The sequence below is a fragment of the Natrix helvetica genome, assembly GCF_964273705.1.
Source record: "Natrix helvetica genome assembly, chromosome: 14".
Classification (NCBI taxonomy): Eukaryota; Metazoa; Chordata; class Lepidosauria; order Squamata; family Natricidae; genus Natrix; species Natrix helvetica.
In genome coordinates this window covers 12,414,214-12,520,974 of record NC_138564.1, presented here as the reverse complement: position 1 = coordinate 12,520,974, position 106,761 = coordinate 12,414,214, and the positions used below count along the sequence as shown (strand labels likewise).

Here is a 106,761-nt window from a genome sequence, read left to right as displayed (position 1 = left end):
GGGGGGGCTGGAGATTTGGGATGATCTCTGCCTCAAAAGCTGCGGGGGAGAAGATCATGTCTCTGCTAAACGGCCAGGAGATGCTGGTTCAGGAGAGCAGTTGGAAGAATCAACCAAAACAAACAAACAAACCCCGTGGTCTCTTCAAAGCAGCCCCTTTGCAGCCTTGTTTTTTTTTAGAAAAAGGAAGAAAATTGGAAACCAGTTTTAACTCTGCTGGGAATCACTGGACTTGTCGTCAAGAAGGAACTACAGTGTGAGCTTCTCCTTCAAGAACCCAGTTCCCCGGGGTCTGCTGGTTGTGTGCTGCCTGCCATTTTATCTTTTTTTATTTTGCTATTGTGAGCCATCCCCCCCAAAAGATTGCCACTGGCGAGCGGAGGAAGGAAGCGAACGGAGCCAGGGAGGCGAGTTGGGACTGTGGTAGGCGCTAAACAGCCTATTTGCTTTGGCAAGGTCCTCAGCTGGGAGAAGAGACCGAGCCGTTTGAACATTAGGGTTTGATTCTCGGTGCTTTCCAATACCCCAAGCTCTTCTCCCCGGGTTTGCAAAATAGGTTGATGGATATGGGGCTGAGAAAACGCATCGCTTGACTCCAGTTGGCCACGCGATGTCGAAAACCAGCGGAGGAATTGAGCTGCGCTTTGTATTTTGCTCCCTTCTTTCTGTCTCTCTCTCTCTTTTTGGGAAAGAGAAGGAGGGGGGGGGGGGGAAACCTGCTTTTAATGGAATTTGGGACTTCTTCTTAAACAGGGACTTTTAGCCACCAAGGGTTTTAGGATGAAATCACTTCCCACCTCAACTATTTGGACGGAGAATTTATTTAACTCGGCGTTCCCCGACGTGTAGAAATAGGCCAAGTGGATCAGGGCGAATGGAATGGGTTGCCTCCCGGAAAAAAAAGAGCGGATCGGGACTACATTCCCAGAATTCTCAGCTCTCATCCCTGGTAGGGGGGTGGGGGGCTAGGTGAAGGCTGCTGTGAAGCACTTGAGAGGGGGGAGAGAACTGAGAAACGCGTCAGGATCAGGAGGCAGAATGGAGAAACGTGTTTTCCAAGTTTTACTTTCTGCTGGAAATTCACATATGCCATTTATTTTTTCCCCCTCCGCGCCCGCCAGAAGGGTGGGGAATGACACACCTGGCTGGGAATCCTGGGAAATGTAGTCCCAGCCGAGCGCCACCCTCTTGCAGGGCGAGAGAGAGCACCGTTTCAATAAAGCTCCAATAACCCTGACGCTGGCGCTACAAAAACCGGGGACCGAAGGGCGACGGTGTGTTTTTTTAGAAATGATGAACAAAGGAATGATCTGAAGAAAATTATTTCGCTGTACGAGAATATAAATAAAGTGAACTATTTATTAAAAGAGAAGGCCTTCTTTTTGTGCCCGACGGACAGCGATGGAGGCGCTGATTGTTCATATGGAAATCTGAGTGAGCGTGAGGTGGTTTTCCCCACGTCGTACTAACACGTTGCCCTCTTCCTTTTTTCAAATCATGGTTTGTCTGTCCTGTGAATCCAGGCAGCTGTGGCTGAGACGGCAACCTGGCATGGTAGAATGCATGAACCAGGTTTGGGTTGACCAATTCTCTGAACTACCTGTTGTGGCCCACCAGTGGCTAGTGGAGCTGGCAGCAGATTCGGAGAGTGGGGAGGGTTGGGGAGGAACCTGGGCCAGTCGTGGAGTCTGGGGAAGGCTCTGATGAGGGCTCTGTGTCGGAGGCAGAGAGGGAGCCAGGGACGTCCGACAGTTATCAGCTGCCTTCGGAGTCAGACATCAGTGAGGCAGAAGAACAGCTGGAGACTGTTCCCAGTGTGCGCATGTGCAGAGTTGCCAGACGAAGGGAAGAGCTAAAGAACAGGGGTCGACATGGGAGTAAGGCCACAGGTGGATGATGAATGGCCCCTCCCAGAGGAAATAAAGAGGAGCGACAGGGGAGTGGAGTTTGCAGGAGACAATTAGTTTGCTTAATTGGTTCGTGACTCTCCGAGACTCCTTGCTAAGTTCTGCAACTACCCTCTCTCTGGGACGCGAACCCTCTAAAAATTGGGAAGCCGTGTTTACAAAGGATTTTAGAAATCGAAGTGCGTAACTTTATTCTGCTGGCTGCAGACATATAAACATTTCCAGTAAACATTTATCGTGGCAAAGGTATCATCAGAATATCCACCTTTAGACTCCTGTAGATTTTTGAAGGCCGCAGGTTGAAAACATTTTATGCCAACGAGAAAATGGAAGCAGATAACCAATTGAGATAAAACCAGAGGTTGAAGCCTCTACCAGCTGCAGTGGATCACTAAAGAGTCTTCAAGTATTGCAACAGCTGCTTTTTAAAATTTGGCTTTTAAAATTGTGACATCCCAGTGCCGGAAATAGTTCATCGTAACTTTTTAAAGGCAAACCTGCATTTGAAGGAAAGCATTAGTGTATGAGTGGCAGGAACAGAATCTGAATTCCTATAGATAAACCAAGTGTAAAACTCGAAAATCACTTTAAAGGAATTCTCTGCACGAGCCAATATTTTGCACGCTTGAATGCTTGGAGTGCTTTTTCCCAAATGTTGAAAATTACAGGCATTTTTCTGAAATTAAAGCAGGGCTCTCCAAGCTTGGCCACTTTGAAGACTTGTGGACTTCAACTCCCAGACTCTCGTAGTGGCTGGGGAATTCCGGGAGTTGAAGTCCAAACATCTTAAAAGCTGCCTGAGAGGTTGAAAAACCTGTGATATAGATTGAAACCTTCCCATTGTTTGAAAGGCTTTTATTTTAATTTCAGCTTCTTGCGGCATTCCCACGAGATTTTAGCTGGCCGGTGACCTTTCTCAAAAGTTACTCACCATTGCTTGATGGTACTTTTCTCTTTCAGCCGAGTGGAGGCGGAGGGCGTGCCCACAGTCAATTCTCTTTGCATGGGACTCTCCTTTTCCTGCTTCTGAGAAACATAACCACTAGGCAGTGGGGAAGAGAAAGACACCAGCTGCTTATTGCAATCCGCTTACACACCAACACACACAATACCCCACGCCTCCTCGCTTGTGCTGTGGTTTGCACAATATGCTCAATCACAAACTGTCTTTTATCCCAGGGTGTGTTGGCCAACCCACACTCTCCATTTATGGTTTAATGTACGACAATAGCCTGACAGCATGGGGTTAATTGGGTATAAACCATGGTCTGGTTAACTCTAGGCCAGGGGTGTCCAAACTTGGCAACTTTAAGACTTGTGGATTTCAACTCTCAGAATTCCCCAGCCAGCTCTGCTGGCTGGGGAATTCTGGGAGTTGAAGTCCACAAGTCTTAAAGTTGCCAAGTTTGGACACCCCTGCTCTAGGCCTTTGCCAACATTGCTGGCCATCCTTCCGTGTGCACCTTAGTTTTATTCTAGTAAATAATAAATCAAAACGGGTAAGATCGATACAAATCGGCCCTTAGAACGAGGAATTAACAGAACAGCAGAGTTGGAAGGGGACCTTGGAGGTCTTCTAGTCCAACCCCCCTGCACAAGCAGGAGACCCTACACCGTTTCAGAGAAATGGTTGTGCAATCTCTTCTTAAAAACCTCCAGTGATGGAGCGCTCACAACTTGATTATGATTCTTAACTGTCAGAAAATTTCTCCTTAGTTCCGAGTTGGTTCTCTCCTTGATGGGTTTCCATCCATCGCTGGGTAAAAATAAACCTGGCGAAATTCAACCGCACTGTCCAAATATGAGGACTTACAGAGGAAGGCGAGCATCCCCACACATTCTGGGGGCATCTCAGTGGGGAAGAAAAGAGAGTCCAAAACATGAACGGATGACCCAAAATGATTGCTCAACGGATCCCATAGGCTGCACTTTCCAGTCCATCGCAATGAAAAATTGCTCTTTTTCATACCTCTTATAGCATTCCAACTCCTCCTGCGCGAAGAGGAGCTGGGCCTTTAGGTGGTTGCGCTCTTGAAGAACATCTTTGAGCTCCTGTAGCGTAAAACGGGGCCGATTGACGTCTGTGAGGTCCACGATCATTTTGTTGGGACCCGGATTTACCTACGAGGGGAGAGAATAGCGAGATGGGCCCACAAAACAAACGGATCTCCTGACTGATGAGAACGTGATTAGGGAAATATTAGAACGGGCAGGAATGAACAGATTAACTCCTGGCGATACAGGAGAAAGAACACAATGAGAATTATATGATGTGGGAGCTATTTTACGGATGGTTGGAGAACAGAAACGGAAGTTAGCAATAAATGGAGATCAGTAAAATATAGAAAATAGGTTCAGGCAGGTTTTTTTAAAAAAAACCAACCCAAATTAGATCGAAATAATAGAAAGTGATAGCCACAGAAGCTAAAAAGTACCAGGGAGTTTAACACATGGTGGGTGGAAAGTAGAAACTTAAAGCAAACTTCTCTTTTCTCCTTGATGCTTTCAGACATGTGACAACGGTCCTTTGGCGCAAGTGTGCTACAGCTTCCTTTTCCCTAAATCAGAACTTTCCACCCAGCAGGCTTGTGACTGACGCATGTCAACGGCTGGCAAGCTTGTTCTCCAAACCATGCCAAAGGCAGCCATTAATTGATCCTAACTCGGAGAGAAATAGGGTGCCCCAGAGCAGCTGATTCTGAGCTATCTAGATAAATAGAGCAAGGGTCTCCAAAATCTGGCCATTTTAAGACTTGTGGACTTCAACTCCCAGAATTCTTCAGCCAGCTATGAATCCATGCCGGCCGAGGAATTCTGGGAATTTAGGTCCATAAATCTTAAAGTTGGTAAGATTGGAAATCCCTGCTCTAATGAAGCCAGAGACCCTAGGGAATTCTGGGAGTTGAGGTCCACAAATCTTAAAGTTGTTAAGATTGGAGACCCCTGCTCTAGAGGAGCCAGACAGTAGGGAATTCTGGGAATTGAAGTACACAATTCGGACAGTGAGGAAGGTTGGGGAGGAACATGGGCCAGTCCTGGAGTCTGGGGAAGGCTCTGATGAGAACTATGTGTTGGAGGCAAAGAGGGGACCAGGGTCGTCTGACAGTTATCAGCTGCCTTCAGAGTCAGAGATCGGTGAGGCAGAAGAACAGCTGGAGCCTGTTCCCAGTGTGCGCATGCGCAGAGCGGCCAGACGAAGGGAAGAGCTAAAGAACAGGAGTTGACTAAGGGAGTAAGACCACAAGTGGACGATGAACAGCCCCTCCCAGAGAAAATAAAAGAGAAGCGAAAGGGGAGTGGAGTTTGCAGGAGAGAATTAGTTCGCTTCATTGGTTCATGACTCTCTGAGATTCCTGGCCAAATTCTGCAGAGATCGGCCTGGCACCTCTCCAAGCCAGATAAGGTCTGTGACTGTAAATCCTCCCTCGAAAGACGTTGCTGGATGTGAATGAGCAGAATTCACAGCCAATTAATAAAAGGGGTTTTTGTCAGGACCAGGAGTTGGCTTCAGGCTCTCGGGAAGCCTTGGCCAAAACAGAAGCCACAGGACCAAGATCCAGAGGTCAACCAAGGAATCTCCCCTCCATCACCCACCCACCCACTCCCTTCCCGTTTACCTCTCCAGCGGTGCCAGATGCCACCCGCTGCCTCAGATCCTCCAATTCCCGTTTCAGGCTCTCTCTTTCCAGCTTGAGGGCTTCCAGAGCCAGGTGGTTCTCGCTCACCAGGGTTTCCAACATTTCTAAAATGCTGACCACCTTGAATTGCACCCTGGCCACCCGGGCGGGGATCTCCGTCTGGGGCTCCGTGCTAAGGGTGTGCAGCTCCCTTCCTAGGATGTAAGAGATGTCGTAGACATCTTCGGCCGTCAGATGGAAGGGGCTTTTCCCAAAAGGACCCTCTGGTGCGCTGTGGTTGCTTCCTCCTCCTCTTCCTCCTCCCTCTTCTTCTTCTTCTTCCTCCTCCTCCTCCACCTCCTCTGCTTCGCAACGCTGCTGCATTCCTGGAAAGGTTCAAAAGAAGAGTCCACGCACCCGCTGAGACATGATGGGAGAAGAGCAGTCCCCCCCCTCCACTTCCTTCTTCACTTTAAAGTTTCAGCTCCAGCCAAACCTCTCCAAACTCTTCTTGCAAAGCTTGCAGAGTCCAATCACCAGCAAGCAAGCAGGAGGGTGGAGGGAGGGGGGTTTGAAAGTGAAAGGAGGGGGTTGTAACCATGGAGCTGGTGGGGAAGGCGTGGGGGCAGACTTCCCCTGGCTCAAGAGACACAAAGGGGAGGGCCCAGCTATTGCACAAGCTATTGTAATTGCAGTATTGTAATTTTTACAATTGCAATGCAAAAGACAAATGCCAGACCAGTCCTCGGATACAGCTCCTCTGCCTGGAATCCACACTGCATATCGGACATTAATATGACCGAGCAGGTCCAGAGGTATTTCACTCCTCTGCTCACCAACAGAATCCCTTACGCCACCAGGCTCGAAATTTTGGCCTTGGACAATCTGGAACTACGCCGCCTATGATCTGACCTGAACCCAGTACACAAAATTGTCTGCTACAACCTCCTATCTGTCAACGACTTCTTCAGCTTCAACCTCAATAACACTCGGGCAAACAATAGATAGAAACTCAAGGTAAACTGCTGCAAACTCGATTGCAGAAAATACGACTTCAGCCAGTGAGTGGTCAATGCCTGGAATGCTCTACCCGACTCCCTTGTTACATCCTCAAACCCTCAAACATCTTCAACCTCAAACTGTCAACTGTGGACCTCCCCCCATTCCTAAGAGGTCTGTAAAGGGGGCGTGCATAAGTGTACCAGAGTGCCTACCGTCCCTGTCCTATTGTCCCCATTTATTCGTACCCATTTCTTATGTCTCTACTTATACCTGCTTATGCTTTTATGTTTATACGTTATATTCATATTTATATTTGTTTTCTCAGAGATGCTTGACAAACCAAATGAAATAATAAATAAATAGACTTTCCACCCAGATTTTATGCCAATGACCTCTCTCTCCCCCTGGGGCCTCAGCATTCCTCCCCTGCAAAATGGGCCCAGGGGGCGTTTTGCATTAACTCTTTTTCTCTTGCCTCCAATCCCTGCAAAGTTTTCATCCGCCAGCAAAAAGCAAAGAGATTCCACCCTGAGCCTTGATTGCCTCTCTCATTCTCTCTCTCTAGGCCTCAGCATTCCTCCCCTGTACAATGGGCCTATTCTATTCTATCCTATCCTATTCTTTCTGTTTCTACTTCTCTTCTATTCTTCATTCCTCTATTCTATTCTTATCTATTCTATTCTTTCTTTCTATTTCTCTTCTCTTCTATTATTCTATTCCATTCTCCTTCCTTTTTTCTTTATTCTATTCTCCTTCCTTCTTTCTTTATTCTATTCTCTTCTTTCTGTTTCTATTTCTCTTCTGTTCTCTTCTATTCTTTCTGTTTCTATTTCTCTTCTCTTCTATTTATTATATTCTCCTTCCTTCTTTATTTATTCTATTCTATTCTCCTTCCTTCCTTCTTTCTTTATTCTATTCTTTCTGTTTCTATTTCTCTTCTCTTCTATTTATTCTATTCTCCTTCCTTCTTTCTTTATTCTATTCTTCTATTCTATTCTATTCTCCTTCCTTCCTTCTTTCTTTATTATATTATATTCTTTCTGTTTCTATTTCCCTTCTTTTCTATTTCCCTTCTCTTCTATTTATTCTGTTCTGTTCTATTTATTCTCTTCTCTTCTACAGCTTGGCATTCGACTCGAGGGCGGGGCCAAAACGCCTGTCGGAGATGCTTCTGCCGCCAGAGGCCGCTGGTGGCGGACTCTACCCACCGTCGAGTCTTCTTTTCCCTACTGGCCGATTCGCCACGTTTGTTTTGCCTTGATCGAGGGTGGGATTGGTTTTCTTTTGCTTTTTTAAAAAAAAGATCCTGAATTTAAAAAGCAACCCTCGTATTGCCAGACCCGTGGAAAAAAAATCCCGCTTCTACTGAATTTTTTTCCCTTGACGAATCTGCCCCGGAGGAAACGAAGTTAGATCCCTCTTGCAGGATTCCCGCATAGGAAAGTGAGTTGAGCCTGTTTCGCTCTTGCAAAATCATAATTTGGGGGAGGGTCGTTGGGGGTGGGGAGGGGGGAGGCATTGATTGGAGGGGCACGGGGGGGGGTTGCAGGGGATGCAAGCCTTGATTGGGGAGGCCATAGGGCTTCTGCAAGGGGCATGGAAAGGCAGGAAATGGGGGTTGCCAACTGACCAGGTTGCCAACGTACCAGGGAAGTCCAGGATCCTAGGCTATCAAGAGTAACCAATAAAGAAGCATATTTGTTGCTCAGGGTTGAATTGTGGGGTTCTGAGCTTGGTGGTTTTTCTTTCAGACGTTTCATGACCCAACTAGGTAACATTATCAGTGATAGAAGGGAGTGGGCTGTGCAGGGAGGGAGGGTGGAAGGAAGGAAGGAAGAGACAGGACAGGAGTGGAAGAATTGTGGAGTCCTGGGTGCTCTCTAAACTTGGTTCTTTTCTTACAGGCGTTTCATGACCCAACTAGGTAATATCATCAGTGATAGAAGGGAGTGTGGTATGCAAGGAGGGTGGAAGGAAGGAAGAGACAGGATAGGAGTGGAAGGATTGTGGAGTCCTGGGTGCTCTCTAAACTTGGTTGTTTTCTTGCAGACGTTTCATGACCCAACTAGGTAACATTATCAGTGCTAAAGGGAGTGGGGTGTGCAAGGAGGAGGAAGCAAGGAGCTATATAGAGCTGGTCCATGTGTGATATGCCATACTCTAAATAAATACATTTTCCTCCAGCCATGAACGAGTGGGTGCCCATCGCTAAAGAGTACGACCCCCTCAAAGCCGGGAGCATCGATGGCACCGACGAAGAACCTCACGACCGGGCTATCTGGAGGGCCATGTCAGCCCGCTACGTCCCCAACAGAGACGTTTCCGGAGACCCCCACCTAACCCTCTTCGTAGCCCGGCTCAACCTGCAAACCACGGAAGAGAAGTTAAAAGAGGTTTTCTCCCGGTATGGAGACATTCGGAAAATCCGCCTGGTTCGCGATCTGGTGACGGGTTTTTCCAAAGGCTACGCTTTTATTGAGTATAAAGAGGAACGGGCGCTACTGAAAGCCCACCGCGATGCCAACAAGCTGATCATCGACCAGCGGGAAATCTTTGTCGACTTTGAGCTGGAAAGGACTCTCAAAGGGTGGATCCCTCGCAGGCTCGGAGGCGGTTTTGGCGGGAAGAAGGAATCGGGCCAGCTGCGGTTCGGAGGCCGAGACAGACCCTTTAGGAAGCCCATCAACTTGCCTGCCATGAAAAGGGATTTTTATGGCGAGGAGAAAAGAGAGCGGACTTGGTCCCGGGGAGGATCGAGGGATTGGAAGACCGGCGAACGCGATTACGAGAGGAGCCGAGAGTCCCGGCGATCGGAACGGGAACGATCGTGGAGATACGGCAAGAGCGAAAGAGAGCTGGAGCACCGGGGCAGGGAAGACAGAGGCAGAGACACGGAAGGGAGGGAGCGAGAAAGGAAAGATCGGAGTCGCGAGGCCAAAGACGGCAAGGGATAAAGGCCACCGTCGATGCGACATTTCCTTCAAATGTTGCTCCATTGAAGGAGAACGTCAAAAGCGTAGACCTCACTTCCAAGCCAAGGTGGATTGTCACCTGGAATCCGTACAGACGTTGTGGGCAGAAACGGCAACTTTCCAGCTGGAGAAGTGTGAATGTTATACCACAGGCTGCCCTCGCTTGATAGTTGTGCCCGGGTCTTATCCCAAGATCTGCTGAACGTTGGATCCCATGTTCCCAATAACGACATTAGCGCCTGTTATATCTGAAGTACCAAAAAGGAGAGAGCTGGTTTAGGATTCCCACTCCCGTCCCACATCCTTTAATTCTTGAAAATTAAAAATAAGGCCTTAATTCCACCAGGAGAAACCTTCCTGAAGGCAGAAGAGTAGCTGTTACCCTAAAAAGGGAGGTTGGGTTGAATTATATAGATGGGATGTGAGGGACTCAGGCCAAAAGACTGTTTACGAGTCAGTGAAATCACCCGGGAGGCCTCTTGTTAATTCAGAAATAAGTTTATTTAGCATATTAAAAAGAGTTCTACAGTTTGATATTGTTCTCTCTACTAGTCCCAGCCAAATCGTCTTTATTGCCTTTAACTATCTAACACCCTGAATCTTGAATAAAAACGAAGCGTCCTCTTTGCATATCCGGTGTTTGCATGATTGTTGTTACCTAGTTATCCTTGCCGGCTGGGGAATTCTGGGAATTGAAGTCCACCGGTCTTAAAGCTGCCAAGTTTTGACACTAAACCTTCCCAGATAATTGTGTTAAAAGAGAATACAGAGGTTTGGGAATATTTAGTAAAGGGTTAACCCGCGACGTGTGCAAAGCAACTTAAAATTCATAAAAGGTTGTTTGGATGTGATTAGAAGCGTCCTGAGCATTTCCTGTTGGCTGGGGAATTCTGGGAGTCCACACCTTTTAAAGTGGAAAAAAAAAAACACCACTCTATTTTTCTAAGGTTTGGGGCATAAACCCTCTTTCATTATTTCCCCCCCGTTGCCCCTCCTCAATGTTCATATTTCTAATTCTAGCGACCGTCCGCCGCGCATCAAATTCAGGCATATAAAACCTTTTCAAGGCCGCTTTGATCTCATGTAGAAAGAGGAAAAGATGGGAAGCTGTTTTATAAGCCTGTTCCCCAAACTTGTCAAACTGAAAGTTGGTGTGTTTGGTTGACGCAGCTGCCTTCGCACACAAGGGCAGGAGGAAGAAATTTTGCTGCTGCAAGGTTGGTGAGAATTGCAATTAAAAAGGAAATCAAAAAAAGGATTAGCCTAGATTTCAGCTGTTCAGTCGCCGTCCCCGTGTCGAGAGAATTCAGAGCAAAAACACAAAGCACTGTTTCCCTGGACATGACGTTGGAGGCACTATAAATAAGCCACAATATATATATATATATCTTTTTGAATCCATGTTTAAAGAGACATCCCCCCCCCAGTTCTCCAGAACAGTTCCAGAAGATTTCTGCAAAACTCTGCTTGAGATGTGGAGGAGGAGGGTTAGCAGGAGGAAGCGAGGAACAAAATAATAATTATATTATATGTGTGTGTGTGTGTGTGTGTGTGTGTGTGTGTGTGTTACAATCCCTGGTGTGCTCAGATATGGGAGGGAACTCACTACTCCCCCTTTCTGTCTATCGGCTCACTGCAGGAGACCATCCAGGCAGAAAACCATATTTTTTTTTAATGTTGCCTTTTTATATTTGTGTTGTATTTGTGCTAATAAATAAATAAAGAGAGACTAGTATAGATCTATTTCAAGCTATTTAGCTCTCATCAGCTAGCCATACCAGGTTCGAATCCCAGTAAGGGTATGGCTAGCTGATGAGAGCTAAATAGCTTGAAATAGATCTATACTAGTCTCCCTTCATTTATCAGCACAAATACAACACACACACACACACACACATATATTTAAAAATGCCCTTTAAATGAGTGCCTGGAACAACGGTCATCAGTCCTTAGCAGGATATTTCTTCAGGAATGGCCCAGATCCTATTATTTTTAAAACAATTTGGAGAGCAGGGGGTGGATAAAAGGAAGCGTTGGTGATGGGACATTCACCCACAAGTCAGCAGAAGTCGAAACGATGGCCGGTTTGCGGTGCCGGGCTGCAGGAATCCCCCCAATTTGCTTCCCGCTTGCAGGACGAATCTGGTGCGCCAATTCTGGTGTAATGCATCTTCCCCCACCCCCTGAGCTGAAAACTGCCCAAGACCTGGAAGACAGGTAGGTGGGAGGACGGGCACCGTTCCCCATGCGAGGGGCTTCCACGTTTCTGCATTTGGCGCCCTGGTATAAGCGAGAGTTCTAGGTTCGGGTCACAGGTGCTGCAGAGCTTCTAAACCTTGTTCGGTGTAGACGTCGTCTTTATTCCTGTCGGCCCATTCGCCGAAGGAGCCGTGGAAGGAGGTGTTTCTCTGGGTGGCTTGCAAGCGTCTCTTGTTGCGGGAGAAGAAGCTAAATCTGGCACGAAACAAGAAGACGATACGTGGGTTAGAAACGTGAGACATCCCAGGGCCGTTTACGGGGTGGTGGGATTATAGCAAGCTCTGTAACCAGGCTTTATTTTAACAGGGGTGGGTGGGGGGAATAGCCTGCAGACCTGGTAAAAAAACTCTTGGAACGGGTGTCCCTCGACATAACAACTGCTCGCTTAGTGACTGTTTGAACTTGCATCAGCATGGCAACCTTAAGACACGTGGACTTCAACTCCCAGAATTCCCCAGCCAGTATGGCAACCTTAAGATGTGCAGATTTCAACCCCCAGAACGGACTACGGTGTTCTGGGAGTGGAAGTCCACACATCCTAAGATCCTGGCTGGGGAATTCTGGGAGTTGAAGTCCAGCCATCTTAATATTGCTTTTCTAATTGGGGGATTCTGGGAGCTGAAATTCAGACATCCTAAGATGCTGACTGGGGGATTCTGGGAGTTGTAGTTCAGACATCTTAAGATATTGGCTAGGGAATTCTGGGAGTTGAAGTCCAGACATCCTAAGACCCTGGCTGGGGAATTCTGGGAGTTGAAGTCCAGCCATCTTAATATTGCTTTTCTAAGTGGGGAATTCTGGGAGTTGAAGTCCAGCCATCTTAATATTGCTTTTCTAATTGGGGGATTCTGGGAGCTGAAGTTCAGACATCCTAAGATGCTGACTGGGGGATTCTGGGAGTTGTAGTTCAGACATCTTAAGATATTGGCTAGGGAATTCTGGGAGTTGAAGTCCAGCCATCTTAATATTCCTTTTCTAACTGAGGAATTCTGGGAGTTGAAGTCCAGACATCCTAAGATGCTGGCTGGGGAATTCTGGGAGTTGAAGTCTAGCCATCTTAAAACTGCTTTCCTAACTGGGTAATAAAATCCAGACATCTTAAAAGTTCCCCAGGTTGAGAAAAACTAGACGAGAAAGAGAAAAAAAGCATAGATTAATGTTTACTATCTTAAATATGCTATTAATTGAAGTGCTTCTTGGGATGATACGGAGACGGAGATTGATGTTTTCTCCAATGTTCTTGTTATCGAAATGACGTTGCCCTATAATTAACGACAACACGATCTAAAGCCCTCTGAATCCTCCAAACGCGGCCGAATTCTTGACTTTGACTCCTGCTCGCTTAATGGGGCTGCTTGGGAGACACATCAGCTCCATCCATAGCGCATAAGCGCCTTCTGTCTGCGGCTAATTCGGGAACGCAATTAAGACTAAAAACAGAGCCACCGTCTGTGAGTAGGCGGGATGGAAAAGCGGCATTAATCCACAGGAACCATTAATACAGCTGGTGTATTAATATACCGTATTTTTCAGAGTACTAAGACACAGCTTTTTCCCCTCAAAAAAGAGGCTGAAAATCTGGGTGCGTCTTCTACACTGAATACAGCATTTTTATGCTTCCTGAAACCCTGTCCCCTTCACCAAAATGGCCGTGCATACCCTTTAGGAGGCTTTCAGAGTGCTCCTGGGGGCTTGGGAGGGCAGAAATGAGCGAAAAATGGGCTATTTTTTGCTCAATTTTGCCCCCCCCCCAAGCCCCAAGGATCACTCTATAAGCTTCCTAGTGATCTTATTTTGAGAAAAAACGGGCCCGTGTTTGTGAAAAACGGGCCATTTTTGGCTCACTTTGGGGGGGGGCATCCCCCCCAGGAACACTCTGCAAGTCCCCTAAGGGCTATTCATGCCCTTGCGAAAAACGCTCCGTTTTGGGGAGGTTTGCAGAGTGCAAAAACTTTTTTTTAATTTGCCTCTTCAAAACCTTGGTGCGTCTTATACTCCGAAAAATACGGTAATTAGAGCAATTGGCCTAAATCACAAACACATGGAAGGACTCTCGGTCACGGGAGGAGCATCCCGCGACATCACAGAAGGTTTAAAGGTATTTTAAACAGCCAGGAATGTTTATATAAACATTCAAACTACTGAGAAAAATATATATATATACCGTTTTCATGGAGAAGCCAAATCAGATAATATGAAGGAGGCTGGAAAACCCTTATACGGGTTAGCCCTTGACTTACGACGCCAATGGGGTGCAGAGAATTCATCTCTAAGCACTGCGGTCATTAAAGACATGGGATCTACACCCAATTTTACGACCTTTTGGCTTTGGTGGTTAAGCGAGACGCGGGATCGCTGCTCGTGAGCTTCCTTGCCCGGATTCTGCCCTAACTTTGCTTGTTGGAAACCAGTTGGGAAAGTCGTAAAACGGCAATCCCGTGAGCCCAGGGTCGTCGCAAATACAGTACATGCCGGTTGCAATCACAGGATCTGCAGGGATGCTTTGATGGTCGTAAGTGTGAGGGCTTTGTTTTTTCAGCCCCGTTGTATCCGAACGGACGCTAAATGAATGGTCATAAGTCAAGGACTACCTGTAGAAGGCAGATAGAAGGGCCGGGAAATTCACAGAGCGCCAAATAGATAGAAGGATGGGCCAAATTCTTGCAAGTTATTGTCTCCAACACCAAAGTTGTTGCAATCGAGACAGAAGTGCAATTAAAAATATTTTCACAAGGTCCACAGCTGGCACCCCAGGAGTGTTCTTAGCCCCCCCCTGTTTTTCTCGTTTGGGGGTTGGGTTTTTTTACGATCCCACAGTCAGCCAACTAGAACACAGCGGGAGTTAGAGGTGGGATTAAAAGGCAGCAGGGCATGCAAAAAAAAACAGGGTTTGGGGACATACGAACTATATAGCGAAGGTGGGGAAAAGGGATATATATATATATAAAAAAAACATTCCAAATCCAGAGTCCCTACAAGAGACATAAGTCTTCTGATTGGCTGCAATGTGGGATCGTCCGGGATCAATCCGGCAGCAACCATGGGCATAACAGCGGTAAAGATCCTGGTTAGGAAAGGAACAGACAAATGAGATCAGAGGGCTGAAGGGAGAAAAGGAGATTACAGTACTCAAACACGGCAACGAAAAGAGATAAGGAGAGGGAGGGAGAGAGAGAGACAGAGAGAGACAAACAGACAGAGAGAGGGAGACAGAGAGAGAGAGAGAGAGACAAAACAGAGAGAGAGAAAGAGAGACAAACAGAAAAAGAGAGACAGACGCAGAGAGAGAGAAAGAGACAGACAAAGAGAGAGAGAGACAAAGAGAGAGACAGAGAGACAAACAAAGACAGAGAGATAGAGAAAGAGAGACAAATAGAGAGAGAGACACAGTGAGAGAGACAGTGAGAGACAAAGAGAGAGAAAGAGAAATAGAGAGAGAGAGAGAAAGACAGTGAGAGAGATAGGAATATGAGGCTTGCAAAAAGGAGCCGTAATTAGCTAAGTTTGGCCTGGGTTGCGCAAAACAATAGAAGCCAGGTTTGATGGCTTAACTTGCAAGCCCAGTGAATTATGGCTTAGTGGTTTTTCTCAACCTAGACAACTTGGTAAAAGTTGGGACGCGGTAGCTCAGTGGCTGATCGGGGAAGCCCGATCCGCTCAACAACCACGTGGCTAGTGTCACAACGGTAGCAATTCCCTTAATCCCCCGCGGCCCGAAAGTTCGCCAAATGAGGCGAAACTCGCTTCGACAAACGCCTCGCTCAGCAACAGAGATGCCGGGCCGAATTGTGGCCGTAAGTCGAGGACTACCTGTCGTGCCCCAGCAGAAAGGAAGTAAATATTTGTTTAAAAAAAAAATAGCCCGCCGTTCTGCCCCCTTGCTTTACGCTTGTGGGTCTCCAAACGACAAAAGACAGCTGATATCAGCAAATTCTCTTTTGTTTTCCCACTCCGGCACAAAAGGCCACTTTGAAACGCTGCCCAGCTCAACGGCTATTCTTAGAGCTGTGAAAACAACACACGCAGCTGTTCGTATTGTGCTCCCCCCAGCGGGTTGCAATAACGCCACCGGGCTGGTTGCGAGTGGCATGCAAGCCACGAGCACTTCCTCCCACTTTCGGGCTTTAAAAAAAAAGTCCAATCCTGTTTGCAACGAGAAGAGAAGCTGGGCAGAGAGCAGCACTTCAAAGAAAACCCAAATAAATCCGGCACGTTGCATACAAATCACAAGATGTTTTCCATCCTTTCTGGCTTTGAAAACCCATCGCATTTGCAATGAAGCCAGTAGAGCAAAGAGAAGCTGGAGGGAGAGCAGGGTTTAAAAGAAAAACCAAATAAATCCTCTGTTTGCCCCCCAACCCCACCTCTCCGGCCTTTGTTTGCAGGATACGACTCTTTTTATTTGCAATTGACGATGGAAGCATTAACTGGAACAGGGTAAGGGAAGGTCTGGCTGCATATGAGCATCGGTCATCAAATTTGTTCGGAAGTGACCATTCTGACTGAGGCTTTCCAAGAGCATGAAGCAAACTCCTTGTCCCGACCAAAAAAGACCCTTTTATTAATTGACCGTGAATTCTGCTCCTTCACCTCCAGCAAAGTCTTTCGAGGGAGGATTTATGGTCACAGACCTTATCGGGCTTGGAGAGCTGCCAGGCCAATATCTGCAGAACTTGGCAAGGAGCCTCGGAGAGTCACGAACCAACGAATCGAACTAATGGTCTCCTGCAAACTCCACTCCCCTTTCGCTCCACTTTTATTCCCCCTGGGAGGGGACATTCACCGTCCCCCTGTGGCCTTATTCCCAAGTCGACCCCTGTCCTTTAGCTGTTTCCTTCATCTAGCCACTCTCCAGCTGTTCTTCTGCCCCACTGCTGTCCGACTCCGAAGGCAGCTGATAACTGTCAGACGGCCCTGGCCCCCTCTCTGCCTCCGACACAGAGCCCTCATCCGAGCCTTCCCCAGACTCCAGGACTGGCCCAGGTTCCTCCCCAACCCTCCTCACTGTCCAAATCTGCCATCAGCTCTGTCACAAAACAGTGACAGATTTATTCCATCAGGATCAATTATTTTAGAAACAGAAAACCGATAGCAGGAAAAGACCCTATGGTCTATTGAGTCTATCCTTTGAGTTTATTCATTTTTGGTTTTCTTTTTTTAAAATTACTTTTAATGATTATTTTTATATTTTATTCCTCTTTATTTTATTTTTTTGTCAGATGATGGGCACGTTTTTATCCCAAGCCGGTTTAAAATTTAACATTTTGAGGGAGTAGGGAAAAAAAGTGTTTTCACCAGACAAAGAAAGGAAAAATGCCTTTGGTTTGCAAATTGCTCCAAGAGGGATACGTGGATGTGGATTTTGGGTATAACCGCTGTGGCCTTAACCAGGAGTGAGCCAAAACTACTGCAGGTTTCAAGAAATCATTTTTTTTTTAAAAGCCCGCAACTCTTCTTTGAGAAAGGGAGAAAAACAAGCGGCGATATGGAAATGCATCCAAAAAAACAGCTGCTTTGTTTTGGAAGCATCCATCAAGTATTCTAAGTGTCGTCTTGACCACAATGGTTTTATCTGCCTCGATTTAAAAAACAAACAGCCCAGAAAGATCCCACAAATTCTACTTACAGACGTTTGATGCCAGATTCTTGCGGAGTCAACGGTTTGGAATTAAGGATGGCTGGAGGCTGAGCCGATCGTGTCTCTTCATCCAATTCGTCGCTTTAAAAGCAGGAGGGAAAAAAATGCAGCACGATATTAGGAATATTTAGGGTGTCTGCTCCCCGGAGTCCCCACAGTTGGGCAGCCTTCGAAATCTCATCAACAAAGAAATGGAGAACTGAGAGTTTGAAGGAGGAGAGGAATAAAAAGAACACAAATTGGCCGGGGTTATTTTGTGCCCCCTTTCCTAATGCATGGTGAGAAAGCTTTAATCTTGAATGGTTGATTTAATATTGTTTGCTGTGCATTGGAAAGGAAGTCTGGAGTGTAAATCTACATGTGTATTCCTCAACCTTCGTGGCTTTAATATAGGGGAGACTTCAACTCCCAGAATTCCCCAGCCTGTATGCTTAAATTATTGGGACTTAAACTCCCAGAATTCTCCAGCCTGCATGCTTAAGTTAGGGGGACTTCGATTCCCAGAAATCCCCAGCTAGTATGCTTTAAGATGGGTGGGCTTCAATTCTCAGAATTCCCCAGCCAGCATCCTTAAGATAAGGAGACTTCAACTCCCAGAATTCCCCAGCCAGCATGCTTAAGTTAGGGGGGGCTTCGATTCCCAGAAATCCCCAGCCAGCATGCTTGAGACAGATGCACGTCAACCCCCAGAATTCCCCAGCCAGCATCCTTAAGATAAGGAGACTTCAACTGCCAGAATTCCCCAGCCAGTATGCTTAACACGGAGCACTTCAACTCCCAGAAATCCCCAGCCCGCATGGTTAAGATAGGGAGACTTCAACTCCCAGCATGCTTAAGACCATTGGATTTTGACTCCCAGAATCCCCCTTGCTGGATGGGGAATGCTGGGATTTGAAGTCCACCCATCTTAAAGTCGCTAAGTTTGAGAAAACATGCTCTAGAATATCATCCATCCTGTTGTCATTTCAGCTCTTCCAATTTAAGCTGGTTTCCACTGGAAACTGCCCCCTCACCAAAAAAAATGACAACCAGATTCCCTGATCTTATAGAGAACAAACCTCGCTTGGCGCCTGGATCGAGCAGGGAAAGTGGCGGAAAAACCACTCACCTCTTGTAATACAGAAGCTCCTCTTGAAGGAGGAAGACCTTGGACTTCAGCTCGTTCCTCTCGTGCAGGACGTCCCGGAGCTCTTGTAGGGTGAATCTGGGCCGATTGGGGTCTTTCAAATCCAAAGCAGTCTTCTCCGCTTCCGAGAGGAATTCCTCGGCGTTCTTGGGTTCTTCCGGCTGCAAAGTTAATATTTAGGATTAATGTCATTCAGACTGAAGTTTAAGAGAGGTTTTCAGAAGAAGGGCAAAGTTTCCTGGGGCCTATTCTGACCCAGGCTGCCCAAGAGCATGAAGCAAACTCCTTGTCCCGACAAAAAAAACAACCCTTTTATTAATTTCCCATGAATTCTGCTCATTCACACCCAGCAAAGTCTTTCGAGGGAGGATTTACGGTCACAGACTTTCTCTGGCTTGGAGAGCTGCCAAGTGGAGATCTGCAAAACTTGGCAAGGAGCCTTGGAGAGTCACGAACCAATGAAGCGAACTAATTGTCTCTCCTGCAAACTCCACTCCCCTTTCGCTCCTCTTTTATTCCCTCTGGGAGGGGCCATTCATCGTCCCCTGTGGCCTTACTCCCAAGTTGACCCCTGTTCTTTAGCTGTTCCCTTCATCTGGCAACTCTGCGCATGTGCACCCTGGGAACAGGCTCCAGCTGTTCTTCTGCCCCACTGATGTCTGACTCCGAAGGCAGCTGATAACTGTCAGATGGCCCTGGCTCCCTCTCGGCCTCCGACACAGAGCCCTCATCCAAGCCTTCCCCAGACTCCAGGAGTGGCCCAGGTTCCTCCCCAACCCTCCTCACTGTCCGAATCTGCTGCCAGATCCCAATTGTCGCTAAATGAGGACTACCTGCAATTTAATTAGTTAAATACTGGTGAATGAGCTTCACTATTTGCCTGTACAGTATCTCCCAGGAATATTTTTTCCCCAATCTCTTAGTTTAATCTATAGCCCTAGAATATCTCTGTGTGGTCTTCTAACCACACGCCAATCAGGCCTTTCTTTGTTTAAATCTCTGGATCCAAACAACATCGGTTAAAAGCTGTCAGTTGCTGAGACTATGAACAGCTGCCTGGAGTTGGCTGGAAGAAATAAGATTATTCTTATTCCAATTTAAGAAGGATCCATTCTGGATTTTGCCGGAGAAAAAATAAAGAGGGGACAACCGGGGGGGGGGGGGGGGGGGGGGGGGGGGGAGAGAAGCAAGGAAATGGAAAAAAAACAGCAGAACAGAAATAGATATTTCTACATTTCCCTTTGAAACGCATCCCCCATTGTTTTGCAAAAATCTGTCCCCCTAAGTCAAATACACCGCAATTAATCCTTGGAGATGATGACAAATTAGTATTTATTATTTTAGGGATCCGTGCCTATTTTTTGCATGTATCTCAGTGGTACTTCATCGCTGTAACGCCAACTCCCCAATGAAGACAAGGAACAATTGTGCGTTCTTGGCAAAGCCAGAGATCTCATTAAAACCAAAGAATGGGAGCCTTTCTCCAGATAACACAATCAAAGGAGCAGTTGTGAGTTTTGCGTCGCCGTCGAAAAACGGCAAAACTGGGACTCCACGTACTTGGCACTTCGCGCGATGTCCACATAAGCGCATCCTGTCCACTGGCAAGTCTGGACAAAGCATCTTTCTGTTTTCAGCCGATCTTTAATTTTGGGGCACTGGGATACCTTACAACATCTTTGTTTTCCCTTGGTTTTGAAAACCAAGCTCCTAGTCCTCATGATCAAATCCTCTCGCCCGCCCAATTTTTTCCCCCCCACAGCCGGACTCTTTATGGAAAAAAATTAAAAAAGGCAAAATCCAAGGCCAGAAAAAAACACCGAGGGCGAAAACTTTTCAAATTTGGTTGAAAAAAAAAAATCTTATTGAATCTGCAGGTTGGTGTTTTCGGTGACAAAAATTGCACTGTCCTGGTGTGTAGTTGGTTTTTGTGTGTCTGTCTGTCTGTCTGAGAGAGAGCGTGTGTGTGTGTGTGTGTGTGTGATCACTATTTGCGACCTTCCTAGCCAAGCTTCCGACAAGCAAAAAGTCCACGGGGAAGCCGGACTCGCTTAACAGCGGCATGACTCACTTAAGGACCGGAGCGATTTGCTTAACAGCCGTGGCAAAAAAAAAAAGTCATAAAATCAGGTACAATTCCTTGAATAGCCGTCTTTTTTTTTTTTTTTTTTTTAGTCAGGGAAATTCCGTTCTGGTCGTTAAGTTGAGGACTTCCTGCATTTTTCGCAAATGTTTGACTTTTCTGAGGTAAAAAAGAGAAACCAGCCAGGATTGTAGACCCTGAATATGGAGGTCAAGCCCTATCAAGTGAGCTCCTGGAGTTAAAAATCAAATCCGTATTGCAAACAGGAGCGGTGGGAGGGCACGGGAACGTAAAACAATCCTGTCCGTGAAGGCTTGTTCCATTTAAATCACTGAAATGCAGCCAAGAGTGATCTTAAAATAAATCCTTGCCTCCCTTCGCTCCAAGCGATAAAAGAACGCCACAAATTGAAAAGAGTAAAATAATTTGCCGCTCTCCCTTGCTAATTTAGGCTAAAAGTTCTCTGAGTGGGGGACTTCGAACCCAGACCTCTCTAGTTTTGCTGAGAGAGGGAGCAGAGAACGCAGCAGGGAAGTGTGATAACATAGGATAGGATAGGATAGGATAGGATAGGAGCAGAGTAGAATAGAATAGAGTAAAGTAGAGTAGAATAGAATAGGGATATAGAATAGAATAGAATAGGAGTAAAGTAGAATATAGAATAGAATAGAATAGAATAGGGATATAGAATAGAATAGAATAGCATGGAATAGGGATATAGAATAGAGATATCGAATAGAATAGAATAGAATAGAATAGAATAGAATAGGGATATAGAATAGAAGAGTAGAGTAGAATAGGGATGTAGAATAGAATAAAATAGAATAGAATAGAACAGAACAGAATAGGTTAGTAAACTTATTCATAGTTAAGGATCATCAGTTACTGGGGAGGGCATGAACCAATCATCCTTGGCTGATCTTTTTAAAAAACAAAACAAAACAGCAAAATCAATTTGGATGGGAGACCAGCAGGAAATCCCAGAGTTGAGGAATTCATGTAGCAGCTAAAGGGACGGTGGTTTGCAGGAAAATCGCAGAAATTTGATTTAAGGCAACTTTTATCAAATCAGAACCAAACACCCCAAGCAATTTTTAAAAAAAATTGCCCCAAATTCCCCACTCACCTGTGCTGCTTCTCCGTTGTGACTCGGTTCCCCTTGCAGTTTCTCCCTCAGTTTCCCCAGCTCCACTCTCAACGCCGTCATCTCTTGCTCTTTGGTTTGCAAATAGGCTTCCAGCTCCACCTTCTGCTCAATCAACGCCTTCCCCTGAGCTTCCACGACCGTAATCCGGTGCCGCAGATCGTGATTTATCTTCATCAACCTGTTTTGCTGCTGCTGGAGCTACGGAGAAGAAGAAAAGGGGGAAATGATGGGGAAGCGGAGGGACACCACCGATAAGGCCCTGCTACTTCCAAGTCCCCGATTGTCCGATTGCTTTTTATTCGGAGAGACAAAGCAGGGAACGGATTGTTGAAGGAATTACAGGAAGAGAGGGAGGGCAAGGTGGATTTCCCTGCTGCCCATGAGACTTAGGAAATCTACGGATATTAATTAGCTAGTGCATCTCCCATTAAGAAGGTGTTTTATAAACAAAGGATTTCATTTCATGTCCAATCAGGATTAGTCTGATGAATAACGCATTTTAGAAACGAATCCACTGTCTCTCAACCTGGAGAAGCTGAAGAAGTGTGGACTTCAACTCCCAGAATTTTCCATGCTGGTCTCACAAGTCTGAAAGATGACCAGATTGGGAAATAAACACTGAACTAGACAAGGGAGGGAGGGAGGATGGAAGGAAGGAAGGAAGGAAAGAAGGAAGGTTGGATGTAAGGAAGGAAGGAAGGAAGGAAGGAAGGAAGGAAGGAAGGAAGGAAGGAAGGAAGGAAAAGAAAAAATAATGAATTAGGAATTTACAGAATTATGATACTTGATGGAGAATTCTCCATCTCAACATGGAGATTTTATTTCTGGAATCCAAGTCTAGGAATCTGCTTTCAAAGAAAAAGGAAAAAAAGAAAGCATTTGGCAATTCCTTGAACAAAGTTTCTGAAAGAGCAGAGGAGGACAAAAAAAAAAATACTCACTGCTTCTACGTCTTCGTTTTTAAGTCCCAGTTCTCTGTCCTTTGCCCGGATTTCATCCCGCTGTTTGTCAACCACTTCCTTCAGCTTTTTCATCACTTGCCTCTCTCTTTCTGACATCCCTGAGGTGTGGTTTAAAAAAAAACAATCATCATCATCATCAAATAACCTTCATCATTGACCCTCCTTAAGTAGTAGAGCCCTTGCAAAATGTGTTGTAAAGTTGTGTGTGTGTGTGTGTGTGTGTGTGTGAGACATAGATAGATAGATAGATATAAGATGAGAGAGAGAGATAAATAAAAGAGATGATAGATAGATAGTTAGATAGATAGATATAAGATGATAGAGAGTGAGATAAATAAAAGATAGATCATAGATAGATAGATAGATAGATAGATAGATAGATCATAGATAGATAGATAGATAGATAGATAGATAGATAGATAGATGATAGATAGATAGATAGATAGATAGATAGATAGATGATAGATAGATAGAGATAGATAGATAGATAGATAGATAGATAGATAGATAGATAGATAGATAGATAGATAGATAGAATTAATTCTTGGCCACCCATCTTACCATAGCTTAGAGGCAGCTTAGAGTCATAAAACTATGTCTATCCATGTACAATTAAAATATAAATATCTTCAAATCGAACATTAAAACCTAAGGGCCATTCCAAGTCGTAACTTGGAATGGTTGCTAAGCAACTGGCCATTAAGCCGAGGACTCCCTGTCGAAGCCCAATGGGGAGGGGACCTTCCCCTGAAATGAAGCCCGCCCTTTTGCATCGCTGAATTCTGCAAAGTCATTTTGACAGGGTTTCTTTTGGTCCAAATCACTCAAGGCCTGCTCCAGGAATCTTGCCCTTCTTTCCTCGACACTTGCCTTCATGCTTCTGGAATTCTTCCTCCGAGAAGTTCACATCCTTGTTGGCGAGGTTGGTCATCAGCTGCTTGTTCTCCTCTTGGAGCTGGGCGATCTGGGTGAGGAGGTCCTGGGCTTCTCCCCGCCAAACATCCTCCACCAGTTCCAGCTCCTGCAGGATCAGAAATCCCAGCTTATCAGCCTTGGTAAGTGAAGACCAGCCTTTTCAAGTTCTTTCCCCATGGAGGTGGTCTCTGCCCAGGCCAAAGGTTGGAGGAGAAGAGCTCCAAAGGTTGGAGAAGACCTCCAAAGATTGGAAAAGACCACTAAGGGTTTGTATGACATCCTGTGACATCTGCACGGATTGTATGGGATGCTAAGATGCCCTTTTTCTTTACAATTTTTTTTTTTAAACAAATCTTTCAAATGACGAGATCTTCATTTTTGGTCTCTAGGCCTCCAAGTCTCCTTTAACAACTGCCTTGCTTAGCAGTGGGGATTCTGCTGCCAGTGGTGGGCGTAAATCGAGGACTTTCTAAAGGCATTGTTGTCACTTCCTTCCTCCTACTTCCTCTGATTTTGAGAAGGGGGGGGGAACCCTGTGAGATTCCTTCCCACAACAATTTTTCCCTCCCCTTACGAACTTCCTGAGATGATGGGCAGGCCGGCCAAGGAATCTGTTTTTCCACTTCCTTGGCAGGGAAGAAGTCCACGTGAAAAGGGGGGAGGGGTACTTCTCTCTTTCTCCGACCAGACTCCTCCTCCCCCTCCCTTCTTTCTCCTCCTCCTCCTCCCTTCTTCCCCCTCCTCTTCCTTCTTTCCTCGTCCTCTTCCTCCTTTTCCCCTCCTCCTCCTCCCTTCCTCCTTCCGTCTTCCTCCTCTTGCTTTCCCTCTCCTCCTCCTCCTCCTTTTCTATCTTCCGTCCTCCTTCTCCTTCTGTTCCCTCTTCCTCCTCCTGCTTGCCCTCTCCTCCTTCTCTCTTCCTTCCCCTTCCTTCTCTTCTTCCCTTCTCCTCCTCCTCCTCCCTTCCTCCTCCTCCTCCCTTCTGTTCTCCCTTCCTCCTTTCCCCCTCCTTCTCTTCCTCTCTTCTTCCTTCCTTCTCTTCTTCCCTCCTTCTCCTTCTCCCTTCCCCCTTCTCCCTTCCTTCTCCTCCTCTTCCTCCTTCTTTCTCCCTCCTCTTCTTCCCTCCTCCTCCTCCCACCACCACAGCCTGGAAGTGACATGCAGGAAGTGAGCTGGGAAGCCGGGCACATTTCGAATCCAGTCTGAGCTCATCCCTCCTTCAATTACACTCCATTGGCTCCCTTCCCACAATCCATGTGTTCCTAGCTAACCCCCCCCCCCATCTCTCATCCAAGGGCCCCTTTCTCAGCTCCCACACAATAAATCTGGGTTTGCGTGAAACACTTGGTTAATCAAAGGAATATCTCCAAATTAAGAAGAAGAGATTGGACAATGCTTTGTCTGAAATGATATAGCGTCTCTTGCTCGAGCAGGGGGCTGGACTAGAAGACCTCCAAGGCCCCTTCCAACTGTGTTATTCTGCAAGGGTCTCTTGCTTAAGCAGGGGGCTAGACTAGGACCTCCAAGGCCCCTTCCAACTCTGTTATCCTGTAAGGATCTCCTGCTTGAGCAGGGGGCTGGACTAGAAGACCTCCAAGGTCCCTTCCAACTCTTGTTATTCTGTTCTCTTAAATCAGCGAGGGTTGCAAAGGCAGGGCCCATCCAGTTGACCCTGGAGAGCAGGCCAAATCACACCACTATTAGGAACCGGGAAATCAGAGAAGTAAATGCACTAGTTGCATTTTTGCAAACAGGAAGGACAGTCCAAGTTTTGTTACACAATAAATGTATCTCGCAGAAGTGATTAAGATTAAGCCTGTGATCTTTTCTGGAGCTACTGATTTTTTTCCCCCATCCCCAACCAAATTAGAAGTTGATGTCAGATCTCCAGGAGAAAATACAAATACATACCGAGAACGGCTACAAAAATAACTAACTCCTTTCTGCTCTTCCCCCCCCCCCCAATCCTTCTCATTTCTGGTCTCTTCCAATTATTATTATTATTATTATTATTATTATTATTATTATTATTATTATTATTATTATTATTATTATTATTATTATTATCTTCTCCAGCTGGTTTGGGGTCCCCTTAAGATGCAACTCAACTTAAGTGCGAGCTAGAAAAGCTGCCAAATTTGTAAAACCAGCTCTGGCACATTGAAAAACAGAAATTTTCAAGAGTTAGAAGAGCTGGGCGATGCAGAAATGCTGTTTAAATGCCTCAATCTAAATCTTGGTTTAGCCCTAAAGTTTTATTTAGGCGGCTGGAACGCTATCAACTCTCAGCCAAGCCGAATCTGAGCTTCAGCTGAATTTCTCACGCCCTTTTTAATTTTTTGTTTTTTAAAGAGCATCAGCAATTTCTCTTCTACGCCAGAGATGTTGTGAGCATCTTCTGTAGCCATTTTCACACCAGCAAATTAGAGCTTTGTCACCTCCGGCGTGATTGTGATGCTAAAACCCTCTCCTCAGCACCTGGATGGACGCATTTTATTCATTTCTCATTTAGGCTTCAGTTTGCAAGCTTATTTCCGGTTGGGGGGAAAAAAGTGGCATTAAGCTGATTTTTTTATGAACTAGCAAATCTTGTTTCTTGGTTTCTCAGTCCAAGGCTGGCAGGACCACACGCCACACCAGGATCTTGGTTTCCATGCACAAAAAGGAGCATCCCCCCCACACACACAAGCAGGATCCCTGGGAAGTGGCTGCAGAAAGTGCTGGGTTCGAGGGTGGCCTAGCTGGCAAATCATAGCTCTGCCTGGCGTGGGAACCCAGTGGGAGCCAGTTCAGGGTGGAAAGGAGCTTAACTGTGCACAAATGATACCATTCTGCAGACCCGGCTGTTGTTTGTCATCCCTCTGGCTAAGCAGGGAGAGGCCTCACCTGCAAATGCATTGGGAAGCAACCTCTCCTTCCTTCTTTCTTTCCTCTTTCTCTCCTTTCCTTTCCATTCTCCTTCTTTTTTCCTCTCCTTTTTCCTGCTAGCTTTTCTCTTCTCTTCCTTTCCTTCCTTCTTCCCTCTCTCCCTCCTTCCCACCCTTTCCCCCATTCCTTCCCTCTTTTTCCTCTTCCTTCCCTTCCTCTCCTCTCTTTCCCCTTCCTTTTTTCTACTTTTTCCTCTCCTCTTCCTCCCTTCCCTCTTTTCTTTTCATCTGTCCTCTTCCTTCATTTTTTTCTACTTTTTCTCTTCCTTTCCCTTTCTCCTCTTTTCCTTCCATACCCTTTCACCTTTCCTTTTCTCTTCCCTCTCATTTTTCCTCCTGCCTCTTCTCTCTTCTTCCTTCTCCTTTCCTCCCTCCCTCTTTCCCCCCTTCTTTCTTCATCTTCTTTCCTTCCTTCCCTCCATCCCTCTTATCCTTCCATCCCCTTTTCACATCCCTTCTTTCTTCCCTCTCATGTTTCCTCATGTCTCCTCTCTCCTCTTTTTCTCCTTCTTTCCTTCCCTTCTTTTCCCTCCCTTCTTTCCTCTCCTCTTCCCTTCTGCCTCTTTTTTCCTCTTCCTTTCTCCTTCTCTCCCTTCCTCTCTCCTTTTCCCCTTCCTTCTTCCCTCTCCTTTTCCCTTCTGCCTCTCCTCTCCTCTTCCTCTCCTTCCTTCCCTCCGTCCCTCTTATCCTTCCATCCCCTTTTTCCCTCCCTTCTTTCTTCCCTCTCCTTTTCCTTCTGCCTCTTCTTTCCTCTTCCTCTCTTCCTTTCTCCTTCTCCCCTTCCCAACCAACCTTCTGGTGCTTCCTATCCTTCTCCAGCCGGTCGACGCGCTCCAGGCGAAGCCGGTCGAGCTCCAGGCGCAGCTCCTCCACCTCGGGGCTGATGTGGTCGCGGCTGACCAGGACCTCCAGGATCTCCAGCACCCGCACCACCTTGGGCATCAGCCGCCCGATGGCCTCGCAGCCGTGCTGGTCGATGAGCCGCTCGAACTCCTGGCCCACCAGGGAGGCGATGTCGTAGACGTCCATCACCGTCAGATCCGCCACGCTCTTCTCCAGCGCCGAGACCCCCGAGCCCAGGCCCCCCACGCCCTCCATCGGCCCAGCAGACCTCGGCCGGGGCGCCTTCATAGGCGGCGAGCCCTCCCCGGACGCCCGCTCCGATCCTAAGCAACGCCGAGCGATGCCGCGCAAGGGGGGAAAGGGGGCAGCCCGGAGGCCGCGGCGGTCCAGAGACGGGCGGCTCGACCCCGGCTTCTCCAGACCCCTCCTCCCGTCTGAGCCGGTCTCCTCCTCCTCCTCCTCCTCCTCCGCTGGAGCGCTGGGCTGGGCATCCCGGCCTGGAGAGGCGGAGCGCCTCGGAGAGAGAGAGACGGGCGGAGGCGGAGGAAGGATGCTCCGGGGCCAGACGCGTGGACGGGTTTTCCCACGGTCGGGATGGCTCCTGGAGGAAGGGAGACCGCCCGCTCCCCGCTGGGCTTTTGCAGGAGGTTGAAGGCGCGGCTCGACTTAGGCGGTGGAGGGTTTCCTGCCTAAGTAGGGGGTTGGACTAGAAGACCTCCAAGGTCCCTTCCGACTCTATTCTATTCTTTCATATTTCCATTCCCTTCCATTTCTTATTCTATTCTATTCTATTCTTATTCTATTCTTTTCTTTCATATTTCTATTCCCTTCCCTTCTTTTTCTTATTCTATTCTATTCTTTTCTTTCATATTTCTATTCCTTTCCCTTCTTTTTCTTATTCTATTCTATTCTTTCATATTTCTATTCCCTTCCCTTCCCTTCCATTTCTTATTCTGTTCTATTCTATTGTTTTCTTTCATATTTCTATTCCCTTCCATTCCCTTCCATTTCTTATTCTATTCTATTCTATTCTATTCTATTCTATTCTATTCTATGATATTTCTATTCCCTTCCCTTCCATTTCTTATTCTATTCTATTCTATTGAAAAAAGAGACTTTATGTGTGTTTCACTTTTATGACCGTTATTAAAATTCAGAGGCTTCGCCACCGGTTCACATTTATGATGACTGCAATGTCCCATGATCCACCTTTCCCCCCCTTTCCCCCCACACTTACGACCATGGTAGCATCGTCTGGGTCATATGATTTGCATTCGGATGCTCGCCAACTGACTCATACTTATGACAGTTGCAGGGTCACACAAATCCCCTTTTGGGACCTTCTGACCAGCGAACTCAACGGGGAAGCCAGGTTCAATGAACAACGAAGGGTTACTCACTTAACAACGGCGGTGATTTCACTTAACAACTGGGGCAAGAAAATGGGGCAAAACTCCCTTGACAAATTTCTCACTTAGCAACATAAATTTTGGGCTCCCTTGTGGCCAAAAGTCGAGGACTACTTGTAATACCCTGGAGGGCTTTGGTTTGTTGCTCTTTGCTGTTAATAATAATAATAATAATAAACTTTTATTTCTAGACCGCACCCTTTCCTTAGCAGGACTGTTTTCTAAGGTGTTGATTTGTGTGTAGATATATATAAATATAGATATTGTTAAATATATGTGTGTGTGTGTGGATAGACAGATAGATAGATAAATATAGGGTCTCTCTCTCTAGCTATTAAATAGAATATTTAATATTTAATACAAAAAGAAAGGACTTTCTGTATAGTAGTAATATTAAATATTTTGAAATAGACTTCATTAATGACAACCTGGAAAGCTTGGATTGTTAAGTCCCAAAGGTGTTTTTCCAAAGGCAGGTGAATTTTTTTTTTGGGGGGGGGGGTTTCTTCCTCCTTCCGTTCTGAAGAAGCTTCTTGGATGAGAAGCAAAACGTTTTCAAGAAAACCAAAAAAACTCCAGTTGTCTTTTGGAAATGGCACCTTTGACTTGGATGACTGAGAATCTACATTGGATTGTAAGGTGTTTTCACCTTACAGCGGTCTGGATAAAGCTCAAATCCCTGGGCATTTATTGCTTGAATGGGTATATATTCCTCGATTTCTTTTTCTGGGTGTTTTGGAAGTTTTTAGGATTATTCATATCGAGGTGAATGTTTGAAGAGGCGCTGCAAGTCACCTAAAGTGCAAAAATTGGTCTTTGTCTGGGTTACGGAATTTGGAAGGGAAATTGAATGAAAGGAAAGAATCTGACACCGACTCCCGAACCCAGGAAGCAGGAGCCCAATTAAGTGATTTAGGACAGGTCCTCGCACTTACAACCAATGCAGCATCCCTATGAATATGTCATAAAGCGGGCAGAAAGAGCCTGGCCAAGAGAAGGCACCCTCTTTTAGGATACAGGTCGTCTTTTGTTTAGCGACCGCAACGGGGAATAGGCTGGTGGTCGTTAAGCGAAGCCGCTGGCAGATGAAATGCTGACTGCGCTGACAATTCTCCCTCCAGCTTTCCTTGGGTCTCTAAACGGGGCAGTCGCTAAAGGAGGACTACCTGGCCTGACACCCATTATCCAATCACCATTATTATTATTATTATTTTTCAGGGAGTATCGACCTCATCAAATAAATGCAATGCCGGTCTTCAAAGCACGGTGGACTCCAAGGCCCATCATCCACACACCCACACAGAATGATGGGGTTTGGAGTCCAAGAGACTCCCAGAGAGCCCCCAAGCATGCGGACGGGTTAGGCGAAAACTCCGCAGGACGCCCAGAGCCACGACCGGTGGAGAGGCGGGGATAATGGGGTTTGTAGTCCATCCTCTCTGAAGCGCCTGCTTGTTGAAAAACTTGCCTTACAATAAACCCGCTTTCCAGCAAGCAAAACTCCTTTTGGTTGGAAATGTCTCTTCCGAGCCGCCGTCGCAGGAGTCATTTTCCACCCCACCTTCACCCCGTCTCGAGATGCGCCGATTGGCCTCGCGCGGCTACCGTCCTTAACTACTCCACCCATATCTCTCTCTCTCTCTCTCTCTCTCTCTTCCCGCCCTCGTCCAGTTCTCTTCCTCCAATCAGCGTTCGCCTCCCTCTCCCGGCCCCGCCCCTCTTGCCGCCCTCCCCTTCCCAGCCCAGCGCCGCTGCGTCCCAGACGGTACGTGGCATCGAGGACGTCTCGGGCCTATGAGGAGCGGCCCCGTTCACCGGAAGGGGCGTGGCCTTGGCCGGAAGCGGCGCCCCCTTCTCTCCGTTGCCCGCCTGTTCGCGGCCCGGCTCGCCTCGTCCTCGCTCTCCGTCCGTCGCGTGGCCCGCCTCGCTCCCCGCCTGCCATGTCGCCGGTGCGGGCCGTGCTGGCGCTGTTGGCTGCGCTCTGGGCCCCGGCGGCCGGCTACTTCGTCAGCATCGACGCGCACGCCGAGGAGTGCTTCCTCGAGCGGGTCCCCTCCGGCACCAAGATGGGGCTCATCTTCGAGGTGGCCGAGGGAGGCTTCCTCGACATCGACGTAGAGGCGAGTCCCGGAGGGCGGGCGGGCTGTGTGTGTGTGTGTGTGGGGGGAAATCGGGCTGCGGGCTTGTGGGAAGGCCAGGGTGCCTCTGAGCGTGTGCAGAGTGCCAGCCTCTGCGCCTTGGCAAGCTGGGAGGTTTAGAGGAGCTTTATCTTCGCCCCGACCCACGTTTAGGAGGGGAAAATGGGTTTTTTTGGGGGGGGAGTGGGGTAGACTACTTTGTCAGCTGGAGGTTCTACTCCGGGCTGCTTAAAAGAGGCGGTGGAGCTGCTCAGGCGGTGACAGTTTTGGGGGCTTCTGAGGAAGGGAAGCTGAGAGTGGAGCCGCATGTACATCTAATGCGTTTACACAGGTGGTCCTCGACTTATGACCAGAATTGGCCTTCCCATTACTAAGCAAGACAGTTGTTAAGTGAGCTTTGCCTCTTTTTATGATCATCCTGGTTGCGGTTGTTAAGTGAACCCGGCTTCCCCATTGACTTTGCTTCTCAGAAGGGGATCACGGAACTCCGGGAGGCTGCAACCGTCATAAATACGAGACCAGAAATCTTTTCCTGGCTTCTGAGAAAGGGAAGCTCTGGGAGGAGAGCCACATGCATTTGCACAGGTGGTCCTCGACTTATGACCAGAATTGGGCCTCAAATTTCCACTGCTAAGCAAGAACAGTTGTTAAGCGAGACAGTTGTTAAGCGAGCTTTGCCCCCATTTTACGATCTTCCTTGCCGCAGTTGTTAAGGGAATCGCTGCAGCTGTTAAGTAAGTTAAATAACTTGGTTGTTAAGTGAACCCGGCTTCCCCATCGACTTTGCTTCAGAAGGGGATCACGTAACTCCAGGATGCTGCAACCGTCATAAATACGAAACCAGTTGGCAAGTGTCTTGTATTTTGATCCTGTGACACTGGGGAATGCTGCAATGGTCAAAAGTGTGAAAAAACAGTTACGAGTCCCTTTCCTCAGTGCCATCTTAACTTGGAATGGTCGCTAAACAAAAGTCGAGAACCACCCGTAACTTGCTACTGGTAGTATCCATTACTTGGATGTAGTGGTGAAGAGCAGAAGGCCTGAGAACAACCACAAAAATGGGTTAGAAATAATTGTGTGTGAGGAAGGAAGGAAGGATGAGGTGTCACCAGGCAGGCACACATTGCGGGCAAGCAAAGAATAATTCATCAAATAATTCGACAAATACTATTTGTCGTTTCTTAGCAGAACTTTTGAATTTATAACCAAAAAAAAGGTCGCCGTTGTTGGTTTTGTGTGATCAACTCTGGGAGGATCATCTGTGGTTAGCTTTGTTGGGTGTGTGTGTGTGTTTAGAAAAGATTGAACAATAGCAGTGGCCCTGTATGAGCTTGTTGAACTTTCTAAAAAATATATAAATAATTGTTCTTTGGAGCTACCTGGAAAATCAATGATCAGTTAGGACAGGTGTAGAGTTGCAGCGTTTCCTGGTTAAAGTAACACAAAACAATGACACACAGTTGTGAGGGATCGTGGTAATGTTCTCTTTTAGTGTAGATAATTATTCCAATTGCTCCTAAGTCTGTTTGCTGTAATAAAGTTTTCTTGTGAGTTGTGTTCTAACACTCCTGGTTGGCTACTGTGGAAACTAGATTCCTGATTAGAATTTGATAAGATCCAGTAAGAACAATACCACATTTTGATACCCTGAAATTCATTTTGGAATTTCATCTCTGAGCAGTATTGAATGCCATCTGCTGGATTGCTTATAATTTATGTTTTTATTCTGCCTTTTTCCCCCCGGTCAATTTAAGGCAGCGTACATAACCTCAGTAAGGACACAGTGGCTCAGTGGCTAAGACGCTGAGCTTGTCCATCAGAAATGTCAGCGGTTCGAATCCCTAGCGCCGCGTAATGGAGTGAGCTCCCGTGACTTCTCCCAGCTTCTGCCAACCTAGCCGTTCAAAAGCCCGTAAAAAATGCAAGTAGAAAAATAGGAACCACCTTTGGTGGGAAGAGAACAGTGTTCCGTGCGCCTTCGGTGTTGAATCATGCTGGCCACATGACCATGGAGACATCTTCGGACAGCGCTGGCTCTTGGGCTTTGAAACAGAGATGAGTACCGCCCCCTAGAGTCAGGAACGACTAGCACATATATGCGAGAAGAACCTTTACCTATATACTTCATGTTCCTACCTCTAGTTTTCCTATGACAACAACCTTGTGAGGCAAGTTGTTGACCCAAAGCCACTCAGGCAGTTTGCATGCTTGGAGAGACGATAAAAGGCACAGGGTTCTAAGCAAACTACCTTCGCCACTGCCTTATTGGCTCTCTCTGAACTCAAATCGTTGAAATATGTATTGTTATTATTTGCCATGTTTCGCACACGAGTTCCACAAGGAGCTTCTATTTTGCTTTGGGTGCGTTGAAGAATAACCCTTCCTCCTTCCTCCTGACTTTCAGATCACAGGCCCCGATAACAAGGGCATCCACAAAGGGGACAGAGAATCCAGTGGGAAATACACCTTCGCAGCTCACATGGACGGAACGTATAAGTTCTGCTTCAGCAACAAAATGTCCACCATGACTCCGAAGATAGTGATGTTCACTATCGACATTGGGGAAGCTCCTAAGGGACAGGACATGGAGACAGAAGGTGAGACCGGACGCTCCCACACATTTACCTGCTTGCCACCTTTACCCCCCCCCTCCCCCCGGTATTATGTGTTTCGTAAATTCTAAGCCTGTTCTCTTTTGGGGTTTGAAATGTTGCGAGAACAGCATCACCACGTCTCTTGGTAACCAGAATGGGATTTTTCCAAGGAAAATGATTTCCGATTTGAACATCCCGAGTAACTGCGGGGCGGTCTCCCAACGTGGTGGATCTTGTTTGTATTTCACTTTTGTGCATTTCCCGCAGACCTTGCCATCCCAACATCCTTTCGTGTCTAGGCGTGTCAGGTTTCGTCTCTCTTCAAAACTCCAGATAGGATGAGCGGGTATATAGGAAGGGGGTGCCACACCGAAACATGGTTCTGAACATCGGGCTAGTGGCTGAAGTTTTGTGTCCCGTGGTCTTTTATCTCTCTGTGTGGCCTTCATGCTGCTGTTTGTATGGATGTGCTTGGCCAGCTCTTTCCTATCTCTTACACAGTCCTTGATAGACTTTTTCCCCCTAGTTTATACGAGTGAATAGCCCTTTCTTCTATTTACTCATTCTCTACTACTCTATTCTTTCTTATCTCTTAGATTCCCAGTCTTCCTTCCCACAGACTATTCTGTGGTTGCCAACTCCATGCCTTCTTTTCTTTTTCCCTCTTTCTTTTTCCTTCCTTCCCGCTTTCTTTCTTCTCTCTCTCTCTCTCTCTCTCTCTCTCTCTCTCTCTCTCTCTCTCTCTCTCTCTCTCTCTCTCTCTCTCTCTCTCTCTCTCTCTCTCTCTCTCTCTCTCTGCTTCTTGATCAGAGAATTGTGATTTGAAAATGGGAAAATGCAACCCTTTTGCTCCACCCCGAGGCAAAGCACGTCCTCATTCCCCTATCATGTATAGACTATCATCTGTATTTGATTCCCGGAGAACACGATGGAGCCCCTCCTGCGATGTTCCTCACAAAAAACTTTCCTTTTTGGGGAAGCTGTTAACCCAGTGGGACGGCCGGTCCTAAGAGTTGGCAACTCCTGTTTTAAAGTCTGTTGGAAAGAGGGCTGTGCTAAAATTGTCCCCGTTGTTGGGTGGGGTGGGGGTGGGTTAGCTTCTTTCCTTTTGACTCTCCCTCCTGCTCACCTCTTTTGCTTTTCCTTAGGTGGTGGAGATACCTGGGATGGTAGGTGTTCTTCTCTGAAGAAAGTCTGTTAATCCCTCTTGATTTTGCTTCTCCTAATCTGTTAACAGCATTACAGAGCTTTGTGTGATGGGATAAGAGGCTCCTTGCTAACATATTGATGACTCCGGGGTTGTCGGTGCTCAGATAGAAAGGCCTGAGTGTTATATGCCAAAGAAACACTTCAAGATTGTTATCCCTTTCGTCTCAAAACAAATAGATCTTTGTTCTCCAATGCAGCTCCAGAGCCTTCCTTGGACTAAAAAACAAGATAGCACTTAGCAATAGCACTTAGACTTATATACCGCTTTACAGTGCTTTTACAGCCCTCTCTAAGCGGTTTACAGAGTCAGCCTCTTTCCCCCAACAATCTATATGAGGCTGCTTTGCCCATCTTCCATTTTAACGCTCCCTTTTCTGTTCACGCCGCAATCTTCACCTTCCGTTTTAAAATACCTCGTTCTCTTTTCCTTGCTTCCTGCTATCTTCAGGATTGGAGACGGACGGGTTGCAAGGTCTTCGGTATTCTCACCTAGGCTTCCCCAAAAGCACAAAGCCGACTCCTCGTCCTGATAAAAAAAAACTTTTGTTTAGTTTAAAGTGAATTCCTCTCCAGCAAAGTCTTTCAAGAGATTTCACAACTTCAGACCTTTATCGGTCTTGGAGAGCTGCCAGGCCGATATCTTCCAAACAAAGCTTTAGCGGCAAGAAATCAGGAACAGATCTTCACCCTCATGAATTGAACTAGTTGTCTCCTGCAAACTCCACTCCCCTTTTGCTCCTCTTTTATACCCTATGGGAGGGGCCATTCACCGTCCACCTGTGTCTTTACTCCAGAGTTGGCCCTTGTTCCTTAGCTGTTCCTTTCTCCTGGCAGCTCACATGGGGAACAGGCTCCAGCTGTTCTTCTGCCTCACTGATGTCTGACTCCGAAGGCAGCTGATAACTGTCAGACGGCCTGGGCCCCCTCTCTGCCTCCGACGCAGAGCCCTCCTCAGAGCCTTCCCCAGACTCCAGGACTGGCCCAGGTTCCTCCCCAACCTCCTCACTGTCTTGAGTCTTTCACCAGCTCTGCTGGCTGCTGGCGGGCTACAACATTCAGAATCCTATGCCAAAAGATTCCCCCCACCCTCCCTCCTTTCATGGTTCTTTTATTATCGTTGCCTCCCCGCTTTCATCCCGTTGCTTGTGCTCTGGATTTCCTACAATGGATCAGATCAGACAGAAGGTCAGGTCTCTTTTCCAAACTCAATAATTCCGCACTGGCTTTGTGGTGTTCTTTAACCGAGTGCCCTACAATAAGGGAAGTGTTGAGTTGAGAGCACAATTGGAATGTGTTCTGCCGGAGCGGCAGTTGAGCTGTGAAACACCCGCCTGTGAGTGTTAGCATGTTTCGAAGTCACCATAAAAACCAATTCTACTAATAACGCCCCTGTGCCTCTTTGCCTGCACAATTGTCTTGGCCTCGATGTTCTTCCTGTAAGTTTGGTGGTTCCTCTTTTACGGTATGATCTGGTTTTTTTCCCAACTGGGAATTATTCCTCCTTTCTTTGGTAACACGACATGGAAAATTAATCCGTGCCAGCACCTGAAATGACAGAGGTAAGGGTTTTTGCGCGAGTGGGGGGTGGGGGAGAGACTCTTTGGAATGGTGTTTCTGTCTCTTTAACAGCTGCCCTCCTTGGACCGTGTACAGTTTAGATGGGAGTTAAAATGAATGATTTAACTAGCATGCTTTGGGCTTTATTTTAAGAAGTTCTGTGCTCATATACTTCGCTGGCCGTGGACATGTCGGATGGCTTCACAATTGCAGCTGGGTTGTCGTTACCTGTGGCGCAAGTGTGAAGTTGTGTAATTCTTCTGCAGCTCACCAGAACAAGCTAGAAGAGATGATTAACGAATTAGCAGTGGCCATGACAGCCGTCAAACACGAACAGGAATACATGGAAGTTCGCGAAAGAGTACATCGAGAGAGTAAGTAACCTCGGCGTGCGGTTCTGTGTCCTTTTTTAGTGGGGTGTCTTTCTTCCTCCTGTCCGTTTTTGTATTCAACGATTGTTCTGTTATCCCTTGGCAACAACGGCATTTCACACAGGTGAGTGAGCAGGCTGGCAGAAGAGGAAAAGAGAAGGAACCTGATCTTGCAACGGACAGGAGGAGGAGGGAAGTGGTTTTTCTGAAACAGGGGGCGGGGTGGGGGGGAGAAGAGGAGGAGGAGACTGGGTAGTTGCAGTGAATGGGCGTGGTCAATGTGGGGTTTGATTAACCACAGCAACAGAAAGGCTTAAGCTACTTAAGTTTAGTGTAATGCTTAAAGTGCTAGGAACCAGGAAATGGGGACCTCTAGTCCTGCTTCACACCTGAAAGTTGACAGGATGACTTTGGGTCAATCACTAGGAGATGGTGAGTTCTAGTCTCACCTTAGTTATGAAGCCCGCTGGGTGACTTTCGGCTAATCACTAGGAGACGATGAGGTGTAGTTCCACCTTAGCTATGAAAAAGCCAGATGGGTGACTTTGGTCTAGTCTCTTTCTCTCAGCCCAGCCCACCTCACAGGATTGTTGTTATGGGGAAAGGAGGAGGAGGAGGAGGAGGAAGTATTAGATCTGTTTGCTGCCTTCTATATTTATTCTTCCATATTTAAAGGCCAAATACCACTCACTCATCACGAAATCTCCAAAATTGTAAAGCCTACAAACTTGAAATTTGGCACGTATGTTCCTCTTGGCTTCTAGGTGCTCGCTAAGAAAGGGTTTTTTTAAATGACCATCACATCATTAATAATTCTTATACAGTAATTAACATGTTCTGATGCTAAGGAGTTCTACTCCCCCTCCTTACCTGAAAAGAACTCTGTTCCAACTGCCAGTTGCCAGTTGAAGTTACTCAGTTCTGGATGCGTAGTTTTCCCATGCTAATTGTGACTTTTCTTCTTGGTTTCTTCTCCAGTTAACAACAACACAAATAGCAGAGTGGTCCTCTGGTCGTTCTTCGAAGCCCTCGTACTAGTTGCAATGACACTGGGACAGATCTACTACCTGAAGAGGTTTTTTGAAGTCCGGAGAGTGGTTTAATCAAACTATGGCTCCCAGCCCCCATTCTGGTGATCCCAGACTCTTTTACCAAACAACTTCGTTGCAAAAAAATCACATAGTTTTCTTTATTCCCCTCCCCCACCCCCCTTGCATCCTGAACTATAAAACTTTTTAAGTTTAATGTCTTCTTAGCTTAATTCTGGGTTTCTTTGGGGTTTTTTTGTTGTTGTTTTTGTTTTGATATGAGGCGATAACCTTGTGAGTTATATTTCTGAAATTGGACGATTTTGTTTCTCAGAAGCCAAAATGAGTTGAACCAAAACGACAGTCGTTAGTTGGAAAAACAGTACCCTTGCTCATCTTAGTTCTGGGGTTTTTTTCCCCCTCTCTCTTTCTTTAGGTTTCTCTGGGAGGTGTTTTTTTGCAGCAAATTGCTGACATTTTGTCTTTGAAATGGTACAGGGCTTTTTGATAATAACGTACAGACCCGTGGGGAAGATACTCTAACTCAACTAGTGGGTTTCCTCTCTACGTTCACTAAACAGTTATGGTGTACCCCAATCCTAGCAGGGCTTCCCCCACCCCACCCCCAAAAAAGGCACTACGCCGATGAAGAAATGAACGTGGTACTATTCACACAAACTAGGAATGGGTGCAGTTAAGTTATGCTTAAGTGTCTTCTGTAAAAACCCCAATATTTTTATGGTGGTTCCACCGATTTGTTCCTTGAGATTTAAGTTAGAGAAACAAGGATGGTCTTCAAACCCAGGAGCTGGTAGTTGGGGATTTGGCTAAGCCTAACGTCGTCCCCTCTTTGCTGATACTTCCAAAGATGCTCCTGTTTCTAGCCCTAGGGTAGGAACAAGCTTTCTGATCTTTTGAGAGGAGTCGGGGAGAAGGTTTCTACAGTACTCTGCAGCCTGGGCCAACCTTGAATGGGAAATCATTTTTTTCCTTGAACCGAGCAAAATGGAACGGAAAAATGCCACTTTCTTTTTTTTTTGGTTGCTGAATCTTCCCCAGAGGCTATTTCCCCACTGAACGGGTGCGCCTCTTCTCAAGTTATGAGTGTAATTCCATAACTTTTCTCTTCAGCTTTTCCTCGCTGCCCTGCTCTTCAAGGCACAGGAGCCTCTTCTCCAGAAACGCGCCGTTGCCCCGAACTTGCCCGCCATCTTATTTTCTGCTTGTTCTCTTTTCACGCATCGACATAAGTTTTTATAGAATTGAGGTGTTTGGTTTTTTTTCTTTTTCTTTCTTTCTTCTTACTTATCCGGATGATGGAATTAACAATCACCACGTCTATCTATCGGGGTGGGCCTGGTCCAAGATTATGTGGTGGCTGATGTATATTGGACTGATGTATATTGGTTATAATTTGGGGAGTGGGGCGGGAACGGGTTCTTTTCAAAGGGGAGGTGGGGGGGAGGATTCTGTCAGTACTGCAGAAAAGAGTTTTGTACCTAATTTAATTAAAATTCGTTACAAGTTTTCCTGGTTCCGGTAATCTTTTCAGCCAGAGACGGAGATGGAAGAATACTTCTTCGCCAACTTCGCCAGTACAGCCATTGTATGCCAATCCTAATACGAGATCAGTGGAGCTCAGCGTAGAAAATGTACATTTAAAAAAATGTTTGAAATTTGGCCAGATTCAATTAAATAAATATCTTCTTTAAAAAAAATAAAAGTTGGTTAGCCTGATGCTTCTCTTACGTTTTCAACAATCATTATAATTTTTTGGTATGTTTTTATTTTTACCTTAAAGGGACAAGTTGTTTCAAATAGGTGTATAATGGGGCAGGGGAGACAAACATCTGGAAGATTATATGATGATTACAAGTCAATGGGACCTATTAGGTTGGTATTTAAATCAACCGAAACCACACCAGCATAATCTTAGGGAAATACACACAACACAGAAAGTATTTAGATCCTTCTAAAGAGCGGTCAGGGTTGATCTCCTCTAGGACTGACCGGTTGGATCGCTTTGCAGTCCAAGGGACTCACAGGAATCTTCTCCAGCACCATCGTCCAAAGGCCTCCGTTCTTTGGCGCTCAACCTCCAACTTTCACAGCCATCCTTTGCAACTGGGAAAACAGTGGCACTCATAGGTTACTAATAAGCAATCAAATCACACTAGGAAACAAAACAATATATATTGTAAAGATACAAGCAACATAGTTATAGTCATAAGTGGGAAGAGATAGGTACTAGGAATATTAGTAATACAGTCTTAGTAAATTATATTGGCAGAGTTGTGGGAATTAGTAAAGCAACTAAAGTATTAGCAACTCTGCCAAGGTACATAACAAGACTGATTGGGTTGTGGGTGCTCCATCTCTGGAGTCCCAAAGGTGCTTTTTCACCCCTGGAGGTTTTCAAGAAAAGACTGGGTAGTCCAGCATGGTCTCGGGGGTGGGGGTGTCCTCCTGCTTGACCAGAGAGGTGGTGGTGGTGGGGGTCGGAGTAGAAATTATTCATTTGGATCCGCGATACGATTCATCATGGGGCGGAGCCTTCCGCGCCGGGATTTGTTTCCCGGTCGGGGACCGGAAGTGAAGGACGCTCGCCGCGAGGGGAGCCTCTTAAGAGGTCAGACTGAATTTCCGGGCCCAAAACCCCCAAGAGGGCGCAAGATGGAGCAGGTGACGGAGGGGACGTGGGAATCGCTGCCCGTGGAGCTCAGCCCGGGAGTCCTGCAGGCCTTGCGGGAGCTGCGCTTCTCTCACATGACGCCCGTGCAGGTAGGCCGCGGGAGGGCTTCCCTTGACGCTTCCCCGCAGGGCTGGACTCCAAGTCCCATCGTCCCCAGCCTCCCCCCCCCCCCCTCTCGCCGTGCTGATGGAATTGGATGCAAAGCCCGCCTGGAGGAGGAAGAAGAGGAGGAGCCTACAAAAGGCTGGGTATCTGCTGCCTCTTTGGATGAAGGGAAAGCCACCCAAGCTCTTCCATATAGGGATTATATATTAATAAGACTAATAATAATCATTCTTCTCCTCCTCCTCTTCTTCTCTTCTTCTTCTCTTTCTCCTCTTCTCCTTTTCTTTCTCCTCCTCTTCTCCTCCTTCTCCTCTTCTTGTCCTTCCTTCTCCTTTCTCCTCCTCTCCTCCTCCTCTTCTCTTTCTCTTCTTCTAGCTGATGAGAGCTAAATAGCTTGAAATAGATCTATACTAGTCTCCCTTTATTTATCAGCACAAATGCAACACACACACACACACACATATTCTAATATATATGTATGTGTATCTATTTATGTGTGTGTATCCTCCTCTCCTCCTGTTTCTCCTCTTCTTCTTCTAGCTGATGAGAGCTAAATAGCTTGAAATAGATCTATACTAGTCTCTATTTATCAGCACAAATACAACACACACACATATTTTAATATATGTTTATATGTGTATCTATTTATGTGTGTGTGTATCCTCCTCTTCCTTCTCCTCCTATGGCAATTCTTGGGAAGGGACTTGCTAGGAAGGCAAAAAACCTAAATCGAGTCCCAACATCTGGCTGAAGGTGCAGCGAATCACAATAGTATATGAAATTTGCATGTTACCTGACTCTCAATGGTTTACATACAAAAAAATGCAACCAGTAAAACAATAAAATTAACAAAGCATTAAAAAAAAGCCTAAATCCTAAAAAAAAAGCACAAATAAACATCTTTTTGGATGCTTTGGACAGCCAGTGGGATGCTTTAAATATCATTTGGGGGAGGCTTGTAATGTTTGAATGTCTTTCCAAATGTTTTCATTGGTTTAAAAATTTAGACTTTGTAAGCCAGCCAGAGTCGCTTGTTGAGTTGGGCAGCCATGAAAAATGGATTGATTGAATGAATGAGTAAAATCTTGATGTTTGAATCAACTGCCAAACTAGAAATCTGCCTTTCCACATCGTTCCTCTGATGCATTTCTTTCAAAGCATTCGTGGCCCCTCATAACTTCTCTCGCTTCTTCAACAGAGTGCAACAATCCCTTTATTTATGAGTAATAAAGACGTGGCAGCTGAAGCAGTGAGTGATTTTAAAATATATATATTTTAGCCATGATTTTTCTTCTCTGAGGCCTTCAGGAACCTCTTGGATATCTCTATTTTTCGTCCTCTCAGGTAACCGGCAGTGGGAAAACGCTAGCATTTGTCATTCCCCTCATAGAAATACTACTGCGGCGTGAAGAAAAGCTTAAAAAAATGCAGGTAATATGTGGGTTCATTTCTTTTTTTTAAAGACCTAGTGGGATAATCTGGAAATCCAACTTTTCTAACTCTTCCATCTGGCACTGAAATCCTGGTTGTTACTTAAGAAATACTGAGTATTATTTTCGTGTCTGCATTTTGTGAAAGAGAGAGAGAGAGAGAGAGAGGTCTTACTAATATAACTTAGGTCAGGGATTGGCAACCTTAAACCCACAAAGAGCCATTTGGACCCACTTCCCAGATAAAAAAAAACACCAGGAGCCACAAAATTAATCTAACTGCATATATCAGCCTGCTGAGGGTTGAAAAGCTCAATAAATTACGTGCCATTGGCGGTTGTGACGCATATTTTGAGCATCACGGAGCCGCAGCAGAGGGTTAAAAGAACCACATGTGGCTCCAGCTGAAGCTATATTGATGATAATTCTTTTTTTGTGGATTGTGATTTTAGATTGGCGCGCTTATCATCACTCCCACAAGAGAGCTTGCTACCCAAATAGATGAGGTGCTCTCCCATTTCCTCAAATTTTACCCACAGTTCAGGTAAGTTCCATCTGATGATTAGGAAAGCAGGATGGCCTCGTTTTGTTTTTGTTTTTTGACTTAAGAGGTTGCTGCTGCTTCTTTCTTTTTTCTCCAGCCAGTGCCTTTTGATTGGTGGGAAGAATCCGATGGAAGATGTAGAAAGATTCAAAGAACGAGGGTGAGTTAAACAGTGAGGTCATTGCTGTAAAACTATTAACCATCCGGAGTCACCCGCAGTCAGGCTATATATAAAATTTACTTTATTATTGATCACGCAGTCAGCCAGGTGTTTAGACTAGATTTGACACTTTTTATCTACCTATGGGCAGGGGTCGGCAACCTGCGGCTCTGGAGCCGCCTGTGGCTCTTTTATCATCCCTCTGCTGTGGCCCCCTGTTGCTCAAAATATGGGTCACAACCACCAATGCGTGATTCCCGCTGGTGCACGATTTATTGAGCTTTTCGACCCTCGGTAGGCCGATATATTCAGCCTTATCTTCATTTTAGATGTCAAAAGAGATTTGTGGCTCCCGGTGTTTTTTTTTTTTTTTTTTTGGGTGGGAAACTGATCCAAATGGCTCTTTTGAGTGTTTAAGGTTGTCGACCTCTGACCTACGGAGTCCTTCCCAAAGATCTAGGATAGGCAGACCTTGAAAGTGTTAAAGGTATCATTGCAGGATCTAAGCTGTTCCAAGTACCCATCTCAAAACCAACCTACAAATCTTCTTTTTTTCTCTCCTGAACAGTGGAAACATTCTGGTGGCCACCCCAGGTCGCTTGGAGGACATGTTCAGGAGGAAATCGGAGGGCCTGGATTTGGCCAAGGCTGTAAAAACTCTGGATATTTTGGTCTTGGATGAAGCAGATCGGCTACTGGACATGGGCTTCGAAGCAAGGTAAACTCTTGCATTGGTTGACATTCGTTATTATAAACTGGATCGATGGATTTCATTTTCCTTTCTCGAAGTTGCTTGCTCCAGCTTCCAGGAGTTATGTTTTGCAACCGTTGCTGAGTTTGTTCTGACCTAGGGTTCCTGATAAAGCATAAACCACACGCTTAGTCCCCCAAACCCCCTCTTTTTATTTAAACGGCTGTGAATTATATTCGTTCACGGCCCGTAATGAGTCACAGTTTGTGAAGAGTCCGACAGAAGTCTGCCACAGTCTTTCAGGATAAGGCTGATAAGCACCCACCTTTATCTCCCTTGAAACGCTGCCAAAGACCTAAATGCCAGTTAGTTTTGCAAGGCCAAACGGAGCACAGAGTCAAACAGAGTTTCTCAGAGTTTGAACCGACCAGAACGAACAAAATTGCTTCCTGCAAAGTCTCACGTCCGTTTGCCCTTTTATGTCTTATGGGAGGTGCGTCTTATACTTTGAAAAAAACGGTACAGCTTTTGCAGCTTGGGAAAACGCGTAAGCCTTTGGCCTAGGGATCTGGTTTCCCCCTTTTGCCAATCGAAGGCTTCTGACACCGTTCCTTCGTTGTGCCTGCAGTTTGAATACGATCCTGGATTTTCTGCCGAAGCAGAGGCGGACGGGACTCTTCTCCGCAACGCAGACGCAGGAGGTGGACAATTTAGTCAGAGCAGGACTCCGCAACCCCGTCCGTATCTCGGTGAAGGAGAAAGGAATGGCGGCGAGTGACACCCAGAAGACCCCCACTCGGCTCAAGAACTATTACATGGTGAGGTCAATTCTGTTTTCTGGAGGGGCTTTTAAAAGGGGGGGGAAGGGCTCGAGATCTCTTTGATCTTGGTCTCCAGACAAGATACTTTTCGTCGGTCATATTGCTGTACGTACATATTGCCCTCGACTTACGACCACTGTTAGAATCGAATCAAATAGTATGGAATAGAATAGAAATTAGAATAGGATAGGATAAGAAAGAATAGAATAGAATATTGGAATGAAGAATGGAATGGAATAAGAATGGAATGGAATAGAATAGAATATTGGAATATAGAATAAGAATAGTAATGGAATGGAATAGAGTGGAATAGAATAGAGCAGAATAGAACAGAATAGGAATACCAACAGTTGGAAGGGACCTGCCAACCCTCTGCCTAGGCAGGAAACCCTATACCATTTCAGACAAATGGCTATCCAACATCTTCTTAAAGACTTCCAGTGTTGGGGCATTTACAACTTCTGGAGGCAACTTCTGTTCCACTGATTAATTGTTCTCACTGCCAGGAAATTCCTCCTCAGTTCTAAGTTGCTTCTCTCCTTGATTAGTTTCCACCCATTGCTTCTTGTCCTACCCTCAGATGCTTTGGTGTCAGGTGCTTTGCCCCTCTTCTTTGGGGCAAGCGTGAAGCTCACGCTGGCTGCTTCGGTAACTGTATCCAGCCACCTCCTTCTCTGCCTCCCCTCCTTCTTTTTACCCTCCATCCCCATGAGGCTCTTCTCCAGGGAGTCCTTCCTTCTTAGGTGGCCAAAGTCTTTGGGTTCCCTCTTCAGGATCTGGCCTCCTAAAGAGAAGTCAGGGTGGATCTCCTCTAGGACTGACCGGTTGGATGGCCTTGCAGTCCAAGGGACTCAATGCAGGAGTCTTCTTCTCCAGCACCAGAGTTCAAAGGCCTCCATTCTTTGGCACTCAGCCTTCCTTATGGTCCAAACTTCACAGCCATCCATTGCAAGTGGGAAAAGCAGAGCCTTGACTAGATGCCCTTTTGTTGGCAGGGTGATGTCTCTGCTTTTTAGGATGCTGCCTAGATTGGCCATCGCTTTCCTCCCTAGGAGCAAGCGTAATTTCTTGGCGCAGTCCCCATCTGCGGTGATCTTCGAGCCCAGGAGTTTTGAGGAGAGATTCCACAGAGGACTTTGAATATCATTCGCTAAATTGCTCCCGTCTTGGTGTTTTTTAGATCTGCAAGGCCGACGAGAAATTTAACCAGCTGGTTCACTTCCTGCGTCAACACAAGCCAGAAAAGCACCTTCTCTTTTTCAGGTAGGATAAAATGGAGAGGAGGATGGAGGCTTACCCCGAATAATTTTCGCTGTTCCCAAGTTGGTGGCTTATAGGAATATATAAATAAAGAATGGTTCTTTTTTTTAAAACCTAGCTCTTTGTTTCTGATTTCAGTACCTGTGCTTGCGTGGAATATTATGGGAAGGCTTTGGAGTCTTTGATTAAGAACGTGAAAATCATGTGCATCCATGGAAAGATGAAACACAAAAGGAACAGGATCTTTACAGAGTTCCGGAAACTTCCAAGGTAGAGAAATAGGGAGTTAGGCCAATCACCAGGAGTCGGTGAGTTCTAGTCCTGCCTTAGTCATGGAAGCTGGCTGGCTGACTTTGGGCCAGTCACCAGGAGACAGTGAGTTCTAGTCCTGCCTTAGGCAGGAAAGCTAACTATGTGACTTTGGGCCAGTCACCAGGAGACAGTGAGTTCTAGTCCTGCCTTAGGCAGGAAAGCTAACTACGTGACTTTGGGCCAGTCACCAGGAGATGGTGAGTTCTAGTCCCATCTTAGGCAGGAAAGCAGCCTAGCAACTGAACCAGTTCCTTTCACTCAAACCCAACCCAACAATGGGAAAACGATGTGGAAGGTGTATTATAACTCACCTATAATGTAATAATGGGATACCTGAAATCTAATGATAATTATTATGTCTGGTTTAAAATGAATTCCTGCTGTGCTTCAAATATTAAGCAACGTTACTGCTGTAGCTCTGATCTCCATCCCCTTTTCAACGTTTTGTCATCCTTCTCGATTTCCCAGCGGCATCCTGGTGTGTACCGACGTGATGGCCCGTGGCATAGACATCCCGGAGGTGAACTGGGTTTTGCAGTACGACCCCCCAAGCAGTGCAAGGTAGCCCCCTTCTCCCCCTCTAGAAAAGCATCCAGAGGCAAAATGCTTCCACAAAAGAATAGTAGCAATAGCAATAGTTCTTAGACTTATATACCACTTTACAGTGCTTCCCAGCCCTCTCTAAGCGGTTTACAGAGTCAGCCTCTTGCCCCCCAACAATCTGGGTCCTCATTTTACCCACCTGGGAAGGATGGAAGGCTGAGTCAACCTTGAGCCTGGTGAGATTCAATCTGCCCAAATTGCAGGCAGCCAGCAGCCGGCAGAAGCAGCCTGCAGTACTGCACTCTAACCGCTGTGCCATCTTACTGCTCAGTGCAGGGGTCTCCAACCTTGGCCACCTTTTTAAGACTTGTGGACTTCAGCTCCCAGAATTCAATGCTCAGCTGGCTGGGGAATTCTGGGAGTTGAAGTCTACAAGTCTTTTAAAGTGGCCAAGGTTAGAGACCCCTGGCCTAGTGGTAAGCCATTTCAACGAGGAGTATTCCCTGCTGGTTTAAACAGAGTGTGAACTGTTGAAAAGCTTCTCCTTGCCCAATCGAGCATTTCCTTACCCCCGTTTTCTCTGCAGCGCCTTCGTGCATCGCTGTGGCCGCACCGCTCGCATTGGCCACCTGGGCAGTGCGCTCGTCTTCTTACTTCCTATGGAAGAAGCTTACATCAGTTTCCTGGCCATTAACCAGAAGGTGAGAGAGCCTCTCTTTTGTAAGGTAAAGGTAAAGGTTCCCCTCGCAGATCTGTGCTAGTTGTTCTTGACTCTAGGGGGCGGTGCTCATCTCCGTTTCAAAGCCGAAGAGCCAGTGCTGTCCGAAGACGTCTCCGTGGTTCATGTGGCCGGCATGACTCAATGCCGAAGGCGCACGGAACGCTGTTCCCTTCCCACCAAAGGTGGCTCCTATTTGTCTACTTGCATTTTTTTTACGTGCTTTTGAACTGCTAGGTTGGCAGAAGCTGGGATGAGTCATGGGAGCTCACTCCATTACGCGGCGCTGGGGATTCGAACCTAGGATTCTCATCGACAAGCTCAGCATCTTAGCCCCCGAGTCCCTCTCTTTTATATTTTGATCGAAAACTAGTAAAGAGAGAATCCACTTGGGGATAGGGAAAACCTGAATATTGGAAATTAAGGAATGAGTTATCTATTAATGGGTGTCATTTAGTATTATTATTGTTTATGTCTAGTGAAATAGGTTTTTTCCCCCTCAAATAGGTAACTTAGTCTTATAGTCTTATAAGGCAGGGTCTTATGCCAAAAGAGAAATAATCTTTTTGATAAAAAGTAAATAAATAAATATGAAAAAACGTGTCATTTGAGAGCTTGAAGGAGCTAAAAGCGCAATCTTCCCTGCTAGTGCCCCATGGAGGAACTGAATCCGCAGAGGAACGTCGTCGACGTCCTACCAAAGCTGAAGTCGCTGAGTCTGGCCGACCGAGCCGTGTACGAAAAAGGGATGAAGGCCTTTGTCTCTTGCGTCCAGGCCTATGCCAAACACGAATGCAACCTGATCTTCCGGATCAAAGGTGAGCTGGTTTAGCTGAAAACACTTGAATGTTCCTTTCTGTTTATTTTTGAGCATGGCCACCACATAGGAGAATCTGCCTCTTAGCGTTTACGACGTTTCTTTCTTTCCAGTTCTTCAATAACTTTGCAATCTCTGGAACTTCGTGTTGGTTTCAGCCCATCCTGTTTTGTTAGCTGTGCTTGGTGTTTTTTTGGGGGGGGGAGGGGGGGACATGTTTTTCTATTTGTCCTTTTCAATGTCTGATGATCTCTAAATAACAGTCTCTCTCCCTCCATTGTTCCCTTTCTCCCACCCTCCCTCCCCCTTTCTCTCTCCTCCTCCCTCCCTCTTTCCTCCTCCTTCTCCCTTTCTTTCTCTTTTCCTCTCCCTTTCTTTTTCCCTCCCCCTCCCTCCTTCACCCTCCCTGTGTGTGTGTTGAGAGGGAGGGAGAGAGACAGACAGACAGACAGAAAGAAAGATTCCATGCCCAATACTAGGTAAGACACCTAAGCATTTTTTTGGAGCTTATAGCCAACAATTTGCACCTGTTCTCCTGTTGCACCTCAACAACGTGGTTTTCTACCAGGTCAAAGTGAGAAACACACAAACACACACACACACACACACACACCACAAACCAAAGTAGAAGGCAAGAAAACCCCCATCCCCTTCCAATTGCTCCTCTCCAGTGACTGGGAGAAGCCCACTTAGCCTGGCCACCCACCTACTGTGGTCTCTTCTTGGTTGCCCTCAAAACTTCGGCCGCTTTCCACCACCACAAGTTTAGTTATATTACGGCATCTGAAATCACCCACCGAGTCTCCGCTTTGGGTTTGGATTCCACTCGCGCCGAGACCCACCGGTCTGTGTGTCCCTTTTTTTTTTTTTTAAACAGATCTGGATTTTGCCAGCCTCGCCCGAGGTTTTGCCCTCGTGAAGATGCCAAAGATGCCGGAGCTGAAATGGAAGGACCTCTCGGGCTTCACCCCCGTTGAGATCGACACGGATTCGATCGCGTTCAAAGACAAGAACAGGGAAAGGCAGAGGCAGAAGCTGTTGGCGCAATGGAAGGAAGAAGGTCCCGTCCGCAGAATGGGGAGGAAGACGCCCCGAAATCAACCTTGGTCCAAGCAGAAAGCAAAGAAGGAGAAGAAAAGGAAATTGACAGCCAAACGGAAAAGGGAGGAGGTGAGTTTGGGTTTGCACAGAGAGCCCCAAGGACTCCAGAGGTTCAACCTTGAGCTACAATAATTCTCTCCTATTGACAATTAACTCCATTTGTCAACCATCCCGAGATAAAAATAACCACCATCCCTTAAGGCAAAGGTTCCCCTTGCACATGTGTGCTAGTCATTCCTGACTCTAGGGGGCGCTGCTCATCTCCATTTCAAAGCCGAAGAGCCAGCGCTGTCCGAAGACGTCTCCGTGGTCATGTGGCCGGCATGACTCAACTCTGAAGGCGCACAGAACGCTGTTCCTTTCCCACCAAAGGTGGCCTTATTTTTCTACTTGTATTTTTTTTACGTCCTTTCGAACTGCTAGGTTGGCAGAAGCTGGGACAAGTCACGGGAGCTCACTCGGTTACGCGGCGCTTGGGATTCGAACCACCAAACTGCCAACCTTCCTTATTAACAAGCTCAGCGTCTGAGCCATCTCACTATCCCTTAACAATGGCTTAAAGTAACCTTTCACTCCAGTGATCTCCCTTGTGAGTGGACTGCCCAGAACAAGCGGAAAGGGAGGTCAAAAGAATTATTAGAAGCAGCAGCTTTTCATTTTCTGTTTTTAAAAAATCTCTCTCTCTCTCTAGGGTTCTGATGTTGACAATGAGGATATGGAGGAGCTTCTGAACGATACCCGGCTTTTGAAAAAGCTCAAAAGGGGTAAAATCAGCGAGAAGGAGTTTGAGAAGACACTGCTGGGCAGTGGGAAAGGAGGAAGCAGCTCGGATTCAGAAGGATAAAAAAGACGGCGTGAACACGGGGACCTTTCTCGTCTCAGCGAATACGGACTCTCTGGCTGGCGGTGCTGGAATTCCTTAACGTCGACTCTGGATTTCTCCGTGCAAAATGGGGGAATGATCCAAGTTTCTTTCCTCTTATTCCCACTGGAGGCAGTGCAAAGCCAACTCTGCTGGAAGAATTAAGTCTGTCTAATTCAGTATTGTCTGCCTGCAATGGAAGCAAATGTCTTCAAGATATTATTTAACTTCTGCTGTTAAAAAGATGCAGTTAAAAATACAACCAATTTCGTTGTATTTAAGTACAATGACAATAAAGATTAGACTTATACTAAAAAGTGATGAAATCTCCAAGCAAAAACGTTAATGCAAATACAGCCCGGTGACCTATTTTTACCTGCACGTAAATTCAATGGACCCAACCCAGTTTTGACTTCACGGCCTTCTTACTTTTTGGAAAATGCATTTTAAATGGCATTCTACTGCAGCCTATCTCAGGTGTTCTGACCGAGGCTTCCCGAGGGCCTGAAGTGAACTCCTCATCCCGACAAAAAAACCCTTTTAATAATTGACTGTGAATTCTGCTCATTCACCTCCAGCAAAGTCTTTCAAGGGAGGATTTACGGTCACAGACCTTATCTGGCTTGGAGAGCTGCCAGGCCCATATCTGCAGAACTTGGCAAGGAGTCTCCGAGAGTCACAGACCAATTAAGCGAACTCATGGTCTCCTGCAAACTCCACTCCCCTTTCACCCCTCTTTTATTCCCTCTGGGAGGGGCCATTCACCATCCACCTGTGGCCTTACTCCCAAGTCGACCCCTGTTCTTTAGCTGCTCCCTTCGCCTGGCAACTCTGCACATGCGCACACTGGGAACAGGCTCCAACTGTTTGTCTGCCTCACTGATGTCTGACTTTGAAGGCAGCTGATAACTGGCATACGGCCCTGGCCCCTTTTCTGCCTCCGACACAGAGCCCTCATCAGAGCCTTCTCCAGACTCCAAGACTGGCCCAGGTTCCTCCCCAACCTCCTCACTGTCCGAATCTACCAGCTCCACCAGGATCAGCAGGTGGACCAGAAAATATATGATATATATGACAAAACCTTGATTTTCCTTCTGAGTGGATTTATTCCAATAATTTACTTTTTGGTCGGCGAGTTTTTTTGTTTGTATAAATGACTATCTTTTTTTTAAAAAAAATATCCGCAAAATAAATTGGCAAATGATCAGGAAGTTCCCTGCTTATGTTTACATTTGCTGCCTGCAATCCACACGCTCGGGCAGGCCCTCTACAAATAGAGTTTAATCAGCTCGTCACTCACAGCCGAAGGGGTCAAGACCCCGAGATCCGTAAAGAGCAGCGTGATCAGAGACGGGGACGTATAATCGATCCAAGGATGTTCAACTGTAAGAGGCTTTTGTGTCTTCAGCGTATCTGCTTTGTACTGTGGAGAACGAAAGAAATGATCTGAGTTACCAAATGTCGGGGGAGATTCTCAAGCCATCCAGGTCGTGGTTGTCCCAAATATGCTTTTTATTTTCAAGAGGCAACTGGACTTTCTGTTTTTTTTTCTTTGAAGGGGTTTCGCTTCTCATCCAAGAAGCTTCTTCAATTCTCAGTTCAGTTCTTCTTCAGAGCCGAAGAGGCTTCTTGGATGAGAAGTGAAACCTCTTCAAACCCCCCCCCCCCCGAAAGTCCAGTTACCATTATTTGAGAGGGGCAGCTTTGGTTAGTTTCTTAAAACTGATCCACCCACACTTCTGTCCCTGCCATACAGGTAGTCCTTGACTGACAAAGTTTCGTTTAATGACTGGTCAAGATTACGAAGTCACTGAAAAAAGGGACATGACTGTTTTTCACATGAGGGTTGAAGCATTCCCATGGTCCCGTAATCAAATTTTGGGCGTTTGGCAACTGACTCGTATTTATGACGGTCGCAGTGTCCCGGGGTCAGGTGATCCCCTTTTGCGACAGCCTTGAGAAAGATATGCGTGGAATGTGCTTCTGGTTGTGGCTGCCGTGCTGCTCCCATCAGTTTTGCCCCCTCCTGCCAATGGCAACTCGAGAGCAGGCCAGGGATGCGAGTTTACGACTTGGCATTCTCTTACCTTAAATTTATCCGGGACATCCTGCTGGTTCAGAGGGAAGAGCCGTACAAACTTAAAACTCTCAGCAACCACGTAGAAGGGTTTGTTTTGCGCTTTGGCGCAGACGGCTATTTGGTTGGTCCCAATCTGAAGATGACGTTAGGCAGGGGGAGAAGATGTACAATGGTTAGGACACGGAAGCAGCGATTTGACTCGCTGGAATTTTCTGAACAGAAGTGGAAGAGGTGAGTTCTTAGGCATGAAAGCCGTCTGGGTGACTTTGAGCCAATCAGCAGGAGGAGGTGAATTCTAGTTCCACCTTAGGTGTGAAAGTTGGCTGGATGATTGTGGGTCAATCAACTAGCTTTGTCCTTACTGGTTAAAAGCCTGTGCTAAGCTAGAATGCTTTCTCCCCAAAGCAAAAGGGAGAACTGGACACACAAACACGAATCATTTGAGAAGTTGCTACACAATTGACAGGCAAACCCTCACCTTGTTAATGATTCCGCCGTTTTCGACGACGCCTTCAGCGCCCACGATCACCAAATCGACCCTTTCCATGATGTATCTTTGAAGAGAGAGAGAGAAAAACGGGGCTCTTTGTCCATGTGCTGACCTAGGCTTCCCAAAAGCTAAGAAGCCGACTCCTCATCCCGAAAAAAAAACCCTTTTATTTAGGTTAAAGGGAATTCCTCTCCAGCAAATATGCTACGTTACTCTGTTTTAACTCTCCCAATGGAATCTTCCCTAAAATGGCTTTTATCTCCTGTTGCTTGGGGAAATTGCCAACATTAACCCATCAGACTTACCCTACTGCAGCATCTAGAATTATGGTGACAGGAATTCCGAGATTCTTGAGGGCTTCTGCCATCTTCTGCCTGTGTTGAAGTTAGGACACGCAGATTAAAACGAGTCTGTTTCATAAGAAACGTCGCTTGGATCCTACCGTCTGCCTTTTATTAAGCAGAGCAATTGATTAAAACAAATTTTAAATGGGCAGTCCCTTGGCTACTCCTCCTATTTTTAAAACAACTTTTCATTCGTTTCACAAAAAGGAAGCCACCAAGATGCTCCAAAATCACAGGCTAGGGCAGGAGTCAGCAACTCGTGGCTTTGGAGCTGCATGTTGCCTCTGCTGCAGCTCCCCGTCGCTCAAAATATGCAGCACAACCGCCAAGGTGCCACACCCACCAGCACGTGATTTGTTGAGTTTTTCAACCCCCAGTACTCCAACCATGGATAAATCCAAGAAAAGAAAGTTTGCCGCTTGGGATTTCAAATTCAAAACAAGCCCCTTCAGACAACCTCACCAAGAGAAAGAAAGACTTTTTTCTAACTTTTTCTAACGAGGGGGAAATATTTTTTTTCTTTTACTTGCCCTGCTCGATCCGGCTGCGATTCCGTGACGTAGACGCTAAAACGTTTCTTGGCCAGTGCAGCTGCTTCTAACACTCGGAGAACCACTTTGGAGTAAGCGTGAGTCAGTATTTTCTGGAAAAACAACCCAAATGTTTTTCGTTTCCATTTGTAGCTTACGCTATCAGTCCCTAGACCCTTTCTATTGGGGGCAAGGAATCAGGAAGAGCTCCTCTTCTCATGCAATGGAACCAGTGGGACAAATATAGGAAGAGAATGAAAATATTACATCCCCCAGCACCGGCTGGCTAAATGATGTATTTATTCCAGATTATTTTTATAGCTGCCTTCAAAACAAAAATCCTATCACAGTTTTGGTAAACAAATAATGACAGATTAAATAAGTTAGATGATCCAAGATCGCCTGTGTTATATTATTTAAGAATGTTACAAGAACATTATATAAGAATGTTCTTTCTCCGCCAACTCAGGAAGCTCAAACTCTCCAAAAAGCTGCGGATTCAGTTCTACAGAGGAATCATTGAGTCTCTCATCTGAACCCCCATAACTAACTGGTTTGGCTCTGCAACCCAACAAGACAGACAGAGATGTCAGAGGAGAATCAGAACTGCAGAAAAAACAATGGCTGACAACCTGCCTTCCATTGAGGGCCTGCACACTGCATGAGTCAAAAAGAGGGCTGTGAAAATATCTACAGACCCCTCGCATCCTGGACATAAATTATTTCAACTCTCCTCCCACTTATGACTGCAGGACTGTAACTTTGTGGCTTGTAGTCCTTACAATTTATATGGATATTGATTGTTTTCTGATTGCTTATTTATACCCTATGACTATCATTAAGTGCTGTTCCTTTTGATTCTTGATGAATGTATCGTCTTTTTATGTACACCGAGAGCATCTGCACCAAAGACAAATTCCTTTTGTCTTTGCCTTCAGCCTGCCACATTTTCTGTTGTGGGAAAATGGGAGGGGGGATTATACAGAGTATGGGTGATATGTAGCCATCAATGTTCCCTCTAATTTTTTTTCGATGTGAGCAGAAAAGTATAGTGTTTGAGCGGCACATTTTCATGCCTGAGCACCCAAATTTTTTTCACAGATGTCACCTAAGACAACAACGAAATCAGTATTATTTGAAACTCAAAGTTATGTTTCTTCAAGGTACCCGCTTAATTCAAAGTGTTATATAATATCAGTATCACTTAACAACGCTCCTGCTTAGCAACCAAAATGTTGGCTCAGAAACTCTGGCATTTGAAGCACGCAACTCTTAAAGCTGTCAAGTTACAAGACCCTTGCACCCCTAACCCTTTAGGGAAAAAAACCCCCAGGGGTCTTCAAACCTGACAGCTTTAAGATTTGTGGACTTCAACTCCCAGAATTTCTCCTCCAGTCCTGTTGGCTCAGGAACTCTGGCATTTGAAGCATGGAAGTCTTAAAGCTGTCAAGTTACAAGACCCTTCCACCCCTAGAAAAAAAATGCAGAGCTCTTCAAACCTGACAGCTTTAACACTTGTGGACTTCAACTCCCAGAATTCCTCCTCCAGTCATGTTGCAGCGACGTCATCTGCGTGGATCTGCTCCATCTCTGCTTTCTTCATTGTGGGCAGGGCTGCTGCTGAAGTTGCCGACGAGTTGCCAGCAGAATAACTGCTGCTACCTCCTCCTCCTCCAACAGCACCACCAGATTTGCTCCTGAGCTCAGCGCTGGGTAACCCGTGCCCGCTCCTCCTCCTCCGTGCTTTTGAAGAACCATGAGGCTTTTTTTCCCCCTGCTCCCTCCCCGCCTTCCTACTGTCTCCCGCAGCCTCATGGCTCTTCAAAAGCATGGCGGAGGAGGAGGAGGGGGCAGGCAGGGGTAACCCAGCGCTGAGCTCAGGTGCTCCGAGCAGAGGGGAGGCGCCGCTGCCACGCGCAGAGATGCCGGCTGGAGCTTTGCCGGCTTCATCTCAGCCGCAGCGCCGGGCGGCAAATCCGGCAGTGCTGCCTGTTAGAGGAGGAGGAGGAGGAGGTGGCAGCAGTTCTTCCGGTGGCGGTGGGGGCTTTGGGGCTTCACAACTAGCCTCAGTCGCCCCGTGCTCCTCAAAGCAAGTCTGGGGAAGTCCTTTGCAGGCGGCCCGTTCTAGCTGCCTGCAAAGGACCTCCCCAGCTTCCAAAGCCTGTGGCAATAGAAATCACTGCGCGGCAGTTGAAAACTGCTGCGCGGTGTTTTCTTGCCACCTGCGCGCTAGCGCAGCCGCGCACCTTAGAGGGAATGTAGGTAGCCATAACAACATTCTTTCTCAGAAAATCAAGGTCATCTGGCCTTGCGGCTGTGATGTTTTGACTGGGAGGCACCTCCAGTGTTGGACGGTGCCTGATTGGACCATTTGATGGACATGTGGGTCCTGGGCAGGGACTTGGACTTTCATTTGGGTGGCGAAAACCTGTAAGCTTTCAGATTCGGGTTTTCCCAGGTGTGCCGATATGACATCGCTAATAAAATGGAACTTTGAGGAAACTCAAGCCTTGTGAGTCTTCTTTGGTTGGGGGTGTCACTTGGAACCCTGACAACAGGAAGGAAAAAAATACTAAGTGTAACCCGTATTACTCACACCGCCGTCTTTCACAAAGTTGTGACAAAGCTTGGCGATTTTTTTCCTCGAAAAAGAAATCTGCTGAAGGAAGACCTCTCCTCTTTCAATCATGATGTCTTTGCATTTGGAATAGTCCTGGGGAACAAAAGCAGAAAACAGCGAGATTGAAAAATGATACAGAAGATTGAAGAAACAAGTTAAAACCTGCGTTGGGTAAAACAAACAGCATCTTTACCCAGATGAGTGACGGAGTGGGTTCACCCAAATTCTTACCCCTCAAAACGCATGGAAACTTAACTCTGCATTGTAACACGTAAAAATAAAAGCTGTATAAGGAGCCCTTCGACATTTCATATTTGCCAAGATCGATCCCTGATATTTTGTACTGTTTCAACCATTCAGGACAAATCCATGCTTATCAGAGCGACATTACTCATGAAGCTACATTCAGCACTTTTCAACGTTAAAACATTCGGAAGCTGGGTGGCGAATATTTACATGCAGGAGATGAGGGAAACTCACCGGGTTTTCCAAAGAGGTGAGACTGATGAATCTTAAGAACAGCTCTCCCCCAGAAGAAATGGCTACGGAGGAATCGACGCGAGAGAGCGTTTCAATAACCTGTTTTAGATTGGCTCTCAGTCCTTGGATGGTTTCACCTGAGGGAATAAAAAAGTTAAAGAAAGTTGCTGTGAACAAAAAAGTTGTTATTCAGTTTTTACAACTTCATCTTGGGATATAGAATACTAGCTGGATACCCGTGCATCGCAACAAAACTATGTGTTCGGGCTATGCAGGAGAAATTCGGTTCACAATCCATTGGCTCAGTGGTGGTCAGTGATTGAAACACATAAGAGAATACCGCTCCCGCTGCCTTGAGTCCGGAATCAGTTCCATAGGTGGAAGGCATAGACATTTTGGTGAGGTACCGATGTTTAGTACTGTAAGGAGCCGCAGACCCGAGTGAAGGAGTGGAACGTCTGCCAGTTTGAACTGAGGTAATGGAATGTGAGGCAACTGGCAGTTGGAACAGAGTTCTTTTCAGGTGGGGAGGGGGAGTAGAACTCCTTAGCATCAGAACGTGTTAATTACTGTATAAGAAGTAATAATGATCTGATGGTCATTTTGAAAAATCCTTTCTTAGCGAGCACCTAGACGCCAAGAGGAACAGACGTGCCAAATTTCAAGTTTGTAGGCTTTACAGTTCTGAAGATTTCGTGATGAGTGAATGGTACTTGGCTTTTATATATATATATATAAATAAAATGAGGCAGGAAGCTGGGAAGTCATAAAAGTTAACTTAAAGAGGGGAACACACTCTCACTTCCTGTAAGTTCATGTGTTAACTTCCAGATCAGCGATTTTGATCCCAGAAATGTGTAATTGAGCTTTTACAAAGAATATTTCATAGTCTTATTTTACAGTTCAGACAGGATTAAGACAAAAGCCAAAGCATTTAACACAAATCCAGCTAGCAAACCGAGATACCAAGATCCATATCCTACAGTGTGACTTATTATATATCAGTTATGATTTAGGATTAGGATGTCTAAATAGAATTTTAGCATAATTCCACCCCGCTGTGATTTACTATCTTTCTGCCAGACGCTCACTCCATGCAAAGCCAAGACATTATGTACCTTTGTCCCTCTTCAGGAATTCCAGTAAGACCCGGATGGCAGCCACCGCAGAGGCAACACCTGGATCCTGCCTCATCTGGGTGTTAAAGGCATCGACTAACTCTGCAGAGGTGGAACAGGAAAAGTAAAACTAATTAGAAATCCCTAAGCTTACAAAAGGGCTCCTTTCGCATTTTATAGACTGAAACATTTTGCAGCTGTGAGACTCTTCCAAAGGGAATATTTTGCATTTATTCCACACCCTCTCACTCACTTGCATCATAGGCTATAGCGTTTGGACCACTTTCAGAAAAGTAATGTTTTTAGAGAGAGCTAGGATAGATGATAGATAGATAGATAGATAGATAGATAGATAGATAGATAGATAGATGATAGATAGATAGATAAGGGATAGATAGATGATAGATAGATGGATGGATGGATAGAGGGATAGATGGATGGATGGATGGATGGATGGATAGATAGATAGATAGATGATAGGTAGGTAGGTAGAGAGATACAGAGATAGAGAGATAGATGGATAGATAAGGTGGATTGATAGATAGATGAATAGACAGAGAGACAGATGATGGATGGACGGAAGAAAGATGGATAGATAGGTAGGTGCATGAATGGATAGATGATAGATGGATGGATAGATTGATAGATGAAGTGGGTGGGTGGAAGGGTGGGTGGGTGAGTGGATGGATGGGTGTGTGTGTGTGTGTGTGTGGATGGATGGATGAATAGATGAATAGTCAGATGATGGATGGACAGAAGATAGACGTATAGATAGGTAGATGGATAAATGGATGGATGGATGGGTGGGTGGATGGATGGGTGAGTGAATAGATGAATAGACTGACAGAGAGATGATGGATGGACGGAAGATAGATAGATAGATAGACAGACAGGAGAGACAGGAATAATAAAGACGAATAATAATAATAATAATAAAATAATTAGGAATCGACATGCATTTTACAATGCTAAAGAAACGTCACGGCAGAAGGTTGATGCTGATCCAAAAGGAAACTCTTCCCTCCCACCCACCAGTCGACAAGAGACCTGACATTTCCACCTGTTTTAACTTCCAGCTGCGGTTTCTCTTTCCCTCTGCCATCCTTCCCTTTCCCTGCCTCTTTGGCTCCCGGGGCGAGGGACTCCCGTCTCCCCAAGGCAGGCTTAAAAAAAAAACCCAATCCAGTTCCAAACCGAAATTCGAAACAATGCCCGTTTCGGGGATCCCCCGGTCGCCCCCCCCCTCCGCTCACCCGCTTCGTTCATGGTGGGAATAAACAAGGGAAACTTCGGGCGATGCCGACGCCGACGCCGACGCCTCCCCGGAACGTTTGCCGCAAGGCTGCGCCACCTCGCCGGAAGCCTTTCCCGGTTGCGCTCGTCAGGCGAACACGCGCGGGGGACGTCCAAAAAGAAGCACCGGAGTGCCCATGACGTCACTTTCGGGCGACCCCGGGGGGGTCCGTCTGCGCCGCCATGAGCGGGGGTGAGTTTGGGGTTCGAATTCTGGATTTCAACTCGGGGTTGGGCGGGATGCCTCCGACCTTTCCCTGCTCCGGGCCCCTGGGGTCCTCGGTTGTGGGGAGGCCGGTTTTTATTCTGAAGCGTGGCCGCCTCTGAGCATGTGCAGAGTGGCTTCACGCCCCATAGTAGCTTTCAACATCTGGATGTTCGCAGCAGCAGCTGCTTGAGATGCCTGGCTGGATGAAGGCCTGGGTGGCAGATACGGTCTCGCCTCCTGAATTCTGTGCTTGATCTTCTTTTTGTAGACGAGGAGGTGAATCTCCTAGTCGTTGTCGTGGATGCAAACCCTATCTGGTGGGGCAAACAGGCCTTGTTGGGCTCAGAGGTAAGATATCGCGGGCATAAATGACCCAACCACAATAGGTTGGGTTTCCACCTAAAGGGATTTCTTTAAATGAGCCGTGGTGGCCCAGTGGTCAGAGTGCAGTACTGCGGGCTCTTTCTGCTGACTGCCAGCTGCCTGCAATTTGGCAGTTCGAATCTCACCAGGCTCCAGGTTGACTCAGCCTTCCGTCCTTCCGAGGTGGGTCAAATGAGGACCCAGACTGTTGGGGGCAAGAGGCTGACTCTGTAAACCGCTTAGAGGGCTGTAAAAGCACCGCAAAGCGGTAGTTAAGTCTTAAGTGCTACTGCTATTGTCCTTCCTTCCTGGCCCCCACACTCCCTCCCTTCCTTCCTTTTATCTTTCCTTCCTTTCTTCCTTCCTTCCCAGTGGTTAGAATGCAGCATTGCATGCTAATTCACTGCTCCATGCCAGGAGTTCGATCCTGACCGGCTCAAGGTTGACTTAGCCTTTCGTCCTTCCGAGGTGGGTAAAATGAGGACCCAGATTGTTAGGGCAAGAGGCTGACTCTGTAAACCACTGGAAAGCACTGTAAAGTGATACATAAGTCTAAGTGCTAGTGCTAAGTCGGGAGGAAGAGGAAAGAAGGATGGAAGATAGGAAAGGAGGGTGGGAGGAAGGAAGATAGGAAGGGAGGGAGATAGAAAAGGAGGAAGATAGGGAGGGAGAGGAAGGAAGGAAGATAGGGAGGGAGGAAAGAAGGAAGGAAGGGCCATGGTGGTGCAGTGGTTACAATGCAGCATTGCTGGCCAACTCTGCCATCTGCCAGGAGTTCGATCCTAACCAGCTCAAGGTTGACTCAGCCGTCTGTCCTTCCAAGGTGGGCAAAATGACCCAGATTGTTGGGGACAAGAGGCTGACTGTGAACCGTTTAGAGAGGTCTATAAAGCACTGTGAAGTGGTATAAAAGTCTAAGAGCTATTGCTATTTAAACAAATTAATAGTTTCTAATTTTATTTTTTACAAATGGGGCTTGAAATGTTATGGATGTTTGGTTCTGATTTGGAAGTTTCTAGGCTTAGATAATATTTCTCCTCCTCACAGCTTACGTTATCAAAATGCCTCGATGCCGCCATGGTGTTGGGAAACTCACATTTATTTATGAACCGTAACAACAAACTTGCTGTGATAGCCAGTCACATACACGAAAGGTATTCTGTTTCCCGTTGATCGTTGCTCTAGGAATCTTTTTTTATTGAACGATAAACTCCTGATGCCTAGTTAAGAATTGTACAAGGAATTTTTAAAAAACCCTGAAATTTAATGTAAAACTAAACAGGAAGAAACTAAAGGATATTTTGTTATATTTTTCTTCATGAAATAGAAAGCGATTAATATTTTGCAGTTGTGCGAGTGATTGAATTGCTAAACGGTTAACGTAATTTTATTTTCTCTTCTCTCAGCCGTTTCCTGTTTCCTGGAAAAAACTGGGCAGCCCTTGATCTCTTCGGAGAATCCGGGGAGTCAAATATTTCTGGTAGCAAAGATGGAAAATACGAAGTATTAGCCACCATAAATGAAACCATTGCAGAGGAGATAAAGGACCTGATGTCCAATAGTAAGAAGAAGCCAATGGATTTGTTGCATAGTTTTGGTGTTTCATATTTCTGTTTTTTCCCACCCAAAATTTTAGGTGTCTGACTTCCCAAAATGTAGTATTGTATTATTAAATCATAGTCGGTTTGACCTGCGTGCTGATATGAAATTGTGGACCCCTTAAGTCTTGGTTTGAAAATCCTTAGCCTCACAGGGTTTTTCAAAACCTTCTTCAATAGGATTCATCTGGCTTCCTTATCTATATCTATATTTTGCTAAGATTGAAAAACAGTGGTATTGACAGTAATCTGTGCAAGTTGGAATGAGTAAAGAATATGCTACTTAATTTCTTTTTATTCCTTTGTGATCGTAGCTGAAGTAAAGGGGCAGCAGACAGAAACTTTGCTGGCTGGATCGCTTGCAAAAGCACTGTGCTGTATCCTTTTTATAAAAAAAGAAAAGTCTCAAAAATGACTTTGCATTTCTGTGTATATACCTGTGTTGAGCCTCAGGACTTTAAGGACCACCTGGCTGAGTCCATCTTCTTTTTCAACCTCCTTTTAAATTGTATTGACTTTGAAGAGCTGCTGGTTTTATTCCCACCATTTTATCTCAGGACTGTTTTTATTTTTTTCCACACTGCTCTAAGTTCTTGTATGAGAGCAAGCAGTCCATTAGTGAAGTAGACTTTTTCAAATCGTCCTGTTAAAGGTAAAGTTTCCCCTTGCACATGCGTGCTAGTCGTTCCCGACTCTAGAGGGCGGTGCTCATCTCCGTTTCAAAGCCAAAGAGCCAGCACTGTCCGAAGACGTCTCTGTGGTCATGTGGCCGGCATGACTCAATGCCAAAGGCGCACGGAACGCTGTTCCCTTCCCACCAAAGGTGGTTCGTATTTTTCCACTTGCATTAGCCCCTGAGCCACCGCGTCCCTAAGTCATCCTGTTTCAACTACATTTTTTCTGTTCCAAAATACAATTCCAATGATTCCTGAATGTCCTGTGCTTCAGATATTCACAGGATAACAAAAGAAAGCAAAAGTACGTAGCCTGATATTATCTATTGGTCCTATTATTGTAAAACATTGACCCAAGCTCCGCTAATCCTTTCTTCTGTGGTTTTTTTTTTCCATCTCTTATTCAACATGCAGCCAGCCAGGAAATAAAATCCAGGATTTTGGTAAGACTTTTGCAAATTCCCTTCCATATCTTGAAGCCAAATAGCTCCTGCCAAACATGCGATCTAAATCAAGAAATTCCCGGTTTCTTTTCCAGGTCATAAAAGCAGCTGAGGATAGCGCATTGCAATATATGAATTTCATGAATGTAATCTTTGCAGCCCAGAAACGGGTAACAAGATCTGTAATTCCATAAGCACCTGACTTGCATTAATACTATATTGCTTTCTCTTTGGAGAATCCTAATTCTCTTTTTCTCCCCCCTCAGAATATTTTAATAGATGCCTGTGTATTGGATTCCGATTCGGGCCTTTTGCAGCAGGTACAATGTTCGTTTTTATTCTCCCTCATCTTTTATTTCTTGTGGAGAAACGTACGTTTTTCCTTTATGGTCCTTCCTATACCATTGCAGCCCTGGTCAAAAGGGCCCAGCAGATATTATACTACCCGAGATTACTCAGGAAACAACAACTGAATGGAAAATTGCTGGTGACCTTCTACCGCTGCACCATAGAGAGTATTTTAACTTACTGCACCTGTGTCTGGTTTACCAATTGCACCGTGGCAGACAGGACAGCGCTCCAGAGGGTCAAGGTCATTGCCCAGAGGGTCATGGGTTGCCCTCTCCCCTATTTGGAAGAGCTTTATAGCTCCCGCTGCCTTAAGAAAGTTCAAAACATCCTTAAAAATACATCTCATCCTGGGCACTTTTTTTTTGAACTATTACCATCTGGCAGCTGGTACAGGGCAATAAAAACAAGGACAAATAGGCTGAAAAACAGCTTCTCTCGCAGAGCAGTAACTATACTGAATTCTACGACGTCGTGCAATATCGGGTTTTCAATTTCAATTATATAGAATGTAAAAGATGTGTGTGTATTTATTTTGATAATTATAATGTACACTGAAGATGGTATTTAATTTCGTTGTACGATGTGCAATGACAATAAACTGAACTAAACTAAACTTAAACGTTTTACTTCCAACTCAGTGTCTGGAGTTTATTCCTTCATCCTGGAATACTGCAAGCTAAGCAGAAGCTCCAGCTCTGAACCTCAGATATAGTTTTGGTCTTTCTTTGGAGGGATTGTCCCAAAGGTGCTTTTTTTCCCCAAGAGGCAACTGGACTTTCTGATTTTTCTTTGAAGACTTTTCGATTCTCATCCAAGGAGCTTCTTCAGCTCTGAAGAAGAACTGAACTGAGAACTGAAGAAGCTTCTTGGATGAGAAGCAAAACGTCTTCGAAGAAAAACCAGACAGTTCAGTTACCTCTTGAAAAAAGCACCTTTGGGATAACCCTAACCTGGATGGCTGAGAATCTGCATAGATGGTTGGAGGGGTTTGTTTGCTGTTTATAAAGGATAATATTCTACTTTCTAGGCCTGTGATATAACTGGCGGAATCTACTTGAAAATTCCATACAAACCCTCGCTTCTTCAGTATTTGCTGGTGAGTTCTGTTTTTCTAGCCACTTCGCTTTAGTTTGTTTGGTTTGTAGAAGTGTGGGAAAATTCTACCAAACCTTTAACGTAGGGGTCTGGAGGCTAAAACATATGAAGAACGGTTGCAGGAACTGGGTATGTCTGGTTTAATGAAAAGAAGGACTAGAGGTGACAGGATAGGAGTCTTCCACTATCTCAGGGGCTGCCACAAAGAAGAGGGAGTCAAGCTATTCTCCAAGGCACCTGAGGGCAGGACAAGAAGCAATGGGTGGAAACTAATCAAGGAGAGAAGCAACTTAGAACCAAGGATAAATTTCCTGACAGTGAGAACAATGAATCCGTAGACAACTTACCTCCAGAAGTTGTGAATGCTCCAACACTGGAAGTCTTTAAGAAGATGGCTAACCATTTGTCTGAAATGGTATAGGGTTTCCTGCCTAGGCAGGGGGCTGGACTAGAAGACCTCCAAGACCCCTTCCAACTCTATTATTTTATTCTAACGTCGGGCTTTAAGCTGACAGCTTTTAATAAAATTTGCCGGTCAAAAAAGACATTATTGCTCTGGATTTTTGACTAACATATAGACTATAACACAGTTCTTATCCTACACAATTTTGTCTTAATCGCATCCCTTTTTAAAATGACAGTGGGTTTATCTGCCGGATCAGGATCAGAGATCCCAGCTGATCCTCCCTCCTCCCGTTCACGTGGATTACCGGGCTGCCTGCTTCTGCCACAGGAATCTGATTGAAATTGGCTACGTCTGCTCAGTGTGTTTGTCGAGTAAGGATTAAGGGTTTCCTGGGCTTTGAATTGATTTGTGTGCTCTTAAAACAGTTGTTCTGAAAGTGTTGTTTTTATTTTTGCTTTATTTTTTTTTACAGTATTTTGCAACTTCAGTCCAATTTGCACCACTTGTGAGTAAGTATCCTCGAGAAATCCTTTTGTAAGTGATCAAACACTGCCGGTTCTGAAATCACTATTTCAAAATGAAAGATGCAAAATTATGTAAACTGTGTTTCCAGAAACACTGAAATCTTTGTCCCAATTTACTGTTTTTCTTGCTGCTTTTTGTCTCTTGATTCTACCAACTCTTGTCTAGATCTTACCTCCCTCCCTCCTTTCTTTCTTTCTTTCTTTCTTTCTTTCTTTCTTTCTTTCTTTCTTTCTTTCTTTCTTTCTTTTTTTCTTTCTTTCTTTCCCTTTCCTTCCTTCCTTCCTTTTCCTGCCTATCTGCCTGCGCAGTGCTTAGAGTGCAGCATTGCAGGCGAACTCTGCCCACAGCCAGGAGTTCGATCCTGACCAGCTCTAGGTTGACTCAGCCTTCCATCCTTACGAGGCTTGTAAAATGAGGACCCAAATTGTTGGGAGCAAGATGTTAACTCTGTAAAGCGCTTAGAGAGGGCTGGAAAGCACTGTGAAGCGGTCTATAAGTCTTAAGTGCTGCATTGGGTCAATTGTTATAGTGTAACTCTAGCAACGCCGCCCTGAGTCCTTCTGGAGAAGGGCGGCATATAAATCCAAATAAACCAAACCAAACCAATTCCCAAATGCTGATTGTTTTTTTTTTATTGCTTGTCGGGGCGGACAGAATGTATCAAGCCCTTGCAGAAAGTCACTTTTTTTTCCTGACTGTTTCCTTTTATTCCAGAACCGCTTTCAAGATTTCGCTGCCGGCTGTCATGAAGTCTAAGAAAAAGAAATTGAAGGTCATGATGTAGCTGCATTATCGATTTCTCTTGCTCCTCTGCATGGAATCCTGTCTCCCAGATTGTAACTGGAAAGCTGCAAAAGTGGAGTGCCAGGAAAACCAAAACGTATTTTCAAAATGATCGACAAAGGGCTAAGCATTTCCAGCCAGTGCATAACACTGTACTAAAAGTGTTTACAAAATCAGGTTTCTGCCACTGGTTTAAACGAACACCTGACATCGGAGCAGAAGGAAATAAACAAAGTTGGTATGTAAGACCCATTTCATGTATTTGTAGGTAGAGAAATCAAACTGGTTTAAGTCTTGACACCTTAATTCCAAACAAATCCCCTTTTATTTAAGTTAAAATTGTGATGGATTGACATTTCAGGGCTCCTGGGCTGGACCCTGCAGAAGCTGCCTTGGGGGAGGTTTTTGATTAAAAAAAAAAGAATTCAGATCACAACTATTGCAAGCTACATTTTTCACTATAGTTAATAGCAGATTCCTAAAAGATTTCTGATTCCCATTTTTGACAGCCGCATCTGAGTGTATCTCAGTTTTTTTTAATGTTTTGGCTGGAATTTATGTTAACCCAAACCCACAAAGCTTATTCCAATGGAATTCTCCATATTCCTTCATCACTTTGGGTATAAAAATTGCCTGCAGGTTTCTCTTTTATGGACAGTGAAGGTCTCACACCTTCTGTCTAGACAAATTTTGCTCAAGGCAGGTTGGTTGATTTTGAGAAGAGGCAAAAATTAATATTTCATCTTGGTTTGTACACAAGTAATTTAGCATCGTTCGTTCCATCCTTTAAATATTGTGACTACTTTTCTAATGAACGAAAATGAAAGATTCGCTCTCTTATTTGGAAGGGGTTGCTTACTTCCTAGAATTAATTGCATTTGTTTAATTTATTGAGCTGCCTCTTCATTCTTAACTGTCGACACATTGGATGCTATTTTTGTTGAATGATCTTTTTTTCACTGCCCCTCAATAAAAGTACCTAAGAAGAAAGGAATACTTTCCGTATACTATTCTTTATGAAATATACCTCTACCATTAGATTATATGTTAAGTTCATAACATTCATAAACGCCACAAAAAAGAGGATTATTTTGAGGCATTATAAAAAGGGCAAGGCCAGTGTGAGGAAGTAGATTCAGAAATTAATATATATGTATTGCTAACTTGGGTTTTAGCTGGTTTTGCAAGATGGATCGTTGCTTGGAGCTGAGCATGTAGCGTTTAGTTTTCGATTTCAAATCTTAATTCCTTTCTGCAAAGCCTTGGTGTGGCCCAGGAGAGGCTTCCAGCTTCTTGGTTCTTGACTGCAAATTCTTGCCTTGCGGAGATTTGTATCCATGGGTTGGTAGAACATCTGGCCAAGAACAGCTGGGGGTCTGTTGGTTAAGAAGGCCACAATTCACACAGTACCCCCAATCCGATTTCTGAGTTTGCTATTTTCTAGATTGCACCTTAAGATTGAATGGGCTGTGCGCAAATGTGCTACATGATCTCCCCGCTCCAAAACTTTAAAAAATAAATAAACCACATTTACAAACACATGACGTTAACCTTTGAAAGCTCCCGTGATGTCCAAAGTTAACACTTACTTGGGCTAGTTTTGGAGAACAAGATGCGGGAAGCCTTTGGCCAGCCGTGGTGAAGAAGGCGGTGTCCGATCTCGTACGCATCCCAGGGTCTAGATTCCTCCAGCTGCCCTCCCTCGATCGCAGAGGAGAAGGCGGAACGCTGGACAGCGACATCCTGGAATCTCTTTCCGTGACCGTGGGCGATCCTCTCCTGACCCTGGGTGCTAATTTCTTGACCATAAGCAAGCAAAACTGTCTCTTCTCCTCCTCAAGTTCTCGCAGCCGGCTACGTTTCTGCTGCTCCAGCTTTTTTAGCATCTGGAAGAAGGAAAGAAGAGAGGAAGAATTGCAAGAGGGAGCTTCCTGCTTCAGGTAAAAGGAAATGTTGACTCTTACTGTTCTGACCCAGGCTTCCCGAGAGCCTGAAGCCAACTCCTTGTCCCAACAAAAAACCCTTTTATTAATTTGCTGTGAATTCTGCTCAGTCACATCCAGTAAAGTCTTTCAAGGGAGGATTTACGGTCACAGACCTTCTCTGGCTTGGAGAGCTGCCAGGCGGAGAACTCGGCAGAGTCACGAACCAATGAAGTGAACTAACTCTCTCAAACTCCACTCCCCTTTCACTCCTCTTTTATTTCTTCTGGGAGGGGCCGTTCATCCTCCACCTGTGGCTTTACTCCCAAGTCAACCCTGATTTCTGAGCTGTTCTTCTGGCAGCTCTGCACATGCGCACACTGGGAACAGGCTCCAGCTGTTCTTCTGCCCCACTGCTCTCTAACTCCAAAGGCAGCTGATAACTGGCATACGGCCCTGGCCCCTCTCTGTCTCCGACTCAGAGCCGTCCTCAGAGCCTTTCCCAACACAGCCGCAGCCAAGAGGTGACCATGCTCGCTGCCTCCTGCATCTCAAAAACAATAAGACCTCCCTGAAAATAAGGCCAAGCGCTTGTTCTGGGGGTCAAAAGAAAATAAGACCCCGTCTTATTTTTGACGAAACACAGTTAATAAAGTTGGTATTTCCCATTTTTCCCATTCATAAATGGCAGCTGGATCTTTAAAACTCACGACAGTTGGTGAAATTCCCCAGCAGTGAAATAGGTTGCCTTACCGTGGCTAACTCCTTCTGTTCTTTGATAATCCTATTTTTCACTTGCTGAGGGGCTGTCAAGAGATCTGCAAGGCAAAAGGAGTAGAAAGAATCATTCTTGCATAAAAACATCAAAGAGATTTTGGGATCGCCGCCGAGGGCCATGTTTGCTCAATGCTAATTGAGACACCGAAGCCGTACGGTGCTAAAAAATCTTGGAACGGGGTAGAAAATAGATGCTTCTCTTGAACGGCCTGGGTTCGGAGTGATTTCTGGCAGATGGCTTCCTTTCAATCAGGCACCCAGGGAAGAGGATATCCTGGTTTATCGCTTGAAGGCGGCTGGATTAATTCCCACACGCTGGGCATCAGCTAAACATTGACTAAGGGCCTCAGACTACTGACCCTTAATTTTTAACAATAAAGCTCCAAAGATCTCCATACCTAACGCCCCAAGATGTTTAGCAGTGGAGATTCTGCCTAAAATTTGCAATTTGAGCTTCGCATCTGCTAAATTTTCTTGGCTTTAACTGTTACTGGTTGTTTTATTATTTCCAGCGCAAACTTGACATTCCTGGGTTGTTTTTTTTTTTACGATCTTGGTTTTCTTTGACATTCTAGTTTTTCAGATTTTTTTTTCTTCCTTTCATCTGCTCAAGCTTACTTGCATCTGTTCTCGGTTTGCTAATCTTATTTTCCAGCCTGATCTTCCATTTTGGTGATGCACTGTTTGGCTCCCCCCCCCCCCTCTTCTTCGTTGATTTTTGCATCCCAGGTATTCGGTTATAACTGCAACTGCGCTGTACATGAATTGTTTTTTAGCATCACTATTATTATTATCATGGCACGTAAAGTATTTTCTCACTTGAATTGGCTATATGCCAGGGATGGGTTTCTGTATGCGGGTGTGCTTTTTATTCCATGGTTACGCTGAGATTTAGAACAATACAAATAAACATCGGTCGTTCTCCCTTAGAAGACATTCCAGCTGAGTTTTGGCCTGTGACAGCAGACGCCGCAATTCAGTGATGCGATCAGAAATCCAGAATTGAATGTATATCTTCTAGAGAAATATAAATTATTCTACAAAGGGTAGAATAACAAAGGGTAGAATAACCCTTTGTGTTTGTTCGTTCCTGTCTTCCTGTCCTCTACCATCCTCTGGAGTCCGTTTAAGCTCACGCCGACTGCTTCGGTGACTCCATCCAGCCACCTCCTTCTCTGCCGTCCCTTTCTTCTTCTTTTGCCCTCCATCGTTCCCAGCATGAGGCTCTTCTCCAGGAAAGTCCTTCCTTCTCATTAGGTGGCCAAAGGATTTGAGTTTCCTCTTCAGGATCCGGCCTTCTAAAGAGCAGCCTGGGTTGATCTCCTCTATTGACTGATCGGTTGGATCGCCTTGCAGTCCAAGGGACTCAGTGCAGGAGTCTTCTCCAGCACAAGAGTTCAGAGGCCTCCATTCTTTGGCGCTCAGCCTTCCTTATGGTCCAACTTCCACAGCCATCCTTTGCAACTGGGAAAAATCACAGCCTTGACTAGACACCCTTTGTTGTCAGGGTGATGTCTCTGCTTTTTAGGATGCTCTCTAGATTTGCCACCGCTTTCCTCCCCAGGAGCAAGCCTCTTTTGATTTCTTGGCTGCCGTCCCCCATCTGCGGTGATCTTGGAGCCCAGGAAAATAAAATCGGTCACTCCCTCCATTTCTTCCCCATCTATTTGCCAGGAATTGAGAGGGCCGGATGCCATGATCTGAGTTTTCTTAATCTTGACTTTCAAGCCAACTTTTGCACTCTCCTCCTCCTTCACCCACATCAAGAGGCTCTTTAGTTCCTCTTCACTTTCTGCCATTAGAGTGGTATCATCTGCATACCTTGAGGTTGTTGATATTTCTCCCGGCAATCTTAGCCTTATTTTGCGTTTTATCTTGTCTCTGGGAGCCATTTATGAGCCAATCTGTTTGCTTTGGCTGCTATTTTGGGGCTGTCGCTGTCATTTTTTTAATGTTTCGGTGGCTGTTCGCCACTTATACCCTGAGATACGCTGGAGGTGAATGGAAATAAATGAATAAAATACGATTTCAAATGATTTTGGGGACTTGTTTTTTTGAGATGATCAACACAGAAAATGAAGAGGTGGGTTCATCTTTAAGCAGCAAGAGGATTGGGAAGGAGGAAACATAGATTGTGAGTTGGAGTTTTAAAAAAACAATAATTTTCACCGCTGTGGCTGATGGGAACGGTTATCCGGTCTATCTGGAGCAGGGTTACTCTACCTTGGCCCCATGAAGCCATGTGGACTTCAACTCCCACAATTCTCCGGGTGAAAACGGGCCGTTCCTACGCGGGAGTGTCTGCGAAAGGGGTGATGGGAGTTGTAGGGCCGGCCTAGTAAAAGGAACATACCATTCCCACTGGGGGGGGAGGACAGTAACAAGAAAGGGCCTCTTTTGTGTTGTTTTCAACCACAGACGCGCATTATTTTGTCCTCTCTTTAACTTCCACTCGCAACGCAACGGGAGATTTCAGTCATTTAAAAAAAAAAAAACCCTTCGGCAGCCCCGCAATCCTTTCGCGCTCCCTCATAGACGGCCTGGTTCCTCCCGGCCGTCTCCATAGCAACCGAGGAAGGCGCCGGGCAAGATGGCGAGAGGCGATCCTGAGGTCCCGAGATGCGCGTCTTAGCCTCGCCATGAGCCTCCTCCGGGGGGTCCTGTGGGGGCTGCTGTGGCTGTTTGGGGCCGGGGCCCAGGATGGGCAGCAGGGTGGGTGAGGGGGAGATTAAAAGTGGGGGAGGGGCGGGGGGGCCTTAAGCAGCAACGGGCAGGCAGAAATCCAACCGGTGCCGCTTTGTGGTTTAGTTCTGCCCTTCCCTCAGCCATGAAATATCTTCCTCCCTTCCTCCTCTCTCCTTCCTCCCGCCTTTTCTTTCTTTCTTTTTTCCTTCCTTCCTTCCTTCCTTTCTTCTTTCCTTCCTTCCTTTCTTCTTTCCTTCATTTCTTCTTCCTTCCTTCCTTCCTTTCTTCTTTCCTTCCTTTCTTTCTTCTTTCCTTCCTTCCTTTCTTCTTTCCTTCCTTCCTTTCTTCTTTCCTTCATTTCTTCCTTCCTTTCTTCTTTCCTTCCTTCCTTTCTTCTTTCCTTCCTTCCTTTCTTGTTTCCTTCCTTTCTTGTTTCCTTCCTTTCTTTCTTCCAACCTATCTCCTTCCTTCCTTCCTAAACTCCAGACCATCCTTCGTTCTCTTTTTCCCTTTCCCATCTCCTCCCTCCCTTCTTCTTTCTTTCTTTCTTTCTTTCTTTCTTTCTTTCTTTCTTTCTTTCTTTCTTTCTTTCTTTCTTTCCTTCCTTCCTTCCTTCCTTCCTTCCTTCCTTCCTTCCTTCCTTCCTTCCTTCCTTTCTTTCTTTCTTTCTTTCTTTCTTTCTTTCTTTCTTTCTTTCAACTTATCTCCTCCCTCCCTCCTTCCCATCCATCTCCTGTCCTTCCTTCCTTCTGCCCTCCCATTTCCTTCCTCCCTCCATCCACCCATCCACCCCTTCATAGTCAGGTTCACATGGTCCGAATGAAACCATGTTCAGGATGTGTACAATACCCAATTTTCTCAGCTAAACAGGGGGCTGAATTGGTATAATAAACATACTGAGCCCCCAAAAGTTGGAAATCCCCTCGCATACACACACTGACAAAGGTTTAGCTTGTGCCATCATAGCTAAGCCTCTTAGGGAACATGGCTGTAAGAGAGTTTGTGAAATAGTGCTTTTTTTTTTTTAATTTCCCTTGACTGGGTTTTGTCCAGGCTGTCCTTAATCAACAACATCCAGAGCCTTTTGTAAATTGCAACCCATTCCGTGTGCTCAAAAACATGGGGGTTAGCCACTCCCCGCCTCTTTTAACTTCATTCTTTGCAGCTCTGAATGATGACACAACAACACAGTCTCCAAAATCTCTTATGGTGCCCTAGATTTCCTAAAACTTTTACTGAAGTGGTGAAATGAAATGATGAAGAAATTGGCCAAGACCACTTTAGGGAGAAAAGGTTTTGCAAAGATTTAATGAGTGATATCAATATGTCTCAAAAAACGATTCCCTTGTTTAGATTTCCAACCTTCGTTTATCCAGATGTCTGGGACGATGGTCACGGCTTCTTTGACCAACAGCCGTGCAGATACTTTCTCTCTCGCTGTGGCAGACGCCGAAACGGGTAAGCATCCTTCAAAACCATTTTTGGGACGGCCCCAGGAAGCTCTGGAACTCCAAATGGGGAAGAAATTGTTTTCTTCTTTGCAAAATGAATGAGCTTTACTCTTCCTAGTAAGAATGATGTTTGGGAGATGATAATTCATAAGGATAATGCTGGATCCAATCTGAGTCAGTCAATGGGACCAGAGGTTTAGTCTCAGCTTTCTAACACATACTGAAACCCATCTTCAGAGAACCTCTCACCAGAATGTGTGCTTTGGGTTAAAGCATAGCATAGCACTTAGACTTATATACCGCTTCACAGTGCTTCACAGCCCTCTCTAAGCGGTTTACAGAGTCAGCCTCTTGTTCCCAATAATTTTGGTTCTCATTTTACCCACCTTGGAAGGATGGAAGGCCGAGTCAACCTTGAGCCTGGTGAGATTTGAACTGCCAAATTGCAGGCAGCCAGCAGGCAGCAGAAGCAGCCTGCAGTACTGCATTCTAATCACTGTGCCACCGCAGCTCTTATGGCTGTTCTATGAATCATATTTATGTGGTGCCTGGTTGGGTGTGGCTTTTTAGTTGCTGATTTGGGTGTTGATGAGTATTAAGTTGTTGTCTGTTATTTCCTTGTGGCTGTAGAGTCCTTGGCTCCTGAGTATCTGGTAAACTGATGGTGAATGACAAGGGGCCCATTTCCCAGGATTCATTCATTTCCCTGGCTTTTTTTGTACCATCTCGGCCAACAATCTTGGTAGCTGTGGATTTGAATGTATGTCCGTGTTCATTGCATATGGTAATGTTCTCTGCTCTCTTCTAGGACTGTTGCCCCTTTCAGACTGTAGTGGCAGAAACCGAACAGATGATTGGAGCTTGCAAGTCACACATCAAAGGGTAAGAAGAAAAAGTGACTCTCCTCTTATCCTTGCCAGCAAACGATCTTAGATCAACTTCTGAAGTATCTCCTGCAAATCTCTTTCCATAAATTCTTGACCTAGATTCTCCTTTGACATTTTTTTTACCATTGCAGTGAGGAGGGGTCCAAATAAAATATTACTATTTTATCCCTGATGTGGGCTTAATATTCACAGTTATGTTGTTATTCATAAATCTATCTCGGTTAATTGCTAACTCTCATATTTTGCATTTCAGGACGTTTCCAAGGTGACGGTGTCCTTGACTCGGCACCTGCAACTGTGTGTCTCAAACGCCACCGACTGCTGTGTGGAGGCCCTGTGCTTGCTTCAAAGTTTGCAGGTCTCAGCATGTCAAGGGGCAAAGGTCATAGCCCGGCTGTTAATCCAAGCGGAAATATATGCTAATACATCTTCAGGAAACCTAACTGGAAAAACCGAAGGTATTTGATTCCCTCTGGCTGTATGCTGACTTCCATGGGTCTCCCACTACAGTTGGATCTGTAGCGGTTGCGATTATTTTAGCTTTGGTTGCAACATCCTTCCCCAATGACATTTTTCAAAAAGGATGCCTTGCATGGATGAAACAAAAGCTTTCTTTTAACGTGAATTTATATAATCCATCTGATAGAAGAGAGTATTTGGACTCTCCTTGGTGGCCTCTGAGCTTGGTGGTTTCCTTGCAGATGCTTCTTTACCAAACCAGGTCACGTCATCAGTGTTCGTAACGGAGCGAATCCTACACTCTTTGCACTGATGATGTGACTTAGTTTGGTAATGAGACATCTGCAAGAAAACGATCAAACTCAGAGATCACCCAGGACCCACATTATAACCGAATTATGAGGCTGCCCAGCTCAGAAATTTCAGCTGGACAGTAGAACAAGTGTAGAAAGGAGTATGGGTCCAGTGAATACGGTGATTCAAGAGTGGTTTGCACAAATATTTTGCATGCATAGAGAGGTTTTAACTGTTGTTCTGACTGAGGCTTCCCAAGAGCCCGAAGCCAACTCCTGGTCCTGACAAAAACCCCTTTTTATTAATTGACTGTAAACTCTGCTCATTCTCATCCAGCAAAGTCTTTCGAGGGAGGATTTACAGTCACAGACCTTCTCTGGCTTGGAGAGCTGCCAGGCCGATCTCTGCAAAACTTGGCAAGGAGTCTCAGAGAGTCACGAAGCGAACTAATGGTCTCCTGCAAACTCCACTCCCCTTTCGCTCCTCTTTTATTTCCTCTGGGAGAGGCCATTCACCGTCCCCCTGTGGCCTTACTCCCAAGTTGAGCCCTGTCCTTTAGCTCTTCCCTTCATTGGCAACTCTGCACATGCTCACACTGGGAACAGGCTCCAGCTGTTCTTCTGCCTCACTGATGTCTGAAGGCAGCTGATAACTGTCAGACGGCCCTGGCCCCCTCTCTGCCTCCGACACAGAGCCCTCCTCAGAGCCTTCCCCAGACTCCAGGACTAGCCCAGTTTCCTCCCCAACCTCCTCACTTTCCAAATTGGCTACCAGCTCTGATGGCTGCTGGCAGGCCACAACAATTGTTCAGGAGAAAGAAGGCATTGAAAGAAAAAGACATCTCTTGAAAACAACCCATCTTCTCACCTTTTTCTTCTTTAATAGAGAACGCAACGATGATCCCCAATCAAGTGTTTCACCCCTTGGGCTCCTGTTCCTGCAACCTCACGGCAGGAGCTTGTGATATTCAGTGCTGTTGTGACGAGGTACTAATTCTGCCTTTAATTTCCGTAACTCTTCATTCTGTTTTCCCCTAAGATTTGTCCGTGAAGTTACTCAGTCTTATTAGAATGGTATCAGGCTGATCCCAGCTCTGCATCTCCCCCTTCTTCTCCCAGGATTGTACCCCAGAGATGAAGCAGCTTTTTGAGGGCTCCTGTTTTGAAGGGGTGTTTGGCGGGGACGTCAATCCCCCTTTCGACCAGCTTTGCTCCGTCAAATCGGGAATCTTGGCCCCTGACTGGTTTCCCTTCCTATGTGTGCAGTCTCCCCTTAATAATTCCCCTTTCCTTGGCTACTTCTATGACGGCTCTACGTAAGTAGGGAAACTCCTCAGAGGGTTAGCGGTGTGGAACTATGAGACAAGCTTTAGATCAGCATGCCATCTGTTTCTATAGCACATTGATGCTCAACCTCGGCTGCTTGAAGGAGAGTGGGCTTTAACTCCCAGAATTCCCCACGCTGGCTAGGTAATTCTGGGAGATGTGCTCCGCTCGTTGTCAAGCAATCAAGATTGCGAAACATGGCGATGGGACATGTGTTTGGCCCAGACGTGGTATTCAGCCAGTTCTGACTGGTTCTAGCGAACCGGTAGCAGAAATTTTGAGTAGTTCAGAGAATTGGCAAATACCTCCTCTGGCTGGTTAGACTTTCAGTCTGTCTGTTTTAGGGGGGGGGTGAGGCTGGAAATCCTCACATCTTCTATCGTACAAACAGATTATAGATTTATTACATTTATTTGCAGTTCTTCATCGCGAGTGTCTTCCTTGAAGCTTCCATTGCAAACCACCCCAGGGAAACTGTCCAACGGTTACAAGCAAGGGGACCCCATCCTGACTGCTCACAATGACTATTTTACAGTTCCACAGGTAAAAAGACAACTCTCTGGTTTCTTTTTTTTTCTTTTTTGTACATGAAAGAGGGTGGTGGTGTTTTTTTTCCTGGACTGGGGAAAGGGGAAATTATGCCTGCTATCCTATTTTTCTCGTGTCATCCAGCCATTCATAGCTGGCAGCTGTGCGAGAAATGCTCCCGTTTCCTTCCTCCGGAATATTGAAGCCGAATGCGTGGCTATATGCAAGGAAGCAGAGCGACTCGGGTCAGACATCACGATAAACAGCGGTTTCGGAGGTACGGCAGTTTTTATTGCCAGCGAGAGAGCTGCGGTCTTTTTATGCAATCTTTTTTTAAAATGTTGTTACTTGCGAAGTTGTGTCCGACCCATTGCGGCCCCATGAACCACGTTCCTCCAGAACCTCCTCCTGTCCTCTACCATCCTCTGGAGTCCATTGACTGCTTGGGTGACTCCATTCAGCCACCTCCTTCTCTGTCGTCCCCTTCTTCTTCTTTTGCCCTCCATTGTTCCCAGCATGAGGCTCTTCTCCAGGGAGTCCTCTTCCTTCTCATCAGGTGGCCAAAGTCTTTGAGTTTCCTCTTCAGGATCTGGCCTTCTAGAGAGCAGTCAAGGTTGATCTCCTCCAGGACTGACCGGTGGGATAGTTTTTCACACTTACGACCCTCACAGCATCCCCATGGTCATGTGATCAAAATTCTGAGGCTTGGCAACCGACTCCCATTTATGATGGTCGCAGTGGCCTCAAGTCACATAATCCCCTTTTGCGGCCTTCTGGCAAGCAAAATTCAGTGGGGAAGTTGGATTCCCTGAACAACCGTGTTACTAACTTAACGACTGCAGGGATTCCCTTAACAAATGGAGGCAAGAAAGGTCGTAAAATGGGGGCAAAACTCACTTAACAACAGAAATTTGGGCCTCAACGGCAGTCGTAACTCAAGAACTACTTGTATTGGATCTTCCATCCCAGTTTGATTTCGCCTTTAATCCCTTTTTCCCTTTCCAGATAACATCAAACCAGAAGTGACCTACGAGGACAGAAATTCTGCCTTGCTCCCTTGTCCTGGGAAAGGTGAATATTGTTCCATTACATTCGTGATTAAATTACCTTTCCATTGATATATAATATTATGGTACTACTGAAAGAATGTGGTGTTATTTGCCATCAAACCTCAAAAATACACTTTTCCCGAAAAGATTTCTACAATTTTGGCCACTACTGTAGTTATAACCCGTCTTTTGAAAAGGTTTAGTAAAAAAAAAAGGCGCATACATGACCTATAATCTATACAAGAGCTTTCCTTCTGTTCAGAATGCAGAAATGTGAGCTTTGCTGAAGATTACATCATAATATGGGAAGGCAAAAGAATTAAAGAACTGAAGATCAAAGTCCTTTCTGGGAGAATGTGCCCCGAAGGTAGTTTTTTAATATTTCTCTTAGTCCAGTTTTTGTTTTTTAACAATATTTGCTTTTCAGCAAACAAAAGATTATCTGCCTGATTTAGAATTGATTGTCCTAGCTGTTGTTTTCTTACATTGGCCCTGAAGCATCTTTGCCTTTGGTTCATAAAAAAAAAATCCAGAATCTATTCAACTTGAAAGGGTCTGAATTCCTAATGCACTTGGCATAAAGTTTTTTTTATGATTGGCTTAGTGTAGATTTTGGATTATTCTGATGCACGAACCCAGGGATGATGGTTGAAGAAACCATGGTTAAGAGAAGAGAAGAGAATTCGTTATTGGCCAAGTGTGATTGGACACACAAGGAAAATTTGTCTTTGGTGCAGATGCTCTCAGTGTACATAAAACGCCAAGATACATTTGTCAAGAATCATAAGGTACAGCACTTAATGATAGTCATAGGGTACAAATAAGCAATCTAATCATACTAGGAAACAATCAATATAAATCGTAAGGATACAAGCAACAAAGTTACAGTCCTGCAGTCATAAGTGGGAGGAGATGAGTGATAGGAACAATGAGAAGATTAATAGTAATAGTAATGCAGCCTTAGTAAATAGTTTGACAGTGGGGAGGGAATTATTTGTTTAGCAGAGTGATGGCGTTCGGGGGGGGGGGAACGAACTGTCCTTGTGTCTAGTTGTTCTGGTGTGCAGTGCCCTATAGCGTCATTTTGAGGGTAGAAGTTGAAACAATTTATGTCCAGGAGGCGAGGGGTCTGTAAATATTTTCACAAAATAAGCCATAGCTACCTGTGATACGGTAACCCAGCTAAGGGGTCTCAAATTATTTGGATAAAAGTGTCAACGTAAGCGCTGTCTCTCCGGTTTACATTTGTCCATTTCGCATTTTGTCTTCGCTAGAAACGATCACACAGAAATTCACTGTCACGTTTGTGAGCGCTGATGCTACAAGCATGGAAGAATTCTCGGGGAACCCAGGTGGGCGAAGTGATGTTTGGGCGCAGAAGACCCTCAGTGGCAGATGGTTTCAGTTTAGTTTTGATCATGTAATTTGTTGGAGGAAGGGGTGGCATTTGGCAGCTGGACTATATAGCTGACCTTTGATGGTTTGGGTGACACGCAGCCAAGAGTTTCTTGGAGGAAAAGGATGTGGGCTGCTTGCTCGCTTGACCTGTTCTAGAACTGCAACGGCCATAAGTGTGAAAAACGGTCATAAGTCACGTTTTTTCAGTGCTGCTGTAACTTTGAACGGTCACGAAATGAATTGTTGTAAATCAAGGATTACCTGTCTATCCCTGACCCAGTTCCAAGGCTCCCAGGAATGGTGTGCATAAAATTTGGCATTTAAGAGACGGTCAGCTCTAGCAAGATCTCTCTTATTCTGCAATATTGCCTCACTGGCTATATTTGAAGCCTGCAAAAATCTTCTTTTGTTTACCTAGGTTACCAGCTTGGCAAGCCAGTTAGAGCCGCCAACCTGACTTCGTTGGCTCCTGTGACCACTCTAAAACTTTGGAAGCCAGGTAGTCCTTTTTGATAACAAACATTATACAATTGCAAGAGGAACACAATGACACCAGGCGTCTGCTTCTCGCTGCAAGGTTCATTTGGGGCTTCACGCATATTTCTGTGGAAGAGGAGGGGGTAAAAGTGATTGGAGTTGTAATTGGCTAAATGAATCTTACGAATTCCGTGCTTATTTTACCCCTGGCAAATATAGTGTTCCTATCCTTAGGAACAAGGTGGCTCAGTGGCTAAGATGCTGAGCTTGTCGATCAGAAAGGTCGGTAGTTTGGCAGTTCGAATCTCTAGCGCCGCGTAACAGAGTGAGCTCCCATTACTTGTCCCAGCTTCTGCCAACCTAGCAGTTTGAAAGCACGTAAAAAATGCAGGTAGAAAAATAGGGACCACCTTTGGTGGGAAGGGAACAGCCTTCTGTGAGCCTTTGGCGTTGAGTCGTGCCGGCCACATGACCACGGAGACGTCTTTGGACAGCGCTGGCTCTTCGGCATTGAAATGGAGATGAGCACCGCCCCCAATGCTCATCTGTGAAAGGCTCCAGCAAAGCAATATCAAAGTCTCATTTCAAAAACCATTCCTAAAAAGAGTTTTAATTCGCAAGTAAATCTGTACTGTTAAGAGCAGCTGAATCACTTCCCTTTGATTTGTTTGAGATCTGAGAAGAGAATTTCTAAAGCCTTCAATTGAAATACCAGAAGAGCACTACGTGAGTTTGAGGAAACAATTTCTCAACCAGATATCTCTCCGTTACTTAGTTGGCGAGAACTTGTGTTCATCGGGAAACCTGACCCCCCTTTTGTTCGGATTCAATTCCATTTCCGGATGCTTTATCGAAGTCAGCCTTGCAGACACCTGCATGCAGTTGAGGTGAGATGGATTTAGTTTCTTCTTCCTTTTGAAACAGGGAAGACGTTATAATTTTACACTGAAATAAAGGAAGCTTTAAAAAATCCACATTGATTCCTGAAACCTGGTGGGTTTTTTTTTTCTTTTTGATAGAACAAAATCAACTGTTTACTGGTCCATTTCTATTGCATGCCTGTTTCTTTGCAGGGGGGACGTTGCTGCAAGACTCAATTCCTTGGTGCAAGTGAGCCACGTTGGAAAAAGAGGCAACGCCCGCAAAAATGTCTCAGATGATTGGGTAGAGGTCCTCCGTGAGTAACATAATTTAGAACCCGCCAGTTAATTGTCAGTTTATAGTGTATTTAAAAGCATCACCCTGCCAACAAAAGGGCGTCTAGTCAATGGTTTTCCCAGTTGCAATGGATGGCTGTGGAAGTTGGACCATAAGGAAGGCTGAGTGCCAAAGAATGGAGGCCTTTGAACTCTGGTGCTGGAGGAGACTCCTGCAAGTCCCTTGGACTGCAAGGCCATCCATCCGGTCAGTCCTAGAGGAGATCCATCCTGACTGTTCTTTAGGAGGCCAGATCCTGAAGAGGAAACTCAAATCCTTTGGCCACCTAATGAGAAGGAAAAAGGACTCCCTGGAGAAGAGCCTCATGCTGGGAAGGATGGAGAGCAAAAGAAGAAGGGAACGGCAGAGAAGGAGGTGGCTGGATGGAGTCACCAGTCAGCCTGAGCTTAAATGGACTCCAGAGGATGAGAGAGGACAGGAAGGCCTGGAGGACACGACTTCGCAACTAACAACAAACAACAACAACAACAAAGCTTTCAGATCCTCTTACATTTTTTTTTCTGTTAACGAAAACCGTGGTCTAGCTCTCCTCCCACAGGTGTAAAAGATAACCGGACTCGTAATTTAATGTAAAGTTGGACGTTGACATTGTAAATAAGTCAAAATATGTTGGGGCAAAACGAAGTGAATGAAGCAATCCTGCCTTCATGTCTTCTCTGTTAACGTTGAAAGAAAAGGATAAACTGCTGAGCAATTTGCTTGGTTCCCCTTCTCAGCCTGTGCATTTCTGCTGCTTGCAGGTTTAAATGCCTCTTCCGGTGCAAACACAAGTGAGGGGATCTTAAGAGGCATCTGTCCTGATGTTCCTGCCCACCTGAACATTCAGATCATCACTGCTGATGTGGGCGCCATAGAAGGAGTCCCTCAAGAAGAGATACTCGGGGTGCAAATCAGGTGTGTTCAGTTTTACTCCCGTTTGCCAAACTCAGATCTCTTCACGGTCTTCCTCCGCGTTTAAGAAAAGATTTCTCTTTCCACATATACTTCTAATTTATTTAGTGGTGCGGTGGCCTAGAGGTGGAGCTCTCGCCTGACAATCAGGAGGCTGTGAGTTCGATCCTAGGTAGAGGCAGATATTTGTCTCTCTGGGCACAATGAGGATATATCTGCTGAACAAAACTCGTGACTGGCGACATGAAGGGCATCCGGCCATTCAAACACCTGCTACCTCCATTCAGTTGCCCAGATTCCACCCTGCAAGGGATTATGGGGGTCATTCAAAGAAGATGATATACTTCTAATTTATTTCTGATTGAAACGCGATAATGATTATATTATCCATTCAGTTGTGTCCAACTCTTGGCAATTCTGTGGGCCAGGTCTCTCCACATCATCTGACCTTGCGCTAATTTGAGCTGTTCTGTGCTTTGACTGGTGTCAGCTTTGCTGTTGTCCAGTCACCGTGTTCTTTGGCGGTCTGGTTTCCTGAAGGTCGGCGGTTCGAATCCCTAGTGCTGCGTAATGGAGTGAGATCCCATTCCTTGTCCCAGAGCGTCTGCCAACATAGCAGTTCGAAAGCACATAAAAAGTGCAAGTAGAAAAACAGGAGCCACCTTTGATGGGAAGGGAACAGCGTTATGTGTGTCTTTGGCGTTGAGTCATGCCGGCCACATGACCACGGAGACGTCTTCGGACAGCGCTGTCTCTTCGGCTTTGAAACAGAGATGAGCAGCGCCCTCTAGAGTCGGGAACGACTACCACATATGTGTGAGAGGAACATTTACCTTTACCTTCCCAACATGCTTACTTTCTCTAGTGAATTCCACCGCATGACATGGCCAAAATTAACGAGACCCGATTTTCCGATTTTGGATTGAAACATAAATGATTCCCAAACTGCTTGTTGCAATCAGAAAGTGGGAATAAAAGTCTCACTGAATTCTACGATGCGCCCATATCACAGAAGTTGAGGTCTAACATCATGGCTGTTTATTTTTGCTGCCATTCAGGATGCTTCTTACAAAAAAAACCCAGCTCTAATGAGAGAGTTGTACTCTTTTGTAATATTACTAGGCTAAAAAAAGGGGCTCTCCTCACATTAAAAGGTTGACGAAAATCTGGGAGGTGACAGGGCAAGGCCTTCTGCATTGCAGCTGCAGTTCCCATGTATAGTAAAGACTTCTCTCTTTCAGTTTTTCAACAATAGCCTGGCAGGTTCCCTGTGGCCTGGCTTGCTCAGAGAATGTCACTTCCCTTCCCATCTCTGCTGCTGTGCAGTTTATTAAAGTACCTGCTCAGCCCCCGGTGCCAAAGACAAGGTAAGTCTTGGATGCAGATGAATGGAATTGAATAAGGAATGGAATGGAATGAATGGACTGGAATGGAGTGAAATGGAATGGACTAGAATAGAATAGAATAGAATAGAATAGAATAGAATAAGGACGGGACTAGAGTAGAGTAGAGTAAAATAGAATAAGGACTGGAATGGAAAATAGAATAGGAATAGGAATAGAACAGAACAGAACAGAATAGAATTAAGGACTGGAATAGCATAAGGAATGGAATGGAATAGAATAGAATAGAATAGAATAGAATAGAATAGAATAGAATAAGGAATGGAATGGAAAGTAGAAAGTAGGGAAAACTGGATTCACTCCCCCTGCATAAGTGAAACTTTCTGTGTTTATGAGCGACAGTCACTTTTCCTGGCACAGCTTTGCCCTTAAAGCTTCTCCATTTTCTTTTCCAGATTTCAAATTAACTACACGGAGTATGATTGCAGGAGAAACGACGTCTGCTGGCCCCAACTTTTTTATCCCATGACCCGCTATTACACAGGTAAAAAGACCGTCATTTGGCCTTTCAGGTGCTTAGTTTCTAGTTGACCCCCAAGTCCTTGGATGAAGAGGTGAGGGGTCTCAGCAGGGAGATGCATTTCCTTTTATATATCAGCTTCGTTGATAGTCCGGGCCTGAAGCACTATATGTCGAGGATTATTAGATGATTCCTAATAATCACATTTATTGGGACGCAGTGGTTCAGGGGCTAAGACGCTGAACTTGTTGATGGGAAAGGTCGGCAGTTTGGCAGTTTGAATCCCTAGCGCCGCGTAACGGAGTGAGCTCCCGTGACTTGTCCCAGCTTCTGCCAACCTAGAATTTCGAAAGCACGTAAAAAATGCAAGTAGAAAAATAGGGACCACCTTTGGTGGGAAGGGAACAGCATTCCGTGCGTTGAATCATGCCGGCCACATGACCACGGAGACGTCTTTGGACAGCGCTGGCTCTTCGGCTTTGAAACGGAGATGAGCACCGCCCCCTAGAGTCCGGAACGACTAGTACATGTGATTACCTTTAATAATCACATAATACTCTACGTGTATTTCCATTGTGCAATAATACATGTAGAAAGAACCCGCCCCGTTTCTAAACCTTTGTCTCCATCCCCTTTCAGGAGAGCCCCATCCTCACACCCTTGCCAAAGGCCTGGTGCTGTTTTTCTTTGTCGTCCTCGCAGTGGTGCTGAGTGGTCCTTGGAATGGGATCCTCAGCCTTTGGCACAAACGCTGAAAAGCCTTCGCATCACCCGCAGACATTTCCGATCTTTTTTTTTTTAAACGTTTTTATCATGCACATCTTTTATGGAAAGAGGGGGGAGGGAAATGGGCCTCCCCCCTCCCAGATATATTTTCCTAAAAAGAGAGAGGGGGAGAGAGAGAGAAAAAAAATAAAATAAAAAAATGGACAAAACTAAAACTGTGTTGTGATTTTTCAGAAAAGCAAGCAATCAGAGCGAGTCCATGCAATGCGAAATGTGATTTAGATCGTACTGCTTTATTGGGCGTCCAATTTTGTCAACTTAAAAGACTTCTGGGCTTCAAACTCCCAGAATTCTTCAGCTAGCTTGGCTGGGGGATTCTGGGAGTTGACATCCACAAGTCTTTAACTGGCTGAGAGAATTCTGGGAGTTGAAATCTGTAAGTTTTTGTAGAAGACTTACAGAAATCTGTAAGTACACTAAAGATGGCATTTCATTTCATTGTAGGAGGTGCAGTGACAATAAAGTAAACGTCTACCCTCAAAATGACGCTATAGGGCACTCCACACCACAACAACTAGACACAAGGACAGGGTTTTTCCCCAAATACCATCGCTCTGCTTAACAACTAATCCCCACAACACTGTCAAGAATGTATTACTATTATTCTTCTCTTCCTTCCTAGTATCTACCTCTCTTCCCACTTATGACTATAATAACCATGTTCCTTGTATCTTTCAATTTATATTTTTTTTATTTGTTTCCTAGTACAATTTGATAGCTTATTAGTAACCTATGACTAAGTGTTGTATCTTATGATTCTTGATGAATGTGTAATTTATTCTCCCTACGTACACTGGGAGCATATGCACCAAAAACAAATTCCTTGTGTGTCCAATCACACTTGGCCAATAAATAATTTCTATTCTATTCTATTCTATTCTATTCTATTCTATTCTATTCTATTCTATTCTATTCTATTCTATTTCTTTTCTACTCTATTCTATTCTATTTTATTTCTATTCCATTCTACCTCCTCCTTTCTTTATTCTATTCTATTCTATTTCTATTCTAAGTCCACAATGTTGAACACTTGCATTCAAATAATAACGGCAAAGTGTCATAATCGAGGCGAATCCAGGGGGCGCTGCACCTCCTTTAGCAATTTCTCCCTTGTTCATTGCCGCTCTGCGCCAGCACTTCAGTTCCGGGGTAAACTCGTCTCCTCCCCTGTGTTGGCATTGTGACCATCGAGAGAGAGAGACCGAACGTCCTCTTCCCCCACCCCCATGGCGCAGCTCCGGATTGGAAAGCCGGAAGCCGCTCCCGCCCTCCCCTCTCGCCGCCTCCGCTGAGGGAAAGCGCCGGTTTTCGCGGCGCCTGGGCCTTCTCCATGGCCGTCGATCGGGGCTGGCGTTGGGCGGCCAGGTGGCGGCGTCGAGGCCCCCGGTGACGGCCGCCATGGGCTCCCTCTTCCGCAGCGAGGCCATGTGCCTGGCGCAGCTCTTCCTGCAGGCCGGCTCGGCCTACGAGTGCCTCAGCGCCCTGGGCGAGCGCGGACTGGCCCACTTCAGAGACGTGAGTGGCCGCGGAGGGGAGGCCGCGCCGCCCGTTTATTCCTGTCACTACTGATTCCTTCCCCCTTTTTATTGATTACTTAAAACCCACTTAAATTCATTACTGTAAATTTCCTCCTTCCCCCCCCCTCACAACAACCCTATGAGGTCGGCCTGTCTGACAGAGAAGCTGCCTGTCAGGGCTAAGGCGGGACTCGAACTCACCTCCTGGAGACTGGCCCTTTGTTTCTGTAAATTAAACCCCAGGTGGTGAACTAAGGGTCCTTGCTTACTCCTGTTTTAGGATAACAGGATAACAAGAGTTGGAAGGGACCCTGAGGGTCATCTAGTCCAACCTCCTGCTCAGGCAGGAGATCCTATACCAGGGGTGTCCAAACCTATACCAGGGGTGTCCAAGCTCTGCTGGCTGGGGAACTCTGGGAGTTGAAGTCCACAAGGCTTAAAGTTGCCAAGTTTGGACACCCCTGCCCTATACCATTCCCACAACAACCCTATGAGGTAGGCTAGACGGAGGTAGGGAGTGGCCCCAAATGCCCCATCTGCCTTTCACGGCTTCCCTAGGGAGGTCAAAGCAGCCCCAGTGCTGGGTTGATGGGGTGGGGAGGGCCAGGGGGGCTTCCTTGCAGCCCCCCAACTTCTCTAGGAGGGTCCGCTTGAGAGCCTCCAATGTGCCCCACCCGTTATCAACCATTGGCCCGGTTAAAATAAACTATGGCTTAGTTATTGCATTGGCATGAACCAGCTTTTACAATTGAACTTGTAAAATCTTAAAAGACAGTAAAAGTTTCTTTTTTTATGTTTTATTTATTTTATTTATAATACTTTTCATCTCCATCAAACAGTGTGTGAACTGGGTACAATTATTTGAAATTTCATAGTCCACCTATTTGTTGTTATATTCATTACCATAACATTTATAATGCAACTATATATCAAGATAATTGCAACGATACATAATATCGTCATAAACTTCTCTCCTGGGTAACATGTTCTCTTCTTGTGTCTCCTCCTTCCTAACTTCTGTTTCTATTCTCTAGCCATTGATAAAATACATCCCTCGTCAAAAAATATTCCGTTTCTTCTCTATCCCTGATAATAAGCGTTAGTCTGTTTATTTCTGCACATTCCATTATTTTCTGAATCGCTCTCGTCCAACGGGATCTCCTCACTCTTCCACAGTTGCGCAAATACAATCCTAACTGCGGTCAGTACTTGTAGAATCAAAGATAGTCTTTTTTGTTGTATTTTTCTGGTAGGATGCCCAACAGAAATGACTGGTCTCAGTTCAATATGTTTCTTAGACAATATAAGTTTATATTGGGAATAGTTAAAAACCAAAAAAAGTTTTGCTTTTCCAGCTCAACTCCAACACAAGTTTGTTCCAGCGGAAATATGTGGGTGAAGTGAAGAAGTGTGAAGAAATGGAGAGAATATTGGGTAAGTTTGGAGAATGCGAAAGGACGGGCAACTCTGATCCTCTTAGCTAAACTTTTACCCATCTTGAAATATAACACAGATTGGTTATTTCGAACACAAAAGGGAATGAAGTCCTTCTCAATTTAAAACTGATCTTGAAAGAATATTGCATTCTCCTTGATATATTGCTGTGTTTCTGCATTGGATGTCCTCTCACATTTCAGAGGATTAAAACTCTGATGGTCAGGAGGTTTAGTGATTTTTTGGGCACCACACATTGGCTGTTTCTTCCTTTTCGGGTTTGATTTTAAAATCCAGATAATTAGTATGTAAATTCTGGGCTTCTTCAATTCTCATGATGTAATAGAGAAAACTGATGAGGATTGATTTTTAAGAGTGCACTCGCATATGCGTATTATCTTTTGTGATGCAGAAGGAATGTGCCAGAGCCCAGTCTTTTAAAGCCAGTTGCTTTACCTTGATGAAATTATTTTTCATTTTTTCCAGGATACCTAGTACAGGAAATAAAGAAAGCAGACATCCCTCTTCCGGAAGGAAATATCACCCCTTCTGCCCCTCCACTTAAACAGATGTTGGAAATCCAGGTAAACTTGTAGAAATGGATGACAGAAAATCTGTTTCTTGAATTATTTAAGCCAATCTTTCTCAACCTTGGCAAGTGGTTAGGGAATTCTGGGAGTTAAAACTCCAGGCCTCTTAAAGGTGTCAAGGTTGAGAAACGCTGCTTTAGGACAACTCTTAAGATCCTTACAGCTCCACATTTCCACATTCAACTGCAGCAATTGCCATGGCTTCTGCTTGGAAGAATGACACTTCTGTTAGAAATCACCCCAATGAGAATGTGCGGGTTTTTTTCTCTGTCGTAGGAGCAACTTCAGAAGCTGGAAGTGGAGTTGAGAGAAGTGACCAAAAACAAGGAGAAGTTGAGAAAAAACCTTTTGGAGCTGACAGAATACACCCACCTGCTGAAGGTCACGCAGTCTTTTGCCCAAAGATCTACCGAGGTACTTATTTTACTGACTTCAAAAATATGTAAGGTATCTTAAATAAGTGACTGGACAGCAGACAGTCATAAACAAGAACAATCACGAACAAGAAATACCTTGTTTCCAGTCTTTTTTTTTTGTTGTTGTTGCTTCCCTCTGTTTTGATGTAAAAATTTCACGGTCTTTATTTTAGCTCGAGTCCTCAATACAGAGCACTTTCGAAGACTTCCCATCTTTTGATCATAATCCTTTGGTGGAGTATAACTGCATGCACAGACTCGAGGCCAAACTGGGGTAAGTAACCAAACTGGGTGGCGAATAGCCATGGAAAGCATCTTTAACCTTGTTTTAGAGAGGCAGTCTTAGCAAATACTGGGGACAATGAGTTCATTAATCGCATATGAAGTTGGGTTGTTTTGAAGCATCCAGTGGGGTAGCAATGAAGCATAACTCTGACTCTGTAGGTAACGTGAATCATTTTTCTCACCTTTCCCTGTACTGGCGAGATTATTTTAATGGTGCTTTTTTCCCTCTCAATGTAGATTTATATCTGGCTTAGTTCACCGAGCAAAAGTGGAAGCGTTTGAAAAAATGCTCTGGCGGGTGTGCAGAGGAAACACAATTGTTTCTTTCTCCGAAGTGGAAGACTGCTTGGAGGATCCTGATACAGTGAGTAAGACCACTGAGTTGAGAAAAGGCAGCTGAGCCCTGCCAATCAAAGCTGACGACAGCCATTCTGGTTTTGTTTTGCAGGGAGAATTGACCAAGTGGTTTGTGTTCTTAATATCCTACTGGGGGGAACAAATTGGCCAAAAGGTGAAGAAAATATGTGAATGGTAAGAACAAACCAACTTTCTCCATCACATTTTTTCCCCCTCCTATTTTTTAAGACAGTGCTCTGAAAAGTAAAGTTACAGGCAGGAAGGAAGTTCTTCAAACTGCATTTAAAAAACTCCTTAGTGCAGGGGTGTCCAAACTTGGGAACTTTAAGACTTGTGGACTTCAACTCTCAGAATTCCCCAGCCACCCCTGCCTTAGTGGAATCTGTGGACATGTGAAGATGAAGCCTAAACATGATTTACCCAAACATTTGTTGGGCAATAAAGGTAGTCCTTGACTTACGACCGCAATCAAGGCCAACATTTTGGTTGCTAAGTGAGAGAGACGTTAAGTGAAATCTGCCTCTTTTTACCTCCTTTCTTGCCACCGTTGCTAAGTGAACCCCTGCAGTTGTTAAGATGGTAGCTGCAATCTAAAGATGCGAGGTCCTATGGTTGCAAGAATAGCTGTTTCAATGACTCTCTTTGTGTCACAGCTACCACTGTCACATCTACCCCTATCCCAGCACTCCAGCGGAACGACGAGCAGTGATGGAAGGGCTCCAAGTTCGCATCCAGGATCTTCATATTGTGAGTTGAATGTCGTGGTCACAATCCAGCTTTGTGTTTTTTTCAGCAGAAGAAGGGTTGTTTCAGGGAATTAACATGGCCGTGCAGTGTATTCGTTTTGAGCTTTCGTCGCCACGGCCTGTGAGATGATTCTCCAAGTGGATTTGTTCTCTGTTTAGGATTTTATTTTTTTTAATGTCCTGGAGATAATTCAGGCACAGGGTTGAATTTGGGACTCTTATTTTTGCCTGTGTCACATTAAGAAACTTTTGTTTCTTGCAGCAGGAAAATATTTTTCTTTCTGATTTGTTTGATCCGCTATCAGCTGAGCACTGCGAAGCTAATAAGCAAATCCCCCAGAATAGAACTAATAAAAAAAATGACTTTAAAAGTTACTTCGCCCTGCAAATGCTCCCTTTTGTTCTTTTGTTCTTTTTTATTTAATTTTTTTAAATACAAATAATACAAACATAGTATATACAAAAAGAAAAGAAAGAGGAAGAGAAAGAGAAAGGAAAAAAACCCAAATATTATAGTGCACCCCCCAGAGACCTTTTTTTCACCCTCATATTTCTTCGTCTCTAACAACTAAAATATGTATAATATATTCCAATTGTGCTCTTATCCCCTCCAAAGCAACATGTATTCTTGGGTTGGTTTATTCCAGTGGTGGGTTCCTGCTGGATCGCACCGGATCGCGCGCGCTCCCTTTCAGCGCTCCACCTGGCTCGCGCGCTCCCTTTCAGCGCTCCACCTGGCTCGCGCGCTCCCTTTCAGCGCTCCACCTGGCTCGCGCGCTCCCTTTCAGCGCTACACCTGGCTCGCGCGCTCCCTTCCGGCGCTAAAACCGGAAGTACGGTCTTGCCCCGCCCCTGGCGAAGCGACGACGCCTGCCTGCGCTCCACCAGCTCGGCTGGGAACGGAGATGTTTCCTCAGCGGAGCGGTCTTTTCAGGCTCTCCGCTCCGCTGAGGAAACATCTCCGTTCCCAGCCGAGCTGGTGGAGCGCAGGCAGGCGTCGTCGCTTCGCCAGGGGCGGGGCAAGACCGTACTTCCGGTTTTAGCGCCGGAAGGGAGCGCGTGAGCCAGGTGTAGCGCTGAAAGAGTGCGCGAGCCAGGTGGAGCGCTGAAAGGGAGCGCGCGAGCCAGGTGGAGCGCTGAAAGGGAGCGTGCGCGATCCGGTGCGATCCGGCAGGAACCCACCACTGGTTTATTCCCTTTGCCTTCCACCAACACTGATTTTATAAAATCCTCCCATATTTCATTATTTCATTATTATTCATTTAATAATCCCTTTTTAAAATTTAATTTCTGTTGTTAATTTAACATTTGTTGCCATACTCCAAATTTCATTATACCACTTGTTTATTTGAAATGCTTCCTTTTGGATGTTACCTTTCTACTAAATGTGGTTGGTTTTTTTTTAACGAAACCCCCCCAAAGGTGCTGCACAAAACCGAAGACTATTTACGGCAAGTCCTGTGCAAAGCTTCTGAATCAATCTACACCTGGGATGTTCAGGTGAAGAAGATGAAAGCTATTTACCACGTGCTGAATCTCTGCAGCTTTGACGTCACCAACAAATGCCTCATTGCGGAGGTCTGGTGCCCCGTGGCAGACCTCCCCAACATGCGTCGTGCGCTGGACGAAGGATCCGTAAGTCCAGCCTTCCCTGCTTCACACGGCAGGGTTCCAAGTCATAGATCCATTGCAAACAAGACTCCCGAGACAGCTGAATTCCTGAAACGTTGCTTTTATTTGGAAATACCATATTGGCATGAACCTGGTGAAAACCGTCTCTGAAAACTCCCACGGTTTTCAGCTTATTCAAAGTAAAAGATTTTATACTTTCTCTGAAGCAATCAGCCCCATGGCCCAATCACTGTACAGTCTGACAACCGGGGTGGTGGTGGTGGTTGCTCACTCTGCCTTCTTCCGACCAGGCGTGAGAATGTCCTTGGTTCCCAAGAGAAAGTAGTTTGTTTTGGCTAGAAAAATCCCAGCTATCTCAAATTCCCCACTTCCCTGACCCTCAGCTCCAATGTGGCAACACGGAAGCGGTCAAGATGGCTCCGGTCAGGACAGCTTCAGGGTTCACACCGTCTCTGCTTCAGCTCTTTTGGGGGGCAGGTTCACCCATCCTACGAAGAGCGTTAAATTGGGTACCGCGCGCATAATAATATGGGTTTGTCTACTTGTGCCACCAGCGAGAGAGTGGCGCTTCTGTCCCTTCCTTCATGAACACCATTCCGACCAAAGAAACTCCTCCGACTTTGATCCGGACCAACAAATTCACCTTGGGATTCCAGGACATTGTTGACGTGTACGGGATTGGCAACTACAGGGAAGTCAATCCTGGTGAGTCTGTCAAAGAGTTTGTTGCCGAAAAATCACATCCAGAAAGCACAGACAGATAAGTGGTTCAGGTGGATTCATTAACTCCCTTTATATACATAATAACAGATGAATAAATGTACAATGCCCACAGCAAAGTCTTCCAACGTGGTAGAAGTGACAAGCAGGAGAGAACAGTCAGTTTCATCCCAGAGTTCAGAGCAGACAGAGACAAGGCCAGATTAGTTTCTGTTTCCTTTTGCACAGACTCAGAAGGTTGCAGGCTAAGCCACGCCCTGGCCCCTAGCTCTTTCAGCTCCCGTTGGCTGACCTTGTTGCTATGCCTCTTCATTGGCTGGCCTGGTTATCATGTCTCTCCCAGTCATGAATATTCTTTGGGAAATGGTGAACTGGCTGTGCAAATTCTAAACCGGGCTCGTTCTACCTTTACACTCTGACCTGCCTTCCCTTTCCTGCGGCTTTGTGAACCTAAGTGGGTTTTGCAAAAGAGTCACGGTGTTGTAAAGAAGGAGTGTCCAACCTTGGTAACATTTTAAGACTTGCGGGCTCCATCTCCCAGAATTCCCCAGCCAGCCAGGCACGTTGGGGAAGGAATGAGATGGGCAGCATGTAAGTGCAATAATTAAACGCCTGCGAATTTCACAGCTCTCTTCACCATCATCACGTTCCCATTCTTGTTCGCCGTGATGTTTGGAGACTGCGGACATGGCTTCCTGATGTTCCTCTTCGCGCTCGTCATGATTTTGTATGAAAAACACCCCAAGCTTATGAGGTCGCAAGACGAGGTATGAAAAACCTGGACTCTTGTGTAGCTGCTGCTCTTTGGGTTCATTTGCTGCTTGGAAAAAAAAATCCTCCTCCTCCCTACCCCTCACCCTTCTAGCACTGATGGCGTTACTTAGTTAGGTCGTGAAACGTCAGAGAGCACCAGTTCAGCCCCTGAGCTGCATAGATTCTCCTCCCTGTCTTTGAGATTCCTCTGCCTCCCTCCTCCTGTCCGCAGATCATGAAGATGATTTTCCAAGGACGGTACATCATCCTGCTGATGGGATTGTTCTCCATCTACACCGGCCTGATCTACAACGACTGTTTTTCCAAATCTTTGGTCCTATTCAGCTCAGGATGGCATGTTTCCCAAATGCCTGGGATGGATTGGAGGTAAGTTGTGGCTGTGAACCTGTGTCGGGTTTCCCTTCTGGGCGATCTCGGAGCTTCCTCTTTCTCCAGAGTCAGTCTGCTCACCGGCTCTTCATTCTTCGCTGCGGACATCAGCTCCCAAGTGGTCAGTTCAGTTCAGGTCTTCTGAAATAGCTCTGAATTGTTATGGACAACGGTGACAACTGTGCGATTTGTGGACTTTTGAACTGCAACTCCCAGAATTCCTGGGACAGCATTCCTGGGTGGCTGGGGAATTCTGGGAGTTGCATCCCACAGGTCACAAAATTGCCAGAGTTGCCCATCCCGGCTCTGTTTGCGTAAGGGGATAACTTTTAGACAGACATTTTGGGTGCTCAGAATGTTTCTTCTCAACCTCCAATTCTGTTGTGCGTGTTTTCTTTCGTTTTTGTGATTGTTCTAGCAAGGCAGACTTGACAAATCCGTTTGTGGCTCTGAATCCAAATGCGACTGGCGTCTTCACCGGCCCTTATCCTTTCGGCATAGATCCGGTGAGTGACTTCCCTTGAGCCGCTGCTGTCTGTCAAGGACTTCTTCTTGAAATGGTATAAGGTTTCCTGCCTAGGCAGGAGGGGGTTGGACTAGAAGACCTCCAAGGTCCCTTCCAACTCTGCTATTGTATTTGTATATATTCTTGATGGAATTTACAAGGCTTTGATGTGGTTCCAGAGAATTACAGCCCTCCCCTCCGCCTGCAGTGCCGTTGTAATGTCAAACAATCCCTAAGCGAAAGGTTGTAAGTCAAGGATTGCCGTCTATTCTGGGCTGAATCTTTTCTTTAGGCTTTCTGTTTCTCTTTCATTCCAGATGTGGAGCCTTGCAAGCAACCGCCTCACCTTCATCAATTCTTTCAAAATGAAAATGTCAATCATTATCGGAATGGTCCACATGGTCTTTGGGATTGTCCTGGGGGGCTTTAACTACGTGTGAGTATGGCCAGGGAGAGCCATAATGGTGGGGCCTTTGCTATGCCTTTGACCCGAGATGAGCAAGCACCACAGAGAAAAAAATAACTGCTGTGAACTCCTCATGGCATCAGGAAGGGCTCCCAGCCAGTGAATGCTCAGCTCCATCCAGTTGGCCCTGATTCTACCCCGAATTAAGAGGCATAATTAAAACAAAAAAATAAAGTCACCCCTTCTTCTTCTTCTTTCAGGTATTTCAGGAAGACCTACAATATTTACTTAGTGTTCATTCCTCAACTTCTGTTCATTCTGTCCATTTTTGGCTACCTGGTGTTCATGATCATCTTTAAATGGCTGGCTTACGGCGCTGAAAATTCCAGCTCTGCTCCCAGTATCCTGCTTCAGTTTATTAACATGTTTCTGTTCCATGATAACAAGAACCAAGTCCTCTTCTCAGGGCAGGTGGGTCATCCTTAGAACTGAAGGTCCACAAATGAAACCTGAATTCTCTCCATTTTCAAAGCCTTCGCCTGTTGAAATAAATGTGCCTTAAATTGAAGTAAACTAAAACAGTTCTAAGAAAAATCCAGTAACTCTTTAATTGTTGGAGACTTGACTCTGAATTTTATCCACCCTAAATAATTGAAGTGTTGTATTAGAAGTCAGAAGGGGACGCGGCGGCTCAGTGGCTAAGATGCTGAGCTTGTCGATCAGAAAGGTCAGCGGTTCGAATCCCCAGTGCCATGTAACGGAGTGAGCTCCCGTGACTTGTCCCAGCTTCTGCCAACCTAGCAGTATGAAAGCACGTAAAAAATGCAAGTAGAAAAATAGGAACCACCTTTGGTGGGAAGGGAACAGTGTTCCGTGCGCCTTTGGCGTTGAATCATGCCAGCCACATGACCATGGAGACATCTTCGGACAGTGCTGGCTCTTCAGCTTTGAAACGGAGATGAGCACCGCCACCTAGAGTCGGGAATGACTAGCACGTATGTGCGAGGGAAACCTTTATCTTACTTTTTAGAAGTCATTTAAATTTAGGGAATTGTGGCAAGGTTAGGCATAATGTTTAAAAATGCAGATTTTCATGCTCCCTGTGGCTGGCCTTAGCTTCTTAAAAACCTAATATGGTTTAACAGAAAATTGATTATATAGGAGGGCTTAGTTGATTGCTTTGGGACACAGGTGTGTTAATACCTTTTTTTGAGACAAGCAGAAAGAATCCTGTGCTTTTGTGAACCACTAAAAATATGGCAGCCTTGTCAGAACTGCTAAAATAGGAAAATCGGATTTAAAAAAAGCCCTAAGATTGTTATTTAGGCCAACAAACTAGAATCCTTATTCAACGGAGAACTTTCATAGGACATTTTCTTGTTTCAAGTTTCTAACCTAAATTTTAACCCACCCAGCCCCGCTTCAAAAACCAGCCATGTAATTTTGCTTCCTCTCTTTCGAAACAGATGATCGTTCAGAAATGCCTGTTAGTTGTGGCTGTGCTTTCTGTCCTCGTTCTGTTTTTTGGGAAACCGCTTTATTTGTACTGGTTGAACAATGGCAGTCAAAGCTTTAGCTCCTACAGAGTAAGTATCAGGAAGGTAAATTGTATATTTCCCCCCCTCTTTTTTTTTTGCATCCTGCAGCATGCCAGGTGCTCTCAATCAGTGTAGAGAACCTCCAATCTAATTGATAGAGGGGAAGAAAAGAAGATGCTTTGCATAGGTTTAACACCTGGCTACAATTCCCTGAAGCAGGTTGTCAGAGTGGGCACAGCGTGTCTATTATTTTGAGACAACCCAGTAGCAAAATACGGGACACAGAAGTTTTGTTTTTCAAACAGTGGTTTATATACAAGTCTTCTATATACATATATACACATGTTAGGCAAATACCAGGCAATCAATTAATCTTCTACCCTACATGGGGAACCACAACAGAGATATACCAGGAGGAGAGAGAGAGAGAGAGACCCTCACATGGCCTCCCTTATATATACAGCTTCTTAAAGTGGCAGTGACCCTTCTGACTCATCCTCATGTCATCATCTTGGTTTACAGCCTTACAGCAGCCGGTCAGCTATTAAATTGTCATTACCGTGACACACGTGTGTTTTGTTGTGACTTAACCTTGTGTTTCGATGTGGCCCTTAAGATGTTGAGCTGCTCAATCTTTTTTCAGGGCAGGATTGAGAGATGTTTAAAAATTGTTTGCTAAAAGATGTTTGAGTAACCGGTCCCTGAATCCACTGCAGAGATCTCTCTAAAACCACACATCTTCTTTCCCCACTTTACCTCCAGAAAGGTTATCGCTTGGTACGGAAGGAGAGCGAAGAAGAGATTTCTCTCTTGACCCCTTGTGAAATGGAAGAGGGAACCAGTGCTTTGAACAACAGGCATAAGACCGAAGACAAGGAAGAGGTGGGCATCGCAAGTCTTTTCAGTGTCATGTTCTTTTTTTTAAAGGGAGGAAAATAGGGGAAAAAATTCTGCCTACCAGGTATTCATTTTTAGTCCCAGAAAAGCAAGCAAACGCAATAGTATATAATAAAACCACACTTTTCGCCACTTTTTTTCTTTCCCCAGCAACTGAGGAACATCTTAACTAGATCTGGGAATTCAACCAAAAGCACTTAAAAGGTGGTAAAATGTAACAAAGCTGAATCAACAAACCAGCCCAGCGCTTGCCTGAAGGAAACCATGGGGGGGGGGGGGGATATTCAAAGCTTTTTTTCAGCCCTAATGAGGTGCTAATGAGTGAAGGATCTTTGATCTTAGCAGCTCATTAGGACTGAAAAAAAGCTTCCAAAAAGCTACATTCTAAGTCTAAGACCACCCAAATTTCCACCCTCTTTTAGGGGGGGAAAAGGTGCCTCTTATATTCTGAAAAATACAGTATTCATCTGCAGCTGCTTGCTTACCAAGGGATTCATCTCCCCAAAGTCACAGGCCTAATGTTGGAAGTTGGAGGTTTTAAAATTTGCAGTCGGGCTGCAGTCCCACTTAACACGCCGTCTCTTTTTAGTTTAGCTTTGCAGCTGTGTTGATGGAACAGTCCATCCAGTCCATTGAATACTGTTTGGGATGCGTCTCCAACACCGCTTCCTACCTGAGGCTCTGGGCGCTCAGTTTAGCCCACGCCCGTAAGTATCTTGCAGGATTTGAACAATCGGAGAGTCACGAACCAATTAAACAAACTAATGGTCTACTGCAAACTCCACTCCCCTTTCGCTCCTCTTTTATTTCCTCTGGGAGGGGCCCTTCATCGTCCACCTGTGGCCTTACTCCCAAGTCGACCCCTGTTCTTTAGCTGTTCCCTTCATCTGGGAACTCTGCGCAGGCGCACACTGAGAACAGGCTCCAGCTGTTCCTCTGCCTCACTGATCTCAGACTCCAAAGACAGCTGATAACTGTCAGATGGCCCTGGCCCCCTCTCTGCCTCCGACACAGAGCCCTCATCAGAGCCTCCCCCAAACTCCAGGACTGGCCCAGGTTCCTCCCTAACCTCCTCACTGTCCAAATCTGTTGCCAGCTCTGTTGCCACAACAGACCCCTTTCTTAATGTCGAACACGTTTTCCTCTGTCATAAATACACCTGTCGTAAATGCACGCTGCAGGTGCTCAAATTTTGATCCCGTGATCAGGGACCGCCTGTATTGTGTTTTAAAGGTGGAAATATGAAAGAGCAGGAAAGAGAGACGTTCTTTACAACTGGTTAATTGTTACATCAGAATAACAAAGTTGGAAGGGACCTCGGAGGCCAGTCAATCCCTACACCACCACTATCACCCCGTTCAGGCGGGAAGCCCTGTGCCATTTCCGACAAACGGTCATCCTATCTCAAGCAAGTGGCTAATTCATGCCAAGAGGGTTAAAAGTCTTTTTATTGGGTCTCTCACCTGGGCTTTTGAGTGACAAGCACATGTCTCTGCCTGTCTCGATAGAGTTATCAGAAGTGCTTTGGGCAATGGTCATGAAGCTTGGCCTTCACATGGATGCAGCCTACGGGATCTTACTACTGGTCCCCCTTTCAGCCTTATTCATGGTCCTCACCGTGTTCATTCTCCTGGTTATGGAGGGCCTCTCCGCGTTCCTGCACGCCGTACGGCTCCATTGGTAAGTGGCTTCTTCAACCCTCCTAGACAAGTTTCTAGTCCAAAGTTTTTGAGACCTTTAGGTTGAACTGAATTGAATTCTTTATTTAGAATAGAATGGAATAGAATAACAGAGTTGGAAGGGACCTTGGAGGTCTTCTAGTCCAACCCCCTGTTTAGGCAGGAAACCCTACACCATTTCAGACAAATTGCTGTCCAATCTCTTCTTAAAAACTTCCAGTGTTGGAACGTTCACAACTTCTGGAGGCAAGTTGTTCCACTGGTTAATTGTTCTCACTGTCAGGAAATTTCTCCTTATTTCTAGGTTGCTTCTCTCCTTGATTAGTTTCCACCCATTGCTTCTTGTTCTACTCTCAGGCGTAGACTAGCTTGACTCCCTCTTCTTTGCGGCAACCCCTGAGAGATTTCATTAAATTAGGCATACCCAGTTCCTGCAACCGTTCCTCATATGTTTTAGCCTCTAGTACCCTAATCCTCTTTGTTGCTCTTCTCTGCACTCTTTCTAGAGTCTCCGCATCTTTTCTACATCGTGGCGACTAAAATTTGGCCCCTTGTGGTTAGACACACAATGAATTTTGTGTCTGGTACATAAACTCTCAGTGTACATGCAAAGTAACAGAATAATAATAACAATACCAATAAAAGGGGGAGTTAAGGTAATAAAAAGGATCAGTAATAAAACTACAGCCACACTACATGGATTAACTGTATGGTTTAATACACAGAGACTTAGGCAGCACTGAGAAAATTGGGTGCTCGATATTATGTTTAAGAAATTGAAATTTTATCAGGGGGGTATCATTCTTTTCAGGACAGTGAAAATGTTCGGTTTGAAAGTAACTGTCAGCCTGTCCCAACTTGGTCAGTTAGAAAGAAAAGAAAAGTGCATTTTACTACATGATGGCAATCCTGACAGTAACATTTGATGCCCAAATATCTCAGGGATCACATTTAAGCATGTTCACTTTATTTATTTATTCATTCTTCTTATTTCAGGGTGGAATTCCAGAACAAGTTTTACACAGGCGACGGCTACAAGTTCACTCCTTTTTCCTTCCAAGACATTTCTTTACATTTGGATAGATACATCGCATAAGTCTGGCTGTTCTAAATCGGTCGGGCGTGGTTTGAAAATAATCATGTATGCTGACGTCATCCTCCTTCGGCTCCCTGAAGCAAAGACCCTCACTGATTTTTGCCTTAAAGTGCAGCCAAATAATTTTTATAAAGACTCTTGGCACCTCTTACTTGGACAATGCAAATGTGGGACCTCTTGTAAGCAGGCCTTTTTCTTCCTTTCGTAAAGCACCTTTAGGTTAATTTCTGAAACTGACCAGAACTATTTGATTGCTGCTTCTGAACATGCTGTAGCTGTTTTTCAAGAACTATTTATTTTCGCTAACAAAATCTTTCAAGAGTAGTTCTTTGTATAATTTCTTGGGAGGAAGCCCCTTTGAATTTAATTCCTTTTTTCTAAGGGGGAGCATTAATCAGTCATCGGGACACATGAGATTATTCCTCTATTAATTCCTCTCATCCTCATCACTAATATTTCTGGAATTCGGTGACAGTCACTTGGAATAAAATTGCATATTCTGTATTTCTAGGAAAACCACTTACGATTTTTTTTCTCTCTCAATCCAAAACACGAGCTTTAAAGATAGGTTTAGGTTTTCAACTTTGCACAAAGGGTGTGACTTTTTTGCACGTTTTCAGTAGAAATTGAAAAGCTTTTTTGAGGCTCACAAAGGTGTTTGAGGCTCATAAAAAAGGCCGGGCTCTATTTTTTCACTCTCTCTCCTTTTTACAATTCTGAATGGAAGAGAGATTGAAAAGCTATTTGAGACTTACAAAGGGACATAGAGACATAGGGCTTCTGCTTTTTTCTCTTTCCTACTCTTCTATTTTACAAGAATCAATATGAGCATTTCCTTCCGATCACTGTCTGAAATTATTCCAAAACCTCTGCTAAATCTACCAGAGCTTCTACTGTTGGGGGAATTATACTGTCCTGGGATTATAGAAAACCTTCCCGGGATAATGAAGATGTTTTTCTGTCTGGCAGGTTAGGACAACCTACTTACAGCATGGGTGTCCAACTTTGGCAGTTTTAAGACTTGTGGACTTCAACTCCCAGAATTCCCCAGCCAGTCGTGCTACTGGGAATTGAAGTCCAGCCTTGCTGGCTAAGGGATTCTGGGAATTGAAGTCCATAAGTCTTAAAGTTGTCGAGGTTTGACACTCCTGGTCTACCACCTTTGCCACAACGGCCTGCATTAATCCAGGCTGTCTTAGTGGTGATATTACACTCTCCTTTTGACACTTGCAAATATTAGATTCCTGTTTAATGTGACTCCCGAAGCCAATGACACTCGTTCTTTCGCTATGAAGAAGATACCTCTAAAGCAGTGTTTCTCAAACTTGGCGACTTTTAAGTCCTGTGGACTTCAACTCCCAGAATTCCCCAGCCAGCTATGCTGGCTGGGGGATTCTGGGAGTTGAAGTCCACAGGACTTAAAGTCGCCAAGTTTGAGAAACACTGCTCTAAAGGGTTGGTTTGCTGGGGTTTATCCCTCCCATGTATTAAAGGGGAGGCATTTTACCGTAAATAATGTTATGTGCCAATGGAATCTCTTCAATAAAAGCTGTTTGGCGCACTTGGAGAATGGGTTTTCCGGTGGGATCCGGGTTTTTGCAAAGAAGGGGTGTTTGCTTAGGGCAGGAGTGTCCAAACTTGGGAACTTTTAAGACTTGTGGACTTCAACTCCCAGAATTCCCCAGCCAGCATGGCTGGGGAATTCTGGGAGTTGAAGTCCACAAGTCTTAAAAGTTCCCAAGTTTGGACACCCCTGGCTTAGGGGAAAGAGATCTGCCTGGGTGACATTTGCAGCCCTGACATGTGCATCAGGGGATGATGGGCCTTGGAGTTTGGGGCAAACCACCGTTCGCCCATAATCCTCGGTCGATATACGATGGATATCAATCCATCATGCGAGAAGAGAATGAGGTTCAACCAATGCAGCGTCCTGCTAGGCCAGGATTATCCCACGGTGGTCAAGATTGACCCCCAGGGGCTGATGGGACTATCGGAGGGTCCGGATGTGGATGATGGGTCAGTAAACAGGCTGAAACTTCAGAAGGGGGTCGAAGAGCTGCAAGGGTTAAGTCAGTGGGAAGCCAAGATCAAGGGTTGCTTAAACCAGTGTTTTATTAACCCCATTAATGCCATAATAGAGGAGCCCTCAAGGTTCATACTTATGAAGATTTCCCAGGCTATAAAACATTAAAAATGGAGTCTTTCTTGGAAGATGCATTGAGGGAACCATTGAAAAGGATGACGGGAAACCCACCGAAGTCACTTTTCGTGAAATAACACTTTTTAATTGAAAATAATAATAATAACGGCCTTATTTTTTAATCATTTTTGCCAATATCTTCCAAAATTAATAAAAATATTTTTATGTGGGGGGTACTATAGGGGGGTCATGACATTTCAAAATAGACTAGTTTAGATTTTTTAAAAATATATATATATTAAAAAAATCTTAGGATAAAACCTGCACCCTGCCTCAGGGGCATGTACAGAGCGCCTCCCCCCCCCCAAGGATTATTTCACAAAAGTCAGAAAATGAAGAAAACTTCCATTTCGGTTTTTTTTTCCAGCTGAGGTAAAAAGTGGTCAGGTAGCAATGCATGACGGGAGCTGTAGTTCGCGCTCGTGAGGGAGGGGCGGAGTTGCGCGCGCGCGCGCCCTGCCCTCCCGTTGCCCCGGCGACCGTGCGGCGTCGGTTGGGCGGGGTTCGACGCGCGGGGTAGCAAAGCAAGCGAGGCACCCGTGGGGGTGATGGACGACGTGCGGGTGCAATGGTTGGGCGAGCGTCTGCAGCGCGGGCTGGGCCACACCGACCCGACTCCCTTCGAGGAGCTGCTGAACCGCAACGACGGCGAGGAGACGGAGCGGCTGCTCCATTTCCTCAACATGAGCGCCAGCGCAGAGGACAGCCAGCCCGCCGGCCTCTTCTTCCGCCAGGAGCTGCGCCTCGACGAGATCGAAGTCGAGATCGGTGCGCGCCCCCACCGCTGGCTTTGCCTGCCTGCCTGCTGGGAGACGGGCTCCTGAGCACGTGCAGAGCGCCTTCTCTCCCTGCTGCATTGCAGAGATCCCCCACCCAAAAGAAACCCCATTCCCCACAAAAAAGGTCCTTTTTTCCTTTTGCGGTGGGGGGGGGGCTGCAACTCCTTTGCCCCCTCCTCAGCCCCAACTGGCGCTGCAGGCGCCTCTTTAAAAGTGACTTTATTTATTCATATGTTTATTTAATTTATACAGCCACCCAGCTCTTTTTGTCTGTGACTCCAGCAGCTTGCCAAAGGATAAACCTTTTTGGCCCCTCTGGTCTCTTTGGACCTCCAGCTCTTTGGTCTCTCGCCTCTTCCCTGCCTCTTCGTTCAGCTCTGGCCTCTTCAGCCTCCAGCCCAGACACCTCTGGAGGCGCTTCAGCTCTACAGCCCTGCTGCTCTGGCCACTTGGGACTTCCAGCTCTTCGGCCATTCCAGCCTCTTTGGGACTTGGATAGTTTTGGCTACCCCAGATGCTTAGTGGGGAGTGACTTCCCTTCAGCTGCCTTGGCCTCTTCCAGACCTTCTGGCCTCTTCAAGGCTCCAGCCAGCTCTGAGGCAGCAAGTGGCTTCAGCTCCTTCACCCTTGAAGGTTGCTCTTCCTTCCTCCCTCCTGGCTGCCTTCCACTTCTGTCCTCTTCTCTTCAGCTCTCTGACAGATGCCCTCGCCTGCTGCCCTTTTTATAGCCCCCTTTTTCCCGCCAAAACAGCTGATTGGGTAGCCCAGCTTTGGAGCTCCACTGTTTCATTGGCTACTCACCCAGCGACATGGCCCCAGTTTCCTCAGGTGGCCTCCCATTGGCTAAAAATGGCAGATGTTATTTCCTCTCTTGCTCTGTCTGTCTGTCCGTCCGTCCACCCTCTCACCTACCCACCCACATGGCTTTAGTTTCCTCAAATTGACTAGAAGTGGCAGATTTTATTCCTTCTTTCTCTCCCTCATCTGTCTGTCTGTCTGTCTGTCTATCTATCTATCTATCTATCTATCTATCTATCTATCTATCCATCTATCTATCTATCTATCCGTCCGTCTGTCTATTCTATCTATCTATCTATCTATCTATCTATCTATCTATCTATCTATCTATCTATCTATCTATCTATATCTATCTATCTCTATCTATCTATCTATCTCTATCTATCTATCATCTATCTATCTATCTATCTATCTATCTATCTATCTATTTATCTATCTATTATCTATCATCCATCCGTTTATCTATATCTATTACCTATCATCCATCCATCTGTCTCCCTGTCTGTCTGTCTGTCTATCTATCTATCTATCCATCTGTCCATCCATCCATCCATCCATCCATCCATCCATCCATCCATCCATCCATCATCTGTCTATCATCTTGTTTGTTTTGTTTTGTTTTTATTGGATTTATATGCAGCTATCTATATCTATCTATCTATCTATCTATCTATCTATCTATCTATCTATCTATCTATCTATCTATCTATCTATCTATCACTTTTTGATAAATTATACATTATTTATAGCTGGGTTGCTTTCTCCTCTTTTTCCTCATGGTCCCTCTCAGGACCCAGTAATGTTTCCTCATTGCAGCTGAGGCCAGGAAAATCACAATTTCTTTTGTACATTCTAGAAGAGGAAATTCAATAGTGCCCCACAGGAGACTGAGGATGACAAATAAGAGAAAAATGAATTCAAAGGGACAGTAAAATACTCTTGGTTATCTCCCTGCCCAACGCGCAGCCTCGGGCTTACATTTTTCCTTCACGTTTTCCTTTGGGACTGAGGTGGGTTACCTGAGGACTAGCAACTTGATCTGGAGAGCCATATCTAAAAGTCTGTCTGGAATTTCCCTTTGAAAAGAGAACTCTGCATGTGCTCCAGTCTAATACATCCAAATAAGGTTTGGATGCTCTCTCGGGGCCTCTCTGCCTCCCTCCCTCTAACTGTAGGAACCCCACCCCCACCCCCCAGTTCAGTTCAGTTCTATGCTCTGCTTGAAATATTTTCAGATACTTCATATTTTGTTCTGTGTTTTCTGGACACAGACGTGCCGTACGAAGAAGGGGTGGATGAGGATGAAACGAGTTCGCAGAGAATGGGGGAGTCTTCCTTCATCTCCATCAGTGAAACAAGTGGGTATATACCGCCAGCATAGGAGGGTGGGGGATATCTATATATCTATAGCTACATCCCTATATCTATCTATCTATCTATCTATCTATCTATCTATCTATCTATCTATCTATCTATCTATATCTATCTCTATATCTCTATCTCTCTTATCTTTATATCTATATCTCTATCTCTATCTATCTATCTATCTATCTATCTATATCTCTATCTATATCTCTATCTCTCTATCTATCTCTATCTATCTATCTATCTATCTATCTATCTATCTATCTATCATCTATCATCTATCATCTATCTATCTATCTCTCTTATCTCTATCTCTTTATATCTATCTATCTTCCTATCTATCTATCTATCTATCTATCTATCTATCTATCTATCAAAAAAATCAGGGTCTTTTCCTGTCTTCCCGGTCTCCGTTTCCCTACTGTCTTTATTTTCATTCATATTTTATCATGCAAAATTTAATATCATTGTAAAAAAGGGAAAAAATAATGCAGGTAGGAAGATCCGCAGATAGGATCCCTTTCAGTTCTTTGGATCCCTCCGAATTTATTGCAGCCCGGGGATCACCTTGAAGTCAGAAGGGGGTGGGGGCTGGCACTGGTCCACTCCCCACACATTGTGCCCCCTTGTGCAAATGGCATCCCTTGTACAAGGGAATGGTGCAGTAGAAAGTGTTGCGGCTTCACCCAGAATACACACAAACACACACACACAAACACACATATATTGGAAAGAGGAAGGGATGGTGAGGTGTAAATCCATCTGGTTCTTCCTTTTGAGCTACTTTGTTGATTTACAACCATTTGTTTAAGATAGGTAAGATGACCTTTATTGTCATAGTTTTTACTCGATTGTCATTGTCATTTTAGTGACCATTCGAATTTACAATGGCACTGAAAAAAGTCACGACTGTTTTTCACACTTACCACTGTTACAACTTCCCTCTAGGTCAAGTGATCAGAATTCAGGTGTTTAGCAATTGGCTCATATTTATGACGGTCGCAGCGTCCTGAGGTGGGGGGGGAGTCTCACGTGATCCCCTTTTTGTGACTTTCTGATAAACGAAGTCAATGGGGAAGCCAGATTCACTTAACAACCAGGTTACCGACTTAACAAATGCAGTGATTCCCTGAACAATTGCGGTGAGAAAGGTTGTAAAATGGGGCAAAACTCCCTTAACAACTGCCTTGCCCTAGCAACAGAAATCTTGGGCTCAATTGTGTTCATAAGTTGAGGACTACCTGTAGCTTGTCAGGTTATGTTTATATGCAGAGGGTGAAAAGGACCCCCATCCTTAGAGATCTGTTGCCAAAGACACTGAGAGTTGCCATCTTCCAGATTCTCTTCTGTTCTGAATTGAAATAACAGACTTGGAAGGGACCTTGGAGGTCTTCTAGTCCAACCCCCTGCTTAGGCAGGAGACCCCATACCATTTCAGACAAATGGGCTTCCCAGTCTCTTCTTAAAAACTGGAGCACCCACATTCTGGAGGCAAGTCGTTCCACTGGTGAATTGTTCTGCCAGGAAATGACCTCCTGTTTGTGGTGATCTTTGGATGTCCCTTGTTTAGAGAAAAGCTGGAGGAGCAGGATGTCCGTGAATGAACCAGCAGAAAGAACCATGAGCACGACCCTCTCCAACGTCTCGGTCAGGTCAGGCATCGCGGAAATAGAACGTGAACTGGGCATGTCGCGGCAACAGATTCGGACATACAAAGTAAGTGGCTCTTTGCTCCATTTCAGTGTCAGCCCCATTGTTTCTTTGTAGGGCTCACCTCTTCAACTGATCAGCACAGATTTGGGAATTATTCTTCCTACCTAAACCACAACTTTCCTCTTTTTTTAAAATGGGATTGTTATTTTTCAAAATACTGCCTTTTTTAGGGGGTGGGTGGGTGTCATATCTGATCTCTCGCGGACCGAATTCCGAATGAAAATGGGCAGATGGGAAAAGCAGCTCAAAAGTGACACCGTTCACAATTTTGTGCCAAGAACAGTTCTACTCCGAACTCCAACCATTGTTTTTTGGTGGGTTCCTCGAGTGCATCTTCTGGGCAAATCAAAATTTGGAATGTGTGCTTGGTTTTCTTTCCAAGCACACAGCCATTGGGTCTCTCTCTCCATTTCAGAAAATGGTGAAGCAAGAAATTTATAATCTCTATTACCACATGGCGGTGAACGATATCCCAGAAGACTTTGTAGAGAGTGACATGGTCTTCTTCCTGAGAGAGACGGCAGGTATTTTAAGCTTTGGAAAGGAAGAAGTCCTGGAGCAAAACGGAGCGTCAGGACCGCACGTCCCTTGACAAATGAAATATTCGTCCCTTAATTATGTTTCTCTCCTTAATAAAGTCCCCCCCATCAGTATACAATTCAATGATCCTGAAGCTAAACTTCTGTAATTGGCGTGTGAGAAAGATAGTGGAAGATGGGGTGAAGAACCTGGGAATGGTCAGATAAGAGACTACATAGCCCAGAGCTGTATAAGGAGTGGAAAAAGAGGCTCAAAAGGGATTAGAGTCTCAGGCTGTGGAATGGTTGTTTGTTTCCCAGGCTAACACGCCAGCTATAAGTAACCAGCTTGCTCTCTTCCTGGGCTGTTTCTCCATGGACAAAGAGAGGGAAGGCATTCCAACATGCAGATTTTATGAACTTCCCAGGCGTTTGCTCGTCCATGGCTTCCTTGGAATGTAGGCATGAGGTATCTGGGCGTTAGGAATCCACTCAGGAATCTTTCTCCTCTTTCGCCAGAAACGGTGTCGGAACCCAACGACTTGGACGAAGCTAAGGACGTTTTGCCCGAAGTTTTGGAATACGGCATCCTGAACAACAACACTCTGTTGATGCTCAAACAGATCTTGGCCCTGGTGAGAGGCTTTAGTCGGTTGGGTTTTAGTCTCAGGCCTTCATGGCGGCTTCGTAGGAGTCTCAGGTACTGAGGTTGAGGATGTGGGCGGCCTTGTCTGTATAGTTCAGGATTCCTATGTCAGGCGCCAGAGAAATAAAGAAAATCCAGGCAGCTCCAATGAGGATAAAGATTTATTGCAAGAGCAAGCTCTCTACAAGAATCTGAGCTACTAACAGTCAAAGCACATTGGCGGTAGATAAAGAGTCAATGGAATTGAAGGTGGGCTGGACTTAAAACTTTTGTGAGCGTGAAGGGATTCCAGGACTGATGACCTTTGATTCCCTCTCTCAGGCTCAGCCTGGTCACCCCCTATACTACATTTCTCTAAAGAGGTCACTTTTTAGGCTCAGATAAAGAAACATCCGGAGAACAGAAACTTCTCTTCTATACTGCCCTTTATTGGCAACTAGCAGCAGACCTAAAGAGCTTCTCCAGATGTTGCCGGAGTACGACTCCCAGCGTCCCTTGCTGTTGGGTTCTGCTGCTGCTGCTGCTGCTGGAAGCTGCAGAAGTTGGGAGGGCTGTGCAGATGCCATACCTGAATTTAGAGAGGGGAGAAGGTGGAGAGTTGGTGGCCTCCAGC

General features: G+C 45.5%; 11 protein-coding genes across 12 annotated transcripts in view; 7 read left to right on the top strand and 4 right to left on the bottom strand.

Moving 5' to 3' along the window:
• Positions 1–2,072: 2,072 nt before the first annotated feature.
• Positions 2,073–6,048, bottom strand: RILPL2 (Rab interacting lysosomal protein like 2). The gene is made up of 4 exons (XM_081966733.1): positions 5,525–6,048; positions 3,877–4,028; positions 2,839–2,949; positions 2,073–2,404 (listed from the first exon to the last, which is right to left on the bottom strand). The coding sequence occupies exons 1-4, from the start codon at positions 5,906–5,908 to the stop codon at positions 2,380–2,382; spliced, it is 672 nt and encodes a 223-aa protein (XP_081822859.1). The 5' UTR covers positions 5,909–6,048; the 3' UTR covers positions 2,073–2,379.
• Positions 6,049–7,734: 1,686 nt separating this feature from the next.
• On the top strand, positions 7,735–10,128 carry SNRNP35 (small nuclear ribonucleoprotein U11/U12 subunit 35). Its single transcript, XM_081966985.1, has 2 exons — positions 7,735–7,969; positions 8,711–10,128. Exon 2 carries the CDS (start codon positions 8,713–8,715, stop codon positions 9,478–9,480), a length of 768 nt encoding a protein of 255 aa, XP_081823111.1. The 5' UTR covers positions 7,735–7,969; positions 8,711–8,712; the 3' UTR covers positions 9,481–10,128.
• Positions 10,129–10,279: 151 nt separating this feature from the next.
• Positions 10,280–28,292, bottom strand: RILPL1 (Rab interacting lysosomal protein like 1). Its single transcript, XM_081966984.1, is given in 8 exon segments — positions 10,280–11,952; positions 17,384–17,476; positions 18,504–18,682; positions 21,731–21,949; positions 22,693–22,811; positions 23,584–23,734; positions 27,345–27,838; positions 27,841–28,292. Coding segments are annotated over 8 exon segments (1,446 nt in total). The 5' UTR covers positions 27,887–28,292; the 3' UTR covers positions 10,280–11,807.
• A 2,345-nt stretch (positions 28,293–30,637) lies between these two features.
• Positions 30,638–38,319, top strand: TMED2 (transmembrane p24 trafficking protein 2). Its single transcript, XM_081966604.1, has 4 exons — positions 30,638–30,924; positions 33,347–33,539; positions 36,569–36,676; positions 37,652–38,319. The coding sequence occupies exons 1-4, from the start codon at positions 30,745–30,747 to the stop codon at positions 37,774–37,776; spliced, it is 606 nt and encodes a 201-aa protein (XP_081822730.1). The 5' UTR covers positions 30,638–30,744; the 3' UTR covers positions 37,777–38,319.
• Positions 38,320–40,353: 2,034 nt separating this feature from the next.
• Positions 40,354–50,964, top strand: DDX55 (DEAD-box helicase 55). The gene is made up of 14 exons (XM_081966490.1): positions 40,354–40,482; positions 41,697–41,747; positions 41,843–41,929; positions 42,381–42,472; positions 42,570–42,632; positions 43,201–43,350; positions 43,952–44,141; positions 45,325–45,407; positions 45,543–45,674; positions 46,185–46,277; positions 46,846–46,960; positions 47,627–47,795; positions 48,672–48,964; positions 49,587–50,964. The coding sequence occupies exons 1-14, from the start codon at positions 40,375–40,377 to the stop codon at positions 49,737–49,739; spliced, it is 1,779 nt and encodes a 592-aa protein (XP_081822616.1). The 5' UTR covers positions 40,354–40,374; the 3' UTR covers positions 49,740–50,964.
• EIF2B1 (eukaryotic translation initiation factor 2B subunit alpha) lies at positions 50,844–58,827 on the bottom strand. Its single transcript, XM_081966492.1, has 9 exons — positions 58,673–58,827; positions 57,420–57,521; positions 56,302–56,438; positions 55,798–55,914; positions 53,198–53,314; positions 52,633–52,697; positions 52,316–52,391; positions 51,845–51,970; positions 50,844–51,180 (listed from the first exon to the last, which is right to left on the bottom strand). Exons 1-9 carry the CDS (start codon positions 58,683–58,685, stop codon positions 51,025–51,027), a joined length of 909 nt encoding a protein of 302 aa, XP_081822618.1. The 5' UTR covers positions 58,686–58,827; the 3' UTR covers positions 50,844–51,024.
• Positions 58,788–66,148, top strand: GTF2H3 (general transcription factor IIH subunit 3). Its single transcript, XM_081966491.1, has 13 exons — positions 58,788–58,905; positions 59,189–59,268; positions 60,331–60,437; positions 60,690–60,844; positions 61,196–61,258; positions 61,830–61,859; positions 61,970–61,998; positions 62,094–62,168; positions 62,265–62,318; positions 63,377–63,445; positions 64,086–64,221; positions 64,323–64,359; positions 65,090–66,148. Exons 1-13 carry the CDS (start codon positions 58,896–58,898, stop codon positions 65,157–65,159), a joined length of 915 nt encoding a protein of 304 aa, XP_081822617.1. The 5' UTR covers positions 58,788–58,895; the 3' UTR covers positions 65,160–66,148.
• Positions 66,149–66,259: 111 nt separating this feature from the next.
• Positions 66,260–70,188, bottom strand: LOC309399039 (uncharacterized protein). Of its 2 annotated transcripts, XM_081966494.1 has the most exons (4): positions 70,081–70,188; positions 67,834–67,898; positions 66,748–67,044; positions 66,260–66,534 (listed from the first exon to the last, which is right to left on the bottom strand). In XM_081966494.1, exons 1-4 carry the CDS (start codon positions 70,097–70,099, stop codon positions 66,400–66,402), a joined length of 516 nt encoding a protein of 171 aa, XP_081822620.1. In that variant the 5' UTR covers positions 70,100–70,188; the 3' UTR covers positions 66,260–66,399. The 2 variants fall into 2 exon arrangements, with proteins under 2 accessions (XP_081822620.1, XP_081822619.1); XM_081966493.1 differs by lacking the exon at positions 70,081–70,188 and having other exon boundaries at positions 67,834–68,105.
• Positions 70,189–70,440: 252 nt separating this feature from the next.
• On the top strand, positions 70,441–83,323 carry TCTN2 (tectonic family member 2). Its single transcript, XM_081966727.1, has 18 exons — positions 70,441–70,569; positions 71,896–72,000; positions 72,802–72,875; positions 73,134–73,338; positions 74,519–74,619; positions 74,752–74,948; positions 75,378–75,501; positions 75,631–75,763; positions 76,492–76,557; positions 76,798–76,902; positions 77,810–77,887; positions 78,352–78,432; positions 79,186–79,297; positions 79,484–79,587; positions 80,369–80,522; positions 81,761–81,886; positions 82,318–82,406; positions 83,022–83,323. The coding sequence occupies exons 1-18, from the start codon at positions 70,497–70,499 to the stop codon at positions 83,135–83,137; spliced, it is 2,043 nt and encodes a 680-aa protein (XP_081822853.1). The 5' UTR covers positions 70,441–70,496; the 3' UTR covers positions 83,138–83,323.
• A 1,074-nt stretch (positions 83,324–84,397) lies between these two features.
• On the top strand, positions 84,398–98,633 carry ATP6V0A2 (ATPase H+ transporting V0 subunit a2). Its single transcript, XM_081966786.1, has 20 exons — positions 84,398–84,683; positions 86,041–86,119; positions 86,606–86,703; positions 86,986–87,123; positions 87,299–87,399; positions 87,648–87,774; positions 87,859–87,941; positions 88,421–88,514; positions 89,936–90,148; positions 90,700–90,850; positions 91,493–91,632; positions 91,851–92,005; positions 92,427–92,514; positions 92,831–92,949; positions 93,180–93,390; positions 94,386–94,505; positions 95,220–95,339; positions 95,944–96,061; positions 96,863–97,034; positions 98,030–98,633. The coding sequence occupies exons 1-20, from the start codon at positions 84,567–84,569 to the stop codon at positions 98,127–98,129; spliced, it is 2,544 nt and encodes an 847-aa protein (XP_081822912.1). The 5' UTR covers positions 84,398–84,566; the 3' UTR covers positions 98,130–98,633.
• A 6,314-nt stretch (positions 98,634–104,947) lies between these two features.
• The window catches only part of DNAH10 (dynein axonemal heavy chain 10), a gene marked incomplete at its 3' end in the record, with an annotated part of 64,731 nt that continues 62,917 nt past the window's right edge, over positions 104,948–106,761 (top strand). The window contains exons 1-3 of the mRNA XM_081966538.1: positions 104,948–104,987; positions 105,400–105,508; positions 106,022–106,137. Coding sequence (XP_081822664.1) covers positions 104,958–104,987; positions 105,400–105,508; positions 106,022–106,137 — 255 coding nt within the window. The 5' untranslated portion in view covers positions 104,948–104,957. The remainder of the gene's footprint in view (positions 104,988–105,399; positions 105,509–106,021; positions 106,138–106,761) is intronic.

Coding starts and splice junctions, on each gene's coding strand:
- RILPL2 (XM_081966733.1), bottom strand. CDS start 5,908: ATGCAGCAGCGTTGCGAAGCAGAGGAGGTGGAGGAGGAGGAGGAAGAA. Junction 4,029..5,524: donor CATCTGGCACCGCTGGAGAG/GTAAACGGGAAG, acceptor CTCCCCTCGTAG/GTAAATCCGGGTCCCAACAA. Junction 2,405..2,838: donor AAAAGTACCATCAAGCAATG/GTGAGTAACTTT, acceptor CTTCAAATGCAG/GTTTGCCTTTAAAAAGTTAC.
- SNRNP35 (XM_081966985.1), top strand. CDS start 8,713: ATGAACGAGTGGGTGCCCATCGCTAAAGAGTACGACCCCCTCAAAGCC.
- TMED2 (XM_081966604.1), top strand. CDS start 30,745: ATGTCGCCGGTGCGGGCCGTGCTGGCGCTGTTGGCTGCGCTCTGGGCC. Junction 30,925..33,346: donor TCCTCGACATCGACGTAGAG/GCGAGTCCCGGA, acceptor CCTGACTTTCAG/ATCACAGGCCCCGATAACAA. Junction 33,540..36,568: donor ACAGGACATGGAGACAGAAG/GTGAGACCGGAC, acceptor ATTCTTCTGCAG/CTCACCAGAACAAGCTAGAA.
- DDX55 (XM_081966490.1), top strand. CDS start 40,375: ATGGAGCAGGTGACGGAGGGGACGTGGGAATCGCTGCCCGTGGAGCTC. Junction 42,633..43,200: donor GAAAGATTCAAAGAACGAGG/GTGAGTTAAACA, acceptor TCTCCTGAACAG/TGGAAACATTCTGGTGGCCA. Junction 44,142..45,324: donor GGCTCAAGAACTATTACATG/GTGAGGTCAATT, acceptor GGTGTTTTTTAG/ATCTGCAAGGCCGACGAGAA.
- EIF2B1 (XM_081966492.1), bottom strand. Junction 56,439..57,419: donor ATTCCTGAAGAGGGACAAAG/GTACATAATGTC, acceptor TTATTCCCTCAG/GTGAAACCATCCAAGGACTG. Junction 53,315..55,797: donor ACTTTGTGAAAGACGGCGGT/GTGAGTAATACG, acceptor TTGTTTTTCCAG/AAAATACTGACTCACGCTTA.
- GTF2H3 (XM_081966491.1), top strand. Junction 60,438..60,689: donor GCCAGTCACATACACGAAAG/GTATTCTGTTTC, acceptor CTCTTCTCTCAG/CCGTTTCCTGTTTCCTGGAA. Junction 62,169..62,264: donor TCTTTGCAGCCCAGAAACGG/GTAACAAGATCT, acceptor CTCCCCCCTCAG/AATATTTTAATAGATGCCTG.
- LOC309399039 (XM_081966493.1), bottom strand. CDS start 67,977: ATGGCCCTCGGCGGCGATCCCAAAATCTCTTTGATGTTTTTATGCAAG. Junction 67,045..67,833: donor AACAGAAGGAGTTAGCCACG/GTAAGGCAACCT, acceptor TCCTTCTTCCAG/ATGCTAAAAAAGCTGGAGCA. Junction 66,535..66,747: donor GTTCTCCAAAACTAGCCCAA/GTAAGTGTTAAC, acceptor CTTAACCAACAG/ACCCCCAGCTGTTCTTGGCC.
- TCTN2 (XM_081966727.1), top strand. CDS start 70,497: ATGAGCCTCCTCCGGGGGGTCCTGTGGGGGCTGCTGTGGCTGTTTGGG. Junction 75,764..76,491: donor GATAAACAGCGGTTTCGGAG/GTACGGCAGTTT, acceptor TTCCCTTTCCAG/ATAACATCAAACCAGAAGTG. Junction 78,433..79,185: donor TCTAAAACTTTGGAAGCCAG/GTAGTCCTTTTT, acceptor TCCGTTACTTAG/TTGGCGAGAACTTGTGTTCA.
- ATP6V0A2 (XM_081966786.1), top strand. CDS start 84,567: ATGGGCTCCCTCTTCCGCAGCGAGGCCATGTGCCTGGCGCAGCTCTTC. Junction 87,942..88,420: donor GTGAAGAAAATATGTGAATG/GTAAGAACAAAC, acceptor TTTGTGTCACAG/CTACCACTGTCACATCTACC. Junction 94,506..95,219: donor AAAGCTTTAGCTCCTACAGA/GTAAGTATCAGG, acceptor CTTTACCTCCAG/AAAGGTTATCGCTTGGTACG.